At 51.1% G+C, this 142,639-nt stretch overlaps 1 protein-coding gene across 5 annotated transcripts; it reads right to left on the reverse strand.

The window, feature by feature from the left end:
* Positions 1-27,846: 27,846 nt before the first annotated feature.
* PAX2 (paired box 2) lies at positions 27,847-111,280 on the reverse strand. 5 transcript variants are annotated; one of them, XM_065894906.1, is made up of 11 exons: positions 106,067-106,109; positions 102,365-102,533; positions 101,424-101,621; positions 73,873-73,958; positions 72,252-72,371; positions 66,425-66,493; positions 47,534-47,709; positions 45,194-45,320; positions 30,828-30,929; positions 28,467-28,553; positions 27,847-27,968 (listed from the first exon to the last, which is right to left on the reverse strand). In XM_065894906.1, the coding sequence occupies exons 1-11, from the start codon at positions 106,107-106,109 to the stop codon at positions 27,847-27,849; spliced, it is 1,299 nt and encodes a 432-aa protein (XP_065750978.1). The 5 variants fall into 5 exon arrangements, with proteins under 5 accessions (XP_065750978.1, XP_065750980.1, XP_065750981.1 ...); XM_065894911.1 differs by lacking the exon at positions 66,425-66,493 and adding an exon at positions 111,265-111,280 and having other exon boundaries at positions 27,911-27,987; positions 106,067-106,177; XM_065894907.1 differs by having other exon boundaries at positions 27,911-27,987.
* Between the last annotated feature and the right edge of the window lie 31,359 nt (positions 111,281-142,639).

A 142,639-nucleotide genomic window follows, 5' to 3' on the forward strand; every position in this document is an offset into this window, starting at 1 on the left:
GCAAGCTCTAGAAATTTCTTTTCAACCTTACACCCATCTACTTTTTCCTTTCCTTTCTCCTTTTTTTTTTTTTTTGTGGTACACACGCCTCTCACCGTTGCGGCTTCTCCCGCTGCGGAGCACAGGCTCCGGACACGCAGGCTCAGTGTCCATGGCTCACGGGCCCAGCCGCTCCACGGCACGTGGGCTCTTCCCGGACCGGGGCACGAACCCGTGTCCCCTGCATCGGCAGGTGGACTCTCAACCACTGCGCCACCAGGGAAGCCCCCTTTCTCCATTTTGACTACTGCTTCTCGGTGAGCCTACCCTGCTTGTTACTGTGCACGAATGTTCTCTGTTTAGTACCCATGCACTGTCAGTGACGCACTTCCCAACCAGAGTACAAACCCCATGAAGGCAAGAACCACATTTGCCCTGTTTATCACAGAATCTCCAGTGTCTAGCTCTCTGTCTGAGACATAAAGGGTGCTCAGTGTAGAGTCACTGCGAGAATAAAGGACTCTTCTGACAGAAACGAAGGTGATGCGACTGTGTGAAGTGTTAGGAACTTTAGCGTGTGTTACTGCCCCCAGGCACCCACCTTCTGGCCTCTGCCACCAGGCCTTTGATGTGAAGGGGTGGAGAGGAGAGGGAGATTTGGTGGAAAATTTTAACCAAGAGCTCCGGGGTACTTCTAAAGAGAAAGGATGTGTGTGTGGAGGTGGGGAAAGAGAGCAAGCAAGCAAGCGTGCTTCGGGCAGGTTTGGCTTTGAAGTTTGCTGAAGTTATTTATTAGCTGTGTAACTGAAGGCGATTGCTTATCATTGCAGAGCCTCGGTTTTTCATCTGTAAAACGGGCATAATAACATCTACCCCCCTCAGTCATTGTGAGGAGTAAACATGACAGAGACAAGCGCCCCCCACACCCACCCCCGGCTCAGTCTCAGCCCTGTGCCTGTGAACAGGGGCGCCTCCCCTCCCCTCCCTCTTCCTTATAATGGAGACCGAAACTCTCAGGGAAAAAGAGAGAAGAAAGCGTGTGAGGAATGTTATTTGTGCTCCAAAATATCTCTGTACGATTACCAGAGTCTGGGAAGTCAACCTTGACTTTTTCTTTTTTTAAAGCTGTTTTCCCTCATTATATGGGTTATGGATGTTAACTGAAGGAAAACTGGAAAATTCAGGTGTGCAAAATAAAACATCACATTTCTCCTACCACCCACAAATATGTGTGTGTGTGTGTGTGTTTGTGGGGGAACAGATCGCACTATTTAGTTTAAACACATCGAGTTGGGGTTGCAGGGGAGGTGTCCAATAGGCAGATGGACATGTGGGCCTAAACTGGGGGACAGTGATCCGAGCTGAAGATAACAGGTTAGGAGCTGTCAGTGTGTCTCTGTGGCCTTTACAGCTGTGGGAAGGGCCACGGTGCCTGAGGAGGGGTCTGGGCTGAGGGCTAAGGGTGGGACAGCGGAAAGCACCGGCATGTGAGGGTCAGGTGGAGTTAGAGGAGCCAGTGATTAAGGCTGAGAATCACCATCAGAAAGGCTGGAAGAAACCAGGAGAGTGTCGCCGGAAGCCGAGGGAGAAGAGCAGTTCAAGCAGGTGGGGGTGGGCAGCAGTGTGACCTGCTGCAGGGATTTCAGGCAGGAAGGGGCCTCAAAGAGAGCCTCATGGTTTGCAACGGGAGGACATAAAGACCTTGGCTGGCAGTGAGCCACAACTACTGAAGCCCGCGCCCCTAGAGCCCATGCTCCGCAACAGGAGAAGCCACCGCAATGAGAAGCCTGCACACCGCAATGAAGAGTAGCCCCCTCTCGCCGCAACTAGAGAAAGCCTGAACTCAGCAGTGAAGACCCAACACAGCCAAAAAAAAAAAAAAAAACTGGAAAAAATTAGAAATCAATATGAGATTAAAAAAAAAAAAGACTTGGCTGGAACAGTTAGCCTGGGGTAGTGGGGACGGAGGCCAGGTGACAGGGTGGAGAGGGCTGGAGCTGGGCGAGGAAAGTAGCAAGTGAGGGGACTCTTCCAGAATGAGTGGTGATGATGGGAAAGGAGACCGTGGGGTCCTAGCCTGGGGGGAGGCAGGATCAAGAGAAGGTAAACTTATGTGGAGGCTTGGACGGGTGGAGTGAGGGAAGGAGACGGCAGACAGAGAGAGAGAGAAGAGAATAGTTGATGCAAAGTCATTATAAACCATGGCTTATGGTTTGTAAAACATCTCTGCATCTTCCACAAAGTCTGTTGAGGACATTGTCCATTCTGTAGTCCTGTGTCCCTTTCACAGGGAACCATGGGAGAAGCAGTATGGCGTAGAGGTTTGGAGCACAGTCTCTGGGGTTTGCAGACCTAGTTTTGAGCCAAGGTTCAGCCACTTACTGGTTATGGGCACTTGGGCAACCTCTCTGGTCCTCGATTTCTTCACATACAAATTGGGGAAATAATATCTAATTTGCATGATTGCTATGTAAATTAGATGAGGTACCAGATGGTTAGCCTTTCGCCTGGCATCAGGCTTATAGACCTAAGAAGGGGAAGTTATTACTATTACTTATGTACCTTAAGGAGTTCAGTTGCAGGAAAAGGATTTAATACCGGGAACGCGGGAACTCTAGGCTGATTCTCAGGAATGACTGACTCCCAGGACCATGAAGCTGAAGTGGCCACCAGACCAGGGAAGTGGGAGAGACAAGAGCTTGTGTTTCCCTGACTGAGGCTGTCATGAGCTCTGGGGGCTGGAAATGTAAACTGGTGTCTCTACTAAAGGAGAAGGCAAAAAGGTTAAAAGGCCATCTCGCTGCACTCCTTCTTCCTAGGAACAAGGAAGGAAGGAAAAACTTGGTAATGAAAAGATTCTGAAAGGGAGGCAAAGCCAGGGTGAAATAGCCAACGAGGAGGAGACAGCCCACACCACCATCACTGAACAGGTGCTAAGAGAGGAAGTGTGCCAGGTTGTCTCACGTAAGGAAGCTCAGAAACAAAGCGGTAAGAATCTTGGAAATTTCCCTCAGAGTAGGTGGTGAGTGACGTACTGAAAGTTCCCTGACAGCGATCCGGAGGACCTTCTGGGGTTTGCATCTGAGGTCTGGCAGAACCCTGCCCAGACACGTTCAGACTCTCAGATGGTTTCCATAGAACTTAGTGGTCCTAGAGGGTCTTTAGGGTCTTAGACCCTAAAGAAACCTGGGTACCCTGGGCTGTGTGGGGAATGAGTTTTCATTTCTTCTGCTTCTGGAAGGAAGAATGAAGAAGAGATGTGAGCAGTGAGCTTACAGATGGCATTAAAGACTAAAGAGTGGGATTTGCTCTGGGAGTGCTGTGCAGGGTTGTTTGGAAAGTTTGGGGAAGAGACCTGCTCCTTGATTAAAAGAGCCATAAACCGTAAGTTGATAATAAGCTGTCAGGAAAAGCAAAGTTTAGATAAATCTGTAGAAATGGATGCCACTGGAACTCATGAAAGGAGGAAGGCTCTGTGGTCAGGAAGACCTGGCTTTGAATTTTGCCTTAGTCATTTATTAGCTGCATGGTTGAAGGTGATTATCATTTCAGAGCCTCAGGTTTTCATCTGTAAAACAGGGTGAGTAATATCTACCCCCCTCAGCTGTTGTGAGGATTAAATACAACGACAGAGACAAAGCCCCCGGCTGAAGCTCAGCCCTGTGCCTGTGAGTGGGAGCCCCCACCCCTTTCCCCTCCCCCCCCACCCCCAGCCCCGGTCTTCCTTAGACTGGAGACTGAGACTCTCAGGGAGAAAGAGAGGAAAGAGAGGAGAGTGTGAGGATTGTTATTTCTGCTCCAGGATAGCTCTGTACAGTTACCAGAGTCTGGGATGTCAATCCTGACTTTTTTTAAAAAAGCTTTTTCCCCTCATTACGTAAGTTATGAATGTTAATTGAAGAAAACCTAGACAATTCAGATATGCAAAATAAAACATCATCTGTCATCCTATCACCCAGATTACTACTGTTAACATTTTGGTGTATAGCCTTCCGGACTTTATTTTTACGCATATAATCAATTTTTTAAACAAAATGGTATTATATAATATTGTTTTGGAAACATTTTTTCACTTAACAATACATATTCAGGGACTTCCTTGGTGGTGCAGTGATTAAGAATCCGCCTGCCAATGCAGAGCACATGGGTGCGATCCCTGGTCCGGGAAGATCCCACACGCCCCGGAGCAACTAAGCCCATGCACCACAACTACTGAGCCTGCGCTCTAGAGCCCGCGAGCCACAACTACTGAGCCCATGTGCCACAACTACTGAAGCCCATGCGCCTAGAGCCCGTGCTCTGCAACAAGAGAAGCCACCACAATGAGAAGCCTGCACACTGCAAGAAAGAGTAGCCCCCGCTCGCTGCAACTAGAGAAAAGCCCATGCACAGTGAAGAAGACCCAACACAACCAAAAATAAATAAATTAAATAAGTAAAAATGAAAAAACCCTAATACATATTCATGACAATAACTATAGTTCTATAATCTATACCAATGTCGTTAATGGTTGCATAGTAGTCTACTATAAAGGATAATAAAGGACAGCTTTATTGAATACTCTGTTATTGATGGACACTTGCATGCTTTCTGTTTTTATAAACAATAATGTAAGGAACATCCCTGAACATGTATCCAAGAGAAGTATGGGAGAATACAAATGTGACTGCCTTGGAAGGTATCTAATGAGGTCAGATTGATAAGGCCTTGCATACAGCATGGAAAGAAGGAAGAGTGACCAGGGAGAGGGACACCAGATTGGCAACACACTGTGAGAAGCACCCAAAAGGTTAGAGCTTGAAAAGAGCAGAGGTTGATAATAACCCCTTTGTATATCTATCCTAAAGACAACCACAGAGGGAGGCATTGCCAAGTACTGACACGGGAGTTCATCAGGTATATTTTTGAATGAGAACAGCAAGTTACAGAACAAAATATTTGTCATTTGTGTATAAAGGCATCATACCTCTTTGTTTTTCAAGGAAAATAAAAAGTTTAAACAAGATTCTCCCTGAATTTCTCCATATGTTGCAGGACTCAATATAAATAAGAATCTTGGTGCTGAAAAGTTTTAAAAATATATACTTTTCCTTTTTTATTGTGGTGAAAATATGTATAACATAATTCACTATTTAACCATTTTAAAGTGTACAATTCAGTGGCATTAATTATACTCACAATGTTATGCAACCATCACCACTATTTATTTTTAAGATTTTCTCATCATCCCAAACAGAAACTCTGTACCTGTTAAACAATAACTCCACATTCCCCTCTCATAAGCTCCTGGTAACCTCTAGTCTACTTTATTCTGTCTCTATGAATTTGCCTATATTTTATATAGAAGAAATCATACAATATTTGTCTTTTTGTATTTGGCTTCTTTCACTGAGCATGACGTTTTCAAGATTCATCCACATTGTACCATATATCAGAACTTCATTCCTTTCTATGACCGAGTGATATTCCATTGTATGGATATACCACATTTTGTTTATCCCTTTGCCTGTTGATGGACAGGCATTTTCCCTCTTAAATCAGAAATCCATTTATTCAAATCAAACATTCTTTGTGAAAATACTAACTAGGAGCCTGTTTTCCATTATTTAAAATGGGAAAAATTGTAACAGGTTATGGGTCAACTTGAATCTCTCAACAGATTTCCTAAAATGTAACTAAGTCCCAGTAAATGCCTATATAGAATTAACATAGTATTACGTTAGGATGTAAAATGCTCAGAATATTGCTTCCTGGTTACCAAACAACAACCAAGGCTGTAATGAACGGTTGCTTTGTTAGCAATAATAAGGCCTCTCAGCGTCAGCCACACTCCAGACTCACATTCTCTTTGTTGACACTTTTCAAAATGTCATGTGATTCTGACACCTTACCAATTCTATTTGAAATGTAATTTGGGATTTTTCCCACCCATCATTATGTTTAGAATGCCATATTGAGCTTTGGGGATGCAAATACTGTATATATTTTCCCTATATAAGCAACAACTGAGAAACATTATTGTGAGATACACGTGTTCTATAAAGTTTGCGTACTAAAAGCCTAGAGATGTTCTGCCAGGAAAATGTTAATGGGGAATATGTTCTACAGGATATGCCAACATAGTTAAACAAGAAAACCAAAGTATATGTTCTTTATGTACATATATGTGTGTAAATGCATAGAGGAATATACACCAAGCTAATAACAATAAAGAATGGGCAGAGACCTAAAGAGACATTTCTCCAAAGAAGACATACAGATGGCCAAGAGGCACATGAAAAGATGTTTAACATTGCTAATTATTAGAGAAATGCAAATCAAAAGTACAAAAAATAAAATGAGGGGGCTTCCCTGGTGGTGCAGTGGTTCAGAGTCCACCTGCCATGCAGGGGGCATGGGTTCGTGCCCCGGTCCGGGAAGATCCCACATGCTGCAGAGCAGCTGGGCCCGTGAGTCATGGCCGCTGGGCCTGCACACCCAGAGCCTGTGCTCTGCAACGGGAGAGGCCACAACAGTGAGAGGCCCGCATAGGGCAAAAAAAAAAAAAAAAAAAAAAAAAAACAACTACAATGAGATATCACCTCACAGCAGTCAGAATGGCCATCATCAAAAAATCAGCAAACAGTAAATGCTAGAGAGGGTGTGGAGAAAAGGGAACTCTCCTACACTGTTGGTGGGAATGTAAACTGGTACAGCCACTAGGGAGAACAGTATGGAGGTTCCTTAAAAAACTAAAACTAGGGGCTTCCCTGGTGGCACAGTGGTTGAGAGTCTGCCTGCTAATGCAGGGGACACGGGTTCGAGCCCTGGTCTGGGAGGATCCCACATGCAGCGGAGCAGCTGGGCCCATGATCCACAACTACTGAGCCTGCGCGTCTGGAGCCTGTGCTCCGCAACAAGAGAGGCCGAGATAGTGAGAGGCCCGCGCACCGCGACGAAGAGTGGCCCCCGCTTGCCACAACTGGAGAAAGCCCTCGCACAGAAACGAAGACCCAACGCAGCAAAAATTAATTAATTAATTAATAAACTCCTACCCGCAACATCTTCTTTAAAGAAAAAACCAAAAAAAACCCCCTAAAACTAGAGCTACCATATGATCTGGCAATCCCGCTTTTGGGCATATATCCGGAGAAAAACATGGTTTGAAAGGATACATGCACCCCGATGCTCATTGCAGCAATGTTTACAATAGCCAAGACATGGAAGCAACCTAAATGTCCATCAACAGATGAATGGATAAAGGAGGTGTGGTACATATATACAATGGAATATTACTCAACTGTTGAAAAGAATGAAAATAATGCCATTTGCAGCAGCATAGATGGACCTGGAGATTATCATACTAAGTGAGACAGTCAGAGAAAGACAAATATCATATGATATTGCTTATATTCAGAATCTAAAAGGAAAGATACAAATGGACTTATTTACAGAACAGAAACAGACTCACAGACTTAGAGAACGAACTTATGATTCCCAGGAGGGAAGGGTGGCGGGAGGGATAGACTGGGAGTTTGGGATTGACATGTACATACTGCTATATTTAAAATAAAATGTCTTTCCCAAAATAAAAATAAAAATAAAATAAAAATAAGAAATATACAAAATGATTATAAAAAACAGAATGGACTAGAATTAGAACTGATCAATGATAGCTTTATCTTTATCTGTAATATTTGCATTTTAATAAGTATGTATTACTTGTGTGATTAAAAATAAATGAATGAATGGATGGATGGATGAATTAATGAATGAATAAATAAGTAAACAAATTTTTAAAAATGTGTTTAATACTCAGAACAACCTTTGGGGTAGAAGGTCATGTATGATGTTAACCAAATACAGAGAAAAGAGCTGCTACCTATCCTTTTTCCTTCTTTCTAGAGTGTTGAGAAGAATGACTTCAAATCAGAAATAGTAGGAAAAAATTTTGATAAAAAGATCCAGGTCCAGAAAGGTGTCAAAATCACATGTGATCAGGAATCTGCTTTCAGTGATCTTTGGGGAATCATGGAGGATCAGAGAGGTGCTATGGGATGGAAATGGACAAGTACTACCAATATACTCAGCGAGAAGTAGACAGTGGATTTGGAAATTAAAGATTGTCAAGATTGATACTGATTCTTGGCAAAATTCTAGAAATGATTATTATATACGGGGTGCAGCAATGCCTAACAAGGAAAACAGGTCTACCTTTTGGCAAGCCAGCATGAGCTCTTTAAGAACACATGCCAAAGAGCAGAATATCATGCTTCTTCTGTTGATAAGGACACTGAATGAGGAGTTTAGGGGAATGCTGAAGATACTGTTTTTTGCTTCCAACATTTTGTCATATTATCCTTGTGGATTCAATGAAGAAATGTGAGCTGATGGTGACCCTGCCTGGAGGACTCATAACTGGTGACTCACTGTACCCAAAGAGGTGTGATGAGGGTAGGGTTTATATCTTCCCAGTAGGAGGTCTTTGAATCTGTGACTCAGCCCTGGTCATGTGATGTTTCTATCAGTGGCTCAAATGAAGATGTAGGAGCCCAGCTCATCACACTTCCACAAAGAGGAGCAGGATCACTAATAGACTGGATGACAGAATTGTGATTAGAAATGATCTTGACAAGTTGGAACAAGTATCCTACATGAACAAATAATATTTGGAGGAGGGTGGATGTGGAGTCTTACAGGCAGGTTAAAAAGGTCAGAGGCACAAATATAGGGCTGGGAGCCCTGGTTTAGAAATGAATCACTTGAAAAAGACAGAGTTTATGTGACAGCTATGAGTAGAGTGACCATAAAATATGGTCACTGGGATACATTTGAGAGTAAAAGAAATTGTCATTGGGACTTCCCTGGTGGCGCAATGGTTAAGACTTCACGCTCCCAATGCAGGGGGCCCGGGTTCGATCCCTGGTCAGGGAACTAGATCCCACATGCGTGCCACAACTAAGATTCCACATGCCACAACTGAGTTCACATGCCGCAACTAAGAGTTCACATGCCACAACTAAGGAGCCCGAGTGCCACAACTAAGACTGGGTGCAACCAAATAAATAAATATTTAAAAAACAAGAAAGTGTTATTAACAACTGCAATGTATAATAATTCTACTTTTGAGGCATCATTGGAAGAACTGGGACTTTTTGTACTAGAAAAGAAAAAAAAAGAATACTAATAGCCAAATCGCTGTCATATGAGAAGGGGACTAGATTTCTATGGCCTATTATTTTTTAAAATTATTATTTAAAAAGTAATATCTTCTCATTGAAAAAAATTCAAATGATAGCCAGCTCTTTTCTGTCAAATGGGGACAATACTAGTAACCACCTCAGACTGTTATGAGGATTAAATGAACAGTGCATGGCGTAAGAATTTATAAGATAAAATTAAAAATATAACTGTTTAGGGCTTCCCTGGTGGCGCAGTGGTTGAGAGTCCGCCTGCCGATGCAGGGGACGCGGGTTCGTGCCCCGGTCCGGGAAGATCCCACATGCCGCGGAGCGGCTGGGCCAGTGAGCCATGGCCGCTGAGCCTGCGCATCCGGAGCCTGTGCTCCGCAACGGGAGAGGCCACAACAGTGAGAGGCCCGTGTACCGCAAAAAAATATATATATATATAACTGTTTAAAATAAAAAAGAGTTCTCCCTTTTCCCATTACCTTCCATCCCCTATGTCAGTCATGTGCTTCAGAGGTAACCATATTATTAATTTGTTGTGTGTGTTCTAAACATTTGTTAATTTAAAAAATTTAAACTAATATGCTTACATGAAGCAAATGTAGCAAAATCTTGGTATTGGCTAGCTCTGAATGATTAGAATATGGGAATTCATTGTACTCTTCTATTTTCATGTATCTTTGAAATTTCCATGAAAGATAGTTAGTTATGTAACTCAGAAATTAAACTAATGCAAGGTTATAGCTTTCCCCTATTAGCTCCCCATAGGCTACCATTTTAAAATTGTTTAGCTACATCTTCTGATATTTGCTTCCCTATTTCTATTAAAATATCATGTTTATCTTGCTTTTTTGACTTTTCATTTTTTAGATACTTTTATTGACAGTCTATTATGGAAGATGAGAATTGGGCTCTCTTATACCACCATCTATATTCATTTTATCTTTGTTCATTCTCTCAATATACTTAATCACAATTTGGAGTAAAATCAATATTTTGTGTTTATGCATATAAATGTGTAAATATTTCTTTTCTTTCTTCTTTTTAAACAGCTGAGTCATGTTGTGACTTTCATTACATTTTATTTCTTGCATAACTTTTTGATTTTTCTGGAGTTAATAATAGCTTCGGGGGCTTCCCTGGTGGCACAGTGGTTGAGAGTCTGCCTGCCAATGCAGGGGACACAGGTTCGAGCCCTGGTCTGGGAAGATCCCACGTGCCGCGGAGCAGCTGGGCCCATGAGCCACAACTACTGAGCCTGCGCATCTGGAGCTTGTGCTCCGCAACAAGAGAGGCCGTGACAGCGAGAGGCCCGCGCACCGTGATGAAGAGTGGCCCCCACTCGCAGCAACTAGAGAAAGCCCCCCCACAGAAACGAAGACCCAGCACAGCCAAAAATAAATAAATAAATAAATAGATTTAAAAAAAATAGCCTCAGGTCCTCCCCACCCCCACCCCCACCAGTTGTTTGCTAAGTTTCCTAGTTACTTATTCCTAATTCATGTCCAAATTCCCAGCAGAAATATAAAACATTTTATTTTTGTCAAGCATATTTTGTAATCTATTGATACCATATTTTTATTGGTGGCATCCTTTTTGGACCTACAGTTTTTCCATTCAGAGCCATCACTAACACAAATGTCCCTTTCAAGTAAATTTTTTAAAAAGGCACCCCTTCTAGACAGATGGATTGTAAAAAGGAGCTTCCTGGGATGACAAATTACAGAATAGTGCTATCTTTGTGAAGATCAATTAGTAAGAGTGTATTCTTCCTCAGGTTTGATGCAGCACTTCATCACAAATGTGGCTTGGCAAGCAAAGTGCAAGATGGACTTTGGTTCTCATTTATGGCCCCCAAATGAGACATCTTTTGTCAGTGAACAATTTACACAACTGTATGTGGTATACCTGTTCTAGTTCCTATCTGTACTGGTTACTCCATGGATATGTTGTACACCTATCATTACAGATTTTTTCCTTCTCCATCATTTTGGGAATTCCCCTCACTCTTCTCCTGTGTTACAGCTTTTGCTTACTGAGTCCCGAGTATTCTTCTTTCTTGGTTTAGTCATTCATTTTTGATGAAGAACATTATCCAGTAATTTTTAAAAGAAGAATGCATGGGAAATTTTGGGATATTTGAAAGTTTGAAAAATACTTTATTTTAATCTCACAGTTGATTGATATTTTGGCTGAGTATAGAATTCTAAACTTGAAATCATTTTTTTCCTAAGAATTTTGAAGGTATTGCTACTTTAATAGTTGCATTGTTGCTGTTGAGAAGTTTACTGCCAATGTTATTTCCAAATTGTTGTATTTCCCCTCTTTCTCTCTTTCTGGAAGCTTCTCTTTATCCTTTGGTGTTCTAAAATTTTATGATTATGTGTTTTGATGTGGGAATTTGTAAATCCTTTTTGCTGGGTATTTGATAGTCCATTTCAATCTAGAAATTCATGCCCTTCAATTTGGGAAAATTTATGGAATTATTTTTAAAATAATTTTCTCATCTTCCTTTTCTTTTCTTTTTTTTCTGGTCACGTCACCTGGCTTGTGGAATCTTAGTTCCCTGACCAGGGATCGAACCTGAGCCCTTGGCAGCGGAAGTGCAGAGTCCTAACTGCTGGACCACCTTCATTTTCTTTGTCCTCTTTTTCGGAGACTTCCATTAGTCAGATGTTTATACTTTATACTGTATCTCTATACTGTATCTATCCTCTTATTTTTCCTATTTTTTTCTTTTCTAATTTTATCTCTGAGGCTATCATTCATTCTACTTTGTGGATATTTTCTCAACTTTACCTTGAAAACCTTCTATTAAATATTTTTACTTTTGATATCATATTTATATCAATACATATACACATATTCATATATGCACATATACATATGTATTAGTTTCTAGGAGTTTAAAAATTATTCTTCTTCTCTGAATGTACCTTAAAAATACACTATTTTTGCTTCATAGATATGAGTTTCTTTTCCTTTCTGAGGCTATTAATCGTAGTTTTTTTAGGGCGAGATTGGTTTTAGTTTTCTTCTCTTCCCTGAATTGGCTTTGGTTCTTTCAAGTTTTTTTTCTTGTGGTAGTTAATTCTGTCCTTTATTTTTCATGTTAGAAGCTTATTTTAAACCATTAGTATCCTTTCCAGCCCATCAACACACAAAAGTAAAGAAGTAAAAGACTGGAAACTCTGAGTGCACGTTTGGGATCTGTTGATTAGTAGATATCACTGAAAAGTGGTAAGGTGGGGACCCAGACTTTCGTGGAAGACCCAACTGCCAGAATCTGGAGGTATTTTCTTTGGGGGCTGGTCACTGTCTCCATCCTGGACAGCTAAGCAATTGAATTTCTGACAGTCAAGGTGGGGGTGATGGCGATCCCCAAATTTAACTAGTTCATTTTAATATAACAATGGTTTAAAATTTTGATTGTTGAAAATTTCGAACATATATAAAAATATGCTACTATAAACCCAACTCTAACAATTATCAATTACTAGCCAGTCTTATTTTATATAGTTCCCAACCACTCCAACCCCCAGATTATTTTATAGCAAATCCCAGACGTCATATCATATAATCTATAAATATTTAAGTTTACATTTCTAAAATAAAATCACTTTTTAAAATGATCATAATATCACTAGCACAGCTAAAAGATTTCATAATGTGCAATTAGTGTGGTATTTACATTTCCTTAGTTACCTCATAACTTCTCTTCCTGCTCCTCCTCTTCTTTTTAATTATTTGCAGGATTCAATTATATTGCAGTTAGTTGATATGTTTCTTAAGTCTCTTTTCCCCTTTGCAATTTCTTCATTGAAGAAGCTGATTATTTGCACTAAAGTTTCTCACAATCTGTGGAAACTATACAAGCAAGAGCTTGGATCAGATTACATCCTTGTGGTTTCTTTGTTTTTTGTTTTTTGTTTTTTTTGCGGTACGCGGGCCTCTCACTGCAGTGGCCTCTCCCGTTGCGGAGCACAGGCTCCAGACGCGCAGGCTCAGCGGCCATGGCTCATGGGCCCAGCCATTCCACGGCATGTGGGATCCTACCGGACCGGGGCACGAACCCGCATCCCCTGCATCGGCAGGCGGACTCTCAACAACTGCGCCACCAGGGAAGCCCCAGTTCTTTGTTTATAGTATTTTCTGTAAAATGGTAGTTACATCTAAAGGCTTGATCAAATTCAGGTTTGATTTTTTTTGGAAATACTACTTTTAAGGATTTTTCGTTTTGTTTTTTGTTTCTTTGTATTTTCATCGAGACACATAGTTGTCTGTCGTTACTCTTTTCATGAAATTAACAGCCATTGATGATCATTGCCCAGATCTATTATTCCATTAGGTGTTGCAAAATGGTGATATTCTAATTCTATCCATTCCTTATTCATTTATTAGTTGGAAGACTTCTATAAAGAGAAATGTCCCTTCACCCACTATTTGATTTTCCTGAGGTACAGTTCTTATAAGAAAGGCAGTAGAAATGCTTGATTCTTTTTATTTATCAGTTTTCCAAATAATGAGTTAGTTCCCTCCCTCCTCTAAAGAAGATCAAAAAGGTTTTTCTTTTAAGTATAATTATGTACTAATGATTTAGATATATTTGATGAGTTTCAATCAGTTGCAGCTATTATTCTCATTGATGCTCAATTATCTCATCATTGGTCAGTGGGAGCCTCTAATTGGCACCTAGGTCCTTTTGACATGACCCTTGTAGTCTTTAATAGATTCCTTGCTTTCTGTTATGACAAGATTTCCAGGATCATCTTGTACATTTCCTGTTTCAGATTTGACATCTTCCATTTCCCCAAAGAGTCCTGGTTCCTTTTAGCGCAAAGTGGTGTTTAAAGACCACGATCTGGGAACTAGAGGTGCTTACTGCTACCGAGTTGGTCAGTTTCTTGTCCTTTTCAGTGCACAGAGCCAGGAAATGAATTTTTTAAAAGGTAGAATGCATCAAGAGCTACTACGAATACATCCAATTAAATCCAGGACTATAGGGATTTTACTTGTCTTCCTTGATCTTCCATCTGGTTTTGTTTGTTTCTCCCACATCAAAAAAACTCCAAGAATATAAATATCATTACTTATTTGCTTTATCGGTGTATGCCCCACTAGGTAATGTATATATAGTCAACTACTAGGTTTAAAATTACTTGGAATAATTTCTCTCTATGTGGTTATGATACCAGCTCAATAGAGAGTTAGGTTCATTTGTTTTTATTTTGCTTTTTCTTCTTTGGGGATTGCTTATTTATTTACTTAATTTTGTTGTGACATTATGTAAAATATTTACATGGTTCTAAAGTCAAATCTGCAATATGAGATATCAGTGATATCAACCTTCTACCCTGTCCTCTCCATTTTGTTTCCTCCCTTCTTCAATAGATGAACTTAAAACTTTTTTGTTTATCTTTCCATTTTGTAAAATGTAAGTTAAAAAGTATATGCATTCATATTCCTCCTTTCTTAGATAAATGTTTGCCTATTATACACCTTTTTATCCACCTTAATATTGGTCTTTTAATAAAACTTATGTCTAGGAATATGTTACATGTTTATGTTGTGACTCAGCCTGCTCCCTGTTTTGCTTCTTACCTGAGGGCATGCACTTCTTAAAGCAGATACCCAATGTCAAGGTATGGATGTACTTTAAAAGGGAAATGGACCTGGGTTTGAATTCCACCTCTACTTGTTACTTGCTGTGTGACTTTGGGCAAATATGTTAATATGTCTTGGTCTCATTATCTTTATCTGTAAAATAGAAATAATAAAACCTTCTTAATAGGGTTATTGTGGATAATGCAGGAAGAACACTGAGCTCAGTGCCTAGTCCATACTAAAGGTTGGATAAATGTGAGTTATTTTCAATCATGCTATTATTAGCTCTGAGTTTTCTTTTGTATTTTTGTCAACTTGATGATTCCAAGAATCTTACAATTACTGAATGTGATTTATCATCCCTTTAGTTTCAGAAGAAGCAGATACCACTTGGGCCACGTGAGTACTCAGAGCACTGAATGCTGTCAGGGCTGCTCAGATACTACTCTGCAGTTAGAGGCTGCGTCCTTCGGACCCCAGCCTGGGCCCCTGCATTCTGGCCAGCCTCAGAGAGCTGTGTCCTGGCCTGCAAAGCCTGACAGGGGCCACTGTTTCTTGCTTCCCCAACTTCCCTTCTTGACTCAGCTCTTTCTTGTCCCAGGCTGCATCATCCCTGCAGAAGCTGCTTCCAGACCTCTGCTGTTTCCTGAGGAAGCTTCTTTTCAAACTTAGAAAGAGCTCTCTCCCTCCATTCTCAGGGCCTTGGGCTCAGGATAAGTGTTCCTTCCTCTTCCCTTCCACTGTCCTTGAGGCTTTATTATTGTGTGACATCATCACCATTCTGACGTCACTGTATTAGTACACTGTTACTGAGTTAACATGATTACACTGTAAGTTGGTCGTTCCATTGCTTGGTTGCAGGGTTTTTACAGTCATTTCAGCCCTGAGGTGCCCCTGATTACAGGGTTACCGCATTACCACAATATAGCCCCATTCGTTAACCAGTAAATCGACCCATCATTTCCTGGTTGATATTAGTAAATTATTGTATGGTTATCCTGTTTCTGGATTACACCATTACAGCCCTACCCTATCACTTATACCTGGTGACACATCTTTACTGCATTATATTATTGTAGAACCACTTTGTTTCAGTATTATACTATTACTTTGTCACAAAATTACATTGGCTCATCCAAACTAAAATACAAATTTGGAGGATAGGAGAGTGAGAGCAGGAAAGTATATCTCCCAGTTCTACACCCCAAAGCCAATTGGCTCCCTATAATTCTGTCTATCGGACATCATGCCCACGCATGTTACCCAGCATACAAAGTCATGCTCATTGTTTCTAGTCCCAAGGTGGCCTCTCTTCTTACCTCTGCTGATAGCCCAATCAGCCACCCGGCTTCTTGGAAGCAGTCATCTTTGCCCTATCTCTCTTCCTCACCTTCAGGTCCAACTGGCAGCCAGGTCCAGATATGCCATCCCGGTGAGGCTGTCACTAGACCTTCTTGGGCAGCTTGATGGAACCCACTCAGTTCACCTCATCCCCCTCTGTCCCTCATGGGAGACTTCTCCATCACAAACCTTCCTTCCACAGGTCAATCTCTCTTCCTCATTTCTCATAACTGTACCAGCCTCCTAAAGTTCTCCTTGCCTTAATCTTTCCCTTCAACCACTCTGTCTGGCATCCAGAATTACCTTTGCAAACAAAACTTTGCATCTGGCCGTCTTAAGAAGCAACCAGTGACCCCCTTCCTCATCAAGGGCAGGAGAAAGGCCAAACTTAGCCTGGCACTCATTGCCCTTCACAAACTGGTCTCCCTTTCCTTCATCCTTTTCATCCGATCAGTATCCTCGTCCTGTCAGTTCAAACTTAGGTAAATATATCAAAATCAGTTTTGGAAAGTTCGCTCTCCAACCGTTTCTCCCTCTCCTCCACTGGTCAGCCCCATGTTTCGCATGCGGCCAACTCGCTGCACAGAGCATGCTTCTTCCAGATCCTGGGCTTTGCTCTTCTAGCAAGTCCTTTCGGTCATTCTCTCTACCATTCTAACCTCCAACTGTCTGCAGCCTCATCTGAACCCACCCAGTACAGCTGGCTTAAGTCAGTCTGATGGGCTCACGGGTTGACTGAGTGTTCTCTGAGGGTTTCCTATCTTCCCAGCCACCCCAGCATGTCTTGGGCTGCCAGGAGAGATCTGACTCTGGGGATCTTGACCCCAGAGTCAGGCCAGGGATAGAGTCAAGACAAGATTAGGCCTTTATTCATTCATGTATTTGTTCACCAAGTATTTTCTGGTATCCATTAAGTTCCAGACTCGAAGGATAAAGACACGGACTCCATTCTTGTGAAACTTAACATTTGGTGGAAAGAGAGACAATGCACAAGTACGGTGACATGTTGATGAGTGGGGAAGTTTGGGAGCTGTAAAAGCACCTCATGGGTTCAGGGAAGGCTTCTTGGAGGGAGTGACATTTAATCTGAAATCTCAAGGATGAATAGGAGTTAGTCAAGTGAGTAGTGGGTGTGGCAGGGTAGAATTTTTCAGGCTTTGAGAAGAACAGTGTGTGCAAAGGCAGGAGGGGAAGGTCAGTGGGGCTGGAGCAGAGAGAGCAGGGGAAGCGTGCTGGAGGCAAGGCTGGGCTAGTGGCAGAGGTCGGGGCTTTGTGGCTTGTGAGTCAGGAGTTTGGACTTGACCTCCTGCAGGCCCATGGGGGTCCAGCAAAGAGTGTTAAACCGGAAGTTAGTGTGTATGTGTATGAGTGTGGTGGGGTACATCAGGATATTATTTGCATTGTAAAAGATAACATTAGCTACAAGAAAGAGCCTAAATCAGGAGAGCAGGCAGAGTCGCTGATGGTGGTGTGGGGGAGCTAGAAGCAGGTGGCCCAGATTTGCTATGTTTCCGGGAGGTTGAACTGACAGGACTTGGATTCTGATTGGCTGAGTGGGATGAGGGAGAGGGAGGGGTCAAAGACGACTTGTGGGATTCTGACTTAAGTAGTTGAGTGGGAAATGGTGCCATTCCCTCAGATTAGGATCAACGGTTGGGAAAATCATGCCTTGGACTCTGCACAAAGAGTCACCCAAGATGGTTGAGGGTAATGATGGGGGGCACAGGGAGTTGTGGGGCCTAACACAGTCAAGGGGCCAAAGAAGCCTTCCTGATTAAGACAGCTGATGGCAAGGCCTTGACTAAATGCGGCTGAGGGTCTAAGACATGAGGTTGGGCCTAGGGCTGGGATCTGGGGGCACCTGGAAGCTGAGGGAGCAGGACGCCTGGAGACTTGGAAGTGGACGTAGAGTGGCCAAGTCCTAGGTGACTCTAGCCTTGGTTGGTGACAGACGGCTGGGCTGGGCTGGGCTGCCCTCTCCTCCTCCGATAATTAATCCCGCACGGGGGCCGCGGGCGATGACAGGGCTGTCTAGCGTGCACTTAAGCATTAAATGACCAATTTCTGTCAGACTAACTTCCCCAGCCTCCCCGTCCCCTCCTCTGCCGCCCACCCCCCGCCTGCACCCCCTCCCTCTGCTCCCTGCACTGAGTTTTTCAGCAACTGATGGCTCCTGGTTCATTTCTGTGGAATTAATTGGTCCCTGAATGAATTCTGTTGACAGGGCAATTTATCATGTGTTTGGGCTGACAGTGCGGGTGTCGGGGGGTAGGGGGGTGGAGAGATGAATCGGGGGGGCTGAGATGAAGGGGAGGAGGGTGTGTGGGTTGGGGTGAGTACTGACCATAGATAGGGACCTGAGAATTGCCAGCCCAAGGGTTTGGGGTGCCATAGAGCACCCCCAATCATGGCTGCATGCTTTGATACACATCCTTGATCCCACAAGTTTGAGAGAAAACACTAAATTGGAGAGGACCCTCCAAACTTTGTCTGACTTCTTCCCGATCCTTCAATCATCTCAGATAGGGTATCTTCATTGGGGGAATTCAGCACCACCCTACCTTAACCCTCTGGAGGCTGGAATGGGGCCTGGGGCTCTGGGAGAGAATAAGGGAGTGTGTGTCTGTGTGTGTGTGTGTATATGCATGCACGTGTGTGTGCATGTTCGTGCACTCAAGGAGCAAAGGGACTGATTAGTCTGGGGGGTAAGGGGGCTGGTCCCCAGGGAGTTGGGCGCTCAGCCGGCCTGGCTAACAGGGGCCTAAGGGACTGGCTAATTAGGGTACTGGAATGGTTTGGGCAGGCGGGGGTGTTGGGAGGAGGCAGGAAATGTAGTTGGCCCCAAATAGCTGCTTCCTTTGTCTCCCTCCCATAGTCCCCTACCCTGCACCCTCAGTGGTCCCCACCATTCTCCTAGAGATCTCTGGGCAGATACTGGGAAGAGAGATAGCAAAAAGGAAGTACTGACTCCCAGGTGGGAGAAATGGCAACAAATTAATAAATCCATGCCCCCTTTTCTAGCTTAAAAAGTCCCCCGTCCCCTTCCCCATCTGAATGTATCCACCCCACTTCCACAGAGCTTTCTTGAACTTCTCTGGGCCACAGAGATTGCCAGGCCACCTACCATATACCACTGTAGAAGCTTAGAATGTCAAAGTGGGAAGGAGTCCTAGAGGCTGGTTTTACACACCATCTGGTTTTACACACGAGGAAACTGAGGCATGGATAGAGGGAGGGGCTTGTTGAAGGTCACACAGTGATCTTGTGAGCCAACTTCTGGGTCCCTTCTGCTTTCGGCTTGGAGATGCCTCCATACACACATGCTTTTTTGCTCTGCTTCTAGGTTGCACCCGGGGGCTGAGAATTCCTTAGGGAGGGGGTGGCTCTTCTACAGGCCTCTCCTACCAGGAAATTGAGGCTGAGCCTGGGCACTTGGGGATGGACAGTCACAAAGATCAGACCATGGGAATGGGCCCAAGGTGCTGCTGGGGTTCAATCAAGTAGGGAGGCCACATGGAGGAGCGGGATGGGAGAGGGGAGAGCAGTGTAATCTCGGGCCCTGAACCCTGAGTCCTGAGAGATGGAGCCAGCCAGGGTAAGGGGAGCCCTGGATCAAGGCAAGGGTCTACCACCCATGTGTGCTCTCCCTGCTGCAGCCTGGCAAAGTGCTCCTTCTGTCCTGACAGACTACCTTCTAAATCTCCCAGAAAGATTCTTCCAAAACTCTTTACCCTCCACAAGGCAGGGCCCAGCAGATAGCAACTGTCTCTGGCCCTATCTCAGCAGATAGCAACTGGGTCTCCTGCACTCTCTCTGAGCAGCGATAGGAGCTCCTAACCCCTCATGATCTGCCTCTCCCCGCAGAATTCTCAGCTTCTCCCCATCCCTCACCCCTATGCCTCCACCCCATTCTTTCAGGCCTCTTTCCATAAGTCCCTCGGTCCATCTCTGAACAACCCCTCTTCCCCCCGCCCAGTCTCCACCCTCTGCTCAGCCGCAGGCCTGCGCACATAGCCTTAGCCTGAAAGGACCCTCCCTTGATCTCACTGACTGCAGCATCTCCTGACCCTTCTTGTGTTCCCTTCCCTTCCAAACTTTTCTAAAGAATTGTTTACACTCTGCCTCCGTCTACTTCCCCAGTTCTCAGCCACCCCTCCCCCTGCAGCTCTCCCTCCACCTTCGGAAAGCACTAGCTTTCTGGTCACCAGGTGGCCCCTATTCACCAAAGCCAATGGCCTTTCCCTCAGTCATGCAACAAAAAAAGCAAAATCTAGCTTATTCATCAAACAATTATGCTTATCTGTGTCAAGGAGCTGGTTGTCTCTTTACTTTTTTTTTAATTTAAATTTTTTAAGCTCAAAACTACATTAAGAAAGTGTACTCACAGAAATCTCACCCTTGCCTAGTCCCCATCCACACTGTTCCCTGTTCAGAGATAACAATTTTTTATTAGATTATTAATCTTTTCAATGTTTATATATATATAAGCAAATGTGATAAAATCCTTATTTTCCCTCTTTCTCACACAGTGTGTCCACTGTTCTGTACTTTTCTTCTTTTACTTAAAATTCTAACCTTGTTGTGTCTCCAAGTCAGTGTCCTCCCTGAGCTAATCCTTAGCATGGGCCCCATCAGCTCTTGCCTGGACCATTGTAGTGGGCTCGTACAGGTCTCCCCATACCCACTGTCTCTCCTTGCACCCCACTCCTCACATTGCAGACAGAGAGCTCCTCCAGAAATGCGGGTCTATTATGCCACTCTCTCTTGCTCAAAAACTTTCCATGACTCTCCTTGCCCATAGAAAAAAATTAAAATTCTTAAGAGGGCATCCATGTCCCCCAGAACTGTTTAAGTCAGAACTTTTGGGTTACAATTGGTAGACACTCAACACATTTGCTTAAGTGAAAAAAAAGGAGAAGGTACTGGCTTACAACCCTGGAAGTCCCAAAGTGGTCTTGCTTTAGGCCTAGCTGGCTCCAGAGGCTCGAATGATATCGCCAGAGCTCTCCTTCTGTCTCCCTCTCAGCTCTGCGTGTCCCTGCTTGACTCTGAATGTGACTGCACTGAGCTCTCAGGCAGGGACTCTCCACATGGTGGGAAGCTGTCCCTAGGGGTCCAAAGCCCTATCGTTGCAGCTCACAGACCAAAGGAAGAAGAGGCCCTCTCTCTTCCAGTCCCCAGTAAAAAGCCTTCTAAGAGGACTCTTCATAACTTGAAATCTATGTGCTTTGAACCGGGATATGGGGTCCCCATTGGCCAGACATAGGTCTCAGGCCCACATCTATGGTCAGGAGCTGATGGGGCATTCTGATTGACAGTCCCATAAGAACTACACAGGATGGGGGAGGGACAGTTTCAAATGGAAGGGGGGGGTGCGGAGATCTTAAGGAAGTGGGGGAGCCAGTCATGGGGCTGCTAGGGGGAAAAGGCACATCAAGAGCAAATGTCTTGGGCATCCCTGGTGGTGTAGTTGTTAAGAATCCGCCTGCCAATGCAGGGGACACGTGTTCGAGCCCTGGTCCAGGAAGATCCCACATGCTGCAGAGCAACCAAGCCCGTGCACCACAGCTACTGAGCCCACACACCACAGCTACTGAAGCCCATGCGCCTAGAGCCCATGCTGCGCAACAAGAGAAGCCACTGCAACGAGAAGCCCACGCACCATGATGAAGAGTAGCCCCTGCTCGCCACAAGTAGAGAAAGCCCACGCACAGCAACGAAGACCCAACGCAGCCAAAAATAAATAAAATAATTTATTAAAAAAATAAAAATATTGGATGCTCTTTCTTAAAAAAAAAAAAGAGCAAATGTCTTGGGACTTCCCTGGTGGTGCGGTGGTTAAGACTCCACGCTCCCAATGCAGGGGGGCCCGGGTTCAGTCCCTGGTCAGGGAACTAGATCCCATATGCATGCTGCAACTAAGAGTTCGCATGCCACAACTAAGGAGCCGGAGCAGCCAAATAAATTTTAAAAAACCAAAAACCTCAAAAAAAAAAAAGAGCAAATGTCTTGAGAATTCCCCGGTGGTCCAGTGGTTGGAACTCCGCGCTTCCTCTGCAGGGGGCACGGGTTTGTTCCCTGGTCAGGGAACTAAGATCCCACATGTCACGTGGCGTGGCCAAAAAAAAAAAAAAAAGCAAACGTCTTGAGAAGGCTCATGCTTGGTGTAGGCGAAGCGCGGCACAGAGGGCAACAGGCTCAGAGCACAGTGAGCTGGGGGGGGCGTTGTAGGGGTGGAGGTGGGGCGACAGGGGACACTCAGAACACGTAGGACCTTATAGATCAGTTTTAGCATTCTGACTATGATGGAGAAAGGGAGCCTCTGGGGGGCTCTGAGCAGAGGAGGAACATGCTTCACTTTACATTTTGGAGAATCACTCCGCTGATGGGGAGAGAGTTGGCTGGGGTAGGTGGGGCAAAGATGGAAACAGGAAGGCCAATTAGAACTTTTTTTGCAAATCGAGGTGAAGGATTTTACTGGCTTGAACTGGGATGGTAGAGTGCAGATCACCAGACGTGGTCAAATTCTGGATCTTTTAAAGGTAGAACTGTCTGGTTTTGCTGGTGGATCAGATATGTGATGGGAGAGACAGGAGGAGTCAGGGAAGATTTGGGGTTTTGGCTTGAGTGACTGGTAGAATAGAGTTGTCCTTGACTGAGATGAAGAAGACCGGGGAATCCCCTCAGGGCCTCCGTTGGGCTTTGACTTTCATGGTAAATGGCCTCTTTCTCTCTGTACTTCCTAGTTCTGTGTCCTGAGAGAGGGGGACTAATTGGCTTAGCTTGGATTTGTGCATGAGTCCAATTCTAGTAACAGAGTTATTGGTGGATACATGGGCAGGAAGGGATGTGAGTGGGGCAGCTTCCTTAAAGTAGCTGTCAAGTGATGGATACCATTTGGACATTTCTAGTGTCCTGGCTCTCAACTACCTTTAAGCTTCATCTCCTGTCACCTCTCCCAACCCCCTCTGTCTTTCACCAGGCAGCTTATACTTCAGTCACATTTGTTTTTTTCTTTTGCGGTATGCGGGCCTCTTACTGTTGTGTCCTCTCCCGTTGCGGAGCACAGGCTCCGGACGCGCAGGCTCAGCGGCCATGGCTCACGGGCCCAGCCGCTCCGCGGAATGCGGGATCTTCCCGGACCGGGGCACGAACCCGTGTCCCCTACATTGGCAGGCGGGCTTTCAACCACTGCGCCACCAGGGAAGCCCTCCAGCCACATTTTGTCTGGTATATTTCCATGCCTCCATGTCTTTGCTCCTGCCGTTCCCTCAACCCAGGACAGTTTCTAACTGTCATACTTGGTGACCCTCAGCTGGGAACTCTGTGGGAGTAGGGTGGGGGGACAGGGCTAGCAGAGTCAGAATTAGGTGAGTTCTGAGGAACAACGAGGCTGGAGAATAGGCCCTGTTTGTGTTTGGGATGGGTAAATGGGACTGCAGTTAGAACAGGCAACTGGTCAAAGATTGTAGAACATGTTTTGGGGGCCCTCAGGCTGATTCCAAGCAGAAATCAGCACCCTAGGAGCGACACAGCATGAAAGCTGGGCAGTGGTGGTTACTGTTAACAGCGGATCCTCGCTGTCCAATTTGGTATGAAGGAGACCAGAAATAGAATAGAAGGTAAGAAGTTCTGGTGGGACCCAGGTAAGAGGCCCTGGCTCCCAAACTGATGATTTGAGCAGGCCAGGGCTCCCATTCTGGGGGCACCTGGAGGCAAAGCCGGGCAGTGGGGGCCAGATAGCCTGCTTTACGTGTTGAGCACAGCATTGACTGGGCCAACCCAGTGCCCTGAGGACCTCCAGGGATTCACTCGCTGAGCACCAGGCAATAATCAGGAGTTCTGCCATACTGGATTTCCACGGGTTCTGAGCAGGCTCTCTGAAGTGGGGTGCACATCTTTCAGGGGGAACAAGATTATTTATGCATGAGAAGAGAACACTGCAATTTCTATGTATTCCAATCTCATCCTTTTTCTATTTTATGTCTTATAAGATTCATAGTATGTTGGTCTAGTAGTACATTTATGGAATTTGTAAACAAGTAACTATACTTACATTGCAAGTACACACTGACTTCTTTTTACTGACAGGGTGTATGATCAAAGTTTGAAGACCACTCTTCTAAGAGCCTGGTGATTAAAAGGAGCAGCACTGGGCAGGATGGAAGGTGGGACTGTCATTTGCTAAGATGGGAATAGGGAGGAGACACAAGTGGGGAGGGAGAAGGAAGGGGATGGACTTGATTAAGGGCTTGCTGATTTGTTGGGGGTCCCACAGTGTCATGATGTGAGTAGGCTGGGCAAATAGGCTTGGGGAAAGACAGGCCTGTTGGAATCATGATGGAAAGGAGGTGCCTGGGAGACACTGCCCGCAGCCAATGGGAAAGGTCATTCCCAGGTCTGCCTCTAGGCTCTGCTTGCAGCTGCCCAGCCACCCCTGGCAGCTCAGAGCTTCAAGAGGCTTTCGAGTGGGAGGAGACAGAGATGGAAGCTGAGCTGGGAAGGTTTCCCAGGGGCAGAGAAGGAAAGTATCTTAGGGCGGAGAACAGGTGGAGGCCGTGGCCTTTGTGGGAGGGCTGGAACTGGGAGGTTGCTGAAGGGATGGAGAGCAAACCCCTTCCAAGTATCTCAGAAGCAGCCTGGACAATCACTCCATTTCTCCCCCAAACAGGAACAGAGAGACCCAGGGACAGACACTCATCCTTCACTGGACACCCGGGCACAAGAACAGTAAGGGTGTCTGAGAAAACCAACAGTTCTCCCACTTCCCCACCCTCAGACTCACACAGGGACATGTAGACCCACGCAGACCAACAGAAATGGGAGCCAGCGACCAACCAACCGACCCACAATATAGGCACCTGTATGCCCTCAAGATACACCCGGACTGCACCAATCCTAGCAGCTGCTCGCCCAGGCCGGGACTCCACCAGAATCAGGGGGTGCGCGAGGTCACTTGAGCCCTCTGGTTCTTCCCCGGTCTCTGCGGGGCTGGACGCTGTCCCGGCCCGGAAATAAATGAGCAGCGAGGAAACTGGTGGCAAGCGTCTGTGGTATCTGTGCGGCCTGGGGGATAAAAATTGAGGCACGGAGGAAGGAGACAGGACAGCAGACAACCCCCACCCATGCGGAGAGGACCTCCGACGTCGCATTCTGAGAGCCTGCACCCTAAGTTTGGGTGTGGTTGGAGAGGTAGGGAGACCAAATCACTCACTCGAAGGTAGTCTCAAGTTTTGCAAAGCGAAAACTCCTCGCCCCGAAGAGGGGGTCGGGGGGGGGGAGGCAGACTCGTCTGGGCCATTGCCGGCTTTCGGCTGCCGATGAGAGGGTCCGCAAAGGGATGGGAGGAGGGTCTCAGCAAAGGGGTGGCAGGGTGGTCGCAATGGAAGTGCCCTTGGGAGGATTATTGAGGGTTTATTTGAGATCGACCAGTGTGAGGGAAGGCCTGTCCCAGAGACAGGTAGAGACAAACCTGGAGCCATGGGGAGTGACATACAAAATTTTATTATTATTATTATTTGTTATGTGCAAAAAAAAAAAAAGGAAAAGAATCAAAACGAACCGACACGCTGAAAGTGGCCAAGGAGACCAGAGCCATCAGGGGATCTTTCGAGGGTTCGGCTGGGTCCTGGGTCTGGGTCCCCTGTCGCGCCAGCCCCACAGGGACTGGAATGGGACGGGCCTCGGAGTTTGAACCTCGGCTCCCTCGCTGCCCGGCTCGGGCCACTGGAGCCTGGCTGGGCACCGGCACATCCCTTCACTATTCTCTTCTCTCGTTTTCCTTTTCAAAAAAAAAAGCCTCCAAGGGAAGAGAGATCTGGGCGAGGACTCCAAGCCTTTTCGGATTTGTTCAAGGATTTTTATTTATTTATTTATTCACTTTTATTGACTTTGTTTCTGTTATTTCGAGTCGTCACGATCCACGGGTGAGGAGACATGCAGGGCGCATCGCCGCTACCGAGAGAGCAACTACGGGGCAAGGCGGCCTGGCCGCCGGCGCCCCAGGGCGCGCGGGGCACGGCCTCGAAGGGCAAGCCTGGGGGCTGGAGCTGCCACCTCTGATCTAGTCTCAGGGGGCAAGTCAGCCAGGGCAGGACTGGGGAGAGAGGCCGAGGGAGGGAGAGAGACAAGAGAGACGAAGACTGAGAGAGACAGAGTCAGGGGGAGAGAAGCAGAGAAGAGAGATGGAGAGGGGAGAGATGCAGAGGAGAGAGCGGAAAACAGGGAATTACAGAGAAATAGCCAACAAAACAGGCGAGAGGAGTCCACAGGACCATGTTCGTCATTTTGCATAGAGATTTCTTTTCTTTCATAATTTTTTGTAACAGAAAAAAAAACCCTCCCCCAGGACGTGCTGTGCTTTAGTGGGCGTGTAGCCGTGTCCCCCCCTCCCCCCCAGCGAGCGGCGACTCTCACAGCACAGACAGCGGGGCGTATCTACAGGCAGGACGGGCGGGCAACTGGGACTCTACCCGGCGGGGCGGGGTGGACTGGACGGGGTGGGGTTATATACACAGGGGTTCGCCTTCACACGACACACACCGTCTTTCTACGAAGCAGCAGCCTGTTGGGTTTTCGTTTTTGTTTTCCTCTTTTGCAAAGACCATCATATTAAATAAATGTAGACTTTTTGCGGCCCTGTTCATTTCCTGCCAGAGGAGGAGGCTGGAGGTGGGTGGGAGGGGGTGGAGTGGGCAGCCCCCCACCTCCCACCCCGCGCAGCTCATACGCCAGCTCAGACCCTGCTCCCACCACCTGCAGATTGAGAGTCTGTGTCGGGGGAGTGGGGGGGCATCAAGCAACCGCTCGGGGAAGACCAGTGCCGCGGCCTGCGTTAACTGGTCCTGAGGCAGGCACGGAAGAGCCTCCGGCGAGGCAGCGAGTTAGGGAGGAGAGATGCAGAGCATCGGGGTCTGGGAAAAGGATGGGCAGGAGGGGGAAGTGCGAGGTCGGCAGATGGAAGAGACGCTGAGGTAGGGGCAAGGCGGGGCTGAGAGTCTGGTCACTAGTAGGAGATGCCTGGGCCCTGGGGAACTGGGCAATTCAGGTGGAGTAAGGAAGAGCCAAGAGTCGGGCTCCGTGGGTGCGGGCTGCTGAGGCCTGCGTGCCTTGGGTCACAACCTTGGAAACACCTTGACAACCCAGCGCCGCCCCCCCCCCCCCCCCGTCCCCGTCCCCGTCCCTAGAGCCCGGCCCTCACGCCCCCATTCCATTCCACCTTCTGGGCAGGGCACAGGTGGGGGCAGTCCGGTTGGCGCCGGGGTGCGGACTTTTTCCCGAGGACTTGGCAGGAGGCTCTTCCCCCTTCTGCAGAACATCGTTTTGTTCTTAATTTCCTTTGCCCAGCGAAGCCTCCCGGCGCCGGAGCGTCCGAGGCGGGCTGCTCGGGGCTGGGCCGCGCTGCAGTCCGCGCTGATTGTGTGTCACAGAAACGTGTCCCCCGCGCAGCGGCGGGCCCGGCCAGAGTCCGGCGGTGTGGCTGGTCGGCTCCCGGGTCGGCTCGGGCGAGGCGGGGATGAGCTGGGTCGGACCCTCCTCGCTACGCCGCGCAGTCCAGGCAGGCGGGGAGGGGCGGCGGGCGGGATTGGGGGCGGCGGGCCCGGGCCTGAGGGTCCCGCCCGCGGCTCCACCCGTCCTGTCCGGCCTTCGACGGGGTGAAGTGAAGGGCTGTAAGGGTCCTGGGATGGGGTGGGTCTGGGGCGGTGGCCGGGAGGCTTCTTGTCGCGTCGATCCTCCCTCCCTCCGGGGTGGGCGGTCAGACGGGGACGATGTGGAGGCCAAAGCTGTCGGCCTGAAGCTTGATGTGGTCTCCGCGGTAACTAGTGGCGGTCATAGGCAGCGGCAGCAGCGGCAGGGGCGGAGCCCCGGGGGGCGGCACTATAATAATAAGGGGAACCTGGAAGTTAACACAGGAGAAGAATGGGCTGGGTGAGAGGACAAACAGGAGAACGAAAAAGGAAAGAAAAGCAAAGCAAAGACCTCCCCGGGCTGGGGTCTAGCAGGGTCCGGGCAGGGAGGCATTGGCTGGGCTGCGGGGCTGGTTGCCCCCAGGAGAGCTGCATTCACCGGGTGGGAGAGGGACCCGATCGGTGTCGGCCGCCGCCCGACTGCGGACCTTCAGGGGGCCCGAGGGTGGGGGCGGCGCAGAGCCTTCCAGCGACGGGGAAGGGAGCGGAGGGGAGAGTTAGGAAGGGGCGGGAGGCGCAGGCGTCCTCTAGGGATCCCGGGGCCTCAGTGCTGCGCTAACGAGCCTGCCCGGCTGGGCACCCAAAGGGCGGGTCGCGGGGAGTTGGACCCGCGTCCGGAAGCACTGCCGAGCTGGCCGGCGGGCGGACGGAAGCGCTGAGCCGCCGGCCAGCCAGGTGGCGTACTCACTTAGTAAGGCGGGGTTGCTGAATCTCCAAGCCTCGTTGTAGGCCGTGTACTGGGGATGGCTGTACGGGTTCCCGGAGAACTCGCTCCCTGCGGGAGGGCGAGGGAGTGGGAATCAGACACGGCGCAAAGCCAGAGCGGACCCGACGTGCCCAGCCAGCGGCCTCCCCCGTCTCTCCGAGGTTCAGGTGCAGCGGGCAGGGTAATGCCCACTGCGGGCGGACGGCAGGGTGGAGGCGGAACAATCCACCTGGTCCAAATGGGGGGAGCCCATGGGGTGTGTGTATGCGTGTGCGCGCAAAAGCACCGACCCGCCTCGCACACCGGCGTGGAGGTAACTGCAGGTTGGTGCCCGCCTGTGGCTCCCCCCGCGGAGGCGCTCCGGGCCACCCAGGAAGGGTTTGTTCCGGGTCCAGGAGCGCCTACGCCGCTGCGTTGGGGGCCAGGTTCTCTTTAGTGGAAACTCTGGTTCTAGGAGCCACAGCCCCATAGGGTGGAAGCGGGGGAGGGTGGCGAAGACAAGCCCTCGGGACACTTTGTCCCAGAAAGTCCTGAGAATGGCATCTCAGCATGGTGCCAGTACAAGGGGTGGGGGCTCTGCTGGGAAACACCCCCCTCCCTCCTTTCCCTCTAGAGATTTGATAGGTGGGCCACGCAGCAGGGGAAGGAGGCGGCGGGAGGCAGGTGGACTGCCCGCCGGTTCTCAAGCGGTGAGCGGAGGGCCCCGTGGGCTGGGAGCCGTCGGAAGCTGCTTCCCTCCCTTCGCGGGAGAAAGGCCAGGCCTCCGGGTTTCCCCCTCGCCCTTTCTCCTGTGTGATGACCCCAGACTGTTTACAGTGATCCCTAACCGCGGGTTAAGTAGAGGAGAAGGGGCCCCTCTCGGAGAGGGAGCTGGGGTGGGGGTGGGGGATGCAGCCACTGGAAAGCCTGTTTATTGACGAGGAGGGAAAGCATGCGTGCAGCAGGATAATGAGCTTCTGAGCTCAACTGTGACCAAGAGGAACTGAGCTATCTCCTTCCCCATCGCTAATGAAACAAGTGTAATTTCCTCATCAGCACTAGATTCTGTTTAACGACTCCCCCCTTGCCACCATGAGCTCTCTGAGGCTCCCCTCATCCCCATCCCCTTGCAGACTCCCCCCTCCCTCACCCCCCGCCTCTCTAAGACCTCCTCCAGCCTCCACCTGCTCACTGCTGGAACCTTCCCTGAAGAATCTCCTGACACCCAACACTTTCATTCGCCCTACCCCAAATCTGGGCAGGGATACCCTCACCCACACCAGCAGCTCTCCTTACCCAGTTCCTCTAACTCCCTTCATCCCCTATTCTACAACACCCAGCAGCAATCTCCCTCTTGGCCAGCCCCCTACATCCACCTCTGCTTACCCAGGGGCTGTCCCTGAATGAACAGTCCAGGAATGGGGCCAGTCACCCTACTCTATCCTCCCCCGCATGAGAGCTGAGCTTCAGGGAAGGGGCACACAGAGGGCAGCCAGCAGGACAGGAAGCAGGCCCAGTGAGTCTCATCCTCTTTAAGACAAGAGTTTTTTGGTGCTTCTGTGAATAGGAACTTCAACTCTCTTTGGCTTCAAGCCCAGCTCCCAATCTGGGGTGAGGGGTTGGGGGGAGCACAACCTCCAGCTGCAGTCACCAGACCCCAAATATGGCCTCTGTCTCTCTGATCCACACAGCCCAAACCCAGCTCCTCTCAGATGGGGACGGGTCAGAGCCCCCAGGAGCAATGAGGGCCCAGGGCTCCTCTCAGGAGATGTGGAGGTGCTCCAGCTTGTCTCTCTCTGAAGCCAGTCTCTCTGGTTCCTGCCACAGTCTGTCTTCTGTTCCTCTTTCCTTAGGGAATAACTCCCTTCTCTCCCTGGGGTGGGGTCGGCTCTCCACACTGGTCTTCCCTGTGGGTTGGTGTGGACCAGGGTGGCTTTGTCTGAGTGACAGACATGCCCCTGGAAATGGTTCTTGGCTCCAAGTTTCCATGGAAACCAGGGCAGACTCTTCCAAGCAGTGTCAGCTGGCTGGGGGTGGGCTGGGGCACTGAGTGTGGAGCTGAGGCTGCGTGCTCCTGGGCACAGACTGGGGTAGGTGGGCACTGCGGAGGGGCCAGGACGTACAGAAGGGTGCACACACTACTGCAAGCACTTCTGCAAGTTCCCTCCCTGGATTACTCATGAGGGAGGATGAGGGACCCCGGCTGCAGCCTCTAGGGAGAGAGAGGGATAGAACAGCAGTGGTTTGCAGGGGAGGAGATGTTGGGTCTCCCCCAGCCCCAGTCTCAGACTACAGACCACTCAGCAGCTCACCCACAGTTTAGCTACTCCCACTAAATCAGGCAGCTGCAGCATTGTCACCTACCAGGCACCATTCCTGCCAGGGTGGAGGTGGGGTAGCTTCCCTGGCCAGTGGGGGGCACGTGAGGGGGGTAACCAGGCAGAGTGGTGCTCGCCATGTCACGACCTGGAAAAACACAAAGGGGAAGGGGTGAGGCCTGGAAGAGAGGGGCCTGCCTCTGCTCACACAAGGGTACTCCATGGAAAAGAAAGCGCTGAGTGCAGACATGTAGGGGCACACCTGAATGAGAAGGTCCAGGTGTGCCCTTACATGTATCTAAGCTTACCTAAATGTCCTATGATCAGCTGTGTGTATGCACCTCCGCTCTGTGTAGCTCTTTGTGTGTCTCTCTGTGCATGTGTGTTTGCCTTTGCTTGTGTCTCTTTGTAGCCCAAACCCAGATGGAGAAGGGAGGGAGATGACCTGGTTTTACTCCTCCTTCCCAGTGAGATATTCAGCTGTGGTCTATCCAGTAGCCAAATGGACCTCTATCATCTTGCTCACCTCTCCCCTCTTTAACACCCCATCTTTCCTTCAGGCTTGGAGGACACCCCACCAGCACTTGTACAGGAGCTGATGGGTATTCCTTGTCCTCTCCAAGTGAAGCTGCAGGTGCTGGGCCTGGCAGGTGTGAAGAGTGGGGGACCAGCCAGTGGGCTATTTTGCTGTCAGTGTTCATGGCATTTAAATGATAGAAAACCATCCCTGAAGCAAATCAGGAGCTTTGAGCTAACAGTGCAAATGGATCAGATCAAGTTCCAATGAGCAAAGCCTGCTCTCCCCACTAGCTGCTAGACTTCTGTCCCTGGAGGTGTCTATTAGCTAGAGTGTGGAGAGTGGGAGGAAGGGCTTTCCTAGTATCCTGGAGTGAAGGCAAAGCGAGCCAATCTTAGGGAGATACCCATGGTCCACAGATATCTCTGGAACACAGCTGTACCTGAACGGCCCCCCTTCCTTGCCTGCCCCCTCCATCGCCATGAAGCGGTCACCGCCTTCTTTGCAATTTAGCATGCTCCAATCTCTAATGACAATAAATTTGTCCTCTCCCATACTTCCATGCCCTAGAGACTACTTCATCCTTTCCTGGGTCCTGGGTCCCCTTTCTCCTCTCCATATTTCCCTTACACTCCTCGTCAGCCAGTGCCACTCTCCCACTCTAGTGCCTCTGTCCAACCCTGGGAAGAGGTGTGGCTGAAGGAAGGCAAGAACTAGGCATCTCTGGCCCACTTTCTTTTCATCAGTTGCCCTAGACCTCATCCTCCCGATGGCTATTCCAAAGCGTTTCTCTCTCTCCTTGCCACTCTCCCCTTAAAGTCGACCTCACCTCCAACTTTCCTGAAACGTGTGAGTTTCCTCACCACTACCTTAACACATCTGAATGATTCATCCTTCCCTAAGTAGACAGGGATGCAGCTCAGGCTTTTGCATTCCCAGCTGCCTGTGAACCTTTTCATTAGCTGTCCCACTGTCACCTCAACCCTGACAGGAATAAAAGAGATCACCTTCCCCTCAGTCAGTTCTACTGACCTACTTGAAGACCATCAGACCAAAACCTCTGGAGTCGTTCTTGACATAGCACGCCCAGCTTTGAAGTCAGTCGCTGGGTGTTGTCAATTCTCCTTAGCAATATCTGTTACCTCTGTCCCACCTTCATTTCCTCCACCACCTCCACAGCTCAGCGCCTAAGCACCTGCCCTTGGTCTGCCACAACAGTTTTTTTGCTTGTATTCCCTGCCTCCACATTCTTCTCCTTCAGTCTATGCCTCACATGGCTGCTTGGCTAGCCCTCATGAAACACTGCTTTCATCACATCACTTCCCTTGTAAGAGCCATCATGGATTCTCTGTAGTCTAGAGTTTGGGTGTCTCTCAGGCAGTCTGCACTCTGCCAGGCGTTCAAAGCCTCCCAGGTACTCTTCCCCACCCAGTTTTCTCAGCTCTGATTCTCACCCCTTCTGGTTTAGTGTGACTGTTTTCACTGGCTTGGATGCTGTGAAATCTCTGCTTTTGCCACCTCATTTTCTTCTTCTTGCTATAGTTTCCCTTTCTTTCCCTTATAAGCTCAAGGCTTAAAACCCCTACTATTCTACCCATCGGAGAAGTTTCTCTCTTCTAAACTTCTGTAGTGTCTGTGCTCCATGGTTTACCACGTCACTACAGTTCATGAAACATCAGCCCTGTTGTTTTCCTCCTCAAACAGATCATAATCAAATGGAGGGCAGGCCCTGTCTTCTGCTCTGTAATACAGTTGAGAATACGGTAGATGCTCAATAAAAACGTATTGACTAATTCTCTATCACTCTATTGGACTTAATAGCCAATTCCAGGTGGGTTGTATTGTTTTCTGTTTCATATATGTTGGTGTCCTTTGAAGAGGTAAAAGCTGGGCAAAATGTAAATGTTTGAATCTGCTTTTTTTCTACAAATAATTTGAACAATGGATCGTGAATTTTTATAAGATGATGAAAGATTTATACAGGATGATGAAAGCGAGGGACTCACAGGATGTGACTCAGCTTTATCATGCAACAGAATGATTTTCTCTCTACTTATTAATATAGCTAATATCTTATATTTTAAAACTCAAGAACAAACAACAGGGTAGAACTGTCAAACAAGAGATCATTTTGAACTCCCAGAGAGATAGCAGAGAGAATCTGTGTTTGCTCTGTGTGGGTTTTCTTTCACTGACTTCTATTGTCAACTAAATGTACAATCCTCCTGACCATCTCTCAGTGGAGAGGACTTCAAGTGGACAAGTCAGCAACATCTATCAATTCCTAGAGAGATTAATAATATGGCATTTCGTTGTCAAAAAAGGCCTAAGACAGGGCCTTCCCTGGTGGCGCAGTGGTTAAGAATCTGCCTGCCAATGCAGTGGACACAGGTTCGAGCCCTGGTCAGGGAAGATCCCACATGCCAAGGAGAAACTGAGCCTGTGCGCCACAACTACTAAGCCTGTGCTCTAAAGCCCGTGAGCCACAACTACTGAGCCCACATGCTACAACTGCTGAAGCCTGCGCGCCTAGAGCCGGTGCTCTGCAACAAGAGAAGCCACTGCAATGAGAGGCCCGCGCACTGCAACGAAGAGTAGCCCCTGCTCGCCGCAACTAGAGAAAGCCCGCGCACAGCAACAAAGACCCAATGCGGCCAAAAATAAATAAATAAAATATATTAAAAAAAAAAAAAAAAAGGCCTAAGACAGAGGAGAGTTAGTGAGGATGTAGAAGTTTTGAATAGAAAAATACAGAAATCCAATTCTTGGTCTTGTGATCCTAATGTCCACAAAGCAGTCAGGAAGAGAAGGATGCTTCTTTCTCAATAAACAGGAATTGAAATGCATCTGAATTCTGATTTTCAGCTGCATAGCTCCCTCAGCTTTTCACACACAAATTCCTTGTACTCTAAGGTTGTGTCACACAATCCCTTACTTAGCTTCAGGAGAGAAGAGGAAATGTGGGATGACTAGAAAGGTGTTTCCAGCTACCTGGAGGCACCCCTTTTGCAGTGTTTATTTCCACTGGATCTTTCCCTTGCAAATGGTCCAACTTCCAGCAGATAGAAACTTTGGCCTGCTGAAAGACACAGAACTGTTGATTGAGAGACACGTTTCCAAATTCTATTTTAAAAACTGAATCTGGGAAGTGCTATTCAAGCATTTTTTTAAGTGTGAGAGAAGAGACGTATGATGAGGAAAAAGCATGCAAGCACACGGCTGTGATTCTGCTGCTGTGGATTCTGTAACATCATTACAGTATCACTGGATTCTGTAACATCAGTACAGCATCACTACCAAGAGGTGCCCGTTCAGGACCCCTGAGCCAACAAAGGTATAAGCCACTGCATACAAAGCACCCTCAATGGCTTCATCAGCACACAGGTGACACCTGAAGAACAGGAACACATTGACCAAACTCTTGCCAGAGCCATATATTCTTCTGGAACACCATTGTCAATAATAGAAAGCACACACTGCAGGAAGTTTTCAAATTACTAAGACTGTCATACCATTTGCCCAGCAGCATTCTGCGAGCAAACTTCTTTTAGTGAGTGAATATGAATGGGTAATGGAATCTGTGCAAGGAAGAATCGACAGAGTACTGGGCGTTGCATTACTACCGATGGGTGGACCAAGAGGAGCAGAGACAGACTCTAAAACTGTATGACAGCACAGCCACCTCCTTCAAGCAAACAGGTAAAAGTGCAGAAAGAGGAGAAAAATAGCTTCAGATCAGAATACATCAGTTATGAAATATGTCATCTGACAGACGATAGGAAGCAGTAAAGCATTTGCTTTGCTCACTGACAATGCTAGGAACATGAAAGCAGCACCAAGAATTACACATGGATAAAAACCCACATACTACAAGAGGATGGGCATTTCCTGTTGGATAATTGTTTCCTAAGATTACAAAGTTTTAAAGATGGAAGAGCCTTCGAGATGATCAGTCTCACTTCCTTGTTTTCAAGTTGAGAAAATGGGGGCACAGAGAGGCATCGTGACTTTCCTATGGCTACAGAGCTAGTAACTGACAGAGCCAACGTGTGAAGCTAGGTCTGTACCACACTGTCTTTTAATGATAACATGAAGTCAGATACTCCCCAAAAGAGCCAAAGAAAAGGAAAAAGAAGTCATCTGACAAGCAAAATCTCATATTGTCACTGCTGTCATTAGGATGAGGCAAGAAAAACAGGACACAAAGAATAAAATATTGACACTGAAAGTCTGTAGTAAAATCCCATGGGGTGGACTATCAATCTCTTTGGAGAGTTTTCTGAAAAACAAAGAGGCTCTTCAAGAAACAGGAGTAGTTGAGAATCTAAAGCACCCAGAAGTGTTAGAAGTACTGTATTGGATGAGGATGTCTTCTCAGTTCAGCTGCAGAAGTCCCTGAAGATTCTAAAGCCAATTTCTACAGCAATCACTACATCTGAATCAGACAGTGCACTTTTGTCAGACATTCCTTACCAAACGGGCCATATCAAATCAACTGTTTCGGAGAATCTAAGTGCAGTTCCTTTTACAAGTACAGAGAAAAGCAAAGTGAAAAACTTTATTAAGAAAATTTTAGTCACCGGATAATTTATGCTATTTTTTCAGGTCTTAGGATCCAAGGGCAGAGTTGTGTTTCTACTTGCACTTAGACTAGCTAGCATTCACTGAGCACCTACTATCAGGCTAGGCACTGTCCTAAATATTTTCCATATATTATCTCACTTAATCCCCATATCAACCTATGATGTTGCTCTGTTTTAAATCCCCATTTTACGGATGAGAAACTGAAACTCGGAGGGGTTAAGTATTATATCCAAGATTTCACAGCCAGTAGATGACAGGACCTGGACTACAGAACAAGCCGTATACTTGGGAATGGATTCTAGAATGACATTCTCAAATAATGTAGACCCAGAAGATAGGTATTCGGTCCAGGAAAGTAACCTGGGATTATGCTAAGCAAATCCTTCCTATAACACAACATCTTGTTGCTTCTTGTTTCTTGCATGTTTCAGGTTCTTCCATTTTCTACAGCAAGGCTTTTAAACTGGGGTTCACCGATCTTGTAGGATGTCATGGATGTGCTTCAGGGAGTCCATATAAAACTATACATGTGATGTTACAGATACATATATGTAATATCTAGATGGCTTTTATCATGTTCTCAAAAGTATTCATGACACAAAGATTAATAAACAGTGCTTAAAAAAGACCAAAGAAACTTTGTTTTTTGGTGTAAGAAAGACACTGATTTGTTTGAAACTATTTGAATTGGACCAATAAACCAGATCATACAAAGAACAGTCAAATAACATGTGATGGGTAGGGAGGCTTATCTCAAGTAAGGCAAATGTCAGCATCCAGGAGACCAAGGAAATAATAAAAGGGAAGCTGCCAAAGCAGCAGAGATGCTTTAGTTCAGTGATGGCCGGACAACAGACTTATTAGACACAGATTTATACAGTAAAAGTTATATTCAATCAGTTTAGAGATGCTTTCCCTCAGTATCTTTCTCTGAAAATGAGCACTTTTGCTATCCACTTGACACTATGGAGGACCCTAAGGCCGAAAAACATAACTCTTGTTTTACTATCCTAACCTCAAGTTGTGTCTGCTTCTCATAAGGTCGTGAAAATGAAGACATTAGATTGCTTCAAGGTTGGCAGTCTGTGCCTGAATTTGACACAAACATTTATAATACTTCCAAGAATACAGTTATTAAATTTGTAATTACTGCCTAAATATACTGTACATTTACATGTACTACACCAATTGTGATCCCTTTATGACCAATCCAAGTTACACAGAATACATCAAAGTAACAAACTTTAAATCTGTAAAAGATGCTTTGAAAGGAGAGGGCAAGAGCTTTCCACATATTTCATTTTATTCCTTATTTCCCGGGTTTCCAAATTCTCCGGAAGTTTTCTCCTCGGGGGGCAGAGGTGCCTGTATGAGGGTCCCCAGCCCCAGGCTCTGTCTTGGCCCCATAGCTCTGCATCCCGAGGCTGGCCTGCCCTGGGCTCCGGCAGACGGGGCTGTGCTTGCAGCTCAGGGCGGCTGCACTCCCAGCCGATCTCACTTCCCACCCACAGCTGGACCTTTAGTCCCCGGTGTGTCCTAGGCAGGGATGCTGCCCAGATCTATGTGGGCTCAGTAAGGTCTACATCTCGACAGCCAACCAACTGGATACAACCAGTCATGCTGTTCCTACCCCTTCTCCCAGCACGCAGCCCTTCGTGGGCCACGGTAGCCTGCTGGCCTAGGGCCCCACAAGAGGCGCTCCTTCTAACTCAGCTGGACCATGGATGGAGCTGCAGCCTCAGGAGAGTGGGATAAGGATAGGGAGTGCTGGGGAGAATCACATTCTCAGGGCTGAAAGGGAATTTGACTATCCTCTCATCTACTCCCTCTCATTTTACAGAGAAGGAAACAGGCTCGGAGAGAGAGGAAGACATCCCAGCCCTCTCCGTGGTTCACTTCCCCAGGCTACCCTCTCTGGCTCCACTAGAAAGTGGCAGAGGAAGACTGGAGTTGGGCAGGTGCTGGCACTCTGGAGGCTGGGCCCAGGCTCACTGATGGGCTCAGAGCCCCTCGTGCTGGGTGGGCAGAGGTTAAGCCTGTTTGCACAGTCTCCCGATACTCCAGGTCTCCCAGTTCCTCTCCGGCTTTATTTTGTTCTCTGAGAGCACTGAATTGTCAGCTCTAATCCTTCCGAAAGCGCAGCGTTTTTCAGGCGCTCTGTGTAAGTGAAACCCTAATCCCAAGGAAAACGGCCACTTAAGCTGCCGGAGCATCAGGCTACTTTCCGAGCCTGCCACGGGATTTCCTCCGCCCTGCCCGCCAGCTCAGCGGGCCCCCGAGAAGGAGAGGGGAGCATTCCAGGCTGAAGGCATGCAAAGCCCTCTCTGAAGTAACAATAGTGGCAGGGCTTTTGCCTCCCAAAGCTCAGGGTTGAAAAAGTGCTGGCTTGTTTGTCCTGAGCAGGGGAAGGAAGGACTCTGATCACCCTGAGGAGGGTGGGAGGTCTACCTGTCACCTTGCGGATGGTTGGCTCTCCGGGGGAAACAGGCTTTTAGGTCTTACCTAGGTGACTCTGAGGCCACCAGGACATTTCTGAGCCCTTGGTCCCAATACATACCTGTAACATTCACTGGGACACCCCTCTTTAGGGTTTCTGGTCATCCAGAAAAGGTTGGGTTGGCTGACTTCACTTTTACGTAGCCAACCTTTTCTTCTTAGAAAGTGCCGAATAATGGAGTAAACAGGCTTAGTACTGGGGGACCCCCCCTTTGGAGAACTCTCCTTTGGGACACCCCAGGCACCTCTAAATATCTACAGCAGCAGAAAGTTTCCCTATAACCCAGCCATCCGTGAAAACAGTGCCCAGTGCTTTCTACTAGGCAACACTTTTTTGTAGTTGGCTACTACATGCATTTGAAATAAAGCTCGTTGATTTCTCAAAAATATTTTGATTCAAATTCAAACTGTCCTCTCTCCTTGATCTCTAAATGAATTAGTGAGACCATGCCGTGGGGGGCCAAGCACAGTCCATTTGGCGTGCTCAGCCTTTGGGTCTCATGGACAGAGGGAGGAAATGAAGGAAGGAGTCAAGAGGTAAGGCCCAAGGTAATGGGTCAAAGCTGAGCTCAGCTTAGAAGACCACAGAACTACATCTTTGCTAAGATGCCCGGGTACCCTTCATACCTTCCTCCTGCTCCTCATGCCTCTCCTTCCCTCTGTAGCTCCATTAGCAGCCTCACGTGCTTCTGCCCAAGGCACCCTGCTGGGGAGGGAAGCCCGTCACTGCTGGGATGGCTGGTGGGCACAGACATGGGTGTGGAATTGGGGCTGGAGATTGTGGTGGCACAGCTTTTGTTCTATTCAAATTTGACCTGACTCCCCCAGTCCTAGAGTAAATTAATGTCTTTTCTTTGCAATATCTTTTCCCTCTAGGGGTGGACTGGATAAAGAAGGAAGGGAAAGAGCCCTGATCCAGTGACTCCCTAGGCTGCAGACCCAGGGCACCCACATTATCTGTCAATGTCTCATTGCTATGGAAATGCCCCTATAATTAAATCAGAGCTGAGGTCTGGGGGCTGGAGGTCCTGGGGGATGTGGCTGGAGGCCTCAGGGATGTTTGGAGGAGGCTAGCCTCTTCCCAGTGGGCCTTCTCGGCTGAGGAGAAGCCCTCTGGCTTGGTTTGGCCTCCACAGCGACAGGCTCTCCGACTTGCCGTGTGTCTGGAGTTGCCCTAGCCCTCTCCTTTCAAGGTTGGCGAGGAACTCTGATGTCTGTGCCCTAAATTCCTCAGCTAATCAGGGGCTTTGAGCTGACAGACAAGGCTAGGAGACTCCCAGCCTCCTTCAGAAACATTTCTCAGCCTTTATTGCCCTCTCCTCCCCCAAGAGGCTGGCCAAGGGCTAAGCTGTTTGTTTTATGGAGGGAAATGCAGTGCATTGGAAGGGGGTTGTTAACTACAGGAAAGAGGCACTTCCTAGAAGTCCTCAGGACTCCTAGAGTAGGAGGAGGAGGGTTTCCCAGGGTCCACACCTCTGTCTGCTAAAAGGCCACTTTACTAACCATCCTAGATGTGGGTAAGGAGTCTGAACTTCTAAGAGTCTGCAGCCCTTTCTCAGAAGCCGAGCCCATACGACTCTCTCTAGGCCCCGGGGGCCAGCCCCTGCTTTTCTTTGAACTTTGCCTTACTGGCCTCCTCCACCTCTGCTCAAATTTGCCAACTTCCAGGAGACCCCCGTCTCCTGCTCTCTCTCCCCACCGTGGGCACTCCCCTCTTAGGACGCATCCACATCTCCTCCCGGATCTTAGCTACAGATTCTGGCAGAGCTGCAGTCTCCGGGCAACAAGAGAAGTTTCTCCCAAGCTCTTGAATAAAACCACCTTCTCCCCACCAGGATGGGGAAGCTGACAAGGCTTTTTTTTTTCCCCCATGAGGGAGGAATGGACTGTCCCTGTTACAGTGCTCCAATGTTCAGACACTTTTCCAAAGAAAAGGGAAGACTCTCTGCTGAGACTTAGCAGTCTGGGAACTTGGATAAGCAGGGGAGAGGCTCTACTTTTGGGGCTGCCTGGGGCTCCTCTCTTTCCACGCCTCCGAGTCCCAAAACAATGTGCTATAGGTGCCTTCTCTGCCCTTTAAGATCTCCATTATCTGACAATTTGCTGAGCAGTGGTGGGGAAGGGGATGTGGGATCAAGATCTGTGATTAACACAAAACATACTTCTTTTTTATCTTTTTTAGAATGTTAAACATGCTTACACTATAGTTGTTTTTGGATTGTTCTATTATCTCTAGTTCTTAGGGGTATTAACTGTCCTGTATATTGCTTCTGCTAACTCTCCCTCATGACAGTTTGTATTCATATGAGGTGTGTACTTTTTTATAGTGAGCTCATCTTTAGTGATGGATTTTTTTTTTTCCTGTGGGAGTCCCATGTGCCCTGGATTGTAGAATGTCTCTGCAAGGAAGGTTTGCCCTTGTTCCTGCTGGGGTTTCCAGGTGGGTTACTATCCTAGCCACGTTTTTATGTAAGTTCTTAGCTGGGGGTTCCTGCCACATCCTCATGGTATAAATTTGGACTCAGGGTCAGGCTTGGGGGTCTCCATTTCTCGTGGAGACGTTATTTTCCCTCCCTTGCTTTCCTGAGCCCCTGGGATGAGTCTGTGTGTTTCCCATGCATAGATAGCGTTGTCCTGCTCCATCCCTGGCTTACTCAGGGGAATGCTGACTTCTAGTTTCCTGCTTCTTTGGGGCCCAAGGTCATCTTTTCTGTCTGGTGTGTTACAACCCCAGCCTCCCCCAGTTAGGGTCTGCCTCCAGTGTGATGCCAGCAGCCTCTCAGTCTGCTCTGGCTTTGGGTCTCCCTCTATTTCTTGCACAAGATGGTGAGGTTTGGTTGTGTGGTAGAATTCTCATTGTTATGTTTATCCAGCTGTGTTTTGGTGAGTTTAGCCTGCCTTGTTTCTAGATATCAATCTCATTCCTCTGTAACCCCTCCGGGACTAAAATGAGGATGGCGAGGACTATACTTGCACAAAGCTCTCCCAGTGCTCGGCAGTGAGCCTCACCAGAGGCCAGTGAAGCCTGCTCACTTGGTGCAGCAGCTCTGGGGCCTGGTGCATCCCTCGGCTTCTAGAGTGAGCATGGAGAACCGCTGTACCATCCCCGACTTCCTCCAGCACTGTCTCGTTCCATTTGGGCTCCGGGGCAGGGAACCCGCTCTCATTATCAGGGTGGATTTTCTCCAGGTGAAGGGACTCTCAGAATTCTCAGAAGCATCTCCAAGTGACTTTGGGACTCCTGAAACTAGTATTCATCTTATTCTCCCAGATCAACATCACTGCCAAGGTCCCCTCTATGGCTGCAGAGCTGGCCAGGCACAGGAAGGGAGGAGTCAAGGTGAGGAGGCTATGGGGAAGGGGGGCTCTTTTCTACCAGTGACAGGCGACTTGAAGGCACCAGCACACAGTTGGAGTCAGAGTCCTCACTGAAGAGGCCCTGACCCAGAGGCCTGCGGGACCACTGAGGGGTTGATGGCAGCCCACTGTGGGGTCCTTTGGAAGGGTAAGAAGGAGGTAGAAGGTACCAGCCACAGCCAGACAACCTGAGGCATCCTGGGGCCAGAGTGCCCCCCACCCACTCTCTCATCTAGTTGGTCCCCTTTTCCTTATCACTTAGGAGAGACTCGGCTCTGTTCCAGACCAGCAGCCTAGAGCAGTGGGCTGGAGAGAAGAGATGCTGCTGAGCTAGAGCAGCCCAGCGGCGGAAGGGAAAGGGTGATAAATTTAAATAACCAGCTTGACTTGGCAGCTTGCTGAGTTGTGATGCAGTGAAATTAAAATCTCGGCAGAACTTGCAAACACTACTCAGAAAAATCAGTCTCTCTCCTTGGTTCCGTGAGAGAAGGTGGGGAGGGGAGGCTTTTGGGCCAAGCCCCGGCCTCTGGCAGCCACCCTTGCCTGCAAAGTGATTAGCTGTGTCCTGGCCCACTGGGCCCCACTCTCCCCTCTACACAATAGTCCAGGCTCCTCTCTCCTCTCAGTCCTGACCTTGTGGAACAGCTGTATCAAGTGGCTGGTGAAGTTTGAAATCAGCCTCCAGTGCCAGAAGGTGGCAGGAATATCAATAAGGTCGGCTCTTCAGGTTGGGCTAGGGCTTCCTGGGCTGGTTTCCTCAGGACTCATTCCCAAAGGTTTGCAGCCTCAGCTGCCTGTCCCTGGGGAAGAAGATGAGCTGGGGGTTTAGGATGTGGGGGATGAAGAGGGCTCCTTGAACACCTTGGCACACTCAAGCCAGGCTGTGGCCACAGGATGCCCTCCTGCTCTCTCACCTGTAGCACATACCTGGCCAGAATCACCTGCCGGAAAGTGCCTCCCCTTTTCCTCCTCCACCAAAACCCTTCATACTCTCCAACCAAATAAGCTCTTAAAGAATCTTGGAGGGCAATTTTTACAAATACACCAAAAGCCCCTCCCATATCCCAGCTATTCTTGGAGCCCAGTTCTAGGTGCCAACATCTTTCTAGAAAATCTCACCTGAAATCCACCTCTCTGGTCTGCTCTCTACATCACTGCTCACCGCTACCCGCAAACTCCTGGCCCAAAGGCTAATGTGCTGGACCCATTCCTGATATGATCCATGAAGTCTCTGGGTACTGCCCTGTTTCTCACCTTGACAGTACCTCCAGCAAATTCTGTTCATCCCCATAATAAACACATCATGAATCATTCATCTTTAATAGATTATGCAAATTAGGAGGACGTAAAATCAACAAAGATCAATAACTGCAGCCATTTAATTGCCAGCGAAAACATTTTAAGAATGAGCATAATCTGTAGCCCTTTCTCGGGTAATGGCACCATTAATCCAAACATTGGATCTTGGCCTAAGTGTAGAAAAATCATTCCCTCCCCCCTCCCCCCACCCCTCCCCCACTTTTCCACACACTTCTCTCTTTTTGGTAATTTCCAGTTTCTGAGCAAGTTTCCCTGTCATTACCACTGGTGAACAGCTCCGAATGTTAATGGTTCTGCTTTTGTTACTCCTGGCTTGATTGAAATGTCGCATACAGATTGAGATGTTAGTGCTAACTTGCCACCTGGGAATGTCAAGCTGGGTCTGAAATGAACTTTTCTCACACTTGGATCCAGATGGATCAGCCGGAGATGTTCCCAGGCTGAGCTGGGACCGTTCCAGGGCCATGGGGGGGAGGCGGGCGGGGGATGCTCAAGGTGGAGGCACTTTCCTGCACCAGCCTGAGTTCTCCTGCTGCAGGAACCCTACCCCAAAGATCCTTCTCTCCACCCCAGGAAGCCTCTGCCTTCTAGACTGTGGCCCTGGGCCCAGGGAAGCACAGCTGGGGTTAGAGAAGAGTCTCCTGGGCTCTGTTTTGCTGCTGCCTAGGGTGGGCCACTTTTGGGAGGTGACCAGTGTGACTCTCAGCAGATCAGGAGAAACATGGCCTGGCCTGGACCATCACTCTTTCTTGGGTCAGAATACCCACAGCTCAGAGAGCTTCCGAACCGGGCTATGGAGGGTTCTTGCCGAGGGCCAGTTGATCATAGGCTGTATCCTGACCCAGCTTATGTTGTCACTCCCAAAAGCCCATCTAGGTCTCCGACACTTCCAGAACTCAACCTCTGATTGCTGAGCCAAAGAGCTCGACTCTGTCCAGGCCGGAAACAGCTGTACCAGGACACCCCTTAGGGAGAATCTGGGAAAGCTAACAACAGGGCTCTCCCAAGCCCCCCAGGTGGAGGCCAGGTGGCCACTCGCAGCCCATCTCAGACCTGAGCCGTGCTCAGAACAGCTCCAAGTCAGAACCAGTGCGCTGTCCTCCAGTGGGGCCATGCCCGCTCCCTGTCTTTGGTGACGCTGGCTGCTGCCAGGTCCCCAGGCCGCCTCCGCTCGCCTTGTCGGCAGGTAACACCTCAGTGTCTCTCAATCACCACCAAGACCCTTCTCAATCATTCTTTCTCCCAAGGAACAAATGGCACATTGGCTTTAGTGTCTCCAGAATAATTAGGTGAATTTTAATAACACCTCAATGTGTGTCTCTCCCACTTGGGCACTTTCCTGGCCCGGAAACCCTTCTGTAGTGCCAGCCGCCTTCCACAGCCCTCAGCTCTGTGGCCTGGAGCTTCATCACCTGGGCTCTACACTGCACTACACCTCGGCCTTCTTCCCCTCTAGCTGCCTCTGCTGCTCCTCCCTCATCCATGCCAGCACCTGGATTGGGTGCCCCCTTCCCCTGCATTTTGACTGAGGGACAGGCCGGACCCTGCCTGGCCTTGAAATCAAGCCTTGGTCTTAGTGACTTCTCTGGGAAGCTGGAGAAAGGCTGAAATAATTGAGCTTACCTATAACCACATGGCCAGATGCCACGCTCTGAAGCCCAAAGCCACAGCTTTGGCACACCAGGCTGCCCAGAGGAGAGGAAAGCAGGTCCCCCAGGAGCCTCGGGGACACAGGAGTGTGGAGACTCGACACTGGGCACTCATGCTCCACTCCTGCCAGCCCGGCCTATTTGCCCTCATTCTCCTGCACACATCCTAACAAGAGGCTCACAGTTCCGGCCACCTTGGTGGAGGCAAGAAAAAAGGCAACGGAAGAGGCAACGGGATGGGCAGAAAGAACCAGCCCTAGCCCTTCCTGGCTTTGACATTTCCAGGCTGGAGCGTACAGAGACCCTGACCACGTTTTTTTCCTCCCACATCTGCACACATCTGTTCAGGAAGCACCCTGGTTTCTGGAGACTTACTCTCTCTACAGAGATCATGGCAGGGAGCCCGCTTGTCACGCTGGGCCCCAGATGGCATGGGTTGAGGTGCCCCCCACTGAAAGCAGTGTCCCACCCTCCTGGAAGCCCCCTTACCGGTCACAACGGGGTATGTCTGCGTGCCCGACACGTTGCTGCCCAGCTCGGGGTTGGTGGATGCAGATAGACTCGACTTGACTTCATCAAGCCCAGGGGTCAGGGCTGGGAGGGAGTACTCGTTCCCCTGGGAGGAGAGAGAAAAGAGACAGCTCACTATTGACGTACACATGCGGAGAGAGGGCTTGGTGTGCAGATGGGGAGGAGGAACGGGGAGCCCTCCCAGATGGGGTGGAAGGAGATGGCCAGGCAGAGGGCGGGGAGTGTGGGAGGGGCGGGCTCGATGGATGATGGAGAGTTGTGTGTGGGTGGGGGCAGACCTGACTCTGGGAAGCTGAGGTGCAGCCTGTATATTCTCGGTGGGTATCCCAGCACCCTTTACATCTCTGTAGCATCTCTTGTCTAAGAAGCCCCAAAGGCGGGGTTTAGCAGTGGGAATCCCCCTGCTGAGAGGCAAGCGGTGTTTTAAGGTCCCCCAGGGGTAGGGAATCTTGGGGAGGAGGGGCGAACCCTGACATGATGGCAGAGGCAGTAGCTGGGGGAAGGGCCTAGTGGGGCCTCGAGCCTGGCACTGCTGGGCTGGCTGACCGGGTGCTGGAGCCCCTTTTTAAAAAACAAACAAAGACTGCCTCACGGGCCCCTCGCTCTCTGCCTGTGCACTGGGGTATGAAATTGGGGAGGGGGAGAGTCCACATGGCTAACAGAAGGGTGGGAGGGGGCCAGTCATTGACTCTGAAAGGGTGTCCTGCCTGAAACACTCGGGTAATTGCCTTTTTATTGCAGCCACCGCCAAGCCAGACCCCAGAGCTGGGCTGACCAGGAGCCCGCACGAAGCAGGAAAAGTTGCTCTGATTAATATTACGTTAAATTAAAACTGATTTTCTGCTCTTTCGGGTCCGTTTTTTTTCCCTTCCGCTTCCTGGCCCCCCCAGAGGGCCCCCTCCCCTCCCTGGCTGGACAGGATTGCCTCGTCATTTCCAATTCCTTCTCGTATTGATCTTCCTGTAGAAATCAGTTTTGTAATTAGCTGCAAATTAGGCCTTCTACTGGGGGTGAAGCTGCCCCCTGATTTATCACCAGAGTAATTCGCTGTGATCGGAGAGAAATTAAAATGAACTCAATTAGGCTTCGGATTTGCTTTATGGGCCCTGCTCCGAGTTTCAGGGGGAAAAATGACTGTGCTGGTGTTTAATAGTCTAATGAAAGTAAATAAAGGTTATTCATTGTAATACAGCCGGGGACTCGGGGAGGGTGCACCAAGCCGCCCGCCTCTGCCGGCTCCTCCTTTGTTGGTTTATGGCTCAGGGCACCTTAAAAAGACTTTTGATTTTTGTTTTATGAAGACAAACAGCTTACAGGATAAAAGGACGGGCGGGGGAGAAAGGCGAATGGCTGGGAGCTGTTGGAGTCCTAGAGTGGAACCGCGCTGTGCAGTCTGTGTGGTTGCGCTGGTGCGTGTGCGTGCGGGTGTGTGCCCGAGTGTGCACACATGGCAGGCTGTGCTGTGCTGAGGCTGTGGGCCTGGCCTGGGCTTTAGTGTGTGTGGGGGGGATGGGTGTGTGCTCACGCGTCGGAGTGTGTGCACAGGGGGCTGTCCTGGTGTGTGCGTGGAGGCGGGTGTGGAAGTGCGCTGAGCTGGTGGTCTGTGGGGCGTGCACACCTACTGGCTGATGGGCTGTGCTATGAGTCCTGTGGGCTGGGCGGCGGGGGGGCAGCAAGCAGGTGGGTGGCGGTGGTCTGTGAACACGTGCACACAGGTGAATGGGAGCAGTTAGGAGATGTGTTTCTATGCTGTGTGATGTGCTGGTGTGTTGTGGGCTGCATCCCATGCTGTGTGTTCTGGGTTGCTCTTCATCTGTGGGAAGTATTGGGTCTGAGGGGTAGGCTGTCAGGAGGCAGGCACAGCGGGCTCACCTCCTGACGCCCCAGGCTTACTCAGACTTTCTGTAGGACCCTAGGGGCATTTAGGCAAGGGACGTTCCTGAGTGCTCTATGCCAGAAGCACAGAATGGCAGGGCTGGAAACGACCTGTCAGATCATCTGTCCAAGCCCTTCATTCTACAGACAGGGAAACAGGAGAGAACTGAAACTGAAATGGGATTAAGATTTACCTACAGCCATACTCACGCCCAGAACTCACCCTTTCTAACTACCATATACTAAGACGATTTTCTTAGCTCTGCTCTAATGTCCCTGCGTGAGCGTGTTCACACAGCGCACCCAAAGGCAGCACACACGACGCTGGGTGTGCGTGTGGCTGACCCACGTGTGCACGTCCTCCAGAGGCCTTGCTCTGCCCAGTCCCTTTCCACTTCTGCAAGCAGAAAGCTCCTTCCTCACCTGCTCTGATTTGATGTGCTCTGATGCCTGGAAGACGTCAGGGTAGGAAGGACGCTCAAAGACCCGATCCAAAGCTTCTAGCTGCTGCTGGGTGAAGGTGTCAGCTCGCAAGTGCTTCCGCAAACTGTCCACGCCACTCTGGGAATCTCCATTGGGGACTGAGCCCTCAGACACATCTGGAGGACACAGGGACACTCGGGGCATGAGTGCAGGTCAGCAGAGGCACACAGTGGGCAAAGGTGACGGGCACCTGGCTCGGCCCCCAGGGCTTTGCACCCCTGCTGGGACCCCTTTTCCCCAGTTTTCAGGCTGGGAGGGGCTGGCCCAGGGGCTGGCCATGCCTCAGAGACCTGGCTGAGAGAGCCAGAGCCCCTGAATGTCCTGGGAAGAGAAAGGGAAGCTGTCACAACTCGGGGGCGTGGGAAGGACTAGGCAGAGGCGGTGGAGCCAGAGGGATTCCCAGGGGCCATCTCCCCAGGGCACGTCTCCCCTGAGCCCCTTCTGTCCCCCCCCCTGGCCTGGATTGGCCTGGGGAAGGAGCTGGGTGTCTTGGGCCAGCATTACCCAGCCTGTGGAGAATTGAACTCGGCTCTGAGATGAATTTCAGTTCCACTGACTCCAAGAGTGGAAAATCATCAAATCTCCGAGGCTGAGTGTAACATGGAGACTGGGTGAAGTAATTAACTTCACCACTGAGGGAGGAGGGACTCAGGGCCCAGCTGAGGCACTCTGCTTGCGTTGGGCCAGGCCTGAGACTGGAGCAGACAGCAAGTGGCACGTGAGTCATGAAATGCAACTTGGGCAGAGACTGAAGACTGGGGTCCCTGTAGATGCTGCTGTGCCCGGGCCACCCTCCTCAGCTTGTCCCTGACCTGGACTCTGGCGAGGCTCCGCCAGAGGCCAGCTCCTTGGCCGCCTGGTTCCTCCTGCAGTCTCTACAGGAAGCTGAGACTCGCCCCATGTATGAAAAGCCACGGTGGTGCCACAAAGTGCCCGCTCCCTGGGGCTGTAGGCCAGTCCTGTCTGTGTACTGCTCTCCCCAGGCCTCCCACCACTCTGCTACCCTTCCCTCCCTGGACCTGCCCTCTATCCCGGTCCACTGGGGTTTTCAGAGTCCACAGCGGGCCAAGTACCTGCTGTGCCTACACTCCCTGACCCCACACCCTGCAACTTCCCGGGCTCAAAGCTGGGTCCTCCCAGCCACAGCTTGGCCACTCCTTGGCTTCCCTAGCCCAAGACCAGCTGGGGAGCCTTGGGCCTGGGGCCAGTCCATGCTGTAGGCCCCAGGGTGTTCCTCTGGGACTGTTATATATATCAGTTTATAGGTGATTATACGATATGATATAATCAATATTGCATTATATACAGTAACACCGTACAGTATCATTCAGGAAAGCATAGAAAATATTACGTATTGATTAACCTCAACCTGCAGCCATCCTCTCTTGCTGGCCTCCCAGATGGAGCAAGGGGGTCTGCTTTCCTAATGGGACTTCCTGTCTTCACTCGATCCTGGAGGGGGTGGGGGAGCAAAGAAAGGGTGTGTGTGTGTGTGTGTGTGACAGAGAGAGGGGGAGAGAGAGAGAGAGAGAGAGAGAATGGAGACCAGGATCATGTCTGAGGTGGACAGACAGACACAGGGACAGCCTTGATGATATTTCTATGTTCCCTATGTTCCTAAGGCCACAAAACTTGGTTGTTGTGTTTTTTTCTGTGTAAGCTTCTGGAATGATTTTCTGTCTTAGAGGCAGTGTGTGCATCTCTCTATATGAGTTAGGGTGTGACATATATATTTTTCCCTTTTGTGTATTTTCTGTATATGTGCATTTCTACACGAATAAACATCCAGATAGATAAGCGTCTGGGAATGTGTGACAGTCCAGGAACCTTTCTGAAAAGGTGCGTGTGTACGTGTGTGACTGCATGGGGAGTGTGAGCCCACGTCCCCCCATGTTTCTTCTGTGCCTGCTTCTCTCTCAAGGATGTACCATCATCTTAATGCTACCCCTTGGGGCTATTTGCATGTTTTGTTGTGTGTAATTCTCTCTTGCTGGAGTCCTCCTACCTTTTTGGGAAGCACTTCTGTCAGAGCAGAGGGAGACAGCAAGTGTCTTTGTGTGTGGTTACTGCAGTGTCACCAATGAGTCCCGGCAAGTAAAGTGCATTTGTCTGCGAACATGGGCTCACATGTTATGTGCATGGGTGTGTGCGTATGTGTGGTGAGACTCATACTATGCCTCTGTGTAAATTTGTGTATATGCCTGTGTGTGGCTTGGCCCAGCCCGTGTGTGTGTGTGTGTGTGTGTGTGTGTGTGTAGGGGCTGAACTGAAGCTTTGTCCTCAGGTCACTGGCTGGAGGAGTCTCTTTTCCTTCATTTATTCAGGGGCTCTTCAGATCTTGACAAATCTGTCACTCTAAATTTGCGAGAGATTATGGTGCTCTCTCCCCAGCCCGCAGAGAGGTGATATATGATATCTGCTGCCCCTATTGATTGCCTGATCTGGTGGCAGAGGCCGGCGAAATGAACTTGAAATGAACATCATGCCTCAACTCATTGTGCGTATAATACACTACTTAATCCCGCATTTTTCAGCCGCTATGGAATTCAATTGATCAATCATGTTCCACTGATAGTACTGTTTTAGGGGTTATTGCTGCTCCCTCCACTCACTGACCTTTTTATTTATTTATTTATTTTTTGTATACTCAGGCCCTGGTGATAAAACAGGTTACAGAGGCAGAGATGGAAAGGGGGAGGGAGGAAGGAAAGGCAAAAGGATGGCTGCTACTGGAAGAGGTGGCCGAGGGTCGGGGAAAGGGAGGAAGAGGAGAGGGAAGGGGGGTGGGGCAAGGAAGAGACAGAAGGTGCTAGAGGAGCAGAAAAGCAAACTAGTCTGATGCAAGCAGGAGAGAATCGCCAAGGGAGGCTGCAGGAGGCTTGAGGAAACTCCTCAAAGGAGAAGGAAGGTGATAGGGAGGTAGGAAAGGCAGCAGTCATGATGAATGGCGAAGGAGCACAAAGAAAGTTCTGGGGAACAGGGAGGACAGCCACAGGGGCAGGGAGACGGCAGTGGCATTACTGGTGGGGGACAGGGAGGCAGTGGCCCCCAAATCAGCCAGAGGGCCCACAGGCTCTCCCAGGCTCTCCCCAGAGGCCAGGGTGGTGCCCTTCCCTCAGCTAGAGAAGGAAGGGAGGAGTGAAGGCAAGGAGGAAGGGCGGGAAGGGAGTAAGGGAAGGAGGCCGGGAGAAGCCTGGGCTCAGAGGTCAAAGGAGGAGAAGCTCAGGGAAGAAGGAAGCCCAGAGGCAGAGGCAGGGCAGAAAGGGAGAGAGGAAGAAAGGGGAGAAGCTTCCTACACCAGACGCCTCAGGAAGCACAGGCTGGGCTGAGGGCCCTTGCTACAGGAATAACCCTGCTGGTTCTGCTTTCCCGGAAGCCTGTGTATCCAGTGAGGACGGTAGCCCGAGGCCTGGATGGGGGTGGGATTGGAGGGTAGAGGTTGGAGGAGGAAAGAAGAAGAGAGTAGAGGAAGAGCAAAAAAGAAAAAAGAACATGGAAGAAGAGAATTGAAAAGGAAGAGAAAACGAAGCTGTTGTCAGTACCACCCACTTGCAGGGACCTACTCAGGAGATGGAGAGAGAGGGCTGCGGGGGGCGGGTGCTTCCCAAGGTAGGGTCTCAGCGGTGGCAGCAAGGGAGAGGGATGGAGCTGGGCTATGAGACACTGCCAGGCCCAGGCACTGAAGGGCTCTCTGGCAGAGCTGGGCTAACATGGAGGAAGAGGCAGAAACAACTCCTGATCTGGGCTGCAGAGTGAGTAGCAAGGAAAGTAATTAGATAGCACCCACCCCCTTGTGCCAAGGAGCCAGGCTGGGAGTTCCCTGTGGGCAGGAACCATGACCGGTGCATCTCTGTAGATCCAGTGCCAGGCATGGAGCTGGGCACAGACTTGATACACAATGGATGAATGAGTGAATGAATGAATGAATGAACGAGGCTCTCCCGGGTGGCATTCAAAGCCAGACTACTGGCAGAAGGCCTCTGGACCAGCCACCTGGCTGGCTTAGCATCCCAGGATACCCAGTTACCCGTCAGGCAAGTCCCACACATCCTTAGCTGTCAGAGGATATGGGAAGACCCACGACAGGCCCCTGGGTAGACTCATGCCCCTTCTTCACCTGCCCCACTGCTCGTTAGCTTCCAACAGCATTGACTCTGGTCCACAGAGGCCCTTCCCACTCTCACCAACACCTTCCTGCCCACCTGTGGTACTTCCACCCAAGGACAGAGCACACCGTGTTGCCAGTTAAGAGTGAAACTTAACCTTGGAGCTGCAGAACTGCCATCCAAGGCAGCTGGCAGAGGCTGCTTGAGAACTGGGCCCAGAGATGGCCCCTATGTTGGACTCACCACACCACGGCCCCGGACGCAAAGAATAGGATAAAGTGGGTCTGTCTGCTCATTCTTGGTTCCAGGGAAGGCCTTTCCTAAATGACAGAGCAGGCCCTCAGCCTTCACCTTGATGGGAAAACCAGCCCCTACCTTGTCAGGGCTCCAAGAGGAGGGCTGGAGTATGATGCCGCATGTCCTGGACTTTCTGGAGCAGTTCTGATTTCCAATATTCTTTCCCACTCTCAGGCCACATTTTCAGACTGAGGTTGGAAAATGTGGCTGCGAAGGTTTAGTAAGACTTCCCAGAGCAAGGAAGATACCCTGTGCTCGTTGGTCCCATATGTGGAGGATTCGGTCCTGTTCTGTTGTCCCCTGCCCAGCCACCAACCATTAGCAGCTCACAGTACCGTGAGCTTGTTGCATGCCACTTAACCCTCCCAACAACCCTGTGAGGTAGGTGCTGTGATACCTATTTTAAAGATAAGGAAACTGAGGCAAAGAGAGGTTAAGTAGCTTATCCAAGGCCACGCAGCTGGTAAATGACAGTTGGGATTCGAATTCAGGTCTGTTTGACTCCAGAGCCTGCTCTCCACATCATTTCACTCTGCTGCCCGGGTGCCAATCCCAGGGGACCCAGTTGAGGGCCACTCGGCCCCACCCAGGACACTGCATCCCTCCCAGCATCCCCCCTTTTCTACTTTGTACCCTCCCTACACTGAGGCTACCGCCTATGGCCCCTGAGCTGGCTGAGCCCAGACTGCCGAGAATGATGAGGGGACACCTGGTCCAAACTCCTCATTTTAAGGTAATGAAAACTAGCAGGGTGGGTGGTGAGGTGGGGGAGGGGAGGTGACCAGTCCAAGGTCACACAACTGAGCGGTAGGACCCTCAGAACTGGAGCCCATTTCAGGTGCTTTGTCCACTATGGCATGAGCCGTAGCATCTCTGAAGGAGAGTGAGCTACCCGAAGTCCTTTTCGGAATGAAGCAAGATATAAATACATTAATTAAATTAAACAAACTGCTGAGTTAAAACTTTGACGTAGATTATTCTCTCAAAGGGACCAAAGGTTCATATTGTCTTCTCCTCTGACCACTGCATATTTGCTTACAGTTAACAAAAGCTTTCATAGACCTTATGTTATTTGGGCTTTTAACTACTCTCAAGGTAGCTAGGGATTATAATCCCCTTTTTACTGGTGAGGAAACTGAGGCTCAGAGTAAATGAAGTGCAGCATAAATGAGGGTAAGTGGCTAGGTCACGGGCATACTACCAGGGAGCCTGGCACAGGGAAGATGCCCGTGGACAGTTGCGGCCTGAGCCCCAATGAGGAGCAGCAGCTGCCTGCCCAGCCCATGTGCAGAGCCTGGGATCCAGCGGTGGGGCCCTGATCTCCGTGCAAAAGAAGAGAATTGTAAAACCAAAGATCACCTTGGCTGGAAGGAGAGCCACCCACAGGGTAACAGTGATTACTCCCTGATCATGAGCAAATTCTTTTCTTCTCATCTAAGTTTTTCTGTATGATCCAGGCCTTGTACAGGAAGCACATACCACTTCTAGAATCATTAATAAAAACGGCTTTTACTCCTCAACAAAAAGATGTGATTTCCTCATTCACTTAACCTTGTCACTCCCCATCCATTCCTGGGCCACCCCGGAGCAGAGCCCTACCTCCCATGCCTCTGACCCCAGGCCAGAGCCCTCTTGCTGGCCAATCATGAATAGGGCTGGCCGGTGAGGTCTCAGCAGCTTGGGGAGGGGGACAGGCACTGAACACCACGTATTAGGGATGAGGGCTAGAGACAAGGGACAAAACAGAAGTGTTCCGTCTTCCTTGTGTGTTGACACTGTACCTGAGTCTCCAAAGCAGTCCCTACAAGGGACAAGAGAAATTCTCATGTGCTGACCAAAAGGTAGGTGGGGGTGATGGTAATAGAGAGAATGAAATAATGCCATTTCCTTGGTTAGAAAGCACCAAGGCTCATCAAAATCAAAGTGGAATGAATAGGGGCTGCCCACCAAACCCCAAGAAGTAGGAATTAGGCATTTGAGAGAAATTCCTTTCAAGTATAGCAAAGAACTATATTAACTTCAGTTTTCTAAGCCCAAATACACACATCTACCCAATCTATGGGGAAACTGACAATATTAGGGCTTCCACCTACACTCATTAAATCCATTCACTTTTACGAGGTATTTACTATCATTCTTTTTTTTTATTTTTTTTATTTTTTTACTATCATTCTTATCTTTCAGATGAGAGGCAAAATTATTTGTTCAACATCATCCAACTAGAAAGTAGGCAAAGGCTGGATTTGAACTCAGGAATGTCTGACTCCAAAGCCCTCTCCACTCTATCAAATTTGCCTTCCCTGTCAAAGATCATCATCACTGTCATGTACTGAGCACTAACTATGTACTAGGCAGGCTCCAGGTTCTTTATTACACATTATCTCTAATTCCCACGTAACACTTGCAGAAGAGCTACCATTAATCCAATGCTACAAAAGAAGAAACAAGCCGAGGGAGAGTGAAAAACACGTGAGTGCTTCACACAGCTAACAAGGAGCAATCCCAGGGAAAGTCAGTCTCACTTCACCTGTAGACCAAAAATGACCTGAAAAAGTGATATAGGAAGAAAAGAGAAATGTGTGGAGGAAGTGGGGACAGTAGGTGATGGACCTCAGCCTCTAGGGGGCTTCGGGGAGCAGGAGGGGTCGGGGCGCTGATCCGGGTGGGAGCTCTTTGCTGCATCCCAGTCTGACCAGTGGCCTCTGCCCCCTCTCCCTGTCTTAGCTCCTCTAACGCCACCTTCCTCCTCTGAGGGGTTCACTCCCAGGCCGCCCCCAGTCTCCCCAGCTGCCAGTTGTTGCAGTTTCAAACTCAATTGTTCTCCTCAGTGCTGAGGCAAATGGAGTCATTAATTACCTTCTATCCGCTGGGCTGAGTTCAGAATGCGATCAATATCCCCGCTTGTCATTCAGGGCAGCCTGCCTGTGCCGCTCCGGCCCCACCCCCACGGTGGCGCAGGACCGCGAGGTCTGGGCTGCCACCCTGGCCTCCTATCTGATTGAGAACGGAGAGAGGTCGGGGATGCTGAGGAATGGGGCTGCTTTCCGGACGGGGAGAAGAGCGAGGATTAACAAAACGGGGAGGGGAGGGGGCAGAGGGGAGCGGGAAGGAGAAAGGAAAAGGAAGGAGCATGAGGGGTGAGGAGAGAAGGGCAGGAGACAGGAGAAGGAGGAGGGAGGAGGAAATGGGGGAGCCATGAGCTGGGAAGAAGCTGATGCAAACACTGTCTGTCCAAGGAGGTGCGATGACATTCCCCATGGTCTCCTGTCCTTATACCAGACGATCCGTGGGACTGCCCTGGCCAGTCACCCCAAGCCACGCTCAAGAGGAGGGCATGAAGAAGTCCTTGGAAACCTGGCCCGAAGCTTTGGCTCTGAGCAAGACCAGCTTCTGCCCAGCCTTCCAGCCCCGGAGAACCTGCTAAACCTGACCAAGCCCTGCTTCTAAACACTCCATGAGTTCACGATAGGGTGGAAGGCAGGGGCATGGCTACCTGCCTGCCTGACCTCAGTCTTACTGGGCCCATCTACACCCATGTGCCTCTGGGGACACTAACTACACTAGTGGCCCTAATGTGACACTGAACTAGGAGTATCATCTCCTGGGTTGAAATCCTAGTTTTGTCCCTCACGTGCTATGTGACCTTGGCCTAGTCCCTCGAGCTTTTCTGGACTGAGTTTCCTCAGATGAACACCAGAGGGTTGCCAGCTCCTACCTCAGCAGTGTTCACTTCTCTTTTCTCTGTGTTCCAGTAGACATCTATCCAAACCGCTGCTGTAGAAATAATAATAATAACTAAAATCGATCCAGCTCCTATAATGGTACCAGACACTATGCCTAACATAATCCACTGATTCAATCCTTACAGTAACAGTAGCTCACGTTAAGTGCTTACTATATATTGGGCACTCATCTAAGAATTTTACATATATTGACTCGTTTAATTTTCACCAGAACTTAAGCAGGAAGCTCCTATTATTATCCCCACTTATTTTGTAGGCGAAGAAATGGAAGTGAAGAGGTTCAGGAACTTTCCTGAGGTTACAGAGCTAACACGTGATGCAGCATTCAGAAGCAAACCCAGACAATATGCCTCGGGCAGTTAAGCTCATAATCTGGAGAAACCAAGGGCTACACAGGCTATGTAACTCGCCCCGAAGTACTTATTCCAGCCAATAAGTGGCAAAGCCAAGTCTAGAATCAGTATGTATTGTAGTTATTACTATCATTATTTTTTTGGCCACATGGCGCGGCTTGTGAGAGCACAGGGTCCTAACCACTGGACCGCCAGGGAATTCCTACGTCGTTATTTTTTAATGTTTGTTTTCTTCACTAAACTGTGACTATTTTAAAGGCAGGGACCCATCTTTTTCATGTATGTAAACTTAGCCCAGGGCCTGACACATAGTAGGTGGCAAAAAATGTTGGCTGATTTGTTGCATAGAATTCCAAAAGCAAAGATTGATCCATTCTTTACTTGCCTTGCAGTTTACCTTTTAGAAGGAAAAAGAAGCAGTGTAGGACATTGCCACTCTGGATTCAGTGTTATCACATTTTATAGCTAGAAAGTATCATGGAGATAATTTAATCCGTTCCCTCTTAGAGATTTAAAAAGAAAAAAGATGCTCAGAAAGGTTGAGTAATTTCCCCATGTCACACAGCTAGTCATCATTAGGATACAGAGGTTTCTCAGACTCGTGCCCTTTTCCGCTACCCCAGGCTGCTTAATTCTGACCAAGAAAGAAAAAACTGATAAAAGGGAACTGTTGGGGATCTGGGGAGAAAGCACCCATGTCTAGAGGTGACAGTAGCAAAAGGAGGGGGCATTGCACAGAATCTGACTTGAGAAAAACAAACTGCTATGTGTTGAGGGAAAGAATGGTTGTGTGATCCCATGGCAAGAGATTCTAGAAGGGAATATAATTCCATGAGGACAGGATGCTCTAAAAATGAAATTCTGCTGCTACAAGCTCAAATAATCAACCTGACAAAGTAAAGGGAATGGGAGTGGGAGTGGGGGAAGGGTGGAAAGAGAGGGTCTTTAAGGGAAATCATTGTTGTTGCACATGAATAAGCTTTAAAATATGATGAGCCTGGATTTTAAAAGGACATGTACAGGAAACAGTGGAACATTATGCAGCCATTAAAAAATCATGTTTTCAAAGAATATTAATGATATGTGAAAATGGTCCTATATAATGTTAAGTGAAAAAAGCGAGACACAAGCTGTATATACAGTATAATTCCAATTTTGATAAAAATTATATATATATTTAATTATGTATACACAGGGAAAAAAAAGACTGTAAAGAATATGCCAAAATTCTAAATCTCATCACCAAAATTCTCTTGGTGATGAGATTATGGGTGATTTTTTTTTTTAATTTACTGTATCCTCCAAATATTTTTACAATGAGCATACATTACACTTATTATCAGACAAAAGTTATTTTTTTTCCTCTTATAAAGGACACACACAACAGATGGAAGGAGGGGACCATAACCAGGGATGGATATGAGAGTAGCAGGAGCCTGTCAGGAAGACAAAAGCTCAGAACAAGCTGAAACAACAAAAAAGGGCCTTGGTAGCTATGTCTGGAGAAAGAACAAAAAGGAAGGCTAGCTTAAGCTCAGTGCTCAGGAAAGGATGCAATGCTGAGAGAGAAGGCAGAACTTCTCAACTCCTGGCTTGACGTGGTCTTCTCCATCAAAGAAAAGGATCTTCAAAATGGGACCAGGAGGAGTTGCCCAGGTCAGGAGGAGGCCAGGCAGGTACCTCTTAACCATTTCAATTGAGTTACCTCTCCCAGGCCCAGATAATTCATATATCAGAACTCAGGTGAGGCAGGGTGGTGGCTGGGGGGAGGTAGATAGCATCCTAAAGTTTTTGTTGATAATCTTTGAGTGGTCACAATGAAAGGGCAACACAGTGACAAAACCAATGCCATCGTGAAAAGGGGAGAAAGGTAAGCTTATGCAAACAACAGTCTAATACATTTAATATTAGGGTCTGGAAATCTTTTAGAAGAAATTATCATGCCCTTAATTTGTGGGCACTAGAAAAGAAAATGGTAATACTGTGGAGTCTGCATGCACTCCCCAAGAATAAGTGGTAGCACATTAACTAGTTATCAGTGCTTAGATCAAATGCCATCCCTACAAAGACTTCCTCAATTGCCCTGATGGGAAGCAACTGCCCCCCACTTCTTTACATTTATCATAGCACTTTATACCTTGATCATAGATCTATCACATTCTGCTTGTGTAATGGTGTGCACATCTATCTCCCTACTAGATTAGAAGCTTCTTGAGGTCAGGGACTGTGTCCGTCCTATTTACCTTTGTAGATCAGTCCTGCTATGCTTTATCCATAGCACACATTCAATTTTCTCATCAACTTATATTGGATTTTTAAAATTGATTGATTAAGGAAACACTGTGGGTATAGTGAATGGTAACAGAGAATTTCACAGAGAGTCTTCTTAACTTTATGGACAAGATGAAGGACAGTGAAATGGCTGATGGCTGTTGGGCTCAGTGGTCCCTAAAGCACCCAGGAGGGACGTCTCCACTGGTGGGCCATGTGGCTTTCCTTTATTTTAAAGGAAAATAACTCTTGAAAAAAACCACTTGGGGGACTTCCCTGGTGGTCTGGTGGTAAAGAATCCACCTTCCAATGCAGGGGACATGGGTTTGATCCCTAGTCGGGGAACTAAGATCCCTCATGCCGCAGGGCAACTAAGCCCGCGGGTCCCAACTACTGAGCCCGTGTGCCTCAACTACAGAGCCCACGTGCCCTGGAGTCTGTGTGCCACAACTAGAGAGAAGCCCACACACCGCAACGGAGATCCGCGCTTGGAAATGAAAGATCCCCCATGCAACTAAGAAGATCCTGCGTGCTGCAACTAAGACCCGATGCAGCCAAATATTAAAAATAAAAAATAAAGTAAAATAAATAAAAATAAATTTAAAAAATGAGTAGATGTCGGACAAACAAGAAAAAAAAACTACTTGGATGATGACATAGAAGACATCCTTATGATCTTAATTGGGTGGAATTAAGAGCCCAAACCAACAAGATGAAATTCAATAGGGATAAATGGAATGCCCTATGTTTAGGTTTAAAAAAAATCAATTACACAAGTGTAGAATGGGGTAGACCTGGCTTGATAGCAATTGATGTGAAAAAGATCTCAAGGTTTTAGTTGACCACGAACTCAATATGAGTTTGAGTCTGACACAGCTGCTAAAAAATCGAATGTAATCTTAAGCTACATTATGGATGTAGAATCTCCAGGTGGAGAATGGCAAGTGTTCTACTGTACTTGGCTTTGGCTAGACTGTCTCTAGAGTTTAGTGTTCATTTAAGAAGGACTTTAGCTGTCAAGAATGAATTCAGAGATGGGTAACCAGGATGGTGAAGGGCCTTCCACAAGCATAGGGACCACACCATGTGAGAAACTGAAATCCACTCAGGGCTCAGCCCGGTGTTAGGTGCTCAGTAAATCAGGTGGAATGAATGGAAGGGAGGGAGGGAGGGAGAAAAGAGGGGCTGTTGCGTGGAGATCTTTACCACCACTCTATGTGGCAAATGTTGTTATCTTATTTTAAAGATGAGGAAACAGATTCGGAGAGATTATGTAATCAGCCAAAGGTCCCAAGGCAAGCAAGGAGAGGAGATGGAGCCCAATCCAGACATCGGGATTCCAAGTCCCATCCTCTTCCCTCAACACCACACTGACTCAGTATAAAGGCAGTACTGCTAACAATGACAACTGTCCATCTATGTCCTATGTCCAGGCAGGGGCTGTGACCTGTCAAACAGAACTGCTAGAGGGGAGAGTTCCATGTGAGTGGCAGATAAAACCAGATGACCTTTAAGAATCTGACTCTCTTGTCACCAGTCTTAGCCCAGCCACTGTCCTCCCTCCATAGGTGAGATAGCCCTGGAGACAGCCTCTCCAAATCTCAGCCAATTCCAGCTTCAAGTTCCATCTCCTGCCTGCTCTTCTAGCCACTTGCCTGGATTCCTACTGAACACTCAGCCACATGGTTCAGCGTTCAATTAACAGCTTATTGTCTGGTTTGGGACAGCCTTACCTCTTCACAGACTGTAAGTTCCATGAGATCCACAACCTGGTTATTTGCTCCTCTTACACATCCTAACACAGTGGGAACTTGGGCCCACAAAGATCCCCAGAGAGGTCAGTGTAAGTTTTCTCAATATTCCACCTGTTTACACACTGAAGCAAAACCAGACTCTCAGCTCTCTGAAATGGTTTATGGGAAATCAGCCCAAGGACAGAGAGATGGGCTGAATGATCATTTAGGGCCCTCATATTTTCTAACCAACCAGAGGGAGAAGAGGGAGATATGGGGCAGACCTAGAACCCCAGAGAATTATATCCACACTGTCACTATACCCGTTTTGAATAAGTTAGCCCCCAGTTACCTGTAGAAAAGTGGGTCATGGGCACCTACTGCTGACAGCGTGGTGGCTGTGACCCCTACGTGAAGAAGTAGAAGGACGGCGAAGGGACAGATGGCGGAAGGGGAGCAAACAGGTAGTGGGGAGAGAGGACCGCTGCACAGAGGAAGGGGAGGGGTGAGCATTGGGTGGGTTTGGGTGAATTCCCCAGGGTGATCAACCTTCCTGGCTGAGAGCACACGCTGAGCCTTCCTGCTGGCCTGCAGGCAGAGGCTGGGGCTCTGGGCGCACTGGCCGCTGGTGGGGAAGGAGGGCTGGCTGAGGGTCTGTCTGAGGGGGACCTGAGTCCTCCTTCAGCCCTGTCTGGGCTCTCAGGAGGGGCTGCGGTCTTCTGCCTGGGGCCGGGCTCCAGCTGGGGCCAGAACAAGTTAGAAACCTCTCTGGAGCCAGGAGGGAAGGGGCCTTTGTTAGCTCAAAGGACACAAGCAAGGCGAAAAATTACATACCAGGCCGCTCTAAGTATGCTTGTTTAGAGAAACTGCTTGCATTTATGAAGTCTTTGGTGCGGAAAGCAGGGTTGCAAATGACTGCATCAGAGCGACAGTAAAGGCCATTAATTTCCTGTTATGTTTTCCTGTGTTGGGGGCTTTATTAATTTAATTTTACACTGTCGAACAACAGCGAGAGCTGACACTGCCACACCGCCACGGCTGGGGTTTTCTTTTTGTGTGTGTAGCAAAGCTTTGCCTGACATGCAAATCAACGCTATTACTGGAACCAATAAAGATGTGTGGAGGGAAGAGGGGAGGGATGAGGAGGGGGAGGGAGGGAAGGAAGGAGGGAGGAAGAGAGAAAAGAGGAGAGAAAAGGCAAAAGCCATCCCTGGGCAGTTTCTGCCTCCCTCCATGCCTTGTGTCTCCTGGCTTCCCAGAGCATCCTCCACAATCAATTTCCAGCCATCCTTCCCCTTCCCTTGTACCCTCTCCTGCTTGACTCTCTGCCTTCAGATGACTCTACCTCTGTTTTCCTGCTCGGTCCCAGCTCCTGGAAGAACCTGAATAGGGACACGGAGTTCTCAGGAAAAGGTGGGAGGTAGGCTTCTCCCCACTGCCCGTCCCCAGCTCAGGCATTTCATGGAAGCACCGGGGCAGGAGATGGATGTTGCCACCTTGGCCTGGGCAGAGAGAAGGCTTTGCTATATATTTCCCTTTCCAGTCATCTTTCTTCACACTCTCCTTTTGTCTGAAGTCAAGGATTCTGGCCCACTTACATATTATTAGTGAACACACACATGAACCCAAGTGCTGGGGCACATGCGGAAGAGTCTAGAAAGGCAGTTACTCCGCCTTGCTTGTAAGTCCGTCTGAGAGCTCCCATATCCTAACCTGGTCAACTATTTAGTTCCTCTGAATTCCCAGAAAAAATACTGTCTCTGATTGTTTTTCCTTAAGAGACTCCTTAAATTTCTTCTGAAGGACTGTCTTCAGTAGCTGTGGGGTACCTGATTGGTCTAGACCAAGGTGCCAGACAAAAATGGATCCCCAGCATCAGGAAAAAGGCAGGTTCTTGGGAGACCACATTCTGGTCCCTTTTCCTTCCTAGACCTCAAGACCACCTGCACTGCCCTTTTCCCAGAGCAGCTTCCACAAGCTGGTTGCCCCAGTGGTCCACACTGCAAAGGAGATGGAGATGTGGGTGGGGAGGTAAGAGGGAAGGGAGGCTCCCAGGGTCCCTTCTACCAAACACTCATCTGCATCCCTCCACCCCAGGCTTTGCAGAGTCTGCTGGGGCCTCGGGAGATCTGTGTGAGCCAGTGACAGAGAGAGAGAGACAGAGAGATTGTGTGTGTGTGTGTGTGTGTGTGTGTGCATCTCTCCCTCTGCCACCGGCTTGCTCGCACTCCTGCCTGCACTTTCTGTTTCGGGAGCTGTCTGGCAGGCTCCAAGAGGCTGTTGGATGGACTCCAGCTCTCCCCAGGAGGAGAGCATAAACTTCATAAACTGCATTTACTTTAATGCAGGTTCCTGGGGCTGCTTTCCTCCTGCTTTTCTTCCCTCCCCTTGTCTGCTCTGTCTCGATCACATTTTATCCCTGCCCTTGTGTGCACCCGGACACCACACATACACACACACACACACACACACACACACACAGAGACACACACTATAGCTCTTGAAAAAGATGAAGCCTGGGCAGGAGGAGGACGGGTGGGCAAGGTGTAAAAGCTCTGTCTGAAGGAGGAAGCCTCAGCCCAGCCCTGGAAAGACCCCCGTGAGATGTCCACACGCTTGTCTCCAGCGGAGATGAGCACAAAGGGTGCTTTGAGGCAGGCCGGCGGGCACCTCAGGGAGGGAGGGATGCTGACATTTCGCTCGGATGGCCAAATGAGGAGCCACCTGGAGGCTGGGATACGGGCTCCAAGGAAGGGAGGGAGAGAAGGCGAGGCCTCCATGCAGGTTGAGGTCTGTGAGGCCTCCCTTGTCTGGTGCTGTCAAGGTCAGCAGGTTTGAGTTCACTGAAGGGTCAGGATGGTTTGAATTACTGGCTGTGCTGCAACTACTCGGCTCTGAGGCTCGTGATCCGTCTCCCAGCCCTCCCCCAACCCTCCTGGCCCTTCCACCCCCACGGGGGAGAATGGGGAGGGTCCCCCCTGCCGGCCACCGGGGCCCTGAGGAAGGCAAGCAAGGGAGGGGCCCTTCCCTGGGCTCTGGGGCCCCTCTTGTGCAGCCAGCAATGGTCGGGAGGCTGCTGGGACCCATTCCTCTGGCAGGTGGCACTCCTGGGTCTCTCCAGCTTACCTTCTCCCCGACCCTTTTTCTGAGGGGTCCTCTAGGCCCCTGCCCGGATTTCTCTCTTGTTGCCCTTGCCTGTGGGGGAAGGAGGACGACACCTACCTGCAGGGCTGGAAGGTAGTTGCCAAGCGGAAGACAAGGGGTTGAAGATGTGTTCTGACACAGTGGGTGTGCATACACGTGCAGAGGAGCGCACAGATGCGGGAGTGGGGAGGACCCGAGGCCTCTGCTGAGAAAGTTATTGCTATTCCCACCCCAATTTCCAGTGGTGGAGGGTCACACACAGCCCCTCCACCGCAAGTCTGCACCTCCTCTCCTGGGGAGCGGGGTCAACCCATCCATTCTGACTTTTTGGCACTTTACGAAAAAAATATACTCTTTTGTGCTAAATCTCAACATCCTTCCTCAGACAACCAAATATAACTCTTTACCCACAACAGCATGAACTGGCTGGGAAACGAAGGTGGTTAATGACGTGGCTGCAGTCTCTGATATAAACGCAGGGATTTAGGTACAAATTCACACACCTATGTCAGCTACACACAGCCATGGCTAAACCCTGCCATCTCTCTACAGAAGAAAGTAAGTCCGAGCGTGCACAGGCCGCAAGGCAAAGGTCTCAATAAAACCTTTAAACCTAACTCTGTATAATGACATGGTTGGTGTTCAACAGGCTCGGAGCCAACATTACCCTGAGAGTTAGGCTAAAATATGCGATCCAACTAAGATAGAAAAATTCCCCCCTCAGGTATGAACGGTCTAATTTCCCATGTTACTAGGAAGATATACTCATAACAATGAATGTGTGTTCAGCAGTGGATTTGGGGGGTTTGTGTGTCTTAGCAAATACTGACCTTTAAAACTTAGTTTGCTCTTGGGCTGGAGTGGACAGTAGCCAGGGTTTGAATATTTGTTGGAAAATGAACATAGGTTGAGCTTTGTTGCTTGTCTAGACAGATGACTACCTCCATGCAGATTTTGTTTCTGGACTTTCATAGAACCTGCCTCCTTAGGTTCAGAGTCTGTGACCTGTGCTTGGTAGTATGTAATGTTTGTGAAATAATATAATTCTAGCAATAACCCGCAGAGGTACTTTCCTTACAGAAACTCAAACTCCACTTGGCTTCCCTCTGCCAATATACTGTCCTCATGCAGTGCCTGGCCGGGGCCTGGAGGAGAGTAAAAGCAAAAATGGCTCTGCGACATCCTGCCCACGATGCAAGCTCATTCCAGAGGTCTGAGAGCACAGCACCCCGGGTCCACGCTCCTGGATGGGTCTTCTCTAAGAAAGGAGTTGGATGGCTGGGAGTGTGTGTGTAGGGACTGAGTGGCAAACAGACATAGCTGCTCCCAAGTGCTGGGTTTAGGTTAAGGAATCGGTACAACCTCCTTTTGTTTACCTAACATAGTGCAACCTCACCTTGCCTCTGGGCCCTCCTCTGCACCCCTCCCAGCTCCTTCAGGCTGCATCCTGTCCCACTAAAATGATGTGGACTCAGCAAAACTTCCCTAAGCATTTCCCATGCAGGGAGCGCTCAGATCCCTCTCTGCTTCTGCCAGCCCCCAGCCTCTGGACCAAAAGGCCACAGAGAACAGGCGCTGTGGGCCCCAGAGAGTCAGGCTCCGGCTGCTGCCTCTGCCTCTAAATGTCCACCCATGCAAACCTGCCAAGGAGCGCTCACCTGCAGATTCCCCCCTGCAGCCTCCTCCAGGACCGAAGGTCAGGGCCTTGAGCACCCAGAGTCCCAGCGCCTGGCAGCTGGCCAGCGGCAGCCTCTCCTCTTTCCCAGGGTCCTCCTTGCCTGCCTTTTCTGACACCAGCACTCCTCCCGCTGCCCCTCCAGAAAGAGAGCAGGGAAGAGAGCCCGGTGACCAGGGCATGCCTGGTTTACATTAATGAGATACACCGAGTGTAATCCAGCCATGGAGGCAGCCTACAAAAGGAGGTGATCTCGGGCGGCCAGGAGCAGAGCTGCTCAGGTAATTGGTTTATCTATCTGGAAGCAGGGGGAGCAATCTCAGCACAGACAGACTAGCAGTAAAGTCTCTTCCTTAAGGCTATTTCCTTTGTCTTTTCAATTGCTTGCACATCCATGTGAGAGAGGGAGAGAGTGTTAAAGAGAGAGGGAGAGGGAGAAATGTTAATTTGTGAATTAATGGCTTTTCTCAGCGGAATTGTAAATTCAAATGTCACCTCACACGGTGACACCACGGCTGGTCTGCTGAAGAAGCAATGATAAGATCCCCCACCTCCCTCGGTGCCCCTCCCTCTCCAAACATAGCTGCGGAGTGGAACATGCTACTTTTAATTTGCAACAACAACACAACAGAGGTATGCAGTAATGACTGCCTTCTTCTCCCCTCCTCCTGGCTTCCTTCCCCCCAGTCCAGTTGGCTCCCCACTTCCTCCCTCCCACCCCTCTGCTCTTCTGAAGCAACACCTCACCTCACCCTGGCTGCCCCCCACCCCACCCCAACCAGGGCCTGATCACATGGGGGTGGTGCCTTTGGAATTGATGCTGCAACCCTCTCTTCTCCTTCAATAATCAGGGAATTAATGACCCTGAAGTTAAAGTGAGGCTGATACCGAGGCCCTGCCCAGCGTTGGGAAAAAGCCTTCATTGTTTTCAAGCAGGAGGCGGGCAGCAGTGAGGGAGATTCATGGATGGAGATTGAATATGCAATTTTCTTTCACCTTGCCAAGAGCTGCCCCTGGGCTGTGCCTGGCCTAAATTTTTCCTTTTACCATCTCTGCCTTATCCGGCCCTCCCACCTCCCTTCCATTCTTTCCAGAAAATTACCTTCAAAATTGATTTCCACTTTTACAAACAAATATAATGGGAACACAGGAAAAAACTTGGGCCGTGATGAATTAGGGCTGTCAGGTGTTTCCAGGTCTCCTTTGCTTTTGTTTTATAACCCGATCTGCTCTTTGTTTTTCCAAGGGCTGGAAAAAGTGTCCCCCATCCACTGAGGGCCTGACCCTCCAGGCCACAGGGCCTCAGCCCCCAAACCCAGCAGTAGCCCAAGGCGGAAGTGAGCCGGGCCCTGAGACTCTGTTAGCCTCTTGGTTTCCCAGTGGAATCCTGGGCCACCTCCTCCTATTCTGCACTCTGGCCCTTAGGAACCCACTCTCTGAAGACTCTCTAATGGCCACCCCCGGCTCTTTCCCCTGGTCCCCGCACCATGTTCCCTCTGGCCCCCATACCTCTTAAAGTCCAGACCAGATGCAAACCTCCACCTCCTCTAATGTGGGCAGGATCAGTGTATACCTCGACTAGAGCAAATAAGAGGCAGACACTGAGAGATCGCGAAAGACAGGCAGGTTGAAGACCGGGTGCGGGGGGGGAATAACCCTGAGGTTGGGAGACCAGGTTCCCAGTCTCAGTCTCCCTTGCCTTGGGGGCCAGTCCACCCATGGAGGCAGGATCAGAACAGCCCATCCTTTTGCCAACAGAATGCAGGGTGATGCCTACAGGGCCCTTTGGGCAAAATTCCATACGCGAACCTGTGCCTCAAGACCATGCAGCCTTAGCACACCCAGGCCTGGCTTAGAGCTCTCCCAGCTCCCTGGAGCTGCTGACAGGGACATGGACATGCACCTGCTCACCTTGGAACATCTCTTTGAGTGCATACACTACCCAGAAAACTGCATGCCTTCCCAATGCAGTTCTGCATCCCCTTTCACCCAACGATTTCAGAAAGGTAGAGAACACACAATACCCACATTTGCATAACTCATATAAAAAAGCACATGTGGCCACAAAACAAACATACATTTCCCAAGGTAAATAAATAAATTTGTATGTGGGAGCAGAAATACACAGCAATGGATAGAGGGAGGGATGCCTCCATGTTAGAGAAGAAGGGGTCCCATATTTATTTACCCACATCTAAAATGCCTGTGGAGGCTAATAAGAGGTGACATCCGGCCCAAGTGGATAAACGCAGAGCAGATGAGCAAGCAAAGATGGACAGAGGTCCTCCCAGTCACACAGGGGAGGCTCATATCTTTCCCCCACCGCCCTGGTCCCATCTAGGTCGGTTTATCCCAGCAACAGCTTCCCTAGGCTGCCCTACTTAAAAGGAGCTGTACCAAGATAAGAGAGGCTGTACCCAAAAAAGTTTCTTTCTGACACAACTTCATTTCCCCTTGAAACATAAACCTGCCAATTATGCCTTCCTCCCCAGGCACACAGCGAGCCATCTTCCAAGATGGAGTTGGCTCAACTCCATCTCCATGATCTCGTGTAGTGCTCCCCACATCCCTGTGAAGTAAGTACCGTCACTGTCTCCGTTTCACAGAGGAGAAGACTGAGCTGATGAAGGTTAAGCGACTTGCCCAAGGCACTAGGACTCAAACCCAGCTGCGCCGCCCTCCCTCCTGACCCCTTCCCCACTGAGCCACACTGCCCATCCCTGCTGCGCTCCCGGGACTGCCTGCTGGCCTCCACCCCGAATCCTTCTTCTGCGTGGGGGTCTTTGCAGCCTTCTCTTGCCTGAAGCCCAGGCTCCTAGACAGAGCAGGTGCTGCTCCTTCCCACAGCCTAATCCCCTCATTTGCTCCAAGTCAAATCTGAGCAACACACTGGGGGACTTTTGGGGAGAAACTAACTAAGGAAATAAACCACTTCTTGAAGTTACGGCTTCATCCAAAGCAGAAGGGAGCTATTAAAGGCAGTGACAGGTCTCGGCTGTTTGCAGCCGTGCAGTCTGCCCTGCCTGCAAACGCACAACTGCACCGGCCTGGCACCACTCGACTGCATAATTCATTGTGCACCTAATTAATGGAAGGCAGAATCGCGGCCCCCTGCAATCCCACACATCAAAGGATGATACCAACACACCTCCCCTCACACAGATCAAAAGACTCACACATATGACTTCATTCAGATTTCTGGACAAGTTATGTAATTGCTCTGGCCTTCAACAACACTGATGGACGGCAATGCTTTAGGCCACAGCCAAAAGCAACTGGGTGAAGGTAAAGGACTTAGGTCTTTCAGCCTAAAAAGAATACAAGGGTCCCTATCCTGCAGCCACATACGCCAGGGCATGCAACATTCAGGAAAGCGGTGTTCCTTCAAAGGACCCTAATATACCCACCCATAATTGTAGCCAAGAAGAGGGAAAGATTTTAGCAGGGTACTGAACGGGGATCTACCTTCTCAGATGGATGGACAGCCTGTCTGCCGGGTGCTTTGTGACATAACTTCCTCATCTATCCCTGGTCTGTCTACCTGTCTCATTCTGGGACCTCCTGGACTCTTGTGGGGAGGGGAGGTCAAATCTTCTTGACTAGCATATTTCTTAAAGGCAAGTCTGGGGATTTTTCCATTCTTCCAAAGGCCAAAGCATGAGAGGTCGTCTCAAGCAGGCTCACGGTCACTGTCAGTTTCCTTTTTCCCCAGAGTCACAGCGGATCGGCCCTTCACTAATGTCCCCACAGATCTGATTGCTGCAGATACTAATAACGCTGTCCATATTCTGAGTACCAGTGCCAATAATGCTCTGGGTATTATCACTGCGAACACCAATAACTACTGCTGAGATTGTCTCCAATAATGCCAGAGCACGCTGCAGTGACTGTCCTCGCTAATGCCCACCACCGTTACATTGTTAGTGCTGAAGAATAGGCCGAACCGTACCCACAGGCAGGAGCGGGAGTGGCTTCCTTGAGGACAGAGAGGCTCACAGCTCACCCCTGGGCTATGACACTTCTAGGGAGATGCCCCAGTGGGTGGAGCCAAAATCGAGCCAGCCTGGCAGGGGTACAGGGTCCACCTGGAAACAGACCTGCCCCTCCACTCCCTCAAGGTCTAGTCCCTTGACATGTATCCCCATTCCCAGCCCAGCATCCCTCATCGTCCGAGTCAGCTCTCTCTTTTGCCTGTGGTGCTGGCCCAGTGGCTGAAGGATACACCTGGGTGTCTGTGCAGCCCATGCCCGAGGCTGCCTCCTGCGGCCGGCCTGCCAGCTGCAGTGCTACCTTGGCCTGACTGCAGAGTTGGGCTACATCATCTTGACACATAATTATCTCCCCTATTCTTAATCATCTGAGCTGCTCCCTAATGCAAACTGGGCCTGGCTGCTTGGAGGCACCCAGAATGGGGGAAGGGGGGAATAGGCTGTGAAAGGTCTGCCTTTGCTCTAGCCTCTCCTTTCCCCCCGCTTTCCACCTGGGTCTGATGGATCAAGTGTGTGTGTGGTGGTGTGCGTTTGGGGTAGGGGGGTGGTCAGGGAATACTGGCCTCCCTAATAGGCTCTGGCCTCCACTAGGGAAAGGACAGCTCCATCTGGCCTGGGGTTGGTCAGAAGGGGTGTGTCAAGGCAAAAGAACCCTCTCCCCCAAAAAAGAAGCAGGGTCTCTGATCCTTCTTGCCAACTGGCTAGGCCTGTGGGTAAGTATTTAAGCAGCCAGAGTAAACTTAGAGGCTGCCATTATCCCTCACCCAGAATTCAACTGCTTCCTGAGATGTCTCCCCACTGCCATCACCACCACCCTCCTGGAGGAGGGTCTTCCCCAGCCCAGCCCTGCTCTTGTCCCTTCCTGCCCAGACACTTGCAGTGGCTTCTCATGTCTGCAGGAAAAAGTCCAAACTCCTTATAGGGGCCCGTCTTGGCCTGCTCTCCTGTGCCCCTAACCCCTCTGCTCAGCCTTACTGCCACGACTTCCCCTCAGGCCCTTTCATCCCAGCCAAAGCACCCCTGTGTTTTCAGCACAGTGTCTTCTGGTCACAAGGCTCAGTCTGTCTGATAGAATTTCAACTACCGTTGTCTTTGAACCGTGCCCCTTGTCCATCCCTCAGGCCCCTCCTCGAAGAGCAGCCTTTCCTGGAGGTTCACTGTCTCCCCACTTTGAGTTCCCATGGCCTGCAGCCCAGACCTCCATCACAACACAGATATCTAGATCTCTGATGGGCCTTTCTGCTCTCTGGACTCATGTGTTTTACATGCCCCACTAGACTGTAAGCTCCTTAAGGACAAGAATCATATCTTGTTCTGCTCTGGGATCCTACAGCACCAAGCCTTTCTTGCGACCGATGCCCAGGAAAGGGTGACTGAATTGAATTGACTTGAAACAATGAATGTGATCAATTGCTCAGAGAGGAGAGCACTCTGTTCTGGGCCAGCCGGGCCCCACCTGCAGTGGCCACAGCCTCAGGCCAGTGACTCTCTAACCCCAGCTTCTTTCATGGCCCATAGGAGCCCAGGAAGCAGAAGACATGCTTGGCCCCAACCGCAGACCAATAGGGGAGAGGACAAAGAGGGGAGGTCCTGGTCATCTCACAGGTGCTGGTGGTTAAAGGAGAAATCCTCAGGTTCTGAGGCAGAATCTTCCAGATCACTCAGAGTGCCAGGGAGCTTGGCGAAGGCCTGAGTGTGGGAAACCCCCAGAGAGAACTGAGACTTAGGCCCTTTCACGCAGCCACCCCCCCTGCCCATCAGTGGCTGCCGCCAAAACAACCACAATGAAATTTAGTGAGTGGCAAAGGCCGTGGCAGCCAAATGGGTTTGGATGTTTTGGAAGAAGGAGAAATAGAGCCAGACAAGCTGTTTTCCTGTGAAACGAGGCCATTAGGGCTTCTGGAAGGAGGCCAGCCCCAGGTCATCCCTGTCTTGCCAGGCCCAGGCCTCTCCTACATGCTGTCCTTTCTGCTGGAGGCCGGGGCTCTCGCACTCTCTTTTCCCTCAGCCTGGGTCTTGGGAATCTCAGCTTTGTCTCTTTTCTCTGTTCCTTACCCTCTAGAGCTGCCCCAATCAAGGGCTTGTCTGCGCTTGGGATGACCACATGATTTACTGTCCAAACAGGACATTTTTGAGAGAAAAAGGAGACGCTGACTGGCCAAGACGCAGAGACAAAGGCATAAATTGGGACTGTCTGGACTAATGGGATATTTGGTCACCCCCCTATGTTCATATTCAGAGGGTTCTGTCTATTTCATGGGAGATACCCTTAAAATCATATGCCCTTCCTAGACCAGGAAGTTACTGTCTCCCCAGCAGGGACCATAAGATCAGGGCAGGAAGCAGGCTCCAGACACTGGTGTCTCCCTTTGTCTGGGCCTGCCAGCCCCGCGCCCTGGCCTCAGGCATCAAAAGAGAACCAGATGGGGCTTCCCTGGTGACGCAGTGGTTGAGAGTCCGCCTGCCGATGCAGGGGACACGGGTTCGTGCCCCGGTCCGGGAGGATCCCACATGCCGCGGAGCGGCTGGGCCCGTGAGCCATGGCCGCTGAGCCTGCGCGTCCGGAGCCTGTGCTCCGCAACGGGAGAGGCCACAACAGTGAGAGGTCCGCGTACCGCAAAAAAAAAAAGAGAACCAGATGGTCACCAAGGGACCCTTAATGTCATAATATTTGAAGAACACCTTCTTCCAAGTTCATCTCCACCACTCTCTCTTCTGAATTCCTTTCCCTGCTCCTCCTCTTCATCTCCTCACCCTTTAACTCCCTGCCTAACAGCTAGCTGCACCCGAGGAATTACAGGGAATGAGGGGAAGGGCCAGAGAGGAGCCTGGGGGATGTCTCCTCCCATAGAGAAGAGCAGAGAGGGCCCATGCCCAGCTCCCCAAGTGGTCTGAATGGGCACAGGGTCCACGTGTTACAGAGAAAGGACACAAGGGTCAGCTGCGCATGACAACACTCCCCCATCTCCTGATGGGCTGAGATCAGAGGAGGACAAGTCAGGTTGGCTTTTCATCCCCAGGTCAGAGACCAGCTGTCCCCCAACCTCCAAAACCTTCCCATAGTCCATGGCTCGTGCCTTCCCTCCTGGCATCCCACCGGGATGTTCGGGATGAATCCCAGCGGAAGGTGAGGCAGTCGGGGCTGCTGAGCAGATGGTGAAACTGATGGCCCCAGCAGCAGCCCGCCTCCCTCTCTCCAGGAGCCAGCAGGGTAGTGGGGGACCCAGGCTTTGCTACTAAAACTGATCTCACAGCAGAGCAGCTGCAAGGCTAGGCCGAAACCGGAGCTCTGAGTCCAAGGACAAAAGCATGCACAGGGGAAGCCAAGCCTCTTCCCTCCTCCCTACCTTCATCACGTTTCCTCTTCTCGCCATTGGAGCGAGGGATCCCCAGGATCCCATTGATGGAGTAGGATCCCACTGGATCATTGGAGGTGCTGGAAACAGGAGGGGAGGCCGTACTGGGAACTGGACGAGAGTAAGGAGGAAATGCCATCAGGATAGCAGTTGTGATCGCAGGCCAAAGCCCCAAGGCTGGGGGCAGAGAGAAGCAGAGGAAATGAGGAGGGATGGGGAGCCCATAGTCCCCTCCTTCCTCTGAGGTTTAAGCGGGAACACATTGCTACATACAATTTAGGCTATTCACTGCTGTCCACCCTGGATTGAGTGGGGACCAGTCAACCCCAGGCCTTCTCTGCAGACCTAGAGATTTCACTCACTATAGATTGAACCCACTCCCTGAGTATGTGGGTTCAGCCAACAGCAAAAGCTGACTCAACCTAGAAAGCGACTCAGCGGTCATGCAGAGAGCACAGCTCCTAGGATGCCTCCGTGCACAGCTCATCCTATCTGATCCCCGGCCGGACAAATCCTTCTAAACAAACCCCAGGCCATTGTTTCTAGTCTCCTGGGTGGAGTCTTTCCCAGTCCTGATTTAGAGTGTGGCTTTCTAAGGTCTATCTGAGTCTCTTAGAGACACAAGAATGGTCCTGATATTCCCCGGGAGTGTGGAGCTCCTCTCCCCCAGTTGCTCCTGGTCTTGAAATCACTTGAGAAGCTCCTCATTTCTCCTTCAGAGCACAGAGTAGTGAACACATTCACTCTGCGGTGATCAGCTCAGGTACAGCCTGGCCCAACCCTCCCTCCCAGCACATGCTGTAACGCAGGCCTAGTAAACAGCACTCCTGCCAACTCCAGGGGGGCTGGGACCAGTGCTTTCTACTTCCTGCTGGTCAAGAGAGAGGGGACAGCTGCCAAGAGGGGCAGCAGGAGAAGTTTAACCACATCCCAGCCCCTAAAGCCCCGGACCTTATCTATGGCTTCAGCAGCACCAAGCGCCCTTGGGCCAAAGGGAAGATAGTGTGTGTGGGGGATGGGGGCTGTTAGCAGGTGTTCTGGTGGACCTGGGTCATGTCTCTGTGAGGCTGTGAGCGAGGGTCAATAAACGAGGAGGTTGGAGAGGGGCAGACAGTCACTGAGCGGATGAGAGAGACAAACAGAGGAGAGAAGTCGTAAGGAGGGAGGGAGAGAGACAGAGGAACAGGTCCAGGGCCATATGGACAGACAGGAGAGGAAGGAAGAGGAGAGGAGAAGGCAGAGGAGGGGAGAAGAGAAGAGGAGAATCTTAAAAATTAAAAAAACAAAAAATGGAGTAAGCAAGTAGATATGACAGAGGGACAGGGAACAAAAGATGGAGAAGAAGGAGCATGGGAAAGAGAAGGAAAGTTAGAGGGAATAGAGGGAGGGAGACAGACACACAGACTGAAAAGGCAAGGCAGCTCTGAGGAGATGCTCACAGGAGGCAGAGAGCAGTCCTCGTGAGCTAGTCTCCCAGGAAGATCCCGAGCCTCTAGGAGCCCAGGGAGAGCACGGCCCTTGGACCTCAGACAGGTGGGCATTTTCCACGGGCAGAGCTGCTTTTCCCAGGTCTCAGGGGGATCAGCTTCCCCCCTTCCCTGAGCCCTCTTACCGATGGTGTGGCCAGGGGCAGTCACTCCGGTCCCGGCTCCATCCGGCGTTGGGTGGAAAGGCTGCTGAACTTTGGTCCGGATGATCCTGCGACAGCATGACAACAGCATCACACATCACGTGCCCTCTCCTGCCCTGGTCACCTGCAGCCCAGTACTGCAGAGGCGCTCCCCTGAGTTCAGCTCCCTCCTCACCCATCTGCTCCCTGCACCCCTGCCCTCTCTGACTGCTGCAAGGCAGGAGCTTGCCCTCCTGTTGGCTCTGTGATCCAGCCTCGTACAGCCCTGGGCAGAGACAGTCTGCATTCTGTCCTGCTGTGTGATTCGTGAATTGCACCTTGATGTTTGGTAGCAAGGATCGGGCAGCAGAGCGAGTGGAGCACGGCATCCTTCCCGTTTCTGGGAGTGGGGGCTGCCCTGGTGACTTGCTGTCCATCCTTCCCTCCTCAACCACACACATCTCCTCCCAAGAGGAGTCTGGAGATCATTCTGGAGCTGGCTTTCCTATTGGGACCGTATCACAGTCCTCCAGAGCTGAGAGAAGGGGTGAGATTTCCCCATTTCCTGAGCTAAAGAGAAGTAGCCAGGGAAAGGGCCGGGTCGCAGGTAATCCTTTCATCTCCAGGACTCCAACACAGTACTGGTTCCTCTGCCAGGTGTCAGGCCCTGAGCAGCTCCTTGAGCCCGCTTAGGGCTCTCAAACCTGTCAAAGCCCTGTCCCTGCCGAGCTCGCTGGCCCGCTGGCCTCCTTCTCAGAGGCCTTACTTGGATCACACCTTCTTTACCAGACTAGGTGAAAAGCCTAGTACCTTCCCTACGTACTCCGTTGGGGTGGAGTGGGGGGAATCCAGATCAAACGTCCCAGGGCTGGGGATTGTTAGTGATCCAAGGACGCAGGGCTCAGCGACACAAAAGACCAAACCCAGGGCCAGGACCAAGGAACACTCTCCTCCACCCACTGGTCAGTCAGGTGCCGTTGGAAGCCACTTTTCTGGAGGCGCTGCTCTCCCTGCAGAGAGGAGTGTGAGACAACCAGCCAGGTGAGTCACAAGCCGTGCGTGGACTGGAACACTCACTGCCTCCCAGGGCCGGGAATGAAGTTGGGCAGGGAGGGGACACACCCCGAGAAAGCTAAGTAACCCAGAGGGGGCCAGGCAGTAAGTGCCAGGAGGATGTGGGGGAGAAGTCACCCCCCTTGCAGGTGGGGGAAATGGGAAAGAAGTCACTGAGGAGGTGGAACTTGATGTAGATCCTCAAAGCAGAGTAAGGCTGAATATATATACACACACATGTATAGGAGCCAGAGGTACAGAGGATAGTGGAAAAGTCACTGGGCTTCATGGCTGAGGCCCCGAGTCTTCCACTAAGTGGCCACATAGCCTTGGCCTCATCGTTCTCCTTTTCTGGGCCTCAGTTTCTTCAGCTATAAAGTAAAGAGGTTAGACTACAGAATCTCTAAGGTCTCTTTCCCCAGTAAAAAAAAACCCAATATGATTCTAAGATGAACAAAGAAGTGGAGAAGAGGGCATTAGAAGCGGATGCTGGAGGAGGGTAGAAGCAGAGCACAGGAGCCGAGTGGTCACGCTGGGTTAGGGGCTAATGCCTAGGCCAGGAACGGTGGAGGGATGTAAGGGAGTAAGAGGAAATAAGGCTGAAAACTTGGAAGTAATGATGATACTAGCAATTTTCCACTTATCAAGCATCTATTATATGCCAACGTTATATGCAATTTATATTACTGTAAATATATATACTACTGTGAATTCTCACAACAACCTCCAAAGCATTACTATTATCCTTGTTTTGCAGACTGAAAACCAAAGCTGACAGAGGTTAAAGAGCTTACTCAAGGGTTTCCCTGGTGGCGCAGTGGTTGAGAGTCTGCCTGCCAATGCAGGGGACACGGGTTCAAGCCCTGGTCCGGGAAGATCCCACATGCCGCGGAGCAACTAGGCCCATGTGCCACAACTACTGAAACCTGTGCACCTAGAGCCTGTGCTCCACAACAAAAGAAGCCACCGCAATGAGAGGCCCAGGCACCACAACAAGGAGTAGCCTCCATTGGCCACAACTAAAAAAAAAAAAAAAAAAAAAAGCTTATTCAAGATCACATTGCCAGCTAGGGCAGAGTTGGAATTCAGTATTTAAAATGTGTGCTTTTTGTTACTTTGTCAGACTTCCCCCAGTATATAGGAACTAGGTTTACAGAATCTCAAGCCATGAGTGATTTTTAAACTAAAGGAGACATGTGCAAACCGATGCAGGTAAAGCAATTGACAGGCACAAGGCCATAGGTAGCTGGCCTCAGAAAAGAGAAGGAAGAAAAAAAAAAAAGGGAATTCCCTAACAGTCCAGTGGGTAGGACTCCATGCTTTCACTGCCAAGGGCCCAGTTTCGATCGATCCCTGCTCGGGGAACTCACGTCCAACAAGCCTCACGTCGTGGCCAAAAGAAAAAAAAAAAAAAAAGAGAAGGAAGAATTTGTAAGGTGGATTTGGCAACTAAATGGAGTCAACCATGGCTCTAAAACCCCAGTTCTGTGTAACTGGAAGGCTGGTGGTTTGTCCCACTGTCAGGAAGAGGGATGCAGGGAGGTGACTGGTTGGTCCTTGACGTGAGCATTTGAGGAGGTAGGTGAGTGTCCAGGTGGATGGCCGTGCACCAGCCGGCAGAGTAGATATGGATTTAGGAGATTATCAAGGAAGGAAGTGTTGGTTGGGATGAGAGGCCTAAAGAGCAGACCCTGGAGAACATCTACTATCAGAGGCTGAGGAAAAGAACCTGACCTTACACAAGGGTCAGAGTTGGTCACACAGGAAATGGCAGAACCAGGATCAGGGAGTTTTAGCTAAGTCAACAGAGAAGCACATTTCCAGAAGGAGAACGTAATCCATAGCAACCATGGTGACATAAAGATTGAAGGGAATTGGGAATAAGAAGAGGCACAGATTTGGGAATTTTGGTGACCACTAGTGACCTTGGGAGAGCGGCCTCAACAAAGCAACTGAGGCAGGAGCCAGATAAAAAGAGGTTAGTGAGCAGACAGCAGGAGAGGGAGGCAGTGAATGTAGACTATTGCTTCAGAAGTGTGTAGAAAGGAGAGAAAAGTGTGGAAGCTGAGGATGGAAGTGGCAGCTAAGTGGAGGGAAGGCTGTTCAGGGGAGGAAGGACCTGGATAAGTCTGTAGGCTGAGGAGAAAGAACTGGTGAAGAGGGAGAGGCTGGAGTTGCCTGAGAGAAAGTGGGTGATTGCCAGACAAGACAGAACAAGGGGAGAACGGAATGGCGGCCACGGGGACGAGGCAGCGAGAGATGGCACGTGGTGAGGTGGCCCAAAGCTTCTGGGTCTGGAGCATGATCACCATGAGAAAGACATGACAGTCGCTAAGGGCAGTGTAGACTGGTCTACACGAAAAGTCTAGAAGGAGGCTGAGCAGCTCAGAGCAGCTGCTCCTAATTCATTGCAGCCAAAGGCTTCTGGGATCTCAGTGGGCCTGTGGGTGGCTCTGACTTGAGGGCTGGTGGACTCTGGGCTCTGGACTGAGGGAACCCCAAGACTGAGGCTGGGTGAGACAGACGACTGGACGGCCTTGTGGAGCTGCTGTCTTTGTTACCCACAGCCTCTGACCCCTGGGGCGCTGGTGCAGTTTTAGCTGAGGTAGCAAGTGATGGAAAATCACTACTTCCTGACAGCGGCTTGGTGGTGCATGGGAGAGGAGCTGGGCAGGGTGCCTGCTGTGAGTTACTAATGCTCTTGGTGTCCGTCCATGCCCCCCAGGAGGTGGACGCTCACCAGTCCCCAACGGTGATCTCAGGGAGTTTAAGAACCGGGATTGTGGAAACGTTATGGTCACCCATTGCCCTCCTGCGTCCCATACACAAACCCACTGACTAATAGGAATATCACTAAGGGTTAAAAGGATAAAGAGGTTGCTTTGTGTGACTGCCTGGTCCTATTGCCCCCTGTTCCTCCTCCTCTTTCTCTAATTCTTTTTCATTCTTGGCCCCAAAAGACAGCCAGACACATCTGTGGCCACCACGGCACCCCACAGGTTTGGCCTGGAGAGTCAAGTTCCCGCACATGCATCCTTGCGGGGCTACAGTCAGGAGCCCTGGGCCCATTTACCAGGGGTTGGAGGTGCCATTTCCCATTTCCACAGAAAGACTGCCCTGCGAGGGTGCCTGCTCCCCACTTCTCCTTCCAGCATGCTTTCCTTGACAGGGACACTCTTTCTCCCCCCACCTCCACCTTTCCAGAGAACCTCCTAGGCTTTGCCTTGCAGGCACTTAGAACCTCACACTCACAGGAGTATGAGAAGAGCAAAGGCAAGATGGGGATGGGCTCTGGGCTCAGTCTGCCTGAGTCTGAGTCCCAGCTCTGATACTTTTTTTTTTTAACATCTTTATTGGAGTATAATTGCTTTAAAATGGTGTTAGTTTCTGCTTTATAACAAAGTGAATCAGTTATACATATACATATGTTCCCATATCTCTTCCCTCTTGCATCTCCCTCCCTCCCACCCTCCTTATCCCACCCCTCTAGGTGGTCACAAAGCACAGAGCTGATCTCCCTGTGCTATGCGGCTGCTTCCCACTAGCTATCTATTTTACATCTGGTAATGTATATATGTCCATGCCACTCTCTCACTTTGTCACAGCTTACCCTTCCCCTCCCCCATACTTGAGTCCATCCTCTAGTAGGTCTGCGTCTTTATTCCCGTCTTGCCCCTAGGCTCTTCATGACCATTTGTTTTGTAGGACTGTTGTGAGAATTAAATATGATAATTCATGTAAAATGATTAGTACGATGCTTGGCTCAATAAGTGCTAGCTATAATAATAACTCCTAGTATTATTATTCCTATGGGTGATCCCCAGGACTGGCTGCATTCTATGGAGGGGCTGAGCCAGGTGCAGATAAGGAGGCCTCTCAGGCCATATGCCCCAGCCTGGTCAATGCAGCTGCTTCAGGGACCCTGGGAAGAGCACTGAGAAGACAGGAAACAGCAGCAGCAGGTGTCATAACCTGACCCCAAAAGAGATGCATCAGAGACTCTCGGGAAGACAGACTGGGGACCTCTGCCTGGGGGCACTGGGAAGGATCCATAGACAGTATGAGCAGCAGCTCCCTCAGGACCTAAGAGATGCCAGGGGGCTGTGGCAGAGCTTTAGAGTAAAGGATGACAAGGCAGGTGAAGTCACTCCCTCTTTGGTTAAATTCCCCAGAGGTCTCTGCTCCCCACCATGCTGGAGATCAAAACAGTCTCGTCAGCTCTGTGAGTCAGCATGAAAGCATGTATTGAGTCTCCTATTAACAATTTGTTAAACTCATGAAGAAACTGAGGCACTCTCAATTCTAAGAAAGCGCTGGGGTGAGTCTTCACTCCTCTTCTGGTTTTCCCCCCCTTCCTCCCCCGCTCCTCTCCTTCCTCCTCCTTTCATCCTTCCTCTGTGTTTCATTCTCTCTCTCCCCTTCTTGTCTGTCTCTGCCCCTCTCTGTGTCTCCCTTCCCTTTGTCTGTCTGTCTCTTTGCACCCTGAAGTCCCACTGTGGCTGTGTGAGCTTATTGATTCCTGGGAGCTGGGGGAAAGTGGGAGGCAGGGCTGGGGTGCAGGCTCGGGGATGGAAATAGAAGGCTATAAATTATTTGTGACAGGAAAGCAATAGTGGCAGAGTGCTGAGCACAAGTCCTGTGTCACTATTAGATTCCTTTTAGCCTGATGACACTGTAAAAAAGGTTAAGTGTCTGCTGGAATCGTACACCTGGGGGGCCGGGGCAGCCTGGGAGCAGAACAAGCCACTGAGAGCAGGTATATCAATTCTCCAGGCCAATAATATTCCTCTCATTGATCGCCACGCAAAGTTCAAAAATCTCATTACAGCCAGGCAGACCGGGAACTTTTTACAAATCAATAGAATGATATAATGTATGTATACTTAGTACAAATGTATCTATTCATCTATCCATCCATCCACTGTCCGCCTCAGGGTTTCCAGGTTAACCTACCCATCATATTATGTTATGTTATGTATGATATTATATTGCACTATATTATATGATAATAAATGGTGTGCAAAAACTCCCCCTGAGGTGGAGACAAGAAGAGGTCCTATGAGCATTGAGGTGACCTCAGACAGCTCACCTTGGAGGGAGTCAGGTGGCAGCATTTCCAGGCCTAGGCTGGTCAGGATTTCTAGAAGCAGTGCTTCCTTAGCGGAGGCTCCAATAATAAAAAACTATTGTCTACTGAGGACTTACTATGAGCTAGGCAATGTCCTAAGCGCTTCAAACAAATAGTTCATTTAATCCTCCCAACGACACATTTTGCAGATAAAACATATGATAAATTGCCTAAAGTCACCCATTTGAGAAACGGACAATCTGGGGTTTGCATTCAGGCAGACTAATCCGAGGGCCCATACCCTTAACCAGGAAACCACACTGCCTCCAGGAGAGAGATACCCAAAAGCCCAGAATCCAAACTCCAGTATTCTATGGTTCTATTCTCTTGCTCTATTGTGTTCTGAGAAACAAAGGATAAGGGGCTCCCTGAGCTTCAGCATTCCCTTCTATAAAATGGGAGTATACCACCTGCTGGAACCAGCTGCTGACAGCGCGATATCCACGTGGGATCTCCAAGCATGTCCCCATGAAATCCTGTCCAGCTGCCTAGAACAGACTGCCTTCTCCACTTTGGAATTACTTCCTAGCAGGCTGGCCTCAGGCCCAGTCATATCACCGGTTTGCTCAAAGAGTCTTTGGGGCAAGAAGTCAAGTATTAACATACATGTGTTGTATACGTGTATGAATCAGTTTAAATTGCCTACTTCTAGAGTCTTTGCAGAAAATACTTAATCTCTGGTATGGGGAAAGTTTTTTTTTTTATTTATTTACTTTTGGCTGCATTGGGTCTTCATTGCTGCACAAGGGCTTTCTCTAGTTGAGGCGAGCGGGGGGCTACTCTTCATTGCGGTGCTTGGGCTTCGCATTGCGTTGGCACGGGTTCTAGGGACACGGCCTTCAGTAGTCGTGGTGCACAGGCTTAGTTGCTCCGAGGCATGTGGGATCTTCCCCCGCCAGGGCTCAAACCCGCGTCCCCTGCATTGGCAGGCGGATTCTTAACCAGTGAGCCACCGGGGAAGTCCAGGAAAGTCTTTCTTGATTTGAGTAAATCAAAGGAACTCCAAGGTGGAGAACGTTTCAGACTAGCTGGCCCCACTGCCCATTAAACAAGAGGATGGTGGGAGGTGCCTCTGCCAGTGACTTCCGGCTGCCTGAGTATTATAGGCTGGATCATTCAAGAGGACAAAATGATATTTGCCTCAGCAAAGGATATTTTACACAAGAATGCAGGTAATTGCTTTAACTCAGGCCTTTGAGAGCTGCCTAGTCAGGCACGGTGTCCCTGGCTCTGCCCTGAGGCAAATCAGAGCTATAAAAACAGCTGGAGACTTTTCATGGCAGAACCTCAAGTGAGGTCTCATAGATTATTCAGGAAAATTTTCCTTCTTCCCAAAATGGTTCCTACCTCTCCCTACTCCTGAGAACTCTAAGGAACTGAAATCTCCCCTCTGTACATCCCAAGGACTAAAGAACAGTAATTTACCACCTCGTCCCCACAGGAACCGAAAGGAAGCAGCAGCCACCCAGCCTTCCCCCCTGGCAGCCCGGAAGTGATTCACATGCACTGTTTTCCTAGGCCCCGGCTCTACGTTTTGTGCAGAGTTTAGAGTTGCTTGCCCACGCCCACTCATGGGTTTCAGTTTGGACAACTGACCATATGGCAGGCAGGGTTCTGTGCGTGAGAATGGCTGCCGATGAGGGGAGGCTATGGGCAGGACCTTCCATTCTGGCGGTAGCAGGATATAACTGGAATACACAGGTTCCGAGGTTACCAGGGTTCCCCCCAAACATGTCAAGAGTTTCTGTCTCTTTTGTTGCTTCTCAGAGGTCATAACTGAGCTCTAAGAGATGACAGTCCTACCTAAAAGTTTACAGAAAGGTGTCCTCAAACTACTGTCCTTGGGGTGGGATAGGGAGGGTGGGAGGGAGGGAGACGCAAGAGGGAAGAGATATGGGAACATATGTATAACTGATTCACGTTGTTATAAAGCAGAAACTAACACACCATTGTAAAGCAATTATACCCCAATAAAGATGTTAAAAAAAAAAACTACTGTCCTTGAGCCACTTGCATTAGAATCCCCTGGGGTGCATGCTAACATGCAAAGCCCTGGAGCCCCCTTCAGACCTTCTGCATTAGAATTTTTAGTGGGGCCCAGGAATCTGTAGTTAAGCAAACTACAGATTACTCTTAAACTCTCTAATATTTGAGAAAACTAGCTTAAGCCAGGGGGTAAGAAAACCATCCTTGAGAGGGTTGGGAGAATGTCTTAGTGAGTTACAGAAGGTTCCTTCCTCATATTCTATCAACCCACAACCCCCGTCTGCTAACCCTAACTCTATCTGACACAGTTACCAAAATTCAAGAGGCTCTCAGTTCCTCTGTGGAAACTAAACTATAAGCCACAAATAAAAATAATTTCAAGATAGTTTTTGGTACCTTCCAGGCTGACAGATTTCCAGTGGGTTCCTTAGATACCAGGAATACTTTCTGCATCAGTTTAGCCTTCTAAGACTGGCACCGAGGATGATAATCCTTCTACCACGTGTCCCTGGGATCCCAGGCCAGATACAATTTACCAGGCTAGATGGGCCATGGGGCTGGCCCAAGGGGGCAATAGTGATGGTTTATATGATGAATGGTAAGCATATGGATTGATTTAAATTCAAGATATGCATAGGTTTAAAAATTAAGGGGCAATGTGTTTAACTAACCATTTGGAAACCAGTCTGTGGTGCATGCCAAGCCCAGAGCGTGACCGGACTAGCTCCTCTCGCCACCAGCCCTGCCCTCATCTGTCAGGGCTTCTGGGCTAGAGCTGGGGTCTACCAGCTGTCCACCCCATGGTTCAGAGGCTAGAAGACTGCCTAATATGATGAGGAAAGTGGTACTGCTATAGACTCATTGCTGGGACAAGTCCTCCCTGTCCATTCTCCCCTTCCCTCCACAGGTACATCTCCCTCTGCAAGCAGAAGGGAGCCTGGAGGGAAGGGGTCCTCAGCAGCAGCCAGGCTGGGGCCTGCTAGCGGCTGCCTGGCCTCCCTGCCTCTGGCCCTTCCCACCTCCCACCTTCTTGCTCCAGTATTCAAAAACAATCCATCCGTCTCTCTGTGTCTGTTCCTGAAAGAATGCGATGTGGCTAAAGCCTACAATTGCTTCCTATTACCTACAGGATAAATTCAAAATTCCTCAGCCTGGCCTTCAGAATCTTTCCCAATCTGGCTCCGCCCTGGTTTTCCAATCTATTTCTCTCTGTTCCCCTCTTCCACTTACGGTCCAGCACAGAGCTGAAACCTGTTTTCTTGCTTACTCAATTCACAGTGAGTCCTTCCCTGGACTCTGAGCTCTGCAAGCGCACATGTCATGGTTATTTTTCTCACCATTGTATTTCCTGCACCTAGCAACAGGGCCTGGCATAATATAGGTACTTAAAAAGTATTTGTTGAATAGCAAGTCAATGTTATTACTATTAATAATAATAACAATCTTAAGGGACATAGTGAACTAATATATGTTCAGTATGTGCCAAGGAACTCTGCAAGGTACTTTACATGGATTATTTATTTTTCACAACTTCTTATGAAGACTATTATCCCTGTTCTACAGAAGTGGAAGCTGAGGTTCAGAGAAGTTGAGTAACTTGCCTAAGGTCACACAGCTGTTAAGTATCAGAACTAGGATTTAAACCTAGGAGCCTGACTCCAGAACCCATGTTGCTAACCACTGGGTAGAATAAGTCAGTCGTAACAAGAACAGATGGTAGAATCTATGAGAAACTGCGTCTGAATAGAAGAGTTGCATGTAAAAATAGTAAAAGTAATAACTATCATTTATTTCATATTCATTCTATGACAGGTGTTATAACAAATGCATTTTCTCATCCAAATCCTAACTACAACTCTATCAGATAGGGGTGTTCTCTATTTTACTAAGGAGACAACAGAGAGGCTAAGCAACTTGTCCAAGGTCATGTGCTTAATAGCACTGGAGCCAGACTTTGGGTCTGTGACTCCAATGTCTGTAGGCTGAACCATGTTACCTCTTCTGGAAATTTCTATATTAATATTTCTTTGTGTTTATTACCTATTTGGGCATAAACAATTTTTTTCTTTCAGTCTTTTCACATCCATGATCTGGACAACTGTGCAAATGTATATGTAGACAATGAACAGAGATTGCATGTAGCTGTGATTCTAAACATGCCTGCCCTCTCCTGTGCACGTGCCGTAGCTGTATTTGGTAAGCATCATGTCTGTGTTAACCTCAATTTTAGGTTGAGTGACTATGGTTTCACTGTATTTTATATACATTGGTAGGTTTGGGGGATAGATTTTCTAAATTCTCTATATCTATCTATCTATCTACTTTCCAAATCGTGTACACGATAGTGTGGCAATACTGAATACAGACGTGTTTCTCAGTTTCTAGAAACTATTTCTATGACTAGTGTATCTTTATATTCATGTCTGCTCTAATGCATTGATTCAAGATTTATAATACTGGATATATTTGTCAAAAGTCCCCTCGTGAATTTCTGCCCAGTTATGCCTTTCAAATCTGTAAGCCACAGTCATACATGATTCCTCACTCATCACTGTTCCCTTCCCGAGGTGTTTCAGATGCTCACATCACAACTGCATTTCTATATTTTTTTTTTTTTTTTTTTTTTTTTTTTTTTTGCAGTACGCGGGCCTCTCACTGCTGTGGCCTCTCCCGTTGCAGAGCACAGGCTCCAGACACGCAGGGGCAGCGGCCATGGCTCACGGGCCCAGCCGCTCCGTGGCATGTGGGATCTTCCCGGACCGGGGCACGAACCCGTGTCCCCTGCATCGGCAGGCGGACTCGCAACCACTACGCCACCAGGGAAGCCCCTGCATTTCTATATTGGTCCGTGCACCAATACTGATGTACATAAATGTGCATTTGTATACCTGTGTATCTCTCTGTCTATGGCCAGGATGGGGTGGGGGTGGGGGACTGTGGAAATGAGAGAATTATTAAATGCCAAGTAGATGTGCGATAAATTCCATTGATTTTATAAACTCCAACTTGTCTTCAGTCTCCTTCCATTCTTTATCCTGGGGGCATTGCAACAAAAACCTATTTTAAATACCTTTACTCCCCCTCCCCCAAAAAGTGTCAATATTTTATTTGGATTTTTAACTTCGCTCCATAACAGTTGTTTGACCTCCTGACTCGTGCGAGTCACATAAATTCTGGGACTTTATTCAGGAGCCATGTTCCTGCTATTGAATAAGCAATTTGGGAGGGTGAATTAATGACTTGTGCTGTTGCTGGAAAGTCCCTGAAGAAATATTAAAATTGCTTGCAGACTGAATCGATACTCAGTGAACACCCAGCAAGAGGGCTTCAGCTCTGGAATGGCCACAGAAGGCAGTGCTTGGTGGAGGAAGGGGAATTCCTGCACCCATCTTGGTGAGCCCCCTCCCAGGTCACCCCCCCCCCGCCCCCGCCGCTTGCCCTCCATCCCTGGAGCGCTGTCATTTTCAGTAATGGTGAAGTCTTACTAAATCCCCAGCAGGAAAGGGCTGATTTGTCCTGTCTCAGGAAGCAGGCTCAGGGGACAGTTTACTCTCTTACTAGCAACGAGAGCCCAGAGGCTTTATTGGAGGTGATGGTCTGGACACATCCGCCTGCTGGAGAGATGGGATGGCGCTGCTGCTTTCTGGCAGGCTGCACTGTGCTGGGGACCAGGAGAGCGCCGGGTTTGGGGAGGCTGTGGCAGTGATCCTTTTCTGCTGGGTATGCAGGAGGGCTGGGTGTTGCACTGCTGGCTCCATCTCTGTGGATGCCTGACCAGTGTTTACTATCGCTCAGGTGGCCACATGATTTCAGCCTTTGGGCATGGGTGTGCCTGTGGGACGGAGCACTTGAATTGTGTTGTGTGGTACTATGTATTGCTGACACATTCCGGCAGCTGGCTTAAGGTCTGTTACCTGATGTTTTGTGGTATTGTATCAAGGTGACTGCACTTTGTGTAACACTGAGTTGGAGGAATTTGAGTATTGTTTGGTGGCAATGTCTGTGTTTCTGCTTTGAATTATTGTGTTCGTTGATCATATCAGCATCTTTCTTTTTCGTAATGTATGTCTCAGAGATTAGGTTAATGGGTGTCTCCTTGGTGATGTGGGTTGAGTAATGATGTTGGATCTGGGTGGTGGTGTATGATTCGGTAATTGCTTTCTTGATGTGGCTGTGTGTGAGAAGACCCATCCTTTAGCTTTTTAAACTTGCTCTGGCTTGGTCGTTTGCACTGCTTCTTTCCAGAAGGAGGATTCTAGAGATGGAGGACAAATCTCTTCTTGATGACCATTCGCACAGTTCTGTTGTTCTTGGAAGCAAGCCGCCCCTGCTCTACGGAACAGATCTGACCTTACCACAGTGACACAGGTTCTGGTGCCACCCTCCCTATATCTGCCTAATTTGGAGAGTTAAGACCCAGGGCCAAACCCAATGCCTGTCAAAAGGCTAGCTCCCTGGTGGGGACTACGGGAGGATGGATGGGACTAAGCTCCCCAATCCCAATGGGAATAACATGAACTCTAGTTCTGAGAATCCCCAGTTCACTCTACCCTGTGGCTCTGGCCATCAGCATCTTCTTCCTTCCCAGCATCCCCAGATGATGTGGCTCAGCTGTGGCTTGTACTCACAGGGCCACAAACACACACCAGGAAGAGTACAGAAGCTCGTACTAGGCATGACTTTCTACTAGGTGCAGTGTCTCTGTTCTGAGCTTGTAAGTACACGTATAAATACATGTACTCCCTGGCATGAGACTTCAAAATACAGAAAGTTGCTCAAGAGATCACACATTCCTGCACTTCCTTTGATCCAAAGTTGATATGAAGTATGGAGCAGTGGAAAAGCACATGGGTTTTAGAGCCAGTACTGCAGGAGTTCAAATCTTAGTTGTGCTACTTAGCCTGTGACCTGAGTGAGTTATTCAACTTCTCTGTACTCCAGTTACCCTATCTATAAACAATCCTATAAAGCCCTATGGGGTTGCTTATGAGGCTTAAATCAATTAATATACTTAACATAATTATAACAGTTCCTACTGCAGTAAGCACTTGTCAGCTATTATTGTTATGAACGTAAGGACTTACCAAGTAAAGTGGCCATAAGATTGGCCTATGTGTGTGTATAACCACATGTGTTAATGTGAATCAAATGTAAGATAAATCAAGTTGTGTGTGTGTATGTGTGTGATTTAAGCAGAGAAGTGCAAAAATTGCAGTCAGGTAGCATGAAGGCAGGGGGTAGTTTTCTCCTTGGGCTTCTGTCCATGTGGACAGTGAGGGGGGGTTGGGGGTTGATAAGAATCCACCACTACCCATCTCCATACAGAGGGCTATACCCAGCACTGTGGTAATGAAGAGGCAGAAAGAAAGATGGCGGCCCTTATACATTTGCAATTATAAAAAATATATATTGGGCTTCCCTGGTGGCGCAGTGGTTGAGAGTCTGCCTGCCGATGCGGTAGACACGGGTTCGTGCCCCAGTCCGGGAAGATCCCACATGTCGCGGAGCGCCTGGGCCCGTGAGCCATGGCCGCTGGGCCTGCGCGTCCGGAGCCTGTGCTCCACAACGGGAGAGGCCACAACAGTGAGAGGCCTGCGTACCGCAAAAAAAAAAAAAAAAAAAAAAAAATTTAAGGATGATTGAGCTGTCAGCATTCAAATTTAACTCATTAAAAACACTTACTTTCTAATTTTAAAAATCAGGACCTTTACCAGCTAATAGGTGTCAATGAGGAGTAACAGAATATAGGCATTAAATTGAGAACTAAAGAAGAGATAAGAAAGGAATAGGAGTGAATGTTAAGGCATTTGGTGTGGACCTTACAGAAGTCCATTGGGCTGGACTTGGTTACATAACTAGGCCCAAGGGGCAGGGAGAACTTGGGGCCTCAGCCTTATTCCACAAGCTTTCCCATAAAGATGGTAAACCAGAATGTACTGTCAGTTTAGGAAACGTCCATTTTCATCTTTGCTCATGGGCACAGATTAAATAGGAGAATTCACAGAGCCCAGTTACTTTGAGCCATTACACTGAAGAAGTGAATTTTTCTCCTGAATTTTTAAAAAAATCTTTTAACCTTCAGGAATGGAATAACTGCAATGACGATCAATCTCCCATGCTTGCAGACTGAAATATGGAATATGCCTGGAATATCCAGATATGCGGGGCCACAGGAGACAGATCTGGTTTGAATCTGTCAAATATTTGCTCACTTCCTCCTCTCCTCTTTCTTCATCCTTTACCCTATCTCCATTTTCTCTCCTCTTTTCCCCTCCTCTTTCTGTTTACCTCCCTGTCCTCTCCCCTCTATGACATTTAAGCATCAGAGGAACACTTCAAACCCATCAAATAAGGATTTTTTTCCCAATACCATTTCATTTTATCTTTTAAAAAAACTACAAAATGCAAAGCACCACAATGCATGAAGATGCCATGAAACCCAGAAAATGCCAACCTTCAGCTCCTCAAGCAATCATAGCCTTATCCCAGAGAAGGAGTGTGCGGTCATAAGAAGTATACATGCACACACGCACACACGCACACACGCACACACACACACACACACACACACACACAGGCTGGGCTCTCAAAAAAAGTGGACAAAGGGGGCAATTATCTAATTCTGTTCAATGGTCATGTAACTGAGTCATAAAGGTTCCTTTTTTTTTTTTCTGGAAGTACAAAGAGCAGGCCCCCTTCCTAAATCCAGCTGGGCTCACAGTGGACCATAATTCTCACTGGTATTCATGATACACAGTTCTGTTCACAGAGTATCTTTTTGGCTCCTTGAACTTTCTTATTTAAAAGATTTCAGTGTTTATGCACGCACAAGCCAGAACTCACCTACACTGGCAGACACATAACTTGATTATTACTACTGCCATAATAATAACTAACATTTATTGATATAACTGATTCACTTTGGTATAAAGCAGAAACTAACACACCATTGTAAAGCAATTATACCCCAATAAAGATGTTAAAAAAAAGAAAAAAAAAAGAAAAAAAAAACATTTATTGAGCACTTGATATCTGCCAGGTTTATGTGGAATAACTCATTCAACCTTCATGAGAACCTATGACAGAGCTCTAGCTACATGTTTATCCCCATGTTAGATCAGAATAAGGAAACTGAGGTCCAGAGAAGATTTGAGATTTACCCACAACCACATAGCCAGTGAGTGGGGAAGCTAGATTCAAACTCTGGCAATCACTTCCCAGAGCCCACTTTCTTATGTTTTCTATGCCACACAGGTTCATGTCTGGCACATAGTAGGTGCTCAGCAAAGGTTTTCTGAATGGATGAATGAAAGAATAAATGAAGGACAGACCATATCTATTAAGAACACTGATACTTCCTTAAGATAGCAAAGTGGGTTCCCTTATGAAGCCAGGCTATCGGATAGCTTAAGCTTTCTTTGGACAAAGTGATTTGCCCTCCCAACCAAATTTCCGGGGAAAGAGTCTATCAGCCATGCTTGCTCAGATACTAAGTGCTCCCAACCACCAGCTCTCCACTTGACTTTCAGGCCAAGCCCAGCCTCCCTTTAAACCAGAAATGAGACCCAAATACATCAAAGATGCTTTCTAACCACAACATTTTGTTTCCTAGAATATTTCCCTCTGAAAACGGGTGTCTCCCAATGAAATGAAACACCAATGAAATGAAAACAGGAGTTGGTTTTGTGCCTGGATAAAAAGTAAGGAATTCAATCAATAATGTGGACATCTCTAAATCCCCAGATATTTGGCATCATATTGATAATCTCTAGAGATGATTGGCTGAAGGTTTGGGTTTTCATCCAGATGTTTGGGAGTTGCCACAGTCATTAACCTGTTTGTCAGCAAGTGCTCATGCATTTCCAAGAGACCTAAGTGAACACTAAAGAGGAAAAGAATAACCCAGAATAAAACAGACTAAAGAGGACAGGGGTAGCAGCTATTCGACAAAACTGGTCAAGCAGACTCCGTTCTGGGAATGGGTTGCTGCCTTGGAGATTCATTAGAACGTGGATCCAGCTCACAAGAGACTCATGTGCTCAAAGACCTTTAAAAACCGCATAAGGCTGTATCCTTGACTGTCTACAGAACCCTACCCCATCAGATCGCAGTGTGGAGGAGTTGACGGATCAGTCCCAGCACCAGGCACAGACAGCTTACATCGTGGTCAATCCACCTTCATACCCACATGGCCTTATCCGCTCTCCGGATGCCTCATGCCTGTGTGCGTAGTATGTCTACGCGTTGTCAGTCCAAGCCGTAGATTTTGCAAAGCTTGGCATAAATCTGGTTTGCGCCTTTGTCCATGTACCCCTGTTTGTGATTTAGTGCTCTGCCTTTTATCATCTCTCCTACCTCCATTTTCTTTCCCTCTCTACTTTTTAACGCTATTTACAACCTCCCTGGCCATAGAGCAGCACAGCGATCTTTCAGTTCCTCTACTGATAAACCCAAATGATTTTTCTTGCTCAGGTTTTCTCTCCACTCAGCTGAATTTACATTTTGGTAAATAGGAACTTTAGATCGTTCCATTCAATAGCATTTAGAGTTACCACTTTTATCAGAGGGATCACGGCACCAAAGGACTCCCTGCAAGGGACATTTGTTTATTCTCATGAGCGATCGGCTCTCTCTACGTTCGAGAAGGCTGCGTGCGTGCGGGCGTGCATGCACAGCGTCCTCAGTTTGAGCATCTATGCTCCACTGCCCTGTGTCAATGCTGCTTGGCACTGGCAGGAAAAGCCCAGTGAAGCCATTATGCGGACAGCAGCCGACCCTCAAACTGCTGGAGATAAATCCAGGCCCTGGGTCCTCTGTGCTGATGACCACTCGGTTCTTTGAGGAGCAAGCCCACATATGCCTGGCAGGGCTGCTTCTCCAAATTCTCCCTCCCACATCCACCCTTCTTCCCTGAACTGCAGGGGAGGCTTGTGATGGCATTACTCACAAGCAAGGTCTGGGGTCCCTTCTCCTAGAGGTGGGAGTTGGAGGAGGAGGGTAGGAAGCCAGGACAATGCCTCTCTCTCTATTTCTGGGCCATCTATTGTCTTTTTCTACTTTTTTCAATTCTTTCCACACCTTCCCCTCTATTTCTAACTCTGTTTGACCTTGAACTCTGGCCTCTCCTTTCACACCAGAATGTGTCCCAAGAGGGACAGAACCTCCAAAGAAGAAGTTACCTGGCCTGACAGGCCTGGAGACCAGTAGCCAGGGGGCCAGCCCGTCACTCCACTCCAGGAAATAAATCCCATTGTATTTGCATTTTAATTTTCCACATAAACAAAGGCCCAGAGTACTCGCTTGGGCAGCATCACTGGACGAATTTAATTAGAAATGAAAAGTTTATAGGGCCCTCTTTAATGCGATTAATGCTCAGTTAACATTTATCACATTCGTATGCTGGAATCGCCTTTTTAAAGCAGCCACTGGCCATGAAATGAATTTCTCTCAACTTTTTTTGTACCCAACCTGGGAGGTCATCTCCTGAGGAGTCTGCACTGCCCTCCAAGCTGTCTTCCTGGGGCCTCTTCCCCCACCCTCACTTCCCTTTAACTTGGCTTTGAAGAGACAAATGTGTGCTGGGATGGGAGGTCAGAGGGTGTGAGAGTGAGGGCGAACACGATTTCTAGGAGGGCTATACCCTCTGCAAAGAGCTGAGTGGTCAGCCCAGCAGACTGGCTAAAAGACTTCAGAGCCTCTTCCCTAAAGAAAAAAAAAAAAAAAGACACCCCTCCCCCCACCTTCCCAACACACACAGCCAGTCCACTTCTGTGGCCAAAACCAGGCTTTATCTGGGGCTGGTTGGTGTCAACCACAGCTGGCTCTTGCTTCTCGCCTTCTGTCTTTGGCCATCTCTTTTCTACCCTTTTTTCTCCCTCATCCTGGGCTCTCTTAGACTTTCCTTCCCAGGCCCGTGGTGACCAGGGAAAGGAGCCCAAGTCTCAAGTCTGGAGACACCTCCGTTTCTCTGGCTCTCCCAGTCCCAGCCCGTGGGAAGGCCGCCTGTCCTGGTGTCAGCTCCTCAGGGAAGCAGAGCGGAGTGGGGGAAACACAATACCTCTTTTGGTCCCTAGAGGAAGGATGGCCTTCCTTATCTTAAATTCTCTTCACTCTTCCTTAATTGGCCTCCTAACCCAAACCAGCTAACCTGGGTAATGAGGAGGAGGAGAGAGAGAAAAGAAAGGATAAGGGATGTGGAGAGGGAGGGGAGGTATGCACTCTGCAGATGATAGGAGGAGAAAATAGCTTGACATTTGTCCCTACCTAAGTGCACACTCCCTATGAGGACCTCAGCAGACACAAGCCAAACAGCTGCTGCCAGTTTTCCTAGCAGCATGTCACACACATGCACCACCCCGGCACTGCACACAGCTCTACACCCTCACCTCTAGCAGAGCAAGTGCACATGTGCCTGCACCAGACTAAACGAGTTGGGACCCTCTGTGCACCTGACGGGACCCCCACTCATCCACCCACTGGGACGCTGACCATCCATTCAACCCCAGGCTTTCCAGATAACATTTGCTAGCACCTCAAACAGGCGGGCCATCCCAGTGATGGCAGATGCTTTCATCCTGGGACCAAAAGATGCCTTCAGCCCTCTGGCCAACTACCAGTTTGCCGTTGTTCACTGGACAAGACAGATGACTTTTAAGAGCTCCCTGTAATGCCAGGGCCATTTAGACAGCTTCCTAGGGCCTGAGTGCCAGGCTCAGCCAGATACCATGAACCCACACACTCTCCCCAAAACACAGCCACACGGAGGCTCCCAACACAGAGGCACCAAGCCCTCTCGGTACCACACATAAGGAGCGGGCACCATCTTGTCCTCTAGAATTAGAACCAAAGGTCACAGGATAAAGGGCAGAGTGAGGGCCTCCTCCCTGACCATCTATGTGGCCTGTCAGGCCAGATGCTGTCCACGAGGCTCCTGGTTGCCTTTGGCTTCCTTCACCAGCCCAGCAAATACCCTGGGGCCACAAGGGAGCATGTAGACCAGGGGCAGCAGCCCCAGTGCTCACGCCCATTTGTTCAAGCTCCAGGGCCCCTGCTGCTCTCCCTTCTCGCCCTCCTGCCCTCTCCAAGTCCTCTGAGTCCTTCTACTTCCTGACCCGACTGTGCCTACAACGTGGGTACAATTCCTCTTGCAGCCCGCTGCCCTGTCTCACAGCCCTTTCTCCTCCTCCTGCCAGGAGCTGCCAGGAGCCACCCGGCACGTCCTCCGGCTTCCTCTGTTTCTGGATGGCTGCAGAGGGAGCTCACTGCAGAGGAGTGCATGGCAGGCTGAAGGCAGGCAGAGGAGGGAGTCCAGAGCAAAGTGGCCAGAGGCTCCTGGGTGGAGGGGGCTCTAACCTGGAACACCCAGGAAGCGGGGCCCTCCCTCCCTTCCTCTTGGCCTCTCTCCCACTCTCCCTTCTGCCAGGCACCAGGCTTGAGCGACTGCACTGCAGCAGCGCCACATCCACTGCCGGCCTGCTTTGCGGTGCTCTGCCTGGTACGGGTGACCGTGGGCTCCAGGTCTTGCGACTTGACCTCCCGTGCCACTTCCTTTGCTCTGCTACCTTTCTCCTCCCTGGCTGGCCTCTCCTTTTCTCCTTAATAACCTTCTGAGAGGCAGCCCCACCAGCCTGCTGTACCAGCCGCCCAGAGCTCTGGTTCCCTGCAACCTTTTCACATGCTCCGTTCCCAGGCAAGCCCGTCCCAGCTCCCAGGGCTCTGCTTTTCACCTCTCGCCCTCATCACCTCCTTCCTCATGCTTCCTCCTCATCCTTACTTTTGTCCTTCCCTTTCCATGTGCATCTCCCCCTCCCCTCCTCTAGCTGTGGGGAGTTACACCTCACCCCCACTTCCCTTCCTCGGGGGCTTCTGGACTCAGGGGCTCCGGAAATGTCACATCCCCTGTACCTGCACTGAGATTACTGCTCTGGTCTGAAGCAGAGAGATAAGTTATGGGCAGTTACACAGACCAGGGGCTGCAGACCGCTGGCCCATGAACTGAATCAGGCCTGGAGATGTGTTTTATTTAACCAGCACAGAGTTTTTTTGTTTTGTTTTGCGGTACGCGGGCCTCTCACTGCTGTGGTCTCTCCCGCCGCGGAGCACAGGCCCCGGATGCGCAGGCTCAGCGGCCATGGCTCACGGGCCCATGTGGGAGCTCACGGGCTCCGCGGCATGTGGGATCTTCCCGGACTGGGGCACGAACCTGTGTCCCCTGCATCGGCAGGCAGACTCTCAACCACTGCGCCACCAGGGAAGCCCCAGCACAGAGTTTTAAAAAACGAAATCTCAGTGCCTCTAGGCTGGGCCTGTGCACTCCAGCTCCTGTTTGTTCAGTTCTCACCACCTCTGTCTCAGCATCGTAGGTTCTCCTGCTAACCTTCCCTGCTGGGGTCCTGGAGGCCTCTGTGCTCATGACCCCCTGCAGCCACATGGCAGCTCCACTAACACATTCTCACCAGTCTGGACTTTGGGGCACTACTTTCCTCCCCCTACAGCCTACAACAAACCCGAACCTCTCTAGAATGCCAACGACTCTGCCTCTCTCTCTCTCGCATGAAAAACACAAGATATCTTCTTATTGTATTATCTCTCAAAAACTGAAAGGAAGAGTCCAGTTATTTTTGTGGTTGGTGAGGATGAACTACAAGACGAGCCTGGCTCCATGGCCTCTCCCGTCTCCCTCCTACATGACTTCCCCTCCTACCTGAGAGTTCCCAGGTCTACACAGGGCCTTGCTTCTTCTTTTCCAGTCCCAGGTCATCCTCTTCTGGTTTCCTACACCCTCAACAGCTCCCCTATGCCCAGCCCTCCCCAGGAGACCGCAGGCCTCTGCCTCTGCCATCATGCTCTACTTGGTCTGGTGTCCAAGCCTTCTCTGGTTCCCAGTTATGTGTTCCTTGCACCCAGCTTCTTCCTTATTTCCCTGGCACCTGGATTACTGGGGAAGGATTTGGAGGCTAAGCCTGGGGCCTGGCCGTTGGGAGAGCTCTGACAATGACCGTGTCCCAGTGCTGCTGACATGCCTCCTGCTGGGGGACCCGCAGGTCCCTTGGTGGGCCACTGCACCGGAACTCTGCAGGAAGGGGGTACACCAGGAAGGCCATCTTCCTGGCTGCTTATGCAGTTGGTCCCTAACTAGTTCTGCCAACGGGGCTGGGACTCAAGTGTTGAAATGAAGATGGACAGTGGACCACACAGCTCTCTATCAACAAGGCAGCATCGCTGCAGCAAAGCCTCTAATTGGGGCCTAACTAGACTGGACTGTTACAGTGCAAAGAAAAATTTGGCCCCAATTTCCCCAAATTATGAAACGAGAACTCTCCAACCCAGCCCTATTATTGCTGCCCAAGGGCCCAATGACTGCCTCACTGATTGACCTGATGGTCCCAAGGACAAGGTGTCCAGCCTCTGTCTGTGACTGCAGGTCTTCCTCTTTTTCCTCCTCTTGGCCCCAGAGCCCATTTACCTAAGAGCAGACGCAGGTAGGCACAAACACACACAAATCCACACACCCTAAAGATATCAATCTCTGTGCCCACAAACCATCATGAATAGATTCAAGCTGCACCTTTAGAGTACCAAAACAAATAACTTGCTCAACAGGAGAAAAACATTTCAACCCAGTAGTTTAGTGGTAGACCGATAAACCCACAGCGATGTAATTTTCCACCCGTTTAATATTTTACTTGTTATTAGGGCATTGGTTGTGAGACACCGTTGCCCACTCCTCAGATTTATCAGGGCCCCTTCTCTCTTCTCTAGGCTCACCCGCGTGGCTGGGTGATCAGCATTGGGCATAGCTTCCCCTGCATGAATCGGAACTCTGAATGCAAGAAACTTGCCCTCCGAGAATCTGACCTGGGGGTGGGGGTGCTGAGATGAAACAGCAGGGATTCAGAGAAGTGGCAGGCCATGTTCACACCCTTTACTGAATTCTTTTAAGGAACAGGACGTGAGAAAGGAATTCTTTCCAGCGTACAGTTTCCTCTTAATATAAGAATTCCAACTCCAGGCAGCAAGGAGGAAGGGCCGAGGACAGACCTGAACTTCAAGAGGCAAAGTTGCAGAGTAGCTGGAGCTGAAGGTCTAGGGAGCTGGGGGCAGACAATGGAGCCCCTGGTTTAAGGCGCTCCTTTGTGGGCTCAGAGGGAGCCCCCTTTTCAGCGTGCAGGCTCTGGTGTAGGGGGGTTTGATTCATCTTCCGCACCAGTTACTACTATCGCGATTCTTTCTATGGAAGCATAATATTCTTGTCCACAACACACACCATCACACATACAACCACACTATCCCATGGGTACTGGAACAAGTCCACTTCCCAGCTGCTCCCTACCACCCCAACTTCCAACGGTGCCTCTGGTCCCCTGGATCTACTTTGCACAATAATTCCCACCTTGTGCCAATATGCACACAAAGCCATTGCCCCATCTCCCCCCCTCCCCAATATTCTCTTCTCCAGGCACCCCGTTTCCCTTCTCTAGGGGCTGCTCCTGCCTGGCCCCATCTCCACTTGGTTAATTCCCCCCGTGGCCCCTGTATTGAACTGTTGTGTTGTCCATTTCCCTGTGACAAGGGCTCTGGTTACAGAGTTATTGATTGGTTTTCATGCAGACAAATGGGCCCTTCCCGAGCTCCCATCGAAATCCCTGGCTGTATGGGCTGATTGTTGCCTCTCAGGGTGTAGGATTGCACTGGAGACCACCCTCCACGCAACCTCCTTTGCCCAGACTGTGGACGGTAATAAATGGAGGCAGCCTGAGCGATAATAAAAGCAATTGAGTAGGTTACCTGTGCAGATACAAGATTTATGCCTCTTCATATTTGATGTGATTGTTTTATTGAGTTCTCAGAATAGTTGGTCACACTTTATTTATTTATTTAGGGTTTTCCCCTCTTGTTTCCTCTTTGCATCACCCTCCAAAACCCACCTGGAGCTTTCGTTAGGGACAACCCCTCCTGCCTTCCTCTTTCCTAGAGTTGCCAGTGGAGGTAAGAACTCAGGGCAACCAGCCATTGCTCTCACCTGAAAGCCATTTTGTGGCCTGCCCGCCCACTCGGAGCCTGGCCGCAGGGAAACAGACCGATACAATTGCTGGCCAAGAAGTCTAAAATAACTAAGGGAGCAAAAATGGCTTTTCAGGGGGACGACTCCAGCTCGTTTTAAGAAATAAGAAGGCCAGCAGTCATGACTATTTCACACGTTATTCTAACGATGGGCAGCCTCTGCAGCAGGAGATGCTCTCTGGGGAAGGACAGGTGAGCAAGGCTTTTCAGACAGAAACTGGCACGTCTGTCCACTATAGGCGGCCTGATCCAGTAGGCCCAGGGCCACAGAAAGCAAGTTCTCTATCCTTACTTTTCCCTTTCCTCTGTGGGGAGAAGTCTTCTTCTTAACCTACCGACTTGCCTTGGCTCTTTGCCACTAGACCAACAGCCCTGACCACCAAACAACTGCAAGGGTACAGAGATGGGCAGGCAGTGCTGCCTCTCTGGGCCAGCTTTGTGCCAAGCCAGGTCCAAGAGTCAAATGTGCAATGTTCTAGAACCTGTGTCTGAGAAAGGGACACAGACCCCCACCGTGAACATGTCTTCAGCATTCCCTTGGCTGGGATGAGTGGCTCCCAGCTTACTTGGAAAGGCCTTTGAATGAACAGCTAGGCCACTGTCACCCCAGTGCCAGATTTCCAATGAAGACCTGCAGATGACACGAGACGGAGCTGTTCAACAGCCCTGGGCCTGGCGCCTTCTTGAAGCCAGTGCTGCCACTGCTAGGAGAGTAAATATGCTCACTTAGAGCCCAACAGGCTAAGGGAGAGTGTGGGTAGCAGGTGATCGGGGGAAAATTGACTCTGGGAGGGTCCACTCCAAGGATCTAGGAGCTGAGAGTGCCTTGATCCCAAAGAGTATAGGGCAGGCTGAAAAAGTTAAGAGAGCCAGGGCCTCCTTGCCAGCTCAGTCCAAGACAGTGCCCTCAGGGGATCTTCAGTAACCCTAGACTGTATCTGGAGTTTGCGCCTGTGCCTTCAAAGGAGCTATATTCCCTGCCCAGAGCAACAGACAAACCTGAAGACTCTGGCATATAATCAGGAAAATCCTTCCCGCCCAGCCAATTGGTCAGCAACGTAACTAGGTGGCTGTTTCCCTTTCAGCAGCTTGGATCTCCCTCCATCTCCTCCCCCCTCCGGGCCATTTCCCACACCAGGTTTCAATCTCAAGTCACCTGTTTATAAACACCCGCCCCCTACGGCAGTGGTGTACAAGCTGAAGAGCTGGCAACTCCACGCTCAGCGATCAGTAACCCAATACTGAGAGTCACTCAAATAAATCCCACATGATAAGCAGTCTGGTCAACCCTCCGGATTTTTGACGGTGGTCTCTGGGGTGAGGGTGGGGCTGGGAGGCCTCTCTGACCTACTCCATTGGCTCGGAGAGATATTTCTGCGAGGATTTGCCAATGGAGGATGCGGGCTGGATGTCCAAGCCTTTATCGCGACAGGATCAGAAAAAGCCCAAACCACTTTTAAAGCATGAAAAGCAATTTAGTTTATAACCATAACAGTATATTTCAAGTGTGGCAACAGCATCTGTTTGGGGAGGAGAAGATGAAAACCCTCATGATTTGGCTCAGGTGGATAAGCGTGTGTGGATTTCCTTTCTTGCCAACGGCCGGCACGGGCACATTCTTACCATGAGGGTTATAAAGTACCCAGCACAAGTGGGCACCTCACCAACAGTAAAGCGCTAAACTCAAGAACCACCCGGTCCCCAATGCGTCACACTTTCTACACAGAGGAAAATCTGTAGGCTCTTCCTTACAGCAAGTGAGATTTCACAAAGTTCCTGGCATCAGCAGCGCCAGCAGAAATCCCGCTTTTAGCAGGTTTTAGGGTTGAAGCAACGCATCTCAGATAAACCCTCCCTTTCAGAGCAAAGCACCTCGAGGGATGACACTAAGGGCACGGGCCCAGATGCATCCCTCCAGTCCTGACTCGGCAGCACACTGGGAAGCCCCCAGAATTCTTTTCAAAGTATGAGTCACGGTAGGATTCTGTCCCAAAGCAAAATCAAGAATACTCTGACTGTGCCTTGTTGACAAAGCAAGCCAGGAAGCCTAGCTGCAGACCCAGGGCTGGCTGCCCATGCTGCCGGTGGCTTCCCCGTTCCCCTCCCACTCCCTTGCCATCTCCAGCAACACCTGTCCACAGATGGCTATTTTCCCACACCCAAAGGTAGCCTCCGTGCCCCTCAGGTGATAGGGCTCCGTGCTGAGCAAATTCTGCTGCTGTCAGAGCTGTCAAGCTGAAGCCGTTCTTTCTCCCACTCTCATCCCACTAGCAGCTCACTCTTCTACTTTCTCTCAGTTCTGGTGAGCACACCTCAAGGCCTCTGGAGCTTGATCCTGGGGTCACATGTCCCCTGCTCTCCGTGGCTTTTCAGGATGAGAGTATTCCCCAACTTTTGTATAAGCCAGCTTCCCAAAACATCTCGGCCAGTGAGGGGTATACGTTGGGGAGAGGGGGGGAGAAGTGGTGCTAGACAGAGTGCTAGGCAAGGGGTGCTGCCGCCACACCTGCCTTGATTGCTCCAATCCTCCACACATCAAGAGAAGCACATTGCCTTTGACCGAACATATCTTGGGTTCCTCCACCGGCTTGCAAATCCTATCACAGCAACAAGATTTCTACCAAATGCTCTCCAGAACACCAGCACCCAGTCCCAGCAACATTGCTCCTCAGCAGGGCTGCTCTCCTCCCAAGACTCGGTTCCAACTCACTCCCAAGACCAGTAGCCAGCCTAGAGGCTGAGAGGAGACAATGCTTTGGCCCCTTCCCATCCCTCACCGCCACTCCTGCCCCAGCCCCAAAGCTTCCCCAGCTTCCTCCTCTCACTTTGAAATGCAAAAGACTCATTCCTCTCCCAAACCACCAGGAGAATTTCTCCAGCTCCTTTGGAAGGTATCTGAATGTCAAACCACCAGGCCCAGGGAGCTGGAGAATTTTCGGAGGGTGTATAATTAGCTGATCAGTATTATGTTACCCTGTTCATAACTGAATAACCATTTTAATACAGATGGCACACACTGGGATAATTTCTGGGGTCGCCTCGCAGTACGTTACAGCACGAGTGTGGCAGAGGGAATCTTCTTTAGCCAAGGTACATTACATTCTACCAGCTAATTTTACCTGCTGTTTTCAGCATGATTTGGGATAATTCCATTTCATTTGCAAAATATTAAAAAAAAAACCCTTGATACGTGATGCCAGTTTCAGAAAAAGGCACCAGCTGAATTATTAGTTGTCCTGATAATGAGCCTATGAAGAGTGTAAAGAAAAACAAGGGTATGAAACCCTCAGCCTTCTTCTCGTTTGGAGTGTTGCCCTACAATGCGCGGGGCGGGGGTAGAAAAGCTGGCCAAGGCTGTCCGGAATTTGCACAGGGTCTCTGCTGACATCAGGTTGTACAGTTCTGTGATGGGAAAGCCATCTTGGGTTCCCATGTCCAAGTGCTCTTGTTATGTGCTGTACCTGCCACATGTGTACACTGGCCGGGGGCGGGGGGTACATACATGGAGTGTGCATGGGTCCCAGAGAGCACACTGGAGTGGCTCAGAGATTGGGAGACTGACTATCTTGTGCTATTATATGTCGAGCTGAATCCAGCCTGAGTTGTCCCCCTGTGCCTGAGCCTGTCATCAGTGCAGGCTTAGGCCTGGACGTAGGTACTCTAGGCGGTTGGAGGCATCTCCTAAGGTTCAGTCTCAGGGTCCAGAGCTCTCCCTGCTGACCTGGCATCCCACTCCAGGTCTAGCTCCTCTACTCCCTGCCAATGGCTGGCTGGTGGTTGGCGTTTGCTCCGCAGGCCTCGATACTGGTGGTAACAGGCCGGAAATTTGTGAGGAGCTGGCTAGCAAGTCCTGGGCTCCCGGGAGGCCAGCTTTGTGGGAGTCAGCAGGGATGGCGGGGGAGCCAGGACAGGCGGCTGCCCCTGCGGAAGGGAGCATGCCTTTAGAAAGGGAAGTCTGTTTGGAGGCGATGAATAGACACTGGTCATTTTAAAGGCTTCGGCTGTGGGCTGTGATTGTCTCTAGATACCGAGGCGCGTAATCTTGGAGTCTTAATTACCACAAACACTTGGATTCATTTCCAGGACGCCAGCGGGAGAAGCCTGGCAGGGAATACCCAGCCCTGAGCTGGAGACAGCCTTGTCTGTCTGTCTATCTCTCTGCCTCCCAGGTCCCCTCTCCCTGCCCAAAGGACCTGGGAGCTGGGAGCAGGAGCAAGGGCAGGCAGAGGCCGAAGAAAGAACAGAGACCGGTGCTGGGGGAAGCCCTGGTGGGCCGGAGCTGGGAGCTGGAGCCCCACCCTGCAGCCCGGCGTGGCTTGCTCACCTGTTGATGGAAGAGACGCTGGGCACTGTGTCATTGTCACAGATGCCCTCCGCCAGGAGCCGGTCCCGGATCTCCCAGGCGAACATAGTCGGGTTCTGTCGCTTGTATTCAGCAATCTTGTCCACAACTTTGGGTGTTGCCACTTTGGGCTTGGAGCCGCCGATCACTCCGGGCTTGATGCTGCCGGTCTCGTAGTACCTGCGCCGGGAAGGCCGGCGGGGTCAGCGAGAAGCGGGTGGTGGCGGGGACAGGGCGCTGCAGGCGCCGGAGCCGCTGAGCCACTCTCCTGCCTGAGGCAGTGGCACGGAGGGAAAAGGCCCAGAGTGTCTGAACCGGCTTCCAGAGTCCACTTGGCTAGGGCAGGGATGCAGTGGAGGATGAGGGGAGGGACACCAGGGGCGCTCCCTCCCTGGAGGTGGCCATACCAAAGGCTGCACGCACAGCAGCTGGAATCAATGCCCCTGGGAGTGGAAGCCCGGCCCCTCATTTGGGAAGAGCGGGGGGAACAGTACTTGGAGGCCTCCAGACCTTTCCCACAGAGCACAGGGACCCTATGGGAAGCAGGACCAACCTTCTACCTCCCCAAGCTGATTTTTCTCTTCTCAGGGACCCATTTTTACCTTCCACCCTATTCCTCCAACCCTCCCTTCCAAAGGGAAGAGCTGTCCTTCCGTTTCTGAAGACTGGAATCAGGCTATCTCCCAGTGAGGACCCTGGAGCGGGGCAGGTGCTGGATGGCCCTGCTCCACCCTCGCTTCTGGGGCCACAGTCACCACCTGAGTGCCCTCTCCAAAAGGAGCAGCTCTCCAGATAGCCCCAGTCAGGAACCTCCCTCTCCCACTGGCGACCTCGACTTAGCCAAGCCCTCGGCTGGAGACCCAGGGCTATCCAAACAGGGAAGGAGACAGGGCATCTACCAGGGGCAGCTCCGAGGCCCTCACCTGCCCAGGATTTTGCTGACACAGCCGTGGCTGACCCGCAGCTGCCGGGAGATGTCGCAGGGCCGCACACCCTGGTGGGCCAGCTCCACGATGCGTTGCCTCACCACGTCGGGCAGGGGCCTGCCATTCACAAACACCCCCCCAAGCTGGTTCACACCCCCGTGCCCTGCTGGGGAGAGACAAGAAAAAAAAAACAACACCCCACACACAGCAGGGACCGGCCATTAGTCAGGGTCCGCGACCCAGGACGTGCAAAGGGAGCAGGCAGGGCGGAAGGGCATGTTCCCGGACTCGCGGGAGAACGAAGGCCGCCGACCACAATGCAGAGGATTAGGGACTGGAATCTGCGGAGCTGCAGAAACGCGGAAGCGCAGATGCTGGGCGGAGGGCTGGGAAAGAACGGCTCTAAGACCGGTGCTACACCAGGGAGAAAGTGAGGGAAGGAATGGGGAAGCAGGGAGAGAGGGAAAAAAAGGGAAGAGGGGGAGAAAAACAGCACAGTGGGAATTAACGCCAGCAGGAAAGAATGTAGGGAAGAGAGGACAGGAAGGGCCGGGCGGAGGACGGAACCGGAGCGGTGCGGAATCCCGCCTGAGCCGCAGGCAAGAGGGAGTTGTAGGAGCCTGCTCGGAGGCGGATGATTCTGGGGTGTTTGGGTCCGGTTGACTCTGTACATAAGGACTCCAAGCACAGAGAGGGCCTAAGTCCCTGACATCCCCCCTTTTGCTCCCTACCTCTTTCCTTGTATTTATTTTTAATTAGAGTTAGAGTTTTCCTGCCTCTTTCCCTGTGTTTTTGTTTTGTTTTGTTTTCTGATGGGGAGCTTTTCTTTCCTTTATGTTTTCTATCTTTAGATATTTGGGGAGCCATATTTCCCCTTCGCCTCTGTAGTGTTTAAAGTTCAAAGAAAGCCAAGTGGAGGAGGGAAGGCTGAAGAGGCAGGGGCCCAGAATCTGCTGCGCTCGGAGACGGGGAGGCAGTGGAAAGCGGCAAAGTGCCGGGGTAGCAGCCACAGAACGCTCTAAGACCGGTGCTACACCGGTGCTGTTTGGGTTCGTCCGCCTGCCGCGCGGCGCTAGGCTTGGGGCCCATGGCCTCGCTCAGGACGCACGGTACAGGTAGCCCAGGCGGGCTGAAGGCGCACGGGGCACCGTGTGCAGCCAGCGCGAGCCAGCTCGTGTCCATCTGACCTTTTAGACCTCCGCAGCCACTCGGGAAACCGGGCAGCAACGGCGTTTGCTCTCCTGGGCAAGAGGAGGGTGCTGGGTCTCCAACCAGACTCCAGTGCAGGCTCCCAACCTCGGAGCCGAGGTGGTCGCCGGATGCCAGGCCTGAGGACGCTGCCTGGCGCCCCATTCTCCCTGGCTGACAGCAGTCTAGAAATCCTGCACCCAAAGCCATCAACCTGCAGCCGCAGTTACTGAGCAATCTAACCGCAGAGAGTTCTAGCGGCAGAGTCCGACCTGACCGGGCCAGCAACCTGCAGTTCCTGTCCTGCTAGCCTCAGGCGACTTTCGGAGAAAGCGGGGACATCTGCACCCGACTCGCTTCTCTCCCGTTCCCTTCTGGGGGACCAAGAATAGGGGCCAGCGAAACCCCTGGGGAGAGGCCTCTGATCTAGAGGTTGCGGGAGGCCGAAGCCTCTTATTCTACCCCTCATCCATGCTAGGCTCCCTACCTCTAGCCCCGCTCCTCACCCCTCCCCTCCCTCCAAACCCGACCATCAATAATTTAAGCCCCGGGAGAACTCGCGTTACCGGTATGAAAAGGCGGCAGCTGCGGGCAGATTAAAGATGAATAATTCAGCCTCCTCAGGCTCCGGGCCCGGCCCCTCGACCCCAATCTAAGGGGTGGGTAAGGGAAGGGGGCACGGCGGGAGTCCAGGGCTGGGGCCGAGAACCTGCGCTGAGTCGGGCCTGGAATGCACCACTGCCGCCGGCGCCGACTCGGGCTGCCGCTGCTGGCCGGCCAGCCCGCCCGCGCCGCGGTCTCTCCCTTCCTCCGACCACCTTCGGCTCGCCTTGCTACCCTTTCGGTTTCAAAGTGGCACCCAGTGGGCGGCCAGGACTCGGCAGATCCCCCGCGGAATCGGCAAGAGAGGGGAGGCAGCGGGGCCAGGGGGCCGGCGGGCTGGGCGAAGACGGCGTGGTACCCCGTTCCACTCCCTCCGAAAAGGAGTCAGGATTTCAGGCTCGGCTCCCAGAAACCCGCGGCAGCCGGAGGCCCCTGGCTCGGATTTCCTGTGCTTGGAAATTATTTAGGGAAATATATTTTGTAACAGGAGTATTTTTTAAAGCACCCATATATACATATATATATATATATGCGCTAAATATATGCTTAGAGAAAAATACAGCTCTCCCTCCTAGGCTCTCTTGTCCCAAGCACAGATCCAAGCCAGGTCTAAAAAGTTTCCCTGTGAAAAGTTACAAATCATCCTTGATTATTAACCTACAGAGGAGGGGACGTTTTCTATTTAGAATCTATTTATCTTTAAAAAAAAGAAGGCGGCAAAACAAAAACAAACAAAAAATACCTCTGAATTGTTTTCCAAGCTAAAGACATATGACAAGAATTAGATAAATTCAAATTTCATTAAAATAATTCTCTTTTCCTAGTTTAAAATTTTTTTCTCCCCTTCTCCTTTTTCCTGTAACATTTTTTTTCTGTTTTCTGGCTCTTCTTTCCTCCCCCTTGTTTTGATTTCTCTCTCCTTTCTCCCCAGCTTTGGCATTTGCCTTCCTTTTGTTCTCCCCCCTCCTTTTCTCCCTCTTTTCCTATCCCCTGGCCAGGTTACTGGCTGGCCCATCCTTACCAGGGAGTGGGAGCCCAGCAAGGAGCCTCCAGAACTAGAAGCTGAGCTTTGCTCTACCCAGGGATCGCCTGGAAGGCTCTTCTACGTGATCTTTCACAGACTTCGATTTCTTGGAATCCCTCTTTGTTTTTAGAGCATCTCCCAGGGAGAGGCAGAGAAAGATGACCACCACGTCCTGCCAATCTCAGACTCCCAACTCCAGGACAAGAGGGGAAGGAGTAGGATGGAAGGTAGGAAAAAAAAAGAAGAGGAAGGAAGTATTTCAAACCAGCCCACAAGAAGCCTTGGCTGGGCTGGCAGGGCCAGGAGGTGCTGGGAGCTGAGGGTCAGAAGGGGGCACCCCACCCCCACACTCTTCAGCCTGATTGTCCTGACACTGAGGCTGCCCTTGCTGGGAGTCTCCTCCTGGACCACCACACTCTAAGTTCCAGAAAGGTAGAGATGAGGGGAGGGAGGAGGGGGAGGCAGAGAGAGAGAAAGAGAGAAGATAAAGAAAACACAACACAACACAAAACCCTGAAAACTGCCTGTCCATTAGTCCCCCAGCTCCAGTCAAGAGGGTGGCCAGGGAGTAGAGTGGTTGGAGCCAGGGTCAGGGGCTGTGGATCCACTTACCTAAGAAAAAGCAGGTGGAAGGAAGGAGGGTGATGGGCACTAGGGAGGTATGAAGGCAGGGAGAAGAAGTATGAGCGACAAGGCAGAAGGGAGAGAAACTGGGGGCTTTAGAAACACCGGGAAATGAGGAAGAACGAAAGGGGTGACCAGGAGAAGCCAGGGTGGCCTCCAAGATGGGACCTGAGCGCGTGGGGAGCCAGGGCCGCGCCAGGACGGGACAGGGAGGGACGGGGAGCCCCGAGCTGGGGCAGGAGCCGGGCGCCGGTACTCACGGTGCATCGCTGAGAAGGGGTCTGCTTTGCAGTGCATATCCATGGGGAGACAGAGGAGCGGGAGCAGCGCGGCCGCCGCCGCCGTGTCGCCTCTCAAACTCAACTTCAGGACTTGAGGAAAAAAGGGAGGGACGGTGGGGGGGGGGGGTGAGCGGGCTCCCGGCTGCGGCGGAGCGCTCGGGGGCGGAGGGGCGCCGCGCTGCGCTCCCCGCGGGGACTCCTCCCGGGCCTGCCGGAGCTTGCAACTGCAGCGCCCGGAACTTCCCACCGTCGGGGCGCGGGGCTGGGCGGTCAGCAGAACGGCCCCGGGTTGGCAGGCCGGGCCGGGGGGACCTGGGGGCGCATGGCGCGCGCGGCAGCTGCGGCCAGGGCTGAGGCTGGGCGGGGGAGACGGCTCGCTCAGCTCCCCTGGAACCCTTTCATCCAGTGGCGGCAGTCGGAGTAGCCGAGTAGCAGGGGCGGCCCGAGGGCGCCGGGCGGGGAGCCGGGCCGCTCCAAGTGCCGGTGAGTTGGCGAAGTTGGCGAAGAAGTAGCAATCCTCGGGATGTCCGAGCGGGCGCCTTCGGGAGGGGAGAGCTCGAGCCGGGCCCCCGCCCCCGGAAAAGGCTGACGCGCTCCGCCGCGGCCGAAGGGCCGGGAGGGAGGGAAAAAGGGAGGGAGCCGAGGGACGCCGGCAGCACTGGACTGGCCCCAGGTGGGTTGCGTTTGCGAGAAGACTCGGCCGGAGACTGGAGCCTCGGCTCCCGGTGTGTGTCTCTCTAAAAGCTGCAAAGCCCCCTCCAGACCCCCTCCCTCTCCCCGCGCTGGGAGATGGATGACTTGTCAGACAAAGGCAATAGATTCCACCACTCTGTGATTCGCCAGCGCCGGAGCCCCGAGCTTCGGCGAGGAGGGCCCCGCGCCTGTCACTCCGGTGCCGGCGAGGGGAGGGCAGGGGAGGGGGAAACGGGAGGGAGGGAGGAGCGGGTGAAGGGGGAGGGGGAGGGAGGGGGAGGGGAAAGGGGGAGGGAGGGGGAGGGGAAAGGGGGAGGGAGGGGGAGGGCAGGGGAGGGGAGCGGGCCAGGGGGAGGGGGCAGGGGAGCCTGGGATTAAAACTACATTGAGAAACGAAACTCGCCGATAAGATAAACGTTAGATAAGGATAAAGAGCGGCCAGTCTAATGAATATTCAGGCAACGACAGAGGGTCGCAGAACGCGCCACGCTCGGAAGCCGGCTCGAAGTCCCAACTCACCCAGCCCTGCCATCCACTGGCCAGTGCCCGCATGAGCCACGGGGCCCCGAGCTCGGTCCGCAACCCTACTCCTATCTCCCCTACTCTCAGCTCTCAGTTCCCTTCCGTTCCCCCTGGTTCTTCCTTCCTCTCTCTGGTCCTTCCCTTTCGTCTGTCCCTCCTGAGGTAACTCCCCACCCACATTACCCCCAGTTCTCATTCCGGGGCAAAGTGTCCGGCGGTTTTTCCTCTCTCGTCCCACGCACGGCTGCGCGCAGGGCTTCCCTCGTCCCCTTGCCTAACGGGGTCTGGACAGCCCAGAACGCTCGGTTTAGAATCGAGACCTCCGGCGGGGACCCACCTGCCTCAGTGGGACCCAACGGACGGTGCGAGAGCCCGGGGACTTGGCTCCTGGATCCTCGGGTGGCCGGGGAGGGGGCTTGGGGAGACAGTGCAGAACGACTGGCCGCTGACGGCTGAGGACGCGGGAGACCGAGGCTCGGCTCGCTCTCCCCGGCTGGGGAGAAGAGGCTGCGAACAAGGCTGAGCGCCGCCCGCGGCCAGCTCGGCGGATCCAGAGCAAGCGCAGGAGGCGCAGCGCGCTCTGCCCGGACCCGCTCCTGCCGGAGCAGCTGGTCCAGCCTCCGCAGCCCTCCTCCGCACTCGCTCCCTCGCTCGCTCAGGTCCGCTCGCACGCACCAGGCAGGAGAAGCCCTTTGTCTCCTAACTGGTTAAGTACAGAATATCCGGGAGATCTTTATGAAATATTTTCCCTCGTCTCATAAATCATCTTGGCACTTCAGCTGATGTTTTAACTCTCCCTCCTTCGCTCCCGCCTCCTCCCCTTTCTGGGTCTGCGAAAGGGCGGCTGAGGGAAGCCGGCGCTGCGCTCTTGCAGCCGGTACTCGAGGAGACTCTAGCCCCTGCCTGCCGACCCTGGCGCCCGCAGAAGCGCCGCGAACTCGCGCCGCTGTCCCTCTGGCCAGCGCCCAGGCGGCAGCTAGGTTGGGGGCCGAACCCGCTCAACTCAGGCAGGAGGAAACGCCTACAGGGCCTCTTGCACCTGGGTTTTCAGAGCGCCCTTCATCCTCGGGTGGGGTTCGGGCCAGGTTCAGCCCGACAGGGTTCCGAGCTTCCCACTCTTTAGGAGGCCGGATCCACTGGGATCCTGTCATTTGCTCTCCTTCCTGGATCCTCCGGAGCCCAATCCGCTTAATCCACCTGCGAAGTAACTTCTGGGAGGAAAAATCCCCCCCTGCCCCCTCCCTCCCAGCCCTCACCCGCACTTCCTTTGGGCAGCCAAGCTGGTTCCCTCGGGCTGGAGGTGGAAGGCGCAGGGTCCAGCCCCAAAGGTCAGTCTCTTCCTCTCGAGACCTGCAGATGGCGCTCCCGGGTTTGCTTTGGCCTCACAACCCCACGAACACGCACTAACTTGGTGTGGGGAGCGAAAAAGGAAAACAGTTCCGGGCAGCCTAAAGGAAAAGGCTCCCGGGCCTGGGAGCAAAGGGCTCTCAGGTGTTATTAGCTGGTACAGCCTTGGGCTTCTTTCAGGGAGGTAATTAACCCAGTATTGGGATGAGGGGGCCACATCGAGGAAGGGTCCTTACTGAGAGGAGCTCAGAACCGAAGGAGCCCTTTGCTCCAGGTCTCCCTATGTTGGTCTAGGACGTTGTCTTAGGGAGTCTGAACTCTTGGAAAAACTGGACTGTGGGCAGGACCCCTCTCCACACACAGACTCAGATTTTTCTAGAATCAGCTAGACATGTCCCTAGGTTACACATACTACGAAGAAGTGTGGGTGCAGGCATTTTTTACATACTAAGAAAGAGGGATTTTCATGTCTTGTAAAGAAGAGGACTTAGTGCACAAAGTGTGCTGGAAGTTGCACTCACACACCTATACGACACACGTACCCCATGAGGAGTAAAGACACTTCTATGATAGTCCAATTCCCAGGTAGCCCCTGAGATTCCAGAACCCCACTCCCCCTGCTCCTGGGACACTTTCCTCAGCACTGCATTAGCTGGACATCCACCCTCCCACAAAGCCAGCCCCTGGCAGCTTCCTCCTTGGCTCCAGCCTGTTCAAGTGTCTAGAAAATCAAAGAGCAATACTCCCCGATGATTAGAAACCCTTTTAGCCAAGACTCAGCCTTCTCCCAGGGTTCCAGCCTGAAGGGCTGGCCTACAGATTTCTCTCCAGAGGTGCTGGCCTCTCCCTCTGATGCTCCCTTTCCTGTTCTTCCCTTTTTTCTCCTATAGTCTTAGTAGAGGAGAAAAAAGCCAGAAAGGAAAAAAGGAAAGAAGAAAGAAGAGGAAAGAGGAAAAGAAAGAGAAAGAAAGAAAACAACCCAACCCCAAACACAACCCGGGCTCCGACCTGTCAGGGTTGGTTGCTTTTCCCGTCTGCCTCTAAATGAACCTTTTCTCTCTGGTGTTTTCAAAGCAGCCCTTCCACCCCCCAACCTAGGGGCATTTACACTTCAAACAAGGCGCCCGCCTCGCTGCGGAAATTTAAAGGCAAATAAACTTTTGGGGAGTTGCTCTGATACCCATCTCGGGATTTGCTTCATTAGCTGCCTCTGTGCATCTGATCTGCCCAATAAATCTTCCTTGTGGATCTCAGCTCCTTCACCTTCTCCGCTCCCTTCCCTGCCAGGCTTGCCTGGCGCCGGGCACCCCCGCCCTTGCCTCCTTCCTCTCTAACGATCTCCGGCTGCCAGGCTCTCCAGTTGTCTCCCGTGTGCTTTGTCGGGTGTAGGTGTCCGGGAGGCCTTGGTCGCCATTGAGCTTCTCTCTCCTCCTCCACAGTATACACACGCAAAGTCACCCCAAGCAAGCCAAGAGCGACTAGCACCCTGAGCTCCCAAATGCATTTCTGTGCAGGCTGTGCATGAAGTGCTCGGTAAACCCTTTCCGGTGCCCCCGATTGCACCCTCTCCCTGCCCGACCCTTCTGCTCCTTTTCCGTTTTCCCATTCCCTGGCCCAGTGCTTTCTACCCTGGCGAGGAAAAGCTGAGGCTTGGCTGCCTACTCTCTGCAGGCAGGGCCCTGACCTGGGACCCCAGGCGCCTGACCTGGAGCAGTTGAGGAAGGCGGCTGGGCCGCGAGGGGGTGGGGGAGGGGGGGCGCCTGGTGGGGGCCCGGAGAACATCCCAGCCAAGCCCCTCCCTGGTGGCCTGGGCCAACCTTCCTCCTTCCACTCCTTCCACCTCCCGGGGAGCGGCAAGGGGAGCCAGGGCCGGGGCTCTGAGGGAGGGGATTAGAAATTCCGAAATTAAATGTATCTCCCTAGGAAATGCTCCCCACAGCGCGGACCAAATTAAACGCATTAAAGTTCAGGGCGGGGAAAGCTGTTTAGAACCAAGGGGGGAAAAACAAGTCCAAAGGGAAGAAAAGCAGAAACGGAGGAAGGAGGAGCAGAGGGGTAGAGCAGAGCAGCAGCTCTACAGCCAAGCTTTTTTTCCAGAATTATTCCCAGTTTTGGAAGTCACCACCACCAGAAAAAAAGAAAAAGAAAAAAAAGTTTGTCTGACAATCCAAGTCCGGGACAGCTGCAGCCCACTCGCCCCAGGGTCCCGGAGTGCACCCCGGGGCGCATTCTCTCGGCGACCAGGTCCCAAGCAGCCGGCGCACGCACGCTGGCCCCGCTCCAGCTCGCCCTGACCGGCTCCAGCCCGGCCGGCCCTTTCCCCTCCTCCTCCCCATTCTCTCCCCGCCCCTCCCCCTTCCTAGCCCTCTGGTCACGTTGGAGGATGGTTTTTTTTTTTTTTTTTTGGAAGAGCTTCTGGTACAATATGGAGCACCATGGGCTGCAATTTCACACTCCACGGCACATTCCCCCTAAAGCTACTTTCTTTTTTTCATCTAAGACCCCCTAATTTCTGCTTCCTCGCTCCCTCCCTCGCTCCCTCCCGCTCTCACTCTTCTTTTCCCGCTTTTGTTCCCCATATTTGGGCTCCCTGCGTGAAGCCCGGGGGGCCTAACTCCCGGCTGGCCCCGCCCGCTCTGTCTGTTGGTCCTGAGGAGGCTGGGCGCACGTGCTGCGCCTTCATCTTCCCCGGCCCCTCCTCCTTTAACCCGGCTTCTCCTCACATGCGGTCCTAGCGACCTGCCGGCCCTTCACAGCTCCTTTGAGGGGAAAGGACAATGCAAGCCACTTGGCCACCAAAGCGGCCTCTTAGCCGCACGGGCCTGCCAGGTGGCTGCCACCGGTGGGCCACCCGACTGGGGAGCAGAAAAAAATGGTCAAGCCAGGAGAAACTGGGCCAGCAATCTATAGAGTAGGAGTGGAGAGCTCTGTCCAACAGAGAAAAGGCTAGGAGGTGAGGGGGGCGCAAGAGGCCCGGTGAGGCTCTGGTACTCCTGGACACAGCCTCCCCCACGCACACTTATGGACCTCTGCGCAGCTAAAGGGGCCACTCACTCCAAAGCCCAGGGAAGGAGTAATAGCCTCCACATGCACAGTCCCTTTGCCTCTTTGAGCTTCAATTTTCTTACCTGTAAAATAGTGATAATTACACCTGTCTTGCCTCTCCGTGGAGCTAGCCAATAGGAAAGCATTTAAAAACCAAACATTTCTATAGTAAAGGAATAAGTGCCTAACTTTCTGAACCCCTAACCATCCACAAAGAGGGAAGGGAGGGATTTGGGCACTTAGGCAGGGCAGGGGGTAGTTTTTTCCATCCAACTTCTACCCTATAAAGGTAACTAGAGGATTCCTCACTGCTTTCCTTTCTGTGTTCCTCCCTTTCAGACTTCTTTTCTTTCCATTGTCGATACCACACCCTGTCCATGTTCATCACTCTGCTCTCTGTCTCTTTCCTGCCACTCTTCCACTCCCACTTCTTGCACCCCTTGTCCCACTGCACCACCGCAACTGCTAGAGAATCAGTTAAAATTACCCCGCCCCCTGCGACACCCGGGTTAATTGTGGCCTCAGGCGCAGTCGCCTTTGGGCCAGTAGGCCAAAACCGTTGGGAGGAGCTGGCCCGCTGGTGGAGACTTGGGGAAGGAAATCCCGTCCAGTTCGGTTCCAAACAAAGAAAGTTGGTCCTCCCAGGACCTGCAGTCAACCTGCCAAAGCCAGAGCGCAGATGAGACAGTGGGGAGAGGCCTGACCAAGGGGAGCTGTGGAAGAGGGGAGAGAGGAGGAAAAGAAAGGGATGCGAAAGGCGCTGTGGGACCGGAGAAGGCACTTGTCTCTGGAAGGACCGAAGAGGCTGGTTTAGGCCAAGCCAAGGTCCCCACCTGGCTAACTGCCCCCTCCCTTCCTCCCCAAGGGTGAGAGAGTCCCAGTGAGGCTGAGGGTCCGTGGGAGTAATGATTAACCCTCTTCTCAGCCGGGCCCTGAGCCCTGAGCTTGACCTGGCTGGTGAAGGGAGACAGTGCCGGCGGGCCTCCAACGTCCCCAGCGCTACCCTCCACCGCCACTTCGAAGAAGGGGGCTGCGGAGGAAGGGGGCAGACGGTAGCATGGGGCAGCCTGAAACGGAACGGAGTGCAGGGCAGGGGGAGCGCAACTTCAGATGCTGGGCAGACCAGGGGAAGCGAAATAGCCACCGCCAATGTACAAGGAAAGGAAAGGGCCAAACGCGGGAGAGGGCGCGCGGCTCTGCGTCGCTGAGGAATAGTTGTAGGGGGCGGGCTGAGTTTTCCCGGAGTTGCGAGCAAGCACCAAATCTACTCTCTCGGATCCGTCCGCGGCGCGCCCGCCCTCCCTGCCTCCTCTCCCAGCTGCTGTGCGGACGTGAGGAGCAGGCGGAGAACGCGCCAGAGCCGGGAGCGGGTAAGGAAGGCAGGGGGAGCCCCGCCAGCCAAACAGGGAAGCGAGGGGCAGGGCCGCCCAGGCGGGGGCCAGGCTGTTCGGCGCCGCGAATTGGCCGGAGACAAAGGACCGGAGCGGAGGGGAGAGGGGATCACGGAGCGGGGAGGGGAGAGGGAGATCACGGGGGGGGGGAGGAGAGAGGGGATCACGGGGGTGGAGGGGAGAGGGGATCACGGGGGGGAGGGGAGAGGAGATCACGAGGGGGTGTCGAGAGAGGCTGATGAGACAGGGAGAGAACCAAGGAAGAGGGGTCTCTCTGGGGAGCGGCCGAGGTTCGTCTACTCCTGCCGCCTCCGCCCACCTCGGCCTGGAGCCGGGACGTCCCGGGGGCTCACTATCGCTTGGGTTGCTGGCCGGAGGGCCTGTGGCCTGAGATCTGGGCAGAGGGGTGTTGCTGTGGCTCTGGGGCCGTGTGTGTCTGTGTATGTGCGCGCGCGCGCGACAAGGTTTAGGGAAGAGGGGGAGGGAGGGCTTTCGCTTTGGGGTTAGACCCCTGCCCCACGCTGCTGCAAGCCTCCGCCCTCCACTTTCCGCGGTCCAGAGCCGTCCATCCCCCGAACTTGAAACAAAAGGGCTTAACCGAATCTCTCAGGAGTCAGGGCACGGGCTCTTTCTGGAAAAAATGCTTTGGTTTGAGACTTTAAGGGTTGCCCGCATCCAGGATTATTTCTTAACTTTCTGCAACTGTTCCTGGGGGTGGGTGGGGGGAGATGCAAAGTAAATCTCAGACAGAGAAAAGGCTGAGATTTTCTCTGCTTTCTCTGAGCTCTGCTCTCTCTGAGCAGGCCGGTCGTGAGGTCTAGACCCGCGGATAACGAATATAGTGAAGAGAATGAATGATGGAGGGAGGAAGCCTCTTTCAATTTCTAAATCGATTAAGGAGAATTTCTGATGTGTCTCCTTGGGGGCTGAACGCCTCTTGGTGAAGGGATCATGTGAGTGTGTGAGTGTTGTGAGGGTGTGTAAAGGTGTGTGTGAGCGGGGTGGAGTGAGTGTCTAGGCTGTGTCCCAGGCGGGGCTGAGGTAGGAGTTCAGGACCCATATCCACACCTCCCCCTCCTCTCTCCGCCCTCAGCCGAGCCTGCACCGAGGCCAAGGCCTCCCCAGCCTCTTCCAGCGGGGCCGCCAATCAATCCTGCAGGTCAACACAGCAATTAATAACGGGGTGAAGAGGCCTGGCAAAAGAGGGCGGGGAGGCGTAGGGCTGTGTCTCCCCCAGGCCCTGAGGACCCGGCAGCAAGACAAGGGAATAGGGAGGGGTCTCCGAGGGCATAAAAATCCCTGGGAACCCAGTGTGGGCCCAGGACCCCAGGAGGGAGAGGCCGGGGACCAGCGACAGGGAAGCAGAGAGCCAGCTGGGACAGGCCAGTGGAGTAAAAGGAAGGTCATCAAATAAAGGGCTTATTTTTATGGTGCTGGGAGTAGAGGCGTCGATGGCCAAAGACCACAACTGACCTGGTAGCGGATTCTCTTCTCTTTCCCTTTCCCTCGCTTTTTCCTGGTCTTCGCTGTTCCCGAACGGGCTCAGCGAGACTAAATAAAACCCGCATCCTTCGCAAACCCGGCTACGGAGGTTGCACCAGGACGTCCGCAAGGCACGCACGCTCGTTCGCGCGTGCGTGTCATTGTCATTTTGAACCAGCTGGATGGGTATAAAAGGGCCGCGGGGGCCCTCTGGGGCACGCAGGGTCCCCGGGGGAGCTGTGTCCCGGCCAGAAGTGTATAAGAAAGAGGTGAGGGCCGAGGGGCCGGAGGGGGGGCCGTGAAAAAAAGATAGAAGGCGGCTTGGAAGGGAACGGAGGTTTCCTTCTCTCAGACCCAGCCCTGCCCAGTTCCACAGTTCCTCCCCACACTTCCCCAAGCTCCAGCTGGGCTGGCGGGCGTTTGATCCCCGCAAAAGCGGGGAAAGGAGGGAAAGGAAACGGATTGCGGTGCGCAGCTGCTCTTCCCGGCCGCCCGGCCAAGCGCGCCGGGAGAGCAGCTCCCCGGGCAGACGCAGGTAGGCGCAGGCGCCCCTGGGTAAGCGCCCTTGTCCCTTGTGGAGTATCCCGAGCGCCAGGAAACTTGGGATGAGAGCCTGGACAGGTGCTCAAGGATGCCCCCACCGCTCTTCCTTCTCTTTCCCGAGGCGCTGGGGAGAGGGCCTGGCTACATCTTCCGGGAGATTTGCAGAGACTGGGAAAAAGGTTCACACACCTCAGGCCTGCGAAGCAGTGAGAGCCGCCTTCCAAGAGGGAAAATGGCAAAGTGGGAGTGTCGGGAGGCTGAGCAGACAGGACGGGGAAGGAAGGAGGGGTGGGGTCAGGAGGCGGCAGGAGTCAAAATAAATAGATTCAGGCAGAGTGAGGAGAGAGAAGCCCTGTGCAGGAGAGGAAGAAAGGGGGAAAGAGGTTCCCAGGAAGGCCCAGCCATTAGGTCTGTCCTTGGGCTGCATATTTATACGGTCGAGGGGGTGCACAGATGGGCTCTCAATTGAATTCCATCTTCAACACCATCAGAGATTGATTTTGTACTCGCTTTTAATTTTGCCATAATTAATTAGATCATTACAACTGTTTGCTATTGATCTCCCTACTTAAACCTCTGATGTGGAGGGGTGGCCCAGATCCCTAAAAGCCCAGGAGGTGACAGTTGACACTCCTGGAGGCCCAGATTCCCCAGTGAGGACAAGGCCCCCAAGGGGGAATGGAGGCAGCCGAGGGACTAGGCCAAGAAGCTACGGGAAGGGCAGTGCTGAGGGTGGAAACTGGATTATCAGTTGAAAGAACTAGAGCCTGAGCTGGTAGGGGATGGGGGGAGGGAGAGGAGGAAGGCTATTTGGAGAAGGAGAGGAGTGAGGCAAAAGGGGCCTGGAGTTAGTCCTTGACCTCTGTGGTATTATTTGAAAAACTCTTGGAAACTTGATCCGACCCTCTCCCTCCCCAGCAATCCAAAACTAAACTTGGGTCCCTGGCTTCCCACCCCTGTGCTACACCAGGACACCTAGTGGGCAGATGGAGTGGAGTTGGCAGGCCTGAGGGAGGGGTGGAGGGGAAAAAAAGAGAGAGAGGAGCCCTCCACTCCCTTAGCAGCTTCAGATTCTCCTCCCCACTCGGGTCCCCTGGGGCCTGCCATCCCTCCTCTTGCCCCAGGCCTCCCTTGAGTCGTTTATTTGGGGAGCAGCCTTCTCTCCACTTGCATTATCTACACCAGTGCTTACACTTTGGTTCATACTCAAATACACAAGGCCCTCACACATATGCACACAGACTTGTGCACACAGCCTGTCCCCACCCACTAGCACACATGCACACGCATCCATACTCCAACCCCACTAGAAACTAAGGCCTTCCCAGTACTCCCAGCCTGGAAGCAGTCAGGCAAAATATTTTTACACTGAAGGAAAGTGGAAAGATAAAGTCCTAAACACACAACAGAGAGCAAAGCCCAGGTTCTGCAAAGTGACCAAGAGAAGTTGTAAAACTCACGTTTTCTGGGTGGAAAGTTTTTAGTTGATTCAGAGGACACTGGGACGGAAGGTCCGGAGGCCTCAGAGGTGGGAAGAGGCCATAGAGCCCCAGTCCCCAGCCCCGCCGCCAGGCAAGCACAGAAAGAAAGAGGAGTGGGGTCCCTCGACTTGGTCGCTCCCATGCCTCTCCGTCACCCGCACCCCCCTTGCCTGTGGCGACGACGGGTCCTCCTCCCTCTTACCTGCCCGGCCCGAGAGCTGTTCCATGCTTTACTCCCCGCCGCTGCCGTCTGGGCCTGGGTTTCGCTTCTCGGCTCCTCCGCGGCCCGACAGCGCGTCTCGCCTTTGCCGCCGCCGCCTCGAGATCTGGGCGCAGTCACCCAAGACCGAGCGGCTCAGATAACCCGGGCTGCCCGCCGCCTCGGCTGTGCGTTCCGCTCGCGCCCGCGCTCACCCAGCCGGCAGCGCTGAGGCACAGCCACGCGTACAGGAGCCCCGGGCTCTCCTCCCCGCGCACACGCGCGCACACGCACCCCGGCCCCGAGCCCGCCGCAGGCAAGCAGCCGCCGCGCTGCCGCAGGCACCCAGAGACCGAATCCCCAGCCTAGACGCCGGCGCACCCTCTCACCCCACCCCCTCTTCCTCGCTGTCACTCGCTCCCGTCAGTCGACAGCTTCACAAGCAGGGGCGTCTTCACTCTCATGCTCTCCCCAACTTTGTGCGTTTTCCCCTTCCCCACGACTCTCAGCGCTCGCCCCCTGCTACTTTCTCCACCAGCACTTGCTCCACAGCCTGACACACACGCCCGGATCTCAGCCCATGTTTCAAGATTCCTACAGACGCACCCCAACTTTCTTGGGCAACATAGTCATTCCCTATCGCCAATACATTGTGGAACTGCTCACTAAATCCCTCACAAGCCTCTCCTGCTCCAAATTCTTTCCTTTTCTTTTCTCTTCTTTCCCTCCCTCCCTCCCTCCCTTCCTCCCTCCCTCCCTCCCTTTCCTTCCTTCCTTCCTTTTTTAAAAATTCAGAACAAAAGGAAAAAGTCCTGGCTTCCTTGCCTTAAGGAGAAGACACAGGCCCTGAGGAAAGGGAGAATTACCAGACCCCTCCCCAGCTCTGGCCGTGCTGAGAGGCCACTCATTTGAACCACACCATTTCACAATATTCTGGTCCTCTCACTCCAAGTCTCTTGGACCCTTAGATTGACACCTCCTCCAAACACACTCACGCTTTCATCCATGATCAAAGGCTCACTTGAGCTTTGTCCCACATCGTGCTCTCCTGATCTGGAATTTACACCTCTCACACCTTTGTCACAAGTTCTCCCTCAAACCTCTTATACACCACTTTGCTCATACCCACCTTCTTGTACTCCTCCTTCTTACACACTCACACACCTCTCAAGCACAACTGCTCCCACTTCTACCCCCCCACGTACCCCTTTCTCAGCTGCCCCACTTTACACTCCCACTCACTTGTTTTGGGCCTCCTACTCTCATGCAGCCCTGATCCCGCATGCTGAGTAACACTGAGAGGCCATCAAGGCAAGTACTGGGTAAGCCCCAGTGTGCAGACAGGGGTCTGTGGCTGGCCCCATCTCCTGCCCATACACCTCCAGGCCTCAGGCAGCAAGGCACCACAGCAAGGGTCAATGCCCAGGTCCACAGGGCCTACTGAGCCAGCTTAGGTTAGGAATGGAAGCTCTTCACTGGGAGTCTCAGACACTTCAGCTGAAGTTCCTTCAGATAAATTGTGCAACTCAGGACTGGAGAGGCACAGGCTCCCAGAGGCAAAACGCTTATCATGGTTCCCCAACTTAAATTATTTCTTTTTGGCCACGTGCATCTTGCAGGATCTTAGTTCCCCGACCAGGGGTTGAACCAGGGCCCTCGGCAGTGAAAGCTTGGAGTCCTAACCACTGGACTGCCAGGAAATTCCCTTCCCCAACTTAAATTTTAAAAATCTTCCCACAGGAGCATGAATCTCTACTCTTTCAGGGAAATCATTGCCAAATTACTGTCTTATGTGATCACAATATGTGATTTAAAGCCTCAGACTTTGCTCGTGTTTCTTTGCTTTCTTACTTCTTTTTAAAAATCAAACAATGATTTTCCAATGTAAGAGTAAAAAAAAAGTTTTTGCTTTTTGTAATACACAGAACACCATTCCCAAGGACAAGGATGGGAGAGCAATGTGCATAAATGAAACTCTAGTCTCACACACACACACACACACACACACACACACACCACATTCTCATGTGGTTATTCCTTTATACACACCACGTGAGGCGTTCACACACATAGTTAGCCTCTCTGTCACCTACTCAGAACCACACACATGGGGCGTGACCTGCTGAGTCACACCTCCACTGCAGGGCTCTTTGTGCCTTTGTTACCACTGCTTTAAAATAGTGGTTTTAATCCTTGCCCTTCCCACAGGTTTCTCTTGAGAGACTTGGGTGGAAGTGATTGATAAAATGTGAAGTGCTACCACAGACATATTCATTGCTCTTTTTCCTGTGTTTTCAGAAACAGGAGTTGAGACCCAGCATTCCACACACACACATAGCAGGGAGGCACCCACTGGGGAACCAGGTGGTTTGAACTGGGGACACTCACAGACTCAGCTCAGTGTCCCTGCTGCTCCTGAGCCAGCTTGTCACAGTTACCGGAACACAGGGTCCAGGGTTGGGGCAGTGCCAGGGCTGGGGCCTAGGCCCAGGGGAAGGCAGCTGAGGCCATTGTACTAAGCAGCCTGTCGAATACCAGTGGGACCAAGAGGAGGAAGGAGCTTTCTTAGCTCTTGGCTCTGATACTTTTGGAGCCTTGGGGACTCTGGAAACCTGCAAAGTGATGCCAGTCAAAGGGCAGGCCCTGCACCTCAGCCTCCCTCCAGCCTCCTCCCTTAGTCTGTGCTCCTCTTTGTCTCCCAGCCCTCACCCTTGTCCCACACTGCCTCTCAGGGCCCTTCTGCTCATTGCCTGCCCCATTGATTGAAAGTCTCTCTCAGCTTCTCCAAGGAGTCCCAGGAAAAATGATCCGCCAGCCTATTGATTCTTCATTAGAATTACATTTTCACGTGTGCTAAATTGGTTTTAAAAGGTTTTTCTGTTGTTATTGTCTTGTCAGACCCTGTGGTCCAGGGCAAACCAAGTTAAAACGTTGTGGCTTCCTAGGGGGAAAAAAAAAATCACCGGGGCCAGGTCTGTGATTACTCGCTCTCCTGCCTTATTGTGGTCATGATGACAATTGTGATTTGGTTTAAGTATCTTTAGGAAAGGGGCCCTGCAGGAGGCCACTCAGGTCAGGCTGGGGCTGGCTGGCAAGGTGGACGTGTGTGAAGAGGGTTCTGAAGCCCCTGGAGGAAGGACACCAGAGTAGTTTTTCTTTCCTTGAAAATTAAATTTAGCACTCAAACCTGTATTAATTGATTCTGGGACTTGAGGAGAAGTGAAAGTTTTAAAAATCACTTTTATTTTCTCCATCCCCTTCCAAATTGAATAGAGAAACAGAAAACGCAGCCTCACTTATTCTAGCTCCCTCCCCTTTCCCCTAAATAACTGGAGAGGGGGTGTCAGTCTTTCACAAAGTGCTGAGGGAGAGGTTGCAGCCTCCTGCTTTGTAGCAGGTCAGAAGCCCAGTCACAAGGATGATTTTAGTCATTACACTTTGTGCTACGGGAGGAATGAATGCAAATGAGGGTGGAGAAGTGGGAAGAGAGAGGTAGGGACTCCCATAGAGAAAGGGGGGGTGGGGGGCCAGACTATCAGAGAGAGAGAGAGAGAGACAGACAGACAGACACACACACACACACACAACGCGGAGTCAGTCTGATGGGCTGTTCTTTGCAGAGAAGCAGAGGACAGAGAAGAATGCAAGGGAGAAAGAAAGAAGGAAGAAGAAAGAAAGAAGGGAAAAAGAAGAGGGACTGAGAAAAAGAAATGTACAGAGGAAGGGAAAGAGAAAGAAAGAGAGAAAGAGCACAAGGTAGCCCCTCCAGGCCCCGCCCTCCTCCTGGCCTGGCAGCTGGCGGGCCGTGCTGGGGAGTGGGCACAGGGCAGCTGCGGAGCCCAGGCAGGAGAGCTGAATGTCTCCGTGATGTGTTTATCCCCTAATCAGTTCATTAGTTATAAACAACATGACATTAGAAGTTAGGAGGCAGTTGATATTAATTTTTATTTAACTAGTTGATGTTTAATCCGTCACGCCAGGCTGGGTAGCAGCGAGAAAGATCTTCCTGACACAAAACCAGTTAGAACTTCATAAGGCGCAATCAGTGTCCCCGCGATGAAACAAACAAGAGAGACAGAGACACAGAGATAGGGAGAGACAGAGACACAGAGATAGGGAGAGACAGAGGCAGCCTGGCCAGAGATGGAGCGGGCGAGGCGGGCGGGGGAGAGAGCTAACCCGGGGCGAGGGCTGGAGGGAAGTAAGCTAGAAAGGCTGAGAGTGCAGAGGACGGCTCGGCGAGCGGCAGGCAGCCCTGAACTGGGGTCTCCAAACCCAGCGCGGCCAGCAGTAGTGAGGGGCTGGGCCCGGCGCCCCGGAAGGCCCGGCCCGGGCAGCGGCGGGGCTATATCCGCCAGGGCCCTGCCAAGCCTCGCGAAGCCTGGCCGCGGCAATCACCAGCCTTCTGCCGTGGAGCGCGTTGGGTGTCCGGCGGCCTGGCGGGCGGTCAGGGGCTAACGTCCCATCCAGGCGAGGCCTGGACTTTCCCAAACGGTCCTCGCCCAAGTCCGGAGGCCCAGAAATCCCTCCTGTCCTGCTTCAAGAAGAGCCGGACGGGCAAGAGGAAAGGAGGAAAAGGCGAGGAGTCTGTGCCCAGCGGCTCAAGTTTGACAAAGTTTTCAGCGATCACAAGCCAGAGCAGGGTGTGTGTGTGTTGGGGGTTCTCGGCAGTGGCAAAGGGGGAGGAACTGAGGGACAGTCTGGAAGTTCTGCAGTCGGGAAAGGGCTTTCCCCCGAGTTTGCCAACCCCTACAAGGGCGTCCCCGCGTGCTGGGCTCCGAGTAGGGACCAGGCTGTGTTGGTCGCGGGATCCTCGGGTGGCCGTGCCCGGTTAAGCTCCCCCCTCAACCCCGCCCCCAAGCACGAGCCGCTCGGCTTTTTCCACCTTCACCCCGGGCACCGGCCGGGCAGTGGCTCGGTCACGGCTTGTGCCCAGGCACGGGCGGGGGAGTGGGGTGGCTCCGCTGTAGTTTTCCGCCGTCGCGAAGGACACTGCTTGGAGGGGCAGAGGCATCCTCACCCGCGCGCAGACTCAAGCCGAGCATCTCACCATTTGCATGTTAATCTGCCTCCACCGCGAAAAGGAAATCGCTGAAATTCCGAAGAAAATTGCCTCTCGCCGGCGGTTAATAGTTAACTCAGACGGGAAAGTTCCCAGGGAAAGGCGAATGCTGGGACAAGAGGCGCAGGGGAGGCGGCCTGGGAGGGCTGCGGCCGGGCCCCGGCCTCTACCCTCGCCCGGCGCGCTGAGCCCTGAGCGCCTCCCCTCCTCGGGCGGCGCGTCCCCCACCCCGTAATTAGCATCGTTTAGTTCACAAAACCCTTCCTGGGAGAAATCTGTTCCCTCGTTCCGGGGCGCAGTTCAGCACCTGATTCCGCCGGGTGAGGCGAATAAATCACTGCGGCGGCGGCGGGGGAGCCGGACCCGAGCCCGCCAGACTGGGGCCGCCGGGAGAAAGAAAAAGTGAGAAAGAGGCGGCCGAGTCAGGAAAAATGATGCAGGAAGATGGCGCAACCCTAGCGCAGGGGGCAGCGAAGGGTCCGGGAAGGGAGACCCAAAGAAAGACAGGGACTCAGAGGCAGAGAGGGGGCCAGAATAGAAGCAGGAGATACAGAAAAAGACGGAGACAAGCGGGTCAGAGACAGTGAGAAAGAAAAGCGAACGAAAAGAAAGGGAAAAGGGACGTTAGGGAAGAAAGAAGAGCAAGGAGGGAGACTAAGAAGGAGGGGACAAAACAATAAAGAAAATAAAAGAAACTCAAAAGAGCAAACTCTTTTGTTGATCTACAAAAACTCCCCTGCGAGGCTCAGCAGTGGAAGCGCGCCCCGCGGCGGCCGGGGCTCACGCTCAAGGGCGGAAGACCCGGGAGGCCCGGGCGAGGAGCGCAGTTTGCGCGCTCCGCGCTCTAGGCCGTGTCGGCGCAGAACCAGACTCCAAGTTGAAGTTCCAAGGGCGCGAAGCGCGCAGGAGTATCTGCCCCTGGAAGCAATGGACTTTTTGTGTGGGATGTCATCCTGGATCCATGGCGGGGAGGGGATGGGTAAATAAAAGGCGCACGGCTCTTTCTTGGGCGCGCACTGGGCCGCTGGAACTTCCTGCCCCAGCGCGAAGGGAGGCAAGAACCCGGGGAGGACAGGCTTTGGCTGATTAGCGCAGAGCCCTCAGCTTTCCGGTAGCTAGAAGCACCACCACCACCACCACCCCCGCCCCCCCTTCAGCAGGGGCTCGGAGAACATCCTTCGTTTACAGATTCCTAGCGCCCAGGCGGGCGCTCTGGGGCACAGCTGCGAGGGAAAAAGTAACTCAGCGAGAACCGCGACCCGACGCCAGCGGAGGGCGCATTTCCTGAACCGCCTCCCCGCGGCGACTGAGAGGAGAGGCGCAGGTTCGGCTCGCTCTAGGGGCCAGGCTTGGCACTGGACTGCGCAGGCCAGAGGGTGGGGAGGAGGAAAGGGGAAAAGATAAAGAAGAGGGGGAGGGGACAGGAGCCGTGCAGAAGAGAAGCAGAGAGAAATGAAAAGTGGAGATGCGGACTGGAGGGAAAGGCAGAGCAAGGGTGTTAAGGAGCATCACCCCTTGGGTCTGACGAGGTCTCTGCGTGGACAAAGGTGGGAGCGCTCCCTCCCAGGTCTCACTCATTTCAAGCCCCCGTGCTCTGGCGCACCCAGGATGCTGGGCTGGAGACTGAGACCCCAAAAGGCCTCTGTGCCCGTGGGACCAAGGTTGAGGAGAGGAAGGCTTTCCTGCCCCCCACGCAGACCCTGGGATGACAGGCGCCTGGAAAATGTCCAACCTTTGGGACTTCTGGGTCAATGTGGTGCAACCCACTTTGCTCTTCCTCCTGCCTTGTTTGTCTGGCCTGGTCAGCCACAGAGCTGGACTAGAGGAATGGGAGGTAAAATACCTACAGGAAGAAAAGGGGCAACTCAGGCAATTCCTACTTTTGCACAGAGACAGGAGAAACTGATACCTAGACCAGAATCCTTTGGGCTGCGGAAGGCAGGGAGGCAGTGACCAAGCTGGCTCAGGTGGGAGGGCACTGGTCAGTCATTCAGTACGCCTGGGCCTGCTCTGTGACGGACACTGGGGTTATGTTACCTAACCAAAGTTCATGGGCCCAACATACAGCGAGGCCAAACAATACTGAAACGTCGGAGTTTGGAGCAGAGAAAGGTTTATTGCAGGGCCATGCAAGGGGAAAGGGTGACTCATACCGCCCCCCAAACCCCGAACTCCCCAAAGTGTTTCAGCAAAGCATTTTTAAAGGCCAGGTGAGGGAGGGGCGTGGCTGGTTGTTGCAAATTTCTTGGTGTTGGAATCCTTTGTTCTTGCAGCTCTCCATGTAGGTCATTTCCCTGTAAGCTTCCAACAAGAAAGGCGTTATTCTCTGTTCTGCAACTTTAAAAATCTCAGTATGAATGGAAAAGTGTTATACTCTTAAAGAGCAGAGCCTTGAGAATGGGCTATCCTGTATATTTCAGGCTATAGGCAACATTCTTAACTCAAAGCAAAAGCAGTAGAATACAAAGGTTGAAGTAAAAGAAACAGATCTAATATGGAGTCAGATTTGTTCTTCCCTATTACAGTTATAGAGGTATATCTGACACTGGCCCCACTTTTAAGGAGGATATTATCTGGTGGCAAAGAAAGCTTTGCCAAGAAACTCCAGAAAGTGTCAAGATATGGACTGGAAGGGTGATTGAGACCCAGGGAGTGTCAGAGAATGCTTCATAAAGAGGATGAGGTCTTGAAAGATGATGAAGTGTACACTAGATGCAGGGATACCTGCCCGAAACATTCCCAGGCAGAAGGAGATCAGGAGCAAAGACATGGGGAGGGGGCAGCAACCCACCTAGTTGGGAAACTGCAAAGGATTCTGTGAGGCCAATATGGATGTGAGAGTTGAGGCAAGGGGAATAATGTTGGGAGGTAGGCAGGGCCTAGATCAAGGAGCACTTTTGCTAAGGAGTTTTGATTTTCTCCTTTAGGCCATGGGATGTCATTGGAGGATTTTAAGCAAGGAAGAGAAAAGATCTGATTTGGAGGGGAAAGACCACTCTGCAAGTGTAGACAGTGAGCTGGAGGTAGAGAGAGCTGCAGAAACTGGGAGAACAGTCTCAGCAAGAGAAGAGAAGAGGTCTCGGAAGAAAAACGTCTAGGAGAGATAGAGAACAGAGGGTAGATGTGAGAGATGGAGGCAGGATGGTCAGGATTCAGGAACAGATTGGAGGGTGTGTGTGTGTGTGTGTGTGTGTGTGTGTGTGTGATGATAAATTAAGGTCTGTTAAGATCTCTGGGTAACTTCAGTCTCAACTCTGACTCCTCCCCTCCCCTTGGCTAAACTCTTCCCCATTAGCCATTACAGAAGTGGAAACCCCATGTATCATGTCTGGAGGCAACTTATTTCTCCTGTCTCATGCACCCTTACCAGGCAGCCTCATGCACACTACAGAAGAGGAAAATTTCTCACTAACCCCAAGACAAAGAAGGCAGCACCCAAGAGTGAAAAATGGAGCCAGGTGGTCCTGAGGTAGACCCACCCCCTCTTTCTCAGTTCCAAAACATACCAGTTTTGTGATCTTGGGCACATCCCTTGAACTCCCTGTGCCTAAGTGTTCACAGGTATAAAACAAGGATAAGAATTTTGCCTTATGGAATTATTGGGTGGTATTAAGTATGGGGTATAGTAACCACCGATACATAGATGCCCACCCCAGGCCCAGATGTCTCTGCATGCACAGGACCATTGTCTCCTGCAGAGTCACAGGATATCAAGGGTAGAAAGAGCAGTAATATAAAGATACTCCGGGGAAGTTGTTGATCCACAGGGAAGGCCAGGTGCCCCATTGGAGCAAGGTTAATAATAAAAACAACTAACATGTCTGAGGGCTTACTGCATGTCAGGCATTGTTTTACATGCTTCACATATATTAATTTCATTCATTCTGCCTACTATTTATTACTAATCCCATTTTAAAGGTGAGGAAACTGAGGCACAGAGAGTTTTAGTCACGTGTCCACAATCACACAGCGAGTAGGTGGCAAAGGCAGGATCTGTACCCAGATACTGCCTCCATAACCTATACTCCTAAGCACGTGCTATGCTAAATATTCTTAGTGCCCAGAGGGGAGTCAGAGGGAAAAGAGACACTAGTTGTGGCTCAGAGGTTGAATGGGTCTGAGAGGATTCCTTCAGGGCATCCAGCTGGTGAAACCCAGAAGCCTTTCTCCCCTTTCTCTTCCAGATCCTCACACCAGTCCCCTTTCACCATCTCTACGCTCTTCCTTCTTCTCTGCTCAGGGCCTCTGAATCTGGAAACTCACAGTTGGCTTCTGTGACCAGACCAGCCAATTCTGTGAGGCTGCAAGTTCACCAACCCTCAACCAGAAAGCTGGGAGCCCCACCTTAAGAGTTTTCCAACCAGGCCTTGTCCCTTCCCATGGGCCCTCAGGCTTTTCCAGCTTTCAGGCCTGCAGCCTCAATATGGGGTACGGGGCTCCCCTCCACACCTCACCCCAGCTGGGCTCAGCCTCTGATTGGGCCTCTGTGGATCCTGATCCTCAACACCAGCCACAGACAAGAATTCCCTGGACTGAACCTGATGCCCTCCCATCACAGGCCTGACTTGGGTTGTCCCATATGGCTCCCCATCAAGGTGCCCTGAGAACTACAGAGGAGTATGGAGGGTCCTACTCATGAGCCCATCCTCTCTACTGGCTCCTCTGGGTCCACACAACAGGCCCTGTGACAGGCACCTCAGAATTGACCTCACTGTGGCCAGAGAACCGCCCTCTCCTATATGCTGGAACCACCCTACGGTCTCTCCTTTCCCTAGGCCCACAGAGGTCTGTCTTTTCCCTCTTAGGTCAGGAGTTATCTTTGCCAAAAGACAAAAGTTGAGGAAGCTCTGGAATGATTCAGGTATGTGGAAACTATCTTTAACCCATCTAGGAAGAGTGAGGCCGAAATGAATGTTGTGTGTATGGGGAGGAGGGGTCTGGGCCTTTTGTTTGGAGGGGTCTCATTTTTTACTGGAATTTAACCACTTCCCCACCTAATACACCAAATGGCCTCTTCTGAATGACCTGTGAGTTCTTTAAAATAGTCACGGTGGCCAGGCAGATATTATTCCCAGAGTGCCAGCACCCGTGGAGCAAAACCATTTATAGACTTCTTTTAGGTGTCTGCCTTCCCAGTTTGCAGCCTAGTCTTTTGAACATCTTCCTCCAAGATGGACAATGTATTAGGCAATATGCCAAATCACTTAGAGCAGACACTAGGGATGAAGGTGACTGGACGGATGTGAATTAGAGAGAGGAACTTTCTCTCTTGCTGCCCCCTTCCTCCCCCGCCACCCTTGGTCTAGGGAAGTTGTCTGGGGAGGGGAGGGGTGCAAGGACAAATTACTCTCTAAGTCTTAGTTTCCTCCTCTGAGAAGTAGGGAGTTCCACTCATCCATTCTGCACGGGGAAATTAAAGCATTAAAGCACCCAGCACAGCTCCTGGCACACGTAGGGTCTCCCATAAATGCTATTGTTATGGTATGTCTTTAAAGGAGCCCTCACTGCGTCAGTCACAGGCTTGGGGTTCACGGACACTCCTCGACACCTGTGGGAGCTGGGAGACGGGAGGGTGCGGTTCCTGCGGCAGAGCCGCGCCTCGTGGGCCTGGGGCGGCAGACCCACTTGTCTCCCCGGCCGAGAGCAGGACTCTCGGCTGCGCAGGCGCACGGGCCAGAGCTAGAGGTTGGACCGCTGGTCGGATTGGGGGTGGAGATGAGCTGTGCGGACTGCGCTCAGAGTCCTCTGAAGCCCCAGCCAGTGTGCGAGGTGGGCCTGGCCGCCGCCGCCGCCGCGGAGCCCTCCGGGCTTGGAGCTGCTCCGGGACCGGCCCGTCCTCCGCTCTCAGAGCGCGCTCGCCCGCGGCCCGCCCCGCCCCGCCCGCCGAGAGCCGGCACTCGATTAATAATCATAAACCCCCTGCTCACCCTCCTCTTAAAATTAATAACTCTGTAATTAGAGTCATTTCAGAAGCCTCGTGAGCCGCCGAGGCCGGCCGGGCCGCCGGCCGCCCCGCGCCTGAACAGGAGGGAGGAGGAGGCCGAGCGCGGCGGCCGCGGCATCTGCAGGTAGAGAATGAGAATTAAAATCACTCTCAACAATCCAATACACTTTTTATCAGCCATCTATCTGAGAGCCGGACCCATTCATCATCCGAGGCATTCTCCCTGAAAACAAGACCCATTCAGATTTTATACAAATTATCATATTTATCATCGTCTCCAACTCCGGAGTAACATCTCCGCCAAGTGTCTGCCGTCTCCCCGGGGAGCCATGCGGCTCACAGCGCCCGAGCGCCCGCCCGGCAATTCCCCCGCCGGGCCCCCTCCCCTCGCCCCTTCTTCCCCTCCCCACCCCCCACAAAGCGGGCCCGGTCTCTGGCCTTTGATCCACTGTCTCTGCTTGCCCCCACCGCTCTCCCCACTCCGCATCAATCTCTCTTTTTCTCATCCCTCTCTCGCTCTCTTCTCCCTCTCATCTCTCCCTCTGGCCTTTGACCACTGTCTCTCTGCTTTTCCCCTCCCCCCAGCTCACTTACGCTCTCCCCGCCCCCCCCATCCACCCCCTGTCTCTCACCGGGTCTCCGGGGCCTGGTCAGGTCTTCCTTCTCTTCCTATCTTTCTCTCTGTCTCCACTTCTGTCTGTTTCTCTGGGTCTTTGCTTTCTCCCAACCAACATCCCCATTGCCCTGCCAGAACCAAGAGGCAGGAAAGGCCGTTTGTGACAACAGCTGGAGCCTCCCCTCATGGATGGAGGAGGTGTTTCACAGTGGGGCTCCCCAGGTTGATTCCAGGGGTCAACTCGGGCCCACATCCAGGAGCGTTAGGAAACGAAGCAGGGCTACAGGAGAGGTATGCTCATGCCCATCACACAGTACAAATACCCGCACAACCCACAACACACACACAGCCACACACACTACACACACTGCACACATGCACACACACAGCCCTCCCAATACACACAGCCCCCTCACACCACACACACGGCCCCCGATACACTCACCCCCCCACCACATACACACCACACATACACCCCCTAATACACGCAAGGCCCCTACCACACACCAGAAACAGCCCACAACATATAGCCCTCAATACACACAGCCTCCTAACCATACTCATGTAGCCGATCTCTCTGTGCATAAAGCCCACCTCACACCACACACAGCTCCCTACCACACACACGGCTCCCAATACATACAGACACACATAAGTGCAGGAATTCACACACATTCTAAACACACAGGTGTACACATTGTCCTCTTCTGTCCTCTCACCCAGGTTCTCAGCCCCTGTGTTCTCTCTCCTCTCTCTCAGCACATATGTACACTGGAGGTCTAGGCAGGAACAGACCAGGCACCACAGCCTCTGGAACACCTTCTGGCTTGGGTGTGGGAGGACTCAGCTGCCCCATCTAGCTACTGGAAGTGCTCTGCCCTGACCCCCAGGCGTTAATGAGATCTCCCCAGTTCAGGCCCACAGACACTGGGGCATTTCAGAAGGGGCTTTTATTTAGATTCTAAGGACGGAGACCTCACCAAAAGTGACAGCAGGAATGTTTAGAACACAGGTTTCTGACTCAAATAACCATCCATGGGTGACTGCTTCCTTTCTAGGCCTCAGTCCCGGGGGTGACCCTGCTGGCCTACCTGGGAACAGCCAGGCTCCAGCATTACATTGAGGTCCCCTGTGACCTAGAGCATCCTCAGTTTCCCCTCAAAAACCTGCCTCAGTGGGGTTCCGTGGAGGAGCCTGTGGCTGTATCCCCCGTGGGCCATTGGTTGGTTGATTCATTCATTCCTCAGTCATTAATTCAACAACCATTACTGAGTGCCTTCTCTGTGTCAGCTCTGAGCTTGGCATGGGATCACAACTGTGGACAAGAGATACTCAGCCCCTGCCTCCATGGAGATTACAGTCTAGAGCAGTGCTGTCCAACAGGACTTTCTGTGATAGTGCAAATGTCCTATATCTGCACGTCAAGTTGGTGGCCACTAGCCACATGTGGTAGTTGAACGTCTGAAGTGTGGCAAATGTGACTGAGGAGCTGATTTTAAATTTCATTTATTTATTTAGGAAATTCCCTGGTTGTCCAGTAGTTAGGACTCTGTACTTTCACGGCAGAGGGCCCCGGTTCGATCCCTGGTTGGGGAACTAAGATCCCACAAGCCACAGGGTGCAGCCAAAAAAAAAAAAAATTAACTTTCATTTTATTTAATTATTTAATTTAAATGTGGCGAATGGCTACTGTACTGGCCAGCACAGGTCTCACAGGCAGGTTAGTCTTCATTTCATTAAATGGAACAGGATCTATGTGAAGGAACTTCCTCCCTCCTTCCAGAGCTGTGGAAGGCCGGTGACTGTGAGCAAGGAGCCTCTGACCATGGCTCCTCTTCCTGTTTGGACCACCAGTTCCCCACATGCAACAAGAAGGCCACCCACCCACACATATGTGAATGTAAGAACCTGTGCTCCTAAGACAGGCCCATTCAAAAAAACTATAGAGGAGTAATTCCCCATGAAAGAGTAACAATAGCATTTCTTGGCTACCAGACACTATTTCCATACACCGTATCATGAGTCTTACCAGGGGTTCCTAAACACAGCTGCCTGTGGGGCAGAAATGGCTGGGAAGACAGCAGGGAGGGGGGTTCTGGGGCAACTGGAGAGGGCAAAGTTCTCTCTAAAGGATAGGATTGTCATGCAAAAGTGGGGGCCAGTGATGGCTAGTTGTTTGAGTTTTTAAGAGTAATGAGGAATCTTGTTTTTTCTTGGAAATTCATTGTAAACTATCTAAAATTTTTTTTAAAAAGCACGTGACCAGGCAGATGACCAAATGATGTATGTGTAAGGGTAGTCATTGCAGTTTTGTTTGCAGATTAGAAGTAATCTAAATGTCCACTATTAGGAGCCTGGTTAAATGGCATATGGTACATCTGTTCAATGGAATACTATGCAGCCTTAACCAAGAATGAAGTGAGTCTTCACATACAGATAAGGAGAGATCTCCAAGGTGAACCAAATAAAAACGTAAGGCATGGAACAAAGTATAAGTTACCATTTATTGAAAGAAAAAGAGGCACACATATATACATGCACACATTGTTCCTCTAGAGACTAGCTCTGGAGAGATATGCAAAAACTGGAAATAGTAGTTGCCTCAAGGAAGAGGGCAGGGGTGGAAGGAAGACTTATTTTGCCCTGTATACCCTTTGGCATGTTTTCACTTTTTCATTAACTGCATGAGCTATGTATTTACAGTGTAGGCCGAGCAAACCTAGCTAAAGGCCAGCTATGGCTTTTGGGCCACATACTTATAAACTCTGATCCTCATGGGGTGTCCCTTTGAGGTAGATATTACTGACCCTATTATACAGATGAAGAAGCTGAGGCTTAAAGTTGCATAGCTGGTGAAGTTTATATAACTGGTTAGCAGTGGAGTTTCGATTCTAACCAGGTGCCTCTGGCTCGCAGGCCACAGCACCACACCACCTCCTCCAAGAAGAGGGGAGGAATGATGATGCCAATAACATCATCGCTGTCAACAACAGTGTTTATTGGGAACCTGTTATATGCCAGGCACTGTGATAAATATTTCATGTCTCATTTAATCCTCACAACAACCTTATGAATTAGACATCATTATTATTCCATTTTGTAGATGAGGAAGCTGAGGCAGCGAGGTTAACTAAGCTCCCAGAGTTACACTGGCCAGAAGCGGTGGAGCTGAGCTCCCTGCCTGGGTATTCTAACTCCAGAGTTCTGTGCTTAACCATCTCAGTGCACAAAGAGAACTCCCCATCCTATTTTTGTACCCCGGGTGGGCTCATTCCCAGAAAGCTCTGTCACATCTCCTTGGGGCCTTCCATGAGTGTACACTGACCCCTACAGTGTGGACCTATGGACACATTTGTTTGCTTAAACACATCTGCACAGCCCTGAAGCAGGTGTCTTCGGGGGACAGACTTCCTCTGTTACCTTCTGTGGTGAGAAGAAATGGATATCTAACTGCTAGCAATGGTCCTTCAGATTCCTTGTGACTTGCCCTTCCCACTTATACCTTGGCACTGCCCCATGCCCAAGAGTGGCTGGAGTTGCCTCTTTTCTCCAGGAAAATGTGTGTCTGGCTCCAGGGCCCAGGCGCTGACAATACCAAGTGATTGTAGAGCACGTTCTCTTTCAAGTCTCTTAACATCCAGTGAGGAAGGCAGGAAAGGATTACTATTCCCTTTGTGTGGATGAGGAAACTAAGGGTCACACATCACACATACATACACACACATGTGCACATACTTGTAAGAATGAAAAATATATTGCGGTACAAATTAATCCACTTATTCCATTATCTCATGGCAATGTCTCGAAAGTCCCTGTGCCCATCTGGGAACCATGGGAGGATCATTCCCCAGGGGCCCCAAGCTGGAGTTGGAGGAAGACAGCAAAAGAAGCAGAGAGCTAAGGGAAGAGCCATGTCCTTTGAGCAAGAACTCCCCCCATTGGTGGCTTGAGCTGTATGGCTAAAATTGTGGCCAAGTGTGACCAGCGATCTAGCGTAGCTCTCTGTGCACAAGACCGTGTATATACTCCACTGGCTCTTCAGGCACCGACTTCCCACACAAGTTTCCCTTCCCCCACAACAACCCTGTCCTACCGAGATTGGTCCAAAGAGCAAGTGAATGGGAAGGCTCTCAACCTGTCCCCTGAATCCCCTCAGCCACAGGCCTAAATGCATGTGCTAGCTCCACCCACAGTGCATGATAAAGGAAGAAGAAGCAGGCAGGTATTGAAGGAGCGTTCCCTCCACCCCCCAAGTTGTGTCCATGGTTATGATGGCAAAACACAGGCTCTGGCAGGGTCCAGAATCTTGGAGGGTCCAGGGTAGCCAGAGGCAGCCTTAGATGTGGATGGCAAATCTGGCGACTGAGAAACTAGGCCTTACCTAGGGCCTCAAGCATTGCCTCCAAGGAATTTATTTAGCAAATACTTATAACATACATGCTACGTACTTGGCACTTTTGTACATACTTTTACAAGCGTGTTAGTTTCCTGTTGCTGCTGTAACAAATTACCACAGCTTTAGTGGCTTAACACAACACATTTATTAGCTTACATTTCTTGAGTTCAAAGTCTAAAATGGATCAGCAGGCTGTGTTCCTTCTGGAGGCTCCAGGGGAGAAATAGTTTCCCTACCTTTTCCAGTTTCTAGAAGTCACCCACATTCCTTAGCTCATGGCCGCATCACTCTGATCTCGCCTTCTGTCCTCACATCTTCTTTGACTGATACTCCTGCTTCCCTCTTGTAAGGAACCTTGTGATGACACTGGGCATACTCCTATAATCCAGGATCACCTTCTCATGTCAAGATCCTCAAAATGATCACATCTTCAAAATCTCTTTTGCCATGTAAGGTAACATAATCATAAGTTTGGGGGATTAGAATTGGGGGGGCAGCCATTATTCTGCCTACCACAGCAAGTATTAACTCATCTAATCCCAATAACAGCTCTGTGAAGTAGGTGATATCACTATTGCCATTTTGCAGATGGGGAAGCTAAGGCAACTGGAAGTTAAGTTTGCCCAAGGTCGTATACTTAGTACATGACAAAGCCATAATTCAATCCCAAACAGCCTGTCCTCAAAGCCTGTGTTCTTAACCACCACACTACAAGTATTTGGGTGCCGAATAGAAGCAGATGCTCTGTGACATCCACAGACACTTCACATACTCAGACATCTCACATAATGTCTATGTATTTTCACACACATGTAACATACACATGCACATGCCCTTCACATATATGTACTCTGCTCACATACATACACTCTATAGATACTTGAATATACAAAAAATACCTGGACACACACATTCACAGACATCCCCTCTGCTCACATGCACTCATACTGCACACATATACACATGCCCTAAACACATACATGCACATTTATGCATACTATCCCCTACAGAGCCTACTTTCTATGCTATCTGCACACACAAACATCCTGTGTTCACAACCACATAATGCCCTGTGATATATATACCTTGCACATGCATGCCCACCGAACCAAGCAAACATATATCTTCTTTAAAACACATCTTGCAAAAAGACACATTATGTGCCTGTGATAGCATACATATCCCATACATGAATACACCATGCACTCACGTGTACTCAGCAAATACCTATCCTGTCTAGACACATATCTTACCTGCACATAGATTCTATGCATACAAACCCTACACAGAGTCTCACTAGGCATATACACATATTATGAACACACACACTCTGAACCCCAAAGCTCTACGCTCCGCATACCCTACCTACATACACATTTACATACCATGCATATATTATCTACAGAGGCCCTGGGTACACACATCCTGCACATGCACACATTGCCCACCCGGAATCTATACATTCACACACACGTACAATCCTTTCTTAATATATTTTATATGCACATCTTGCAGTTACAGAAATGTATGTCCTATTCAGCATGACTAAATCCACAGTGAATTGTCTGCTTTAATTAGCACTTCACACACAAAAATAACCTCACAAGTGTACAGCCCCATCAGACGTTTTGAGGTGCTTCCTTAGGCACTCCCCAACACTTGATGGCTGTTACCCCCATTTTCCTGGTGAGGAGGCTGAGGTTGGGAAAGGGCGGGGCTATCCCAAGGCCGCCCCGCCCCCTCCCGCGGCTGCCGAGGTGTCATCAGCCCCCGGCTCGCATGCATCAGCTCCAACAGAAAAGTAGTTCCAATACCATGTTTGTTAACTAGGTTATCTAGGCTGTGGAAGATTTTAATGTTGAATTTTATAGCTTTACCACGCTCTGCCGTCCTTGTGAATATTGTAATATTGCATTTTTTACAAGTTACTCTTCTGTTAATGTTCCAGCTAGTAACTTTTATAATCCTCCTCAATGAAATTTTTTTGTATTCTTCCGCACCGTTAACCCCAATGGCGGCGCCTCGGCCCCTGGCAGGAGGTAGATACGAGATGAATTCCTCTTTAATCAGAAATAATAATAATAAAAACACACATGCGGCTCGGCTGCCTCTCACTCCGGCTTCCCTCGCCGCCGCCTCTCAGGGCCGCCCGCCTGTGGGCCCTGCGGCCTAGGCCCGGGGCGGCTCCGACAGGCGGCGCCCGGCTAGGGCAGGACCGGGCTCGCGGCGGTTCGCCCCATCCCAGACCCTCGCCCCTTGGTATCTCCCTCCCCGACGCTGCTGCTCCGGCTCCCGGAGAACGAGTCTCCACTCTTCAGGCCCCAGCGCACCCTCCCTCTTTTCTATCCCTCTTTCTGTCTGTCCGTCTGGGCCTCTTTGGCTGCTTCTGCCAATCACTGTTTCTGCCTCTTCTGTCTTTACGTCTGCCTCTGTTCTCTATTTCTAAGGCGCTCTTCTTCCGTTCTCTGTGCCCTTCTCTGACCCTCTTCTTCCAGTGGTCTAGGTTTCCTCGCAGGCTTTTCTCTTTTCCACCTTTTTATCCTCTGCCTTTCCAGTCTCCACATCCACATCCTTCCACATCCTTCCCTTTTTTCTTCTCAGAAGACCAGAAACCATTTGGGTTGGAGAGTGGGGAGATTCGGTGATGGGATGGACCCTGTTTAGTGAAATGGGGCTTTGGACTAGGTTGGGGCTGTTTTGGGATTGCGGGTATGTTTGGAACCACTAGGGAACAGGAATATCAGAGAGGGTTACGGTGTCTGTGGTCATGCAGACAGAAGGGGTCAGCTGGGGGCAGGGAGAGGATGTCCAAGAGTCACGGGAAGGCTAAGTCAGAGGGTCCTAGCTTCTGGGGTCTGGGGAGAGAAGGCAGCTGGCCAAAGAAGCCCTAGCTTAGTGTCAGACATATCTTGCCCTGGGGTCCTCTTATCTAATGGGAAAGACGCCATGGAGGTAGGGGAAAAAATGGGCTGTTTTCTAGAAAGACAAGGCCTGCAGTTTGGGAAGAGTCTCCATAGAGGGGGATTGTGTGTGCATGCTTAGGAGCATGGGGTGAAGGGCCTGTCTTCAATGATAATAACACAAGAAAATATTATCCAAGACTACAGCAGACCACATGAATGCCTTCATTCAGTCAGCAAATATTTATTGAGCATCCACTGTGAGCACCTACTGAGGCCCAGTGCTAGACCGAGGGAACACAATAAGTAAAAACACAGTCCTTGGCCTCATGGAACTTATGGGCTACTGGAAGTCACAGATATTAATCAAATAATCGCACAACTTGCAAACTGGGATCACTGCTTCCTGTGGCTTTCGGTGATCCTTTAGAAGCTGGCGGGAGCGAATTGGCCTCGGGGCTTGATAAGGACTCCAGAGCTTCTCATCTTCCTCCTCCTGCTCAAGCTCCCAAGAAGTGGGAGAGACTCCTACTCCCATTTGACAGAGGGCACTACTCCCCTAACTTATAGGAGGTGTTTTCAGCTGGTTTTCAAGAAGCCACCCCGTCAGATTTCCCTAGGGACTCCCAGATCGAACCACGAGGTACTCTCCTTCCTTATCATGCAGAGGGGAGCATGGTCCCACACGTGAAAACAGAAATGCCCAACATCTGGAAATAGCCCCAGCGCAGCCGAACATCTGGAGCGCTAATCGCAGGAGCCGCGAGCGGCCCCGGAGGTGGGGTCGGGGAATGGGACTGGAGGTGGGACAGCTCAGCCAGCAGGGCACTCGATGCCCCGCTCCTCGCGCCCCCAATTTGGACCTGGCGGGGAATTCGCCTCAACGCAATACTGAAGGCCGCCCTCTCCCCGCCAGTGCCCCTGCGTCACCAGTGGAGCCCCAGCTCCGCTAGCAAGGGTTAACGGCCTTGCACCCCGTTCCCAGCTCCACCTCGGACCAGGAGCATGCAGGTGAGGGGATATCTTTTAACCACGACCTGGGGGGGTAGGGGGAGGGGAAGAGGGACCGGAGGGGGAGGGGTGTGAGCTGGCAAGGCGAAGAGGGGCGGGGGCGCCCCGCGCGCCTGTGCGGAGCGCGGAAGCTGAGAGCGCCGGCGACAGTAAAACATCTGTAATGTGCCATTCGCCGCTGCTCGCTGATTGCTCATGGATTAAAGATTAAAATCTCGGCTTTGGCAGATGGGGAGAGAGAGGAAACTCTTACGAGCACGTTTTGCATCTGCATTTCATTCTGCTTGGTTCCCTGCCCACGCCTGGTGGCGCCCGCCCTACCCCGCCCACTCCGCTCCCGGGTCCCCAGGGGCGGACCGCCTGGGCCGGACCTTTCGGACCTTCGGTCCTCTTCCCACCCTTCCTGTCGCTCTGAACCCTGGGCAGCTGCCCCCTCGTCTCATTCTCATCTGGGATTCTCGCCTCTGATCCAGTGTTGGTTCCCCGGCTCCCACCCAGGCAGGGCAGAATGAACCTCCCTGAAAAGGGGTACGCTCCCTACCACGGACTGGGGCACCGCCCACACTCCCACCGTACCTGGCTGCCTACCCCTGGGAGGTAGGCAGGCCGAGGAGGGGCGTCGAATGTGGATCCAGTGGTGGTACTCCTGTCCCTTGGAGACGGTGAAAAGTAATTATGAAGAGTAATTGCTCAGCTGGGTGGATGTGTCCTCTCTGTTTTTCACACTGAGCTGCTATGGAGGCTGGGAGTGAGACAGAAGAGACAGGGACGGGAAGACTCTTAGCAGCTCTTAGGGCCGGCAGGGCTACTTCTGGAACAGGATCTGCTTTGGCTTTTGGATAATTCCTGTAAATCAGCCTGGTCCTGGGCCACCAAGGATTTGAAACGTGTGCTCATGTGCTGAGGCACCTGGGGCAGATCCACTGACTTCCTCATTTTCCTCTCTCTCCCAGAATGTGTCCCTGGCATTAAACTTTGTTGCGGAGGGAAATCCAGGCAGAGAGAACTAGAGACAAAGGGCTGTCAGAAAGACAGACAGGTATTAGAGAAATAGAAAAAGGAACAAAAGCTGCAGAGTAGGAGGGCAGATGTGAGCACCTGCATCTGGTGGTGGGGGGGAGAAGGCTGGGGAGATGGTGGGAGGGGGCCCTGCCTGGGTTCTCAGGCCCCAGCTGGGAGGAGGAGGTTGGTTCAGGGTGAGCAGAAGAAAAGCTGAAGAAGAATGAACGAGAGGAGTGTCGGTGTGGCAGATGTAATTAATTACTGCATATTAAAATGTTTGTTTACAGAGATGAACAGCGGCCGGAGGTCTGATGGTAATTAATTCACAGCATTTTCCAGCCTTCTTTCAGCCCAAACCCCTCTGGGGGCCTGGGGGTGGACCAGGGTGGGTAAGATGCTGGCTGGTTCTTGCCCTCCTGTCCCCAGGGACTGGAGTCCAGATTGCGGACACTGCAGGGAACCTGAGACAGCACCTACACAAGCCCCATCCCACTGCACACAATCGGGAAAGCCCAAGCCAGAGTAAATTTGTGACTAGTGATTTGCTCAAGGCCACAAGCTAGTCAGTGATGGAACCAAGACTGTAGTCCTTGTTTTCTTGCTCCTGGAAATGTGTTCAAGGGACACTGAGGGGATGGTTATCTTGGGCAGAGATTATATAACAGAAAGGGCAGAAAGGGAAATTAGGACCGAAGAAAGGGCTTGGGAAGGAGATAGACTTAGGGCCCATGGTGGAGAGGGGACCAGAGGCCCCCTCATTCTGGAGAGGTTGGGTGGGGCATCATGGTTATCAGAAAGCAGCTCCACCCCCTGCCACTGCACTAGCCTGGGCCATGAGGAAGGAGGTAGACGCAGCCAGTATCCTTGGCCTTAGAGTCTGCCACTCCCAGCCTTGTGACCTTTCAGAAATACTGTAACCTCTCTGAGCCTCTGATTCTTTATAAAATGGACACCTCCCAGGTAGGTTAGTTTGGAGGGGTGCAGTGGTTGTTCGTACTCAAGCAGAGGGATCAGGCAGTGGCACTTACCCCATGTAGCTGCCTCTGCTCCCACCTCCTCTTCATTCACACACGGTCACACTCAACACCAAGACAAGCCATGTTCACAAACATCCTTTAACTCATGCATTCGTTCATCAAGGAATACGGCTGAGGGACTGCTAGGCAGGTGTATGGGGTAAGGGGAATGCAAGATGCAGTCAGGATCTGCCCTGTTTTGTAGGAGCTCACAGGATTCACAACCATGAAGAAAGAATCAAAGGTGAAGGCGCAAAAGGACTGTCACCTGAGTGAGGGGTAAAGTCGGGGGATAGGAGTCCCAGGGGGAGCCAGTCTTCAGGAGGGGAGGCTTCCGGGGAATCTGGGCCCCAGGCTAGGTCACAAAGGATGGGTAGGAGTGAGGTGGGGGGAGTAGGAGTGGAGGAGGAGGAAGGCTCTGTGGTGGGGCTGGGCAGGTCATCATTTCATAGGTGGAAGGCAGGAGGGGCCTTGCAGCTCAGCACCAAGAAGTAAGAGCTTAGGGGAGAGGGAGAGGAGAGCCTGATGGTGGGGAGAAGGTTGGGCTGAGGTAAGCAGCAAAACAGCTGGAGGATGAATGAGGGCGTTTGAAGTGAACGAGGCCTTCACTCCCTGAAGGGTCTGAGCTGGAGGAAGGATGTGAGCAGGAGGCCATGACTGGGTGGTGTTCGGCGGGGGCTATGAGGGGCAGGCCAAGTGTGTGAGTACAGCAGGACCACAGGTGCTCCTGTGAGCGCCTACCTGTGCGTGAGTGCATTCTTGGGTGTGTGGCCATGACCGCAAGGATATGTTTATACGTGTGTGAATGCATGTGTGAGTGTGTGTGGGTGTGTGCCAGCATGTCAGCGTACCCCTGAGTGTCCCTGAGTGTCCATGTGTGAGGAAATGCTGAGAGACTACTTTTGTACATCTGGGCCTATCTCCCGCAGCCAGCGCCCCTCCCCACATACCCTCAGCCTCTGCAGGGAAAGTGGGAGGAGGGGCAGGATCCCCCAGTGAGGGGTCATTCACCCACAGCCCTTCCAGAGTGCACTAGCCTCCCTCCCTGTGGCTGAATCAGTGCCAGGGCCTGGGGTCTGGGACAGAGCTTCCCTCCAACAACCCCTCTGCCCTGGTGTGGCTGTTATACCCCTGGGGGGAGAGTGTCACACATGATATATTTATTGCAAACACACACAGACAAAGACAAAGGAAACTCAGGAGATATAGATAAGGAAAATGAAAGGAAAACCCACCTGTCAATTTACACCCAGGGAGACCCCCCTCTACAAGCTGGTATATTTCTTTCCAGTCTTTATGTGAACGTGGCGAAAGCAGAAGTGTGGTCGTACAATGCAAACTGTTCGGCTGCCTGTTTGGCTCCTGCCATGTGCTTCTCCCGGTCCCCTCTGGTCCCCATTCCCCTCACGCCGAGTCTGAGGCCGCATCGAGGGAGACGCTGCTCCTCCTCCCTTTTCCCCACCCCAGGACGCACGGGAGGGCTGGGTGGCGGCTTGTCTGGCTGGGGTGATGGGCCCGGGGTCACCCGCTGGGCTCCGCGCCGGACAGTGCTGGGCCCGCAGCGGGCGGGTGAGCGAGGCGCAGGGGAGGAGCCGCGGGAGGGAAGGGAGCGGAGGGAGGCGGGGCCGGGCTGTCGCTTCCCATCAGGCGGAGGATTGTTCCCGACACGCGCAGGCCCCGAGGCGTTTCTGTGTCAGGGAGTTTTGCCGGCGCCGTGACCCATGCGAGGGGGGTCGGGCTGCGCGCGGGGAGCGGCCAAGAGTGACCAGCGCGGCCGGCCGCATCATCACCACCTGGCCGGGTCACTGCTTCCCTCCCCTGCCGGGAGCGCCGTAGAGCGGGGACGGGGCTGGAGGATGGGGAGGGGATGGGTTTCTCAAGTGTCACTGCCCCTCCCTCCCCCTTGGGGAAGGTCGAGTGGGGGAAGCATTTCCCACGTGGAGGGAGAAGCGAGAGAAGTCACCACCCAGGGCCTCGGTTTCTTCCCTTTGGAATGGAGGGAGGTCTTTCCTGGAGTTGAATTAAGGATGTCATGTTCCCTGATAAGTGGATGAGGCCACTGGCTAGCGAATGCAGTGCCTGAGGGTGGGCGAGTCCCCCAAAGAGGATCGGGGAGGCTCAGCCAGGCCCAAGTTGGCCCCAGAGCCAGAGCTGCTCAAATAGGACGGGAACCTGGACTCTCAATGGAGTAAGACCAGGGACCTGGAAGGCTGGGGGTGGGGTGTCTATGCAAATAAGATGATAATGACGGTGTGGGTGGCTGAGTTTCCAAAGCAGGGATGGAGGGTGGAGGAGGGGCTGCAGGGAGGGAGGGGCAGGCTCCTGACCTCTTTCCCCCCACTCACTGGTCCCATCTGAAGTCTGGGGCTCCCATCTTCAGCACTTAATGATTTTGACGGGCCCCACCCGCGCACCATCGGGCCCTTTGTGTCTGCCAGACCAATGGCCCCTCTCCTGGGCCCAGCCATCAGTCACCCAGAGCTCCAGCTGTTCCCAGCCTTTGGAGCAACCTCGGCCGTCACCACTACAAATTGGCTCTCAACAGCGCTTGGAGACCCCTTCTCTGCCATTGTCTCAGGACAAATGGTCCTTCCCCTGCACACCGCCCCCCAGGCCCAGCCCAGCCTGTCTGCTGCTTCTGGGAAGGGGAGGGAGAGCCCACGGAGCTATTCCAGGAAGCCTTCCTCCTTCTCTAACCCCACCAATCTAGCCAGGCTGGGCCAGCAGACAGTCCCCATTGCCCAGTTCTGGCCTAGATGCCCTGTGGCCTTTCCTCAGTTGGATCTGGGCTTCATGAGGCCAGGGACTGAAACTCCTTCTGTTTCTCTCACAGCCCCGAGAGCTGGAGAAGTCTGAGTAGGACTTGTTGACTGAGGCTGAAGGGAGGGGTGAAAGGGAAGGGAGGGAAGGACTGGCAGAGGAGAGCATGGGAACTGGGAGCCAGGGTTCCCAGGAGCTACCACAGCCAAACACAGAGCCAAGACAATTACATGCCTAGTTTTGCTGATTACATTAAAATCATTAGAATGAGGGATCTGAAAATTGTACATTAAGGAGTAGAATTAGAAAGGGCTTTAGAGACTGGCGCAGGCATCCCCAAAGTGAATCTGGTACCATTAGTTCAAATTGTGTTACACGAACCACACACCATTTCAATGACCTTCTCATGACACCACCCCAAACTCCCTTCCCTTCTTCCTTTCTGTCCCACTTGCAGGATCTCTGCTCAAACTCTTTCTCCTCACTCCTCCCCTTTTGCTTTCTTCCTCTCTCATAATACACCTTGCTCCTCCAGCTGCCCAGGTTGTATTGCATTGTAATGAGTAGATGATACAGTGGGTGGGGTCTTTGGCTTTGGGGGTGAGAGACAGACAGACCAAGACATCCTCTATGGAGCTTGCCCTTAGTCAAAATGCCCATCCTAGCATCTGTCCCAGCGTCTGTGCCAGGGTAGCAGGAGAGCTAAAATGGCCTGGGGTGGGGTGGGGAGGAGGTGGGCTTGTCTGCTGGTGTCTGTGTGAGAAGTGGCCTGAATGTCAGAGTCTGGATGAGATTGAGTCTATGGCTGCCTTTGTGAGGGTATCAGTGTGTGTGTGTGTGTGTGCGCGCGCGCGCGTGTGTGTGTGTGTGCGTGCGTGTGTGTGTGTGTGTGCGTGCGTGTGTGTGTGTGTGTGTGTGTCCTGGCTGTGCCTTAATCTGGTTGGTAGCTAGCCTTCCTCCAATGGAGGGGTGTCAGAGTTCTGGGGAAGGGAGCCAGAGTGCCTCTCTTCTGATCTCATGGAGCAGCCGGCTAGGGGCTGGGCTGCCACCGGCTGGGCTCAGGCCTGGCTAGACTAGGCTGCCATGGGGAGAGTCTGTTGCAGCACTGGTGAATGGGCCTATATGGCTAGGGGAATGGTGGA

This window comes from Phocoena phocoena, chromosome 16 (genome assembly GCF_963924675.1).
Source record: "Phocoena phocoena chromosome 16, mPhoPho1.1, whole genome shotgun sequence".
In the NCBI taxonomy this organism is placed as follows: Eukaryota; Metazoa; Chordata; class Mammalia; order Artiodactyla; family Phocoenidae; genus Phocoena; species Phocoena phocoena.

Bases quoted from the DNA above. Each gene is read 5' to 3' on its own strand.
- PAX2 (XM_065894906.1), bottom strand. From the start codon at position 106,109: ATGGATATGCACTGCAAAGCAGACCCCTTCTCAGCGATGCACC. The intron at 47,710-66,424 runs GTATGGGGGCCA...TGTGTCCTCCAG, and splicing joins TCTGGTCTGGACTTTAAGAG to ATGTGTCTGAGGGCTCAGTC. The intron at 45,321-47,533 runs GTGAGGAAGGAG...CTCTCCTCCCAG, and splicing joins AGCACATCAAATCAGAGCAG to GGGAACGAGTACTCCCTCCC.